Here is a 144,179-nt window from a genome sequence, read left to right as displayed (position 1 = left end):
TGTTTGGCACAACTTTGTGGGCTGAAGGGCCTGTATTGTGCTGCAGGTTTTCTATGTTTCTAGGAATAGGAACAGACAAGTTAGGAAAGCATTTAATTGGAGTAAAGGGAAATATGAGGCAATTGGGCAGGAACGGAAGCATAAATTGGGAACAGATGTTCTCAAGGAAATATATGGACAAAATGTGCCAAATGTTCAGGGGATATTTGTGTGGAGTTTTGCATAGGTGTGTTCCAATGAGACAGGGAAAGGATGGTAGGGTACAAAGGCTGTTGTAAATCTAGTCATGAAGTAAAGAAGAGTTTATGAAAGGTTCAAAAAACTAGGTAATGATAGAGATCTAGAAGATTATAAGGCTAGCAGGAAGGAACTTAAGAATGAAATTAGGAGAGCCAGAAGAGGTCATAAGAAGGCCTTGGCAGACAGGATTAAGGAAAACACCAAGGCATTCTACGTTAAGAGCAAAGTGGATAAGACATGAGAGAATAGGACCTATCAAGTGTGACAGTGGAAAAGTGTGTATGGAACTGGAGGAAATAGCAGAGGTACTTAATGTATTCACTACAGAAAAGGAACTTGGCAATTATAAGGATGACTTGCAGCAGACTGAAAAGCTTGAGCATGTAGATATTAAGAAGGAGGATGTGCTGAAGCTTTTGGAAAGCATCAAGCTAGATAAGTCACCGGGACTAGACGAGATGTACCCTAGACTACTGTGAGAGGCGAGGGAGGAGATTGCTGAGCCTCTGGCAATGAACTTTGCATCATCAATGGGGACGGGAGAGGTTCCGGAGGATTGGAGGGATGTGGATGTTGTTCCATTATTCAAGAAAGGGAGGACAGATAGCACAGGAAATTATAAACCAGTGGATCTTACTTCAGTGGTTGATGTTAATGGAGAAGATCCTGAGGGGCAGGATTTATGAACATTTGGAGAAGCATAATATGATTAGGAATAGTCAGCATGGTTTTGTCAAAGGCAGGTCATGACTTATGAGCCTGATTGAATTTTTTGAGGATGTGACTATTCACATTGATGGAGGTAGAGCAGTAGATGTAGTGTGTATGGATTTCAGCAAGGCATTTGATAAGGTACACCATGCAAGACTTATTGAGAAAGTAAGGAGGCATAGAATCCAAGGGGACCTTGCTTTGTGGATCCAGAACTGGCTTGCCCACAGAAGGCAAAGAGTGGTTGTATATGGGTCATATTCTGCATGGAGGTCGGTCACCAGTCTGTTCTGGGACTCCTACTCTTCATGATTTTTATAAATGACCTGGATGAAGAAGTAGAGGGTTGAGTTGGTAAATTTGCTGATGACACAAAGGTTGGAGGTGTTGTGGATAGTGTGGAGGCTTGTCAGATGTTACAGCGGGCCTTTGATAGGATGCAGAACTGGGCTGAGAAGTGGCAGATGGAGTTCAACCCAGATATGTATGAGGTGGTTCATTTTAGTAGGTAAAATATACATACAGAATATATTATAAATGGTAAAACTCTTGGCAGTGTGGAGGATCAGAAGAATCTTGGAGTCCGAGTCCATTAGACACTCAAAGATGCTGTGCAGGTTGACTCTGTTGTTAAGAAAGCATATGGTGCATTGGCCTTCATCAATTGTGGGATTGAGTTTAGGAGCTGAGAGGTAATGTTGCAGCTATATAGGACCCTGGTCAGACCCCACTTGGAGTACTGTGCTTAGTTCTGGTCGCCTCACTATAGGAAGGATGTGGAAACCATAGAAAGGGTGCAGAGGAGATTTACAAGGATCTTGCCTGGATTGGGGAGCATGCCTTATGAGAATGGGTTGAATGAACTCAGCCTTTTTTCCTCGGTACAATGGAGTTTGAGAGATGACCTGATAGAGGTGTAGTATATATGATGACGAGAGGCATTGATTGTGTGCATAGTCACAGGTTTTTTCCTTGGGCTGAAATAGCTAAGACAAGATGGCTGCCAGCAACGGTGGTGGAGGCAGATACAAAAGGGTCTTTTAAGAGACTACTGGACAGATATATGGAGCTTGGAAAAATAGAGGGCTATTTGTAACCCTAGGTAATTTCTAAGGTAAGGACATGTTCGGCACAGCTTTGTGGGTAGAAGGGCCTGTATTGTGCTGTAGGTTTTCTATGTTTCTATAACATGTCTTTTCATAGCCCCCTCTACTGTAATGATGAGGCCAAATTCTGGTTGGTGGAGCAACACCTCATATTCCATTTGGTTAGCCTCCAACCTGATGGCATGAACTTTGGTTTCTCCAACTCCAGCAATCTCTCCCTCCTCCTTTTTTCTTGTTTACCATTCCCCATGCTGGTTACTCTCTTCTCCTCACTTGCCCATCACTTCCTTATGGATCCCCTTCTCCTTCTCTTTCTTTCATGGCCTACTATCTTCTCATATCAAATTCCTTCTTCTTGACCCCTTTATCTCTTCCACCTTGCTCGTTCCACCCACCCGCCTACTCCCTATCTGATCTCATCTATCATTTGCCAGCTTGCACTCCTTCCCCTCTTTTTATTCCGGCGTCTGCCCACTGTCTTTCCAGCCCTGACGAGCATCACAGCCCAAAAATCTGACTGTTTATTCCCATCCAGAGATTCTACCTGACTTGCTGAGTTCCTCCAACATTATTGTGTTTGTGGAAGATTTCCAACATCTGCAGAATCTCTTTTGTTTCTATTTTTGTTTCCAATTTCAGATTCTGCTCTTAATCATTTAACCTTGAAACCTCATTTTTGTCAATCAACTCCAACACCTTCCCTTCCACTGAAGTCAGGCTAAATGGCCTCTAATTACCTTTCTTCTGCCTCCCTCTTTAACGAATGGAATTACATTTGCAATTTTACAGTCCTCCAGAATCATTCCAGAATTTAGTGACTCTTGAAATATCATTACTAATGCCTCCTCAATCTCTTCAGATACATCTTTCAGAACACTGGGTTGTAGTCTATCTGGTGCTTATCTACCTTCCAGCTTCCCCAGCACCTTCTTCTCAGATCTAGCGACTACTTTCACTTCTGCCCTCCGAGAGGCTCGCATTTCTGGTATACTGTTACTGTCTTCCACAGTGAAGACTGATGCGAAGTACTTATCAAGCTCATCCGCCATATCTTTGAATTATGTCATTTCTCCACTAAAGTCTGACTCACTGTCATTTGTTTCCAATTAGCTTACCCCCAAGTAGTCCAAGTATCACTCCCTCATTAATTAAACTTTACAAAGTAGATGCATCCTTCCTGGCACTGAAAGGACAAAAGGGCGAACAAGTGGTGCTGATACAGGTTTTGTGGAGCTGAGGTACCCTGCTGTTGATGAGACTGGTCCTCTTGCTGGTGAACAATGCCAACAAAGGGGAAGCAAACCATTTCTGCAGATAAAACTCAGCAATGACAGGAGACCATACAGTTGAATAGAATGTCTGTAATAACTCACTCTGCTACAGCTGATCTTTGTCATTACCATTGTGTCCATGGCAGCTCGCCAAAGTGCAGGAATACTCAATACCTAGCCGAGGAGTCTGTTTCAATTTTTTTACATGAATAGAAGGACAAAAGAGGTGAACAGCCATTTCAAAATGACTATGTCTTACACAATGAGATCTTACATTTCACAGTGTCAGCTCTTTCTTTCTCATTACTTCATCCAGAACTATGCTCTAGGGAAGGCTCATTAGATAGGGAGTAATGAAAGGCAATGATGAAGGTATGAAATGTTGATTATAATAAGGGAACAGGAGTCTACCTGCCAAATAATTTAAGTCCCGTGGGATTTCAAATGTATCTACGTTGCACAAATATTTTGAAAAGTGCTGCAAACTCACCTGTAATAAATTTTACCAAAGCTTGTAATTCAATTATATTGTATCAAGGTCTTTTTCAAGCTTTTTATGAAGTATAAATATTATTTAATATGTATGGCCAATTGAACTGTTTAATGTTCATGTCCTGCAGACTCAGAGGCCAGATTGAGTCTGGGGCAGTTAGTGAATGAATTAACCTAACTGATCTTGTCGTCACCGATCTACCTGTGGCAGATACATCTCACCATGACAGCAGTGGAAGAAATGACCACCAGATGGTGCTTGTGGAGATCAATACCATCTTCTTTCCAGGAACACTATCAAATGGTGCAGCAATATAACTGTTCTAAGTGAGGTTTTTGGATTCTAATGGAATGGCACTCTGGGTAAGGGAAGGTGGATGGGCCCTGAGGGTGAGGTGGATGTTGAAAGGTCTAGATAATGAGGGCACGGAGAGGATGTTCCAAAGGTGGGAGAGCCTAGGACTGGAGGATACAGCCCCAGAACATAAGAATGTCCCTTCAGGAGCAAGATGAGGAGTGTCTTTAGCCACTGGGTGGTAATCTGCGGAAGTTATTGCCACAGATGGTTGTGGAGGTCAAGTCATTGGCTATATTTAAAGCAGAGGTTGATAGTTTCTTGATCAGTAAGGGCATCAAAGGTTATGGGGAGAAGGCAGGGAAATTGGATTGAGAAAGAAAGTAAATCAGCCAGGACCAATGGCAGAGCAGGGCCAACAGCTGAATAGCCCTATTCTACTCCAATGTCTTATGGTCATATGGGGAACAGAATAGAGGGGAGTGGATGGGAAGGAGGGACAGGACAATGGCTCTTTTTCTTGTTTTAGACTCAGCACAGACTTAGATGCACGAAGCTGAGCATTCATATGCTGATGTGGGCCATTAGCTATGGCACGAATATAGCCCAACTCTATCTGTAACCTCAAAGCATGACAAATCACTCACCCTATCATTATAATCTAACCAAAGGAACAATATAATAGAGCACTAAGTGCAGAGCATATGTTGGAGCAGGAGAAAATGTATCTGAACATGAGTTGCCAATCTGGTGGAGCTTCAGCACAGGGTTACAAAATACAAATCAGCAATGACAACAGACAGTACAATAACATAGCTAAACAAGTCCATAATCAATAGGTCTGCTCTGTAAGCCAAATATACCTAGTCATGAACAGTGCTGGTCAATTCAACAACCAGAGCAGGAAGGCTTAGTGAATATCCCCTTCAGCAATGATGAGATCCAGCAGATGATCACTAAAGACAAGTCTAAAGCATTCACTACCATTTTCAGCTTTAAGTGTTAAGGAAGGATCTATCTTGGCTACTCCTGAGACTTCCCACCATCACAGTAGATAGCCTTGATACAACTTAACTCAATCTGAGAAATGGCTGAGGACATTTGATTCAGCAAGGGCCATTGGCTAACCTCAAGCTGTAAACCTGCAATCTAGAGATAACTGTACTTCAAACCAAGCTGTTCTAGAACAGCTACACCACCAGCATCTATCCAACTATCCAACAGACCACAATTTGCATTGGGTCTCATTGATATAGAGGAGGTTGCCCTGTGGTGCCATCCGTTAGTTTCACGAGAGAGAGTCTTCTCCAGGGCACAGGCCTGGGCAGGGTTGTATGGAAGACCGACAGTTGCCCAAGCAGCAAGTCTCCCCTCTTCATGTCACTGATGTTGTCCAAGGGAAGGGCAAGGGCCGATACAATTTAGCACCGGTGTTGTCACAGTAGCTGCCAGAATGAGGTTGAAGGCAACGTCGGACTCCCTTAGGGACTCCAGCTCCGGATTTGTCCTCAGGGTTTACTCCCGAAGCCTTTCCCATGAGTGGGTATGGCCGCAAGGCAACAGAGGTTTGAAATCAGAGTTTTCCCTCTCTTAGCTGGACTGCCTTCCTAGGCTGACAAGCTCCATCTACTCGAAGCACTGGTTTTAAGGCACCAGGACTCGCCTTCACCCTTTCCCCTGTCAGTAGAAACAATTCCGCCGGGCTTAGAGGGTAAGCCACATGAGAAGGCTAAGAGTTGGACTTGGTTGTCAGAGGCTATTTGAGTCGCATGCCGTGAGGAACACTTTTAGGTAGTGGGAACTTGTCTCCACTACCACTCCTTAGCTTGACAACCTTAGGAACAGACTGCCCTGTGAGGACTGGATAATTGTTGGAAATGTACATAATTCACAACCACTGACATTGAGTTGGGCTTTCACTTTAAGAGGTTGGTCTATCGTGATGATGTAATTATGTAAAGGTGAGCTTTTAGTGAGCTTTGCGTTCAGTTTTTTGGTGTTCCATAAATGAGTTGCTACAGCTTTTCTGAAACACAAAACTCTTTTTTTGTGAAAACCTACGTTGGTGACCCCGATGCTCTAGGACAATTCCAGATTTATTGAACACATCGGACAATGCAGTTGCTTTGAAGCTGTTGTAGTTTTGGGAGGAAAATGCCCTCACTTGGTTCATACAAGCTGGGCTAAATCTCTGCTTTGAGAAATCTCTGCTGTCAACACCAAATCTCTGCTGTCAACACCAAATATGTCAATCAACAACTCCACAGCTGTGAGATCAGTGAGTCTACAAGAACATCCACCTGAAATACTGATTGCTGAGAGCTTACCTATAATGGAATATAGGGAGCTAGCTAAAATGGCTGTTAGTCTACACTCAGCCAGGCAATGACATCCCACTCCTCCTCCTTTCTCAACCTGAATAAGCCTGGTCATCAAGGCTTCAAAGGTCATCAAACTAAAGGACACCCGTAGCTGCAAAATAGATGATGCTGGGCCTGTGCTTATATGACACTCACATTGGTAGGAATGCTAGGAAGTGCTGACTGCCTTGCAGGTTCAACTGAGCCAGCACATTGGGACATCAGAGGTTGTGACACCGTGGGTTCCAGCTGCCAGGTATGTCTGCTATTTACTACGGACTTCCTTTTAGGGTGATGCTTCCTGTGTGACATGGGTGCTGCAGTAAGTGTGCTACAAACATTGCCTGTCGATGAGAAGGAGGGCCTTCAGTAACAAGATCCAGACTTAAAGGGACATGATGGGTGCCACTTTTCTTCAGTGGGTGATGTTATACATGGGACTTTGTCCTGGCTGAAGTGGCCAGACCTCAGCTTGGTGCAGATTTCCTGTGTTTCCAAGGACTATTAGTTAATCTTAAGAACTAGCGGCTTGAGGATGTCAAGGACTTTGGGTTGTTACGCTGCTCCCACAACAACTCTGTCAAGCACTTGCACCATCACATATGATTTTACTCGACTGCTGGGTGGATTCCCAAATCTTATCAAGCCCACATTCTCCACTACAGTCACAAAACATGGGGTTGTGGACCATGTTTTTACAACTGGCTCACCAGTCCATGCCTGCATGTGTGGACTGGACCCAGAAAAGCAACCTATCCCGAAGGCTGTGTTTTCCAACAAGGGAAGGCTGGTCCAACATTGTACGCTGGTTGAATAGTCTCTGGGCTTCGATCTTCCATTTGGTCCCTAAGTCCGATGGTGGTTGCCGTCCATGTGGCGATTACTGATATCATAACAAACTCACCACTCCCGATTGTTACCTGGTCCCACATACACAAGACTTTTCAGCATGTCTAGCCGGAAAGTTAATACTTTTCAAAGTCAATTTAGTTAGGGACTACCGGTGTGATTGGAGGTGATTCCCAAAGCAGCTGTGACAACCTGTTTGGCCTCTTTGAGTTTTTGCTCATGCCATTTGGGCTGAAAAATGCAGCACAGACTTTCCAATGGCTGATGACTCTGTATTAAAAGACGTAGATTTTCATTTTGTTTACCTGGATGACGTACTTGTCATCATCGCATCCAAATCCGAACACGTATCTCAACTCCACACATTTTTCAAGGACTTAAGCCAACAAGCATTGATTATTAACCCTGCTAAATGCCTGCTTGGGTTATCAACCACTGACTTTCTCAGCCATTGCATCTCCACAGAAGTTGCAAAAACTTCGCTAAAAGTAGTCGCTATTATGAATTTCCCATCACCTGGCACTACTAAAAAACTACAGGAGTTTTTAGGCTTGGTGAATTTCTATCACTTCATTCCACGAGCTCCTGAACTGATGCTTCCCCTGTGTAATGTGCTTAAAGGCAATGCCCTAATCAGATGCTTGACTGGTCCGCGGACATGACCAGGGCACTTAATGATACCAAATGAGCTTTTTCCAATGTGATCCTACTGGCATAACTGCTTCCCAATGCACCCATAGCCATTACGACTGACGCTTCAGCCTATGCTGTGGGTGCTGTGTCCAAACGGTTGGTCGGAGGTGTGTGGTAGTCACTCGCCCCTCTTCAGCCGCCAGCTCCGTCCCCCAGAGAGGAAGTACAGCACATTTGACTGTGAGCTTCTCAGTCTCTCTCTGACTATCCGCCATTTTCATTTTCCTCCAGAAGGTTGCCATTTCACAGCTTTCATTGACTACAAACTCCTCATGCATGCAATGGCCAAAATATCAGACCCTTGGTCTGCGTGGCAGCATCGCCACCTGGCCTACATATCCAAGTTCACAACTGATTACTTGCCTCTCACAGGCCATAAGTGTAGGGGTTGACTATGCCGGCATGGAGCCAATCAAGCTACTGGCCCAGAGGTCCTGGCTTACAGAAGAGCTATCATGGGCCTGTGGTTGACTGTCATTAAGTTTGGGGAAGCTGGGGTTCTTCTCGTGTGCAATGTCTCAACTGGTCGCCCTCGCCCCATCGTGCCCACAAACTGAAGGCGGAGTGTTTTTGAATCCATACATGGCTTTTCGCATCCGGGCTGGAAGGCCTCATAGAAACTGGTTGCACTAAAGTTTGTGAGGCATGCCCTTAGAAAGAACATGTGTGATTGGACTGCAGGCTGTGTAGAATGCCAGCAGGCAACAATTAACTGTCATGTCCTGGCATCATTGGAACTTTTTGAGGTCCGTGAGTGACAGTTTGAGCATGTCAATGTGGACCTTGTTGGTCTTCTTCCCCCATTCCATGGTCTCATGCACCTCCTTACCATGGTGGATCATACCACCAGGTGGCCAGAGTTTGTCCCCTAACATCAACAATGTCCACAAACATGCCTCAGGCATTCATCAGCCCCTGGGTTGCTTGGTTTGGCCCCCCCCCCCCCCCATCTAGCTGAGGTCCACAATGCATTCAGACCTCTAGGCTGTGATGGCCCTGAACCTCAGTGTTAGGACACGTCACACCACAGCGTATCTCCCACAGTCCAATGGCCCGTACGAGCAGTTTCACCGATGTCCTCCCTGATGGATGAGTGTTGGCATGATCATCTCCCATGAGTCCTGCTGGGGCTCAGAACAGCTCCAAAAGAGGAGTTGCAGTCATCCGTGGCTGACGTGATATACAGACAGCCATTATGAGTGCCTGGTGATTTCATTCCTGATGCCATGACTGCCTGGGCGGCCGCTCAACAGTATCTCAACCTTCTCAGTAAATTCATTTTCACCTATTCCTAACTCCCATCATGGCGTACAGCACACTTGGGCTCCTTTTGGCCTACATTCCACCTTGTTTGCTTTCATCCATGATGATACACACCAACATCCCCTTATGATAGCTCATTCTGTGTTTTGGAATGGGGAGAAAAGACTTTTATTATAGTTAAGAAGCGTAAAGCTGAATGTGTTTTGGTAGATTGCCAAGGTTTACAGGATTCTGCTATCATGCCCCTGGCATTACGACATGACCATGATTGTGTAAACACACCTCTGGTGAGCCAGAGGTACCTGCTGTTCCTCCACCCATGGAACATGGGATCTGAGCCGGTTGGTGTGACTGAGCTCTGGGCAGGCTCACAATGATGGTTTTAGTGAATTTTAGTGGGGGTCATTATAGGATAATGTAATTTGTGGAAACTCACATAATTCACAACCACTGACATTGAGGGGGTTTCACTTTAAGAGGCTGGTCTGATGTGATGACGTAATTATGTAAAGGATTTTTAGCGCGCTTACGAGTTCAGTCTTTTGGTGTTCAATAAATGAGCTGCTCCCGCTTTTCTGAAACATAAAACACCTCTGCATTGTTATTTGTGAAAACCTACAACTCTTTGGTAAAACAGAAAGTGGAAAAAAGGCTGCTTACTGCATGTTCATTTTGCTCTCAGTTCAAATTCAGTGACTCTAATTACCTGCTCATTTATGGCCATTTTGGGTTTAACTAGGACCAGTCCTCATCATGGCTTTGGTCCAAAATAGACCAAAGAGCTGAATTCCAGAGGGGAGCTGAGGGTGACCGCCCTTGACACCAGATAGCATTTGACCAAATCTGTTATTGAGAAGTCATGATAAAGCCAATGATCAATATGCATTTTGGGGGAAATGTTGCAATGTTGGGAGTCATATCTCACACAAGGGAATATGGCTAACAATGTTCCAGGCTGCTGTTGTTGGATTTCCTCAAAGTAATCTTTTCTATAATGGGATCTTATAGAGATGTGTAAGATCATGAAATGGATAGATAAGATGGAGGCAGTGAAGTTATTTCCACCAGGGGACAGAACTTCAAGATCCTGGTGAATTGCTTTAAGATGGAGATGAAGAGAAACAGTGTGGATCTGTGGACTTCTCTGCCCAGGGAAGCAGTAGAGGCTACCTCATTTAAAACATATAAGGTGAAGTTAGATAGATTTTGTAAAGCAGAGAAATTAAGGGTAATGTGGAAAAAGCAGGTAGGTGGATCTGAGTCCATAGTCAGATCAGCTATGATCCTATTGAATGGCAGAGCAGGCTCGATGGGCCAGATGGCCAACTCCTCCTCTTATTTCTTAGCCACATTCAAAACTTCTGATTATTTCTGATCTTCTCTTAATCATCAGGGCAAAAGCCGGAGAGTTTGCTGAAGATTCCAGAATGTTTGCTTTCATATTTCCTTGGTAATCAACCAATCCATATTCACATGCAGGAAGACCAAAGCAAGGCAAGCATGAGCTGATAAATGACAAGTAACATTCAAGCTACAAAAATGCTGGCCATTAATCATCTCCAACAAAAGCTTTTCAATGGCGCGATCATTAATGAGTCCCACACCATCTAGTATATCTGGGGAGGACATCATGGACCAGACAAGTCAAATAGATATAAGAACATGTCAGAGAATAGCTTTTCTGAAGTGGATTGCTTTCTTACTGACTCCTCAAACATTTTACACCTTCCATAAAAGATGAGAACAGTGATTATGCAGAAAGTTTGTAGTTAATAACTCATCAGGGGTGATTGATAAGTTTGTAGACTAAGGGAGAAGGAGATGACTTATTAACCAAACTTTCTGCATAATCACTCAAAGAGTTGAACTGCATGTGCCTGTAATGAGAGCTGTATAACTCATCTCCTTCTACTTTAGGCCACGAACTTATCAATCACCCCTTGTATTGCCTAAAGGCATCACTAATGAAATCACAATTTCATCCATTAAATACCAGAAATACTCAGCAGGTCAAGTAGAATCTGTGGAGAAACACCTTATATAAACACTTTATATTGATGATTCTTAAGTTAAAGAGTGAACAGTCTAGGTCTTGAGAGTACTTTTATAAGGACTTATAAACAGCACTGAGACAAGCTTACGGACCTATCATTATAGTTAAAACTTTAAACTTCAGGCTGAAGAAATGGCCGGGAGTCAGTTAAAGCACAGAGTAGGCATATGCATTGGAACTGAGGGAATGTCAGGGATCCAGATTGGAAGCTGGGGCTGGAGTAATCAGCAGTTGTGAGAATACATTGGGAGACAAGTTCAAAATGCTAAGAGACGCAGACGAACATGAATTAAGGCAGATCTGTGCAAATTTGGTCCTACATTCAAAGGTAAGTAGAGGGACCTACCCTAAATGTTGGAGTGATCTCCAACACAGTGTTATTACGCATGTTTGTTACAGGAGTGACGTCTGACTATCTCTTCCTAGTTACTCTTGGAATAGCAATAATTCAAGTTCCTGGACATCATTCTAAAAGGAATTGCACATGTGAAATAAACTAATTAATATACACCAATCACGTTCATAATTACCTTGTCAAATTTCTGGCACAGCATTAAACATGTCATTTTGTCACTTGTCAATCAATTTATTGCACTTTAAGACAAACAGTAAAAATGCCATCTATTTTTTAAGCCAACAAGCATTAAAATGTGGATGGGAGGGTGTGGGTTGGGGGACAGTGTTGAAGTTGCGGGCAGTGGAAAGATAGTTAAAAGTGACAAGGGCATGGGCAGAGTGGGGTTGAAAGAGGTAGAAGTACAGGGATACTAAAAGGACATGAAGTGTATGCTGGAAATCTGAAATAAAAATGCAGGAATCTGTGATTACTTAAAATTGTTGGATCAGTGTTCAGGATGCTGCAGTGTCCAGTGATAAGAAGCTTTTTGCAAGCATCTAAATTACAACGTGTGATAAAGTGAGTATATATCTTTTCCCCAGGATATGGAATCTAATACTAGAGGGTGTGGGTCTCGAGTGAGAGGGGAAGGACTTGAAAAGGCATCCACGGGGTAACACAGAGGAGCAATCTCTTCATACAGAGGTTGGTGACTATATAGAACAAGCAATCAGTGGAAGTGGAAAGGTGAACATTACTACAACAATTAAAAGTCATTTGAGCAGGTACATGGATGAGAAAGATTTGGAGGGATATGGGACAAATGTGGGCAAGTGGGACCTGCTCAGTTAGACAACTTGTCAGCAGGGACAAGTCGCACTGAAGTATCTGTTTTCATATTGTTTGACATAATGTCTACAAGCTCAATTACTCAATAGCTCAATTACTCTATTAAAGATGAAGAAGGGTATCTTTGACAGTGCAATTTAGAAAAAAAAATCTGCACTAAATAATTAAGCAGAATGCAAATACACAAAATGTTTGCAAAGGCATAAATTCAGTCACTAACAGAACTGAATTTGCCTCTAGTGCCTTCAGCCCAGCACTGGTTTGCCTTTGTTTTTATCATTTCCCAATATTTTGCTATTGTTTTTTGCTGATGAAGTTTCTCTGATATTTCCTTCCCAAATGCTGCTTACTCCTGGATTCTTGTCTTGTCAAGTTGTTTCTTGCCTGGAGTGTTAAATTTATTTTTTGATTTCTCACCAAAGATTCTTAAAACTTTTTTGTTACTTTGTGTTCAAGATAAAGCCCAAAACAAGTAATTAATGGTAATTAAACAGCAGGATTAAATCTATAAATGCAAGCAACAGAACCTCAATCAGAGATTGAGCTTCAGATAGAAAATTAGGTAAAACAAATTGATGAATCATTGTTATTGAATAAATCCAGGACTGATTAATTCTGAACTGAGAATGATCAACCTTAGATGTCATAAGAAACAGCAGAGCAAAAATGTTGAGTGAGGAACTAACTGAGAGAATTAGGACTGTGATCAATTAATGAAACAATTTGGTTGAAATGACCATGATAAAATTAAGCTCTGAGTGAGATCCCATAAAAGAGGTAAGAATCGGAATCAGGGTTATTATCAATGGTATGTGTTGTGAAAATTTGTTAACGTAGCAGCAGCAGTTCAATGCAATACATGGCAATATATAAAGGGAAAAAAGTAAATCAATTACTGTACGTATATATATGTATATTAGGTAGATTAAAAATAGTACAAAAACAAATAATATATACTTTAAACAAGTAAGGTAGTGTTCTTGGGTTTAATGTCCATTTAGGAATCAATGGCAGAGGGGAAGAAGCTGTTCCTGAATCGCTGAGTGTGTGCCTTCAGGCTTCCTTATCTCCTATCTGATGGTAATAATGAGAAGAGGGCATGCACTGGGTGGTGGGGGTTCTTAATAATGAACATCACCTTTCTGAGGCGCCTCTCCTTGAAAATGTACTGAGTACATTGGAGGCTAGTATCCAAGATGCAACTGACTAATTTTACAACTTTCTGTAGCTTCTTTTGGTCCTGTGCAGTAGACACCCCCCCCCCACCCCAGCACACCATGTCAGACTGTGATGCAGCCTGTCTGTGTCACAAGGTGGGGACAAGGGTGCTGGGAGAGGACCCACACGCAGGACACAAACATGTCTTTCTTAGGTACAATAAAATAGCGTTTATTGCTCGCTACACAGAAGATCGGGAAATCGAGGACAACGAGGATCACCAACCTCGGAGTAGGGGACTAGGGACTTGGATTGCCACGGAACTTGGACTTGGACAGGGGGATCATGGACAGCCGCGGACCTTGGACTTGGACCCTGGGGACTGGAAGTACCACGGCCCTTGACCTTGGACCCTGGGACCTTGATTTACCGCTGCCAGACACTTGGATACCATGGATCACTGCAGCCAGAAATGTGGACACCAAAACACAGGACAAGGAATCTTGAACCAGGACTCCTCCTTCAGATCAGGCACCGAGCCGGGACTCTTCGAGGGATAGACACAGACAATGGGCAGGAACGTCGAGTCAGGACTCTGCCTTCCACTCAGGCACCGAGCTGGGACTTCTTCAAAGGGTAGACATGGACAAGGGGCATGAACGTTGAGTCAGGACTCCGCCTTCAGCTCAGGCACCGAGCCGGGACTCTTTGAGGGGTAGACACGGACAAGGGGCATGACTGTCCAGTCAGGACTCCGCCTTCCACTCACCCCTGGTAGATTGACCTTGCCCGGACCCAATCTGGCGACGGAAGGCGAATTGCTGGCACTCCGATGCGGGCTGGATAACTCTGGCTTGTCGTAGCAGCGGCAACTTGTAAAGGCTTCTTAACACTCTCGCCCTGAACTGCTAAAGCCGGGGGCTTATAAGCTGCCGGTTCGGGTCAAGGGTAGATTACCTTGATTGCCAAGCTCAAGGGACGCGTGAAACAAAATTAAAAGGGAACAAGGCGTCAATGGTCCGGATCGCAACCTAGCTAAATTTAAAGGGGAACCGATCTGGACCATGACAGTCAGAATGCTCTTCATTGTACATCTATAGAAGTTTTCAAGTGTTTTAGGTAACAAATAAAATCTCTTTGAATTGCTAATGAAATATAGCACTGTCTTGTCTTCTTTATAGCTGGATCAATATGTTGGGACCAGGTTTGGTTCTCAGAAATCTTGACACTCAGGAACTTGAAATTGTTAGTGTGGGACCATTAGCAAAAAAAATGCAAACAGACTGTAATCAGCGTGGGGCCAGTAGTGACGTACAACAGATTGAGATAAACATGAGGAAATCCCCATATATCATACATTACTTCTGACCTTCTGACAGGTAAAAGTAAAGTAGGCTTTGGTAGCACAGGAAGCATTCAGGGTCTGTCCTGTTGACCTCATGGCCAGTCATCTTTGATACATTTTCTGACCATCAGTTTGTTAGATAGTAGCAATAGTTTATTAGGTTTTTAAACTCTTAATTGATTAATTGGTTGTATTTTCACATTCCAATATTAAAACATGGTAAAGTGGAACACTCATGTTGTTTCTTTATGGTAAAGACAACAAAAGATAACTGAAAAACCTTAAAATTAACATTTAAAGCTTCCTTAAAAATCATAAAAGTAGGCTAATTTCATTTTCAAAAAAAAATTCAGTAAGTATCCCGCCATAACTATTTTTTGCCATTATACAGATTAACTTGAGCTTTAGATCCAGTAACATGTTCTAAAAATTCAAAAATTAAGAGTATTCAGAAGATTAGTAAGCTAAAGTGTGCTTTGAGATGCGACTTCCTGAAATTGCAAAGTATAACATTTATCCTCGGATATTAATCACTACTTTGATAAACATATTGTCTTATCATCAAGGCAGCATAGTGTTCAGCAGGCAAAAGGACATTGTTTGTCCACACATAGTTCTTAAGCACTTTTTGCACTTAACTGCTCAGTCTGTGTTTCAGGAGATAAACACGGTCACTGTGCACAAAAGAAGGACAAATAGGTAAAATCACAGACAGAAACATGATGTGAAGTGATGAATAAACCCTCTAAACAGATGTCAGCTACTATCCACAATAGAAACATATGTGTCAGACGCTATGCTGTAACCCCAGGTTATCATAGCAAGCCAGTAGATACAGAGGGAGTGTTTAACACCATCACCTCTGGAAGTAGTTCCGAAAGGCTAAACACACTATAGGAAAGGTTAAAGATGCAGTTCAGATTTGCTAACCCTCTCAGCAGGAATTTCTTTGAGAGATAACTGGAAGCTTAAGGCTGATGGATACTTTGCTGCGTCTACATCTGCCTATTAGTTGGGTTTAGCGCCTTAGCATCTGTGGCAGTATTTGAAGACTGTGCCTGAAATCTGATAAGGTTGGTGTTTACTCTTCCTGTTAAATAAAGTTAACCTTTTGGGATCCAAATTGAAAAATGTCAACTCTGTACATAGTTCTAGAATTTGTTGTTGAGATTGGGCGAGGTAGGTGTATTCCCTGTATGTTTTATTTACATCCAATTACTTAATTAAAATTCAAGTTTTAAAAAATTTTCATAGGGTGCAAATTAGGAAAATTGCATGATGAGAAAGAAAAATTGAGTGCAATTTCCAAAAGATTTAATTAAAAATGTTCCATGGCATATCTTCTTACAAAAATGTTGTTTTCCTACTCCTTGTTAAAGCTATCATTCTCAATCCCTTGTCATAAAAATGTTTCTCATGTTGAAATACTTACCATTTTTTCTGTCTTTGACAATAATTCCTCTTGCAAATTTAACTGCAAATAAGCAATCATTTAGATGACAATGCTACTTATGTTATTTATGTAATGTTATAATGACACTTAAATTTAAGTATTATGATCATGGCAGTTGTCAAAACATAGGAGGAGAGCCAATTAACCTTAAGTTTAGTTATTTTATCACTTCATGTGGTTATGAACTAGTTATTTTTTTACCCTTTTTGAGTTTGTTGGTTAAAGAGCTCAATCTAGCCACTCACAGCTTTCACTCCAAGAATCTTCCCAAACATAATTAAATTCTTGTTTTTCCTTTAACTGATGGGATGTTTTTTCCCATGAGACTTGTCATCCCTGAAGAGGAGAAACCACCCATATATTTTGGTTTGTTGCAAGCTATTTATTTAAAGTATGATGCATAGGTTTATCCAGAACGGAGTTTATTCGGTTTAAAAACAAAGTTTGGTCTACTCTAAATATAGACGCAAATGTATTCAACTGCCAGGTTGTATAATCCAGTACCACTTTATGTAACTTGAAAGACATATAATGCATATTACTTGTGTAGTTATGTGCATTTATTTCAGTCGTAATGGGTCAAATCAAAATGGAGTAAGCTCAACTCTCACCGTCCTTGCTCGTTTGAACTTACCTGGCCTCTTCATTGAGGGCTAAGTAAGCTGATTCTTGGCAGTAGAGAATCATCCAAGCAGTTAGTCTATTTATAGATTTACTTAGTTTGTTGAAATGTGAATTATTGCAGAAAGAATCAATGGAGATGAATGGAAAGCATCCAAAGTACTAGGGATATATTGCTAAATGGTTGATCTCATAATTTTTGCATTTGAATTTTGGAACTCGGTTATTTTTGTCAACACAACCATGTACTATGTCATATTTATTACTGTATATCCTTAATAACTTATTTTCCTTTGTGGCTTTGTCCAGATCGCTTTCTGAGGATAACCACCAAAAATATTGCAGATGACTGAACTCTGTAATTAAATAAATAGTGGAAATAATCAGTCAAACAGAATTTCTTTTTCATTTTCTTCTCTCTTCCTGACTTTGAGCCTGTTTTAGCACTAACTTTTGAAGAAAGGTCCTTCATTTAACATATTAATTTGGTTCCTTTCTCCACGGATGACACTGAAGTGAAATTTTAAACATTTTGGTGTTTTTTTCTGGTGATAAAGAAGTCTGATTTAGTCATTATTTCCTTTTTTATAGAATTAGAATCTGTAAAATAAATGAAATTTATGTTCATATTAATTTCTCAAATTCATGAGGAATTTCCTTTGCTGTCACAACAATTGACTTTGATCTTTCAAGTTGTTATTTTATGACTATAGTGGAACAAAATAAACATAAAAATTGTAAAATATAGAGCAACACACACAAAATGCTGAAGGAACTCAGCAGGTCCTCCTTCTCTCTTCTTTTATTACACACTCTGGCCTTTTACCTCTTCTCCTCACCTACCTATCACCTCTTACTGGTGCCCCTCCTTCTTCCTTTTCTCCCATGGTCCACTCTTACCTCTTATCAGATTACTTCCTCTCTAACCCTTTACCTTTTCCAGCCACGTGGTTTCGCCAATCATCTTCTAGCTGGTCCTCCTTCTCCTCCTACCACCGTTTTATTCTGGTGTCTTACCCCTTCCTTACCAGTCCTGAAGAAGGGCCTTAGCCTGAAAAAATGATGGCTTATTCCTTTCCATAACGTTGCTTGACCTGCTGAGCTCCTCCACCACGTTTGTGTGTGGTGTTCTGGATTTCCAGTATCTGCTGAATCTCTTGTGTTTATAATGTAAAATGTAGTACATAAAGTAATTTTTAGAGCCTTGCTGCCATAAATTGTGGTGTTTCATGCAGTGTTACATGAGAACAATGATTTCATTGCTGAGATGCTTATTTTTATGAAGAAGTTAATCTTGTTTTCATGACAATAATTTCCCAAAGCAGTTAACATTTTTTATTCTAAGCACAAATTCTGTCTATGTTTTTATGGACCAGACTGTTGCAGCTTGTTTTTCTTAAAGAAAAACTTGCTGTTGCTATTGGAAACACCTGAATTGTCCCACTGATTGGTGAAATATTTAAAGCTATTTTCAAGGAGATATTTGTATAATGAAATTTGACTTCTTCACCTTTTGTAGATTTATTGCAACAATTTCAATTACCTTGTCCATCTAGTGATCCATGTTGGATGATTTTCATTTGTATTTGTATCCATTAATAACAATATGTATTTTAACTAGAAGTTAATGATGTTTCTTCTTTTCACAGTGCCAAGTAGGGATCAAAATTCCGCAAAGAACTAATGTTCCGGTGAAACAATTTTGATGGAATGTGTGATCCCATACTTGGAAGTCATACAACCTTGTGTATGAAGTAATGAACACCAGAATTCTGAAAACTACATACTGACTGAAATTTAAAGTGTATGTTCCCAGTCAGGACTATTAAGTATCTAGTTTAAGAGTGAACTCAACCCAAATATGAGCTCATCTGAATTTTAGATGTTTGATTGAATCTTGGCAGCAAAGTTTAGATTTAGCATATAGACTTTAGATCTTTTGATATTTATCTCAAGATGCTCTTGTTAATGGCAAATTTTGCACATGGATTTCAAAGTGCTACACTGCAAGCAAGACAGACATCCCACCCTGCAAAAACTCATTTCAGGGAGGTAGCACCACAATCCCACCCCCTGCAACCCCATATCCCCCCCCCCCAGTCGACCTTCAAGAGTGTATGTATACAGGACATTTGATTATGAAAGAACACAACAATTTATTTGATTACATATTGAAACTGTTTACACACACACACACACACACACACACACACACACACACACACACACACACACACACACACACACACACACACACATATATATATATATACACACACAATTTATTCCTTGTTGAGTATTCCATTGGCAGTCTCAATGCTAATAGCTAAATGCTAATGCAAATAGCTTTACTATTTCTTTTTCAAACTTTCCTTGTACTGTGATGTGGCTTGCTTGGTAGATTTGAGCGTTTTGCCGGAAGCCTCAACCTCATAACAGTTTGTGTCAACTAATTTGTTAATTTTCCAGGACACTAAACTGAACTGATGGACAATGAAAGAGGGAGAGAGAGAGGTTGACTGTAAATCCCACCCACAGAGAAATCTGATAGGTCTACTTGGCTCAGGATGCTCTCTCTGTCACTCTTTCGCTACATCTGTCACTCTCTCTCTCTCTCTCTCTCTTGCTCTCAAAAAAATCGATTTCCAGGATATTGTATATAATTAGCGGGCGTCAAGGAGCTGCTATCAATATGTTGGAGACTCCCAGAACTTCTGGGAGAGATGGGATGTCTGACAAGAATAAGGATTGGATTTTTGGCAGCCTTTGTCTGTTTTCATCTACGAGGGTTGAATTAACCATACCATGCTAATTCCTTGTAGTGATTCATTCAGTATGAGAGTAGTCAGCTTCAGCTACTGATATAGGAGATGCCGCATGGAACAGGCCCTGCGGGCCCAATGAGTCGTGCCACCCAGCAACCCACCTATTTAGCACTAGCCAGATCACAGGACAGTTTACAATGACCAATCGATCTGCTAACTTTGGACTGTGGAAGGGAACAGGAGCACTTGGAGGAAACCTACACGGCTACAGGGAAAATGTACAAACTCCTTACAGGTGGCGCCGGAATTGAACTCGGTTGAAACACAATAGCATTGCTACCATCGCACCCTAATTAAATAACCGTGGTGAATTAGTTGACTCCTTGCATTTTAAGGATCAAATGCCTAGTGCAAAGCTCAGCAATTAAACAAGACACACTATCGGCCGACAGAATTTGCAACTGCTCTTTATCATATAGATGGATTATATTTTTTCTAAGCTTTAAGTTTCCTGCACTTCCAAATTTAGATATAGTAAAGAGAGAGGCACCAGGAGTTTTTATCATGATATGAAATTTCCGCTGCTCACTTGCCTGTCACAAATCCACATAAAAAACATTCCGGATGGAAGTTTTTCAATCTCTTACTGAAAATGCAGAGACCCGAGCTGAGTAACCGCAGGCTTGCTAATGATCTGATGATGTCTAGTTAAAAATTTGAAAGGAATACTCAGTATCCCTATAAGAGACTGAATGACTAAAATAATGTTTCAAAAGCACACTGTGTACTCTCTTGTTTTTTGGCTTTAGTTTATTAGTGAAACATTGGTAGAAGCAGGACACAAATTTTAACCTAATGGTTATGTCCAAATTATTCTAAAGAACCCAACACAATTTGAGGGTTTCCCATCCATATATTTTCATGTGAATGTTTGATAGGGTCATTGACTGCAATGTCCTCTTCACTTAATGGTTTCCAGCATTGAGATCCTTCAGAAATAGCAGCAGAAATAATCAGATACAGTTTATGACAAGTTTACATATTTCCGTGTTTGAGAACTCAGTGCAAAAATAGTAAAAGGATTCTTTAAAGAACAAACACAAGGAAATCCACAGATGATGGAAATTCTCGGCCCGAAACGTCGACAGCGTTTCTCCCTATAGATGCTGCCTGGCCTGCTGTGTTCCACCAGCATTTTGTGTGTGTTAAGAGGATTCTTTCTCTGACCTGGAACTTTAGCGCCGTTTTTTACAGCGAAGGTGGGAGACTGGTTCATCTGTTGGTCTGTGCATCCCAGTATGTCGAGGGACTCTGAGTTTCTGCTGAATTTATTAGTAGTAACTTGTGCACTTGTCAACTGGTAAACCAGCATTGGGAGGCCTCGGTCCGAGACCGACGGTAATAGCTCCCGACATTGGCATGTAAGTTAGCAACAGCTGATGGAGGCTTAAAGTGAGGGAATTGATATGTTCACAAGGGGTGGTGGCAGGTGAGTCATGAGGCAGTGGCCAAAAATAAATGGCACAAATTCGTTACTGGATGAGAAAACAGAGTCTAGATGGAGAGGAGCAGAAGAGAGGATTAAACCTTTTGTTTCTCTAAAAGATACCTTGTCACGCTAGCAACTACCCATCCATTTGTCTTTTTATTTCCTGAGCCCTGAACATTTGTGCCCCATTGCATAGTGGCTTCAGTATTAGGAAGAAGCTCTGGCTTCTGAGAAGAAAATTGACATTGAGCTAGTCAAGGCTGTAGCAATATGGACAATGAAACCAAGCAGTGGTGAGTGATGCCAGGAAGGGGGAGTTTTCTGTTCCGAGTAGCAGGATTGCATGCAATACATTTACAAAATTTCAAGGCATAGTTCCATATATTATAGTTGCATTAGCTGAAGCACACAGATAATTCTGAGCGGTGTGCTTTTCCAGTAAAATTGCTGGAAACAATTTATATTACAATTAACTTTATGGAAGCTTTTATTGATTTATCTTCCAGAACACAAAACCAGTATCAGCACCTTAACTCATTAGCCAGCACGTTCCATAGCATGGATGGTTATACATTTGTGCAATGTAACAGACTGGAGTAAATTGGAACTATTAAAATTTTTCAGCCATTCAGATAATGATGTGCTCCGTTTTCTTGCAGTGCTAGTTTTTTCATTTATATGAGTAATAAGAAATATTCTGTATTTAACTTCTCCCAGAAATAGTGCACGTGGCACTTTCTACAAAGTATGCTTACCAGTTGTGGCAGGGCTTGAATACTATTACCTCTTAGATCAAGCGACGACAGGGCTTCACTTCCAGATGAGCTCAATGCTTTTTATGCTCACTTTGACCATCAAAACATGGAGGAACCATCACAAGCTCCCACAGTCCCTGATGATCCTGTGACTTCAGTCTCTGCGGTCGTTGCATGAGCTGCCTAAAGAAGGGTGACCCATGAAAAGCATCCGGCCCAGACTGGGTATCTGGCCAATACTACAAACCTGTGCTGGAATGTTTAGTGAGACCGTTAACCTCTTCCTTCAGTAGTCTGAGCTACCTACCTGCTTCAAGCAGACTTCAATTATACAGGTGCCTAAGAAGAACATGCGACCTGCCTCAGTAACTACTGTCCAGTAGCAATTAAATCTACAGTGATGAAGTGCTTTGAGAGGTTGGTGATGAAACATATCAACTCCTGCCTGAGAAGCAACTTGGATCCATTCCGATTTGCCAACCGGAGCAACAGGTCCACAGCAGATGCCATCCCATTGGCATTGCACTCAAATCTAGAACATACACCATGATGCTCTTTATTGATTACAGCTCAGCATTCAATACCATTATCCCCTCAAAACTAATCAATAAGCTTCAATGTCATTGGTCTCCATACCTCCTTGTGCAATTGGATCCTTGATTTCCTCACTTGCAGACCCCAGTCAGTTGGGATTGGCAACAACATCTCCTCCACAATCTCCATCAGCACAGGAGCATGACAAGGATGTGAGCTTCGCCCCCTGCTCTACTCACTTCACATTACTGACTGTGTGGCTAAGCGTAGCTCCAACGCCACCTTCAAGTTTGCATACGACACCACTGTCATAGGCTGATTCAAAGGTGGTGACGAATCAGCATATAAGAAGGAGATTGAAAATCTGGCTGAATGTTGTCACAACAACAACCTCTTAGTCAATATTAGCAAGAGAAGGGGCTGATTATTGATTTCAGGAGGAGGAAACCAAAGATCCATGCACCAGCCTCATCAGAGGTGTAGAGCATCTGCAACTTTAAATACCTTTAAGTTATTATTTCGGATGACCTGCCCTGGTCCCAGTATGTAAGTGCAATTACAAAGAAAGCACAGCAATACATCTACTTCCTTAGGAATTTGCAAAGACTGTATAGCATCTAAAACTTTGACAAACTTCTATAGATGTGTAATGGAGAGTATATTGACTGGCTGCATCACAGCCTGGTTTGGAAACACCTAAACCCTTGAACAGAAAATCCTACAAAAATTAATGGATATGGCCTAGTCCATTACAGGTAAGGCCCTCCCCATCATTGACCACATCTACACAAAGTGCTATCGCAGGAAATCAGCATCCAACATCAGGGACCATCACCACTCAGGATGTGCTCTCTTCTCACTGCTGCTATCAGGAAGAAGGTACAGGAGCCTCATGACTCACACCTTCAGGTTCAGGAACAGTTATTACTCCTCAACCATCAGGCTTTTGAACCAAAGGAGATAACTTCACTCAACTGTACTAGTCTCCATCATTGAAATGTTTCCACACCTATGGATTCACCTTCAGGGACTCTTCATCTCATGCTCTTGGTATTTATTGTTTATTTATTTATTATTATTAGTTCTTTCTTTTTGTATTTCCAGTTTGTTGTCTTTTGCACACTGGTTAACCACCCAAGTTGGTGTGGTCTTTCATCGATTCTATTATGGTTATTATTCTATTATGGATTTACTGAGGATGCCTGGAAGAAAATGAATCTCAGGGTTGTATACGGTGACATGTGTGTAACTTGATAATAAATTTACTTTGAATTTTGAACTACTAAAGAAAAACCTCTGGCTTTCTCTAGGATAATTTCACTATTAAAATGTTCATTTTTCTCTCAGTGAGATTATTTCTCTCAGTGTGGATGGTGACTGAATTATTCTTGTATTGTGTACACGGAACAGCCCTTGCCTACTGTACTTGCGCTATCAGTAAGAATATGCCTTCAATGGTTCACAATGGTCTTTGGAAAACACCAATGAAAAATAATATCTAAATTAAAGGCTTACGTGACTTTCAAGGTTAAAAGTTAATTACTCGAGAATGTCTTAGCCAATTGAGCTGAGTTGCGAATGGTAGTGAGTAAGGAGGTGTAGGGGCAAGTGTAGCACTTGTTGCACTTTTTTTTAGTGCCAAGAGGGAGATTAGTGGGGAGGAACGAGTGGACAAGGGAATCACATGAGGAATGATCCCTGTAGAAAGCAGAACGCGGGGTGAAGGGAAAGATGTGCTAATTGGTGGGATCCCGTTGGAGATGTCGGAACTTACAGAGGATTATGTGCTGGATGTGGAGGCTTGTGGGACGGTTAGCGAGGACAAGAGAAGCCCTACCCCTGGTGTGGCGATTGGGAAACAGGAACTCCTGGTGGCTACCCATTTCAATTTTACTTCCTATTCATATTCTGATATGCTGGTCCATGGTTTCCTCTACTGTCACAACGTGGCCACACTCAGATAGGAGGAGCAAAACCTTATATTCCGTCTGGGTAGTGTCCAACCTGATGACATGAACATTGATTTCTCAAACTTCCGGCAATTGTCCCCCATTCATCATTCACCCATTCTTGTTTCACTCTCAAACATTCTCTTCATAGCTGCCCATTACATCCCTCTGGTGCTCCTCTCCCTTCCCTTTCTTTCATGGTCTTCTGTCCTGTCCTATCCCATTCCTCCTTCTCCAGCCCTTTATCTCTTCCACCAATCAAATTCCCAGCTCTTTACTTTACCCCTCCCCCCCAGTTTCACCGATTAACTTAGACTTCTTCCTCCCCTCCTCCCACTATCTTCTTTTTCTGATTTCTTCCCCCTTCCTCTCCACTCCTGATGAAGGGTTTCAGCTTGAAACGTCGACTGTTTATTCCCATCCATAGATAATGCCTGACCTGTTGAGCTCCTCCTGCACAGTGTGTGCATTTCCAACATCTGCAGTACCTCTTCTATCAATATACCTATATCCTGCTATATTTTATCACAGGAGAATACTTAAAATGTCACCTCACTTATTTGTTAAAATTGTGTATTGATCAAAGCAGTAAATAAATTCGACAGTTAAAGGATTATGTCTCTCAGTGTGGATGGTAACTGAATTAAGCTTGTATTGCTTACATTGAACAATCCTCACCTACTGTACTCACACTATCAGTAAGATTATGGTTTCAATGGTTCACAATGGTCTTTGGAAAACACCAATGAAAAATAATATCTAAATTGATACATGACTTTCAAGGTTAAAAGCTAATTACCCTAGAATGTCTTAGCCAATTGAGCTGAGTCTCAAATATAGGAAAAATCCACATTCAACGAAAGAAGAAAAATTCTAGCACACACAGTATGGAAGTAATATCTTAAGCAGAATCAAACCCTCTAGCTAACAACATTGTGGAGTCCTGGTGTTACCCCTCAGAGTTCACCTGCAAGAAACACAGCAACCTAGCTCACAGGATTGTACGTCAATGATTTATGTGTCATGTGCCTGAGGAATCAACTCTCCATTTTTCTGCTATTAAGAGTAGGAGGGCCATGACAAACTGCTCTCCAGCAGTGCTCCTGCTTCAGCAGTATCGGATAAATGTCTTTAAACATTTTCAACACTTTAAAACCACAAGTTCAGCTTTATAAATCAGCTTAGACCTTCATGCCAGGAGATGATTAATTGGTCAGTGCATAACTGAACTGTCTTTCCATCATTTTCCAATGTCATATTTTATCTGCAAGCTGATAACACTAGAGAATTTTATTGTGATAAAAAGAAAGCAGAGACATCAATAATTAATCACAGCCCACACAATTTGTCTCTGGTTACTGAGTGACTTTCAAGTAAGGCAGTGTCAAACATTAGTGTAACCCCTGTGATACTAAAATAATTCCAGTGGAAGTTTCTACTTAGTTATATTGGTAAGGGAGACTATCATAGTACTTTGTAATTATGTTTACACCTCTTCAGTGCTTACTGTGGCAAGATATTATTTATAATCTATCATTTCACATGATATTGAGTATTTTGAAATCAGCGAAGGATAAAGTCAGACACAAAGGTGACTAACTTGAAGATTTTCCTTGACATTGCAGAAAACCTCAATCTGAAAAGAGTGCCCTCTGGTGCGCTATTTAGATCTCTCAAGCAGCATGTTTCAGAGGTGTGGGTGTTAAATAAAGATGAGCTGAGTTCTGCCGAACACTGAGACCACGTGGTATCCTCTCAATAAATTCTAGCAGCAGATGTTGTCTTCACCAGGATCCTTTGCAAGTGAATCCCCATTGGCGCATAATTTCACACACAAACCTCTCCATAATCAATAAATAATAACAAATCAGCAGCTTCAATGGCAACTAATTATGGGACATTGAAAATCAACAAGTGACCATTCAACAATGAAAATGGCTAAATTGAAAAAAAAGTACACAAATTTTCGAAATCTGGAGTGAAAACATAAATGCCAGCATTGACAGTGGGTCTGAGTTTCTTTATTGAAAGGTCACAGTGCAGATGTGCATCTTTCGCCTCAATTCAGTTAATTCATTTTAGCAGAGTTGAGCATTTGAACTATAATATGCAGAGTGAAAAAATATATACAGATATTACATAGTTTGGGAAGAATAATTCTCCACCTTGCGTATACATTGCTAAATTGTGTTTTTGATGCTAAAGTTCATGGGAAAAAATGATAAATAGTGAGGAATATTGGAAATATTCTGAGTGGTGAATGAGCCATAAATTGCTCCTTAAATGGGACTATTACATCTACTCAGTAGAATTTAATTTTGATGCAGAAAATTATTTAGTGCCCTATTTTCCTGACTTTACTTTCCAATTTTTTTTTGTTTTACTCAGTTAATACCGCTCAGGTTTTACCTGGGGTGCTTGGTTGGAATTACGTGCTGCTATTAAGTGTAATGCTAACATTGTAGATCAGGAACTGAAATAGACAATGTGATTTTCAAGTTGTATGAATTTGCCATGACAAATGAGACGCCAACTGAGTCAAATAACCATTAAGATGGATGCAAAAGATATTACGGCACTATTTTGAAGAAGACCATAATTATTACTATTGGTACCTGTTATATTTTGTAACTCCAAAACATAAAACTAATTGCAAGAAAAAGACGGGAGCCCAGGAGAAAGTGTCTTAATTTAATTTTTAATTTAAGCAAGACATGCACGTATGATGTGGTGGCATAATGATGTGTACCATACAAATTCTTTTACATATAAACTGTAATGAATTATATAAGCAAAGAATGCTTAATCAAACAACATATCTATAATGTTACACAGATGTTACTGAAATACTAAATACACGAAATCCTCCCTACCTAGCTATAAACTCCAACTCAATATAGAATGCATCTCAATTCAAATATGTAACATATTGCTCTCTCTCTCTCTCTCTCTCTCTCTCTCTCTCTCTCTCTCTCTGTATATGTATATATATGAAACACTCTGATTTCCTTGGCTGCGGTAGTCTAGGGAAGACAAACTCGTGAGATTGAGACACCTCTCCCACCCCAAACCCTGGTTTGTGTGCATGCTGTGTCATTTGCTACCCTGTTACAAATTAGTGCCATGAAATAACAGACAGTACACTGCATACAATTAAAGGAATTATATTTATGAATCTTAACAAAAGGGTTGGTAAAGAATAACAAAAAGAAAAGGGCACATTCTAATGAAACAGTCAAGTGTGCATAAGTTGGAGCTCACCTTGAACTTCTCTGTCCCTCACACGCTGGTCCCTCGGTCGATATGAAAACACACTCTACCTTCCGAATGTCACTCACAATCCACCTCGAACAAACGGGTCTCCCACTAGATCGTTTGCTACGACCAGTTCTCCCCAGTGTCCTCCCTCTTCATCTCCTCATGAACAAAAGCCCCAAGCCCAGCCTTGGTGTCCCTCACTGGACAAACCTCTCCTCAATTCCTAATTGGACGGCACACATCTCTGCCTAATCTCAGGCTCTGGGGACTCCTCTATGCTGGTTTTTGGAGTTAACTTGAGGACTGCAAGAAGTAGCTCTGACAGTTCTGGACAGGTTTCTTCTGCACATGTTGGCATCCTGAACAGTGCATGTCGAGTTTCACTGGACGATATGGTTCATAGCGTGTGAATAGTGTCTGACACCCCATTTTATTTGACCTTTGGAAAGCAACCTCACACTACTTTGCCTATTGTTACTTCTTCCTGATTTGTCGTAATGAGTTCAAGGTGTGGTGCACAGTAGCCAGGTTTGGCAGGAACCTGTTGTAGTAATTGACAAGTCCTAAAAAGGACCCCAGCTATGACATATTCTTTGGCCTTGGGGCATCCACCACTGCTTGAAATTTCTCAGCACTCCTGTGTAATATTTGTGTGTCAATGTGATTACAGTAAATGATGCTTGGTTTAAAGTATTCACACATGTATCATTGTGCTCAGAGCCTGTAATCTTCAAATCTTTTTAACACTGTCTTGAGATTTTGCAGATGTTACTTGTCATCATTACTAGTAACAATGATGCCATCTTGGTAACACTGAGTGCCTGGGAACACTTGCTCTACTCTCTATATGCACATGTCTGTGTGGCTAGACAAAGCTCAAATACCATCTATAAATTTGCTGATGATGCAACCATTGTTGATAGAATCTCAGATGGTGACAAGAGGACTTACAGGAGTGAGATATGCCAACTAGTGGTGTGGTGCCGCAGCAACGACCTGGCACTCAATGTCAGTAAGACGAAAGAGCTGATTATGGTCTTCAGGAAGGGTAAGATGAAGGAACACACACCAATCCTCATAGAGGGATCAGAAGTGGAGAGAGTGAGCAGCTTCAAGTTCCTGGGTGTTAAGATCTCTGAGGATCTAACCTGGTCCCAACATATCAATGTAGTTATAAAGATGGCAAGACAGCCGTTAAACTTTATTACGACTTTGAAGAGATTTGGCATGTCAACAAATACACTCAAAAACTTCTGTAGTTGTACCGTGGAGGGCATTCTGACAGGCTTCATTACTGTCTGGTATGGGTGGGAGGGGGGCTACTGCACAGGACCGAAAGAAGCTGCAGAAAGTTGTAAATCTAGTCAACCCCATCTTGGGTACCAGCCTACAAAGTACCCAAGACATCTTTAGGGAACGGTGTCTCGGAAAGGCAGTGTCCATTATTAAGGACCTCCAGCACCCAGGGCATGCACTTTTCTCCTACCTCAGGTAGGAGGTACAGAATCCTGAAGGCACACACTCAGCGATTCAGGAACAGCTTCTTCCCCTTTGACATCTGATTCCTAAATAGACAATGAATATTTGGACACTACCTCACTTTTTAAAAATATACAGCATTTTTGTTTTTGCAGGTATTCTTAATCTATTCAATATATGTAATTGATTTATATGTTTATTATTATTATTATTATTATTATTATTATTATTTTATTAATTATTTTTTCTCTGCTGGACTATGCGTTACATTGAACTGCTGCTGCTAAGTTAACAAGTTTCACGTCACATGCTGGTGATAAGAAACCTGATTCTGATTCTGACAGCAGGTACAAATGCTACTTCAAAAATAAGCCTACTATAGCAAAAAAGCACTTTGTGAGTGTTTATAATGAGAAACATTTTGGACTCTTCTTCCATCTCCATTTGTAGATAGGCCTCAGCTATGTAAACTTTGTAGAAGTGTTTTCTTCCAGAAATGTTTGCAAAGATATCCTCAATAATGAGCAGAGAGTATTGAACTGCTTTCAGTATTGGTTTGATGGTGACCTTGAAATTGCCACAGATCCTGATGGACTCATTCTCTTGGCTACTGAGTGTCACTATCTCAGAGGAGCTGTCCTGGGCCTATCAAATAAATATTTTTGCAAAGAGAGCACAACAGTGTCTCTACTTCCTCAGGAGTCCGTGAAGGTTTGGCATGTCATCGAAAAGCCATAGCAAACTTCTGTAGACGTGTGATAGAAAGTGTGTTGACTGGCTGCATTATGGCCTGGTATGAGAACATCATGTCTTTGAATGGAAAGTACTCAAAACATAGCGGATTTGGCTCAGTACATTATGGGTAAAACCCTCCCGACCATTAAGCACATCTACATGAAACATTGCCATAGAAAAGCAGCACCCAGCATCAAAGATTCTCTACCACCATGCTTGCTGCTGCCATCAGATAGAAGGCACAGGTGTTTCAGGACTTGCATCACCATTAATACCCATCAACATTATGGATGCTGAACAAAATGAGATAATTAGACTCATTTAAGGACTCTGTTATGTTGTTATTTCATGCTCATTATTCATCGTTACTTAGTCATATCTCCATTTGCACAGTTTATGTACAGTTTACAGTTCCTGATGTTTACAGTTTACTGTTATTGTTCTGAGATTTGCCAAGTATGCACACAGAAAAAGAATCTCAGTATTGTATATGGTGTCATGTATTTACGTTGATAATAAATTTTACTTTGAACTTTGTACTGGGACCACTGGCATTGTCCATGGCCTTCAATCAACCTCAGAAAGAATTCTTACAGCCTCCATGTGATCTAGTTCACTTTTGCTTTTTTTTTAATCTTGGAAAGTATAAGGAACTGGGTGGGCTTTGTAAAACTTGAATGCAGAATTTTCAATGAACACTATTTTATCCTTGTTATGTTTGAGTTTTCCAATACCATCCTTGAACACTGTTGTGGCATAATCTATTATCTCTCTTAATTCACTTTCAGTTGACTCTATTGAAAGTTGTGACTGTGTCTCCAATCCAATTGTAGCTATCTCAGTCAATCACAGGACCACAATGTTGGCATTCTTGTTTTTACTATATACAAACCCAATGTGGCTCGTTGGATATTGTACCATTGTTACAAATGTCATTTCCAGAGAAATGATCTTTTCCCCAGTGTAAGTTCTTAGTTGGATACCTTAACACTTCAGTTCAGTATCTTTGAAATGCCGTTCAAACTCGTTTTGTGCAATGAGGTAAACAGTCAAGCCAGTGTCCAATTCAATTTTAATTAATTTGCCAATCTATTCTGTTGTAAGCCATGTTGCCTGCCTATTGTTAATTTTCACATTGTAAATCTCAAGGCTACTCAGTCCTGTATCACTCTCATCATTATCAGATTTTTCACCACCAGCATGAACATTAGTGCTCTTTTGAAACCGCAACTTGACTTTTTGCCTTTTTCTCTGTACTGTTGAGACCAATTATTTTTGACAGCCCAACATCCTACTTTGTTACATTTTCTGCAAGTTTTGCTTTTAAATCTGCATTGCTGTGGAGTATGTGAGCCCTTGCTACAAGAGTAACACAATTTGTTTGGATAGGGTGGTTTCTGTTCAGGTGTTGCAACTTTATTCACTTTCATTTTCATTTCTGACTAACTCAGTTCAATAGGTTTCAATAGGTACATTTAATGTTAGAGAAAGTTACACAATATACATCCTGAATTTTTTCTTCAGAAACATCCATGAAAACAGAGGAGATCCCCATAGAACAAATGACAGTGAAATGCTAGAATCCAAAGCTCTCCCCAACTCCCCCCTCACACGCATAAGCAGCAGCAAGGCAATGAATCCCACCTCCCTCAGCAACAAAAGAAAAACATTGACGCCCCCCACTGAGCACTCAAACTGAGCACTGAGCACTGTGCAGCAAAGCATCAATAAAGACACAAATTTGCAGCACCCAAAGACTACTTGTTCACCCGGTAGTTCAACATACCACAGGCTCTCTCTCTCCCTAATAAGAGAAAAAGAGGTTTCCCCATTTCACAAGACAGCTCGCTGACTTATGGTGCTAAAAGTCTGTTGCGTTGTTTATTCCGAGCTCTGTGCCCGAAGAACTTGGTTACCTGGGCACACAGCCAGCAGCCAGCTCGCTGCTTTTGATCTTCCGTATTCTCCCACAACACATCAGGTGGCAGCACCGGCCTCAAATCAGCCCAGCTCCAGAGCCATGAAAATCCAGCACCTTGAAGGTGCACTATTCATCTAGACCGTGTCCTTGGCATATTGAAAAACAGCCAGTCATGAGGCCCTGAGAGCAGATCCCATTTCCGCAAAGAACCAAAGTCAGTGTGTAACTTCAGGTCAGGAACTTCAAAAAAACCTTGAAAGGGGAGAAAAAAAAGAGATATCAAAGATAGAAATAGAGCTGTTTCCAAACCTGCAAGCAAAAGAGTTGTCTTTAGGTGCCACCATCCTCCTAAGCTTCAATTGCACATCTGTCTGCTGTTTCCATTAAGACAGCCATTTCAACCGCTTTTTTAAAGGTGAATTGTGCTTCATTTAAGAGCTGTTTTTGAATGCTTTCTTGTAAGATTCCACAAAATCAATGATCTCTCAGTGCATCATTAAGCCTATCACTGAACTCACAACAGTCAGACAATTTCTTCAATTCAGTCACATATGCTGAAACAGACTCCCCTTCCTTTTGATTCTGCTTATGAAACCTAAAGCGTCAGCAATCAGCGATGGTCTTGGTTCTAAGTGTCCCTGCATTACTCACGATATCAGCAAAGCTCATTTCAGCTGGTTTTGTTGGAGCAGTTGAACTTCTAAGCAAACTATATTTTTTTAAAATTCAATGCACTCAGCAAAAGTGGCACTTGCTTCTTATTGGTGATTTCATTTCTGCATGCATATTCCAGTTATCCTTTGTACAAACAAGCGTGCCTATCTTTCTGAATCTGCCAGCCATTTTGTATTTGTGCTCTTTTTTGTATTTATGATTATTATCAACAGTTACTCACTGTTTATGAACCCATGGATTCTTCTGCTTTCTGTCTTTTTTCTGTTTTTTAAAACTCGAATGTCTTTCTCCTCTTGTGAAGAAAAAAAACATGCTGCCATTTTCATATACTCGACCAATTCTTGCTAAAAACTTTTAAAAAATTACTCAAATCTCTCTCTGTGCTTCAACAGGTAGGTAGTCATCTCAGGTTCGTTTAACACTGAGCAATGTTTGCTGCTCAGTCATTATTAGTAAGGACAGATTATCTTCTCATTTTCAACCCATCATTTGCAAGAGTTTGCTTTATGCACATCAATTGCCATGTTATCCCATCATAACTGTATATTTCAAATACATAACTAACTTTAAAAGGCATTGGATCATATTATATGATCTTAAAAGCAGAAAGAAATACACACCGTTTTCTCCTTTTCAAAATGGAAGACCATCACTTGAGTAATGCGTAGGTTTATGTCAAAACAAAATCTGGTATTACCCTTCACTTCAGTGAAAGTAACAAGTTGTGGCTAAAGAACAAGGTTCACTGATATTCCAGGCAGTCCTTCATCCAAGATATTACTATCTAGCAATATCCCCATGGATATTACTAGACAGGGAGGTAGCAAGACTGAGGAAAACATGGGAAGTTCAGCCCAAACAAATTAGTTTTAAAAGGGTTTGTTGCTGTGGTTGACTGGCCCCAAACAATCTATCCAAAGGATCATAATTAATACCTCTTGTATCTAGTAGATGCAGCTTGCACTGGACAGGTTCTTGTCCATTATGTTACATTGTCTAACTAGTGTAGGCCCCAAATGTGAATGGTAAAGCATCTTGATATCTGTTTGAGACTGTTGACCATTTAAAGTGGAAATGGAATATAATTTTGCAGATCCTGTTCGTAGTTTTGCCATATTGCCCCTCCTCTTTCAGATTTGATGCACACAAGTGGCAGCTAGTGGTGGAACCAGTAAAGCTCAGAACCCCTTCCTCAATCATTTTCTCATCCCCCTGACTGTCTCCATTTTGCTCCCAGTGATGTGAGTTACCCAGTGTTGGCATGGCCCATAGATTCAGGTGAGCCACTGCTGTTTCCATGTCAGCACTGACTAATTCACTCTTCAGTCCCATTCTAGCAAGCATCCAAATTTTGGACTCGTCTTCTCCAGTTGGCCATCCTCTAATGCTCTAATGTTTTGCTGTTGAGGAATAAAACTGTATTTATTCCACTGGTGTGACGGTGAATATAAAATCATAAAAGCCATGAGCAAGGGGCAACAATGGGCTCCTCAGTCCTCCTCCACATTCTGATAGCCAGGCAACATCTATGGAAAAAATACAGTCCACATTTTGGGCCGAGACTCTTTGACAGGACTGGTGAAAAAAAAAAGTGCTGCTGGGATTTCCAGCATCTGCAGATTTTCTCTTGTCCACAATTCTGATAATGGCTGAAACAAGCTTGACCTCAATATTCTCCCATTCTTTCTCCATTCCTCTTGATTCTCTTTTAAATATCCATCAGATTCCTCTCTGAATATATGAAATGACTTCATCTGTACATCTCTCTATGTAGAAAATTTCAAAAGATTCATGCCTGCCTCTGAGGAAATATTCTCCTTATCTCCATTTAAACTGTGTGATCCCTTATTCTGAAATTATGTATTGTGTCCCCTGGCTCTAGGTACATCTTCACCATATCAACTTCTCATTCTCTGCATCTGATATGTTTCAGTAAAATCTTTGAAATGTTATGAATGAAGGCCCAACCTACTCATTGTTTCCTCATATTGCTTGTCCTTCATTCCAGCAATCAACCCAGTGAAGTGTCTCCGCACTAACTCTTATGTAAGCAGATTATTTCCTAAATATTGAGATTAAAACTGCTCCCTGGTGTTCTTGTTTGGGAAACCATATACATGTTAGAAGGAAGCTTTGATTCCTGTGAGCATAAGCTCTCTTCCACAATTACTTTCAAAGCTATTAGAAACATATGAAAGGACAATCAACAATATCATGGCACATAATTCCAACTGCAGCTTATGTTACCTCCAAATAATGCTTCAACATTTTTATTATTGAGACAGAAATACCTCCTTAGAGAGTAGTTTGTCATTCATTGATGTAAGGATCTGCAATTATGTGACATCCATCAAGAGCTTAAGACAATTTGTGTTATAGAGAGTACTTGAATGATTACCTCAGTCACTCTAAGGGCCAGCTATTTGAAGCATGCTTCATTTAAAGTGCATGTAACCAAGCTCAGACATTTTGTCACGCATTCGAAGAGCCAGCTACTGTATCTCTGTTCATACTTTTCAAATCAAGCCAATACATGGATGAGATTTCAATTCTTGATACCTTTCCTGACTTAGAGAAACTGCAATTACTCTGGCATTATCTTAGTAACTTTGCCACACTTTCCACCAGCCTCCGTGCTAACTACCTCGAGTTAAACTAAACACCTCACCATTGTAGCATATCATTCAACTCTGAGCTGAGCTTTACGCATTTCATAACAAACATTGTTTATTTGTATCTCAAAGATTGCCACTTCTTCAGTCTTATTCCATAGATCAGTTACTTCTCATCTTTCAGCTCCATCTGTCCAAATGTCTGTTGACCTTTCTTGACCAAAACATTGTCCTTGTGGCCCATCTCAGCTGATCTGTTGCTAAAGACTTCACCTTGCTTTTGCCATCCCTTCCTTTGGCTCTGCCTCATACTCACTGGCAGCCTCACACTCAGAAACAGCCCTGACTAAAGACCCATGACCATGCTGCCTCTTAATGAAGATAGAATTAAAATTTATTATCAGTATTTCATCACCATTTTACATAATTTGGGGATTAATTTTCTTGAGAAGCAAAACTTAAAACCACGTTTGGAAAAAAAAGGCAAAAACTGTGTATGGACAGTACAGTGGGACAAGTCACAAGAGCTTCTGCAGATGCTGGAAATCTTGAGCACCACACATCAAAAACTGGAGGAACTCAGCAGGCCAGGCAGCATCTATAAAGGGAAATAAATATGGGATAAGTGCCAGCTCGAACTTAAATTCATGAGATAAGTAATTTAAAGATTATACTCATTCACTTTGAAAACTTCAATGTTCTTTGTACATTGTATGAAATTCAATACAGTGAAGTATAAAGGGATTTATTTTGATCGAGATATTATTTGAGCTTCTTGGCTTTTTAACTGGAGGCAGTGGTGCCAAACCTTGAAATAATGTTGATTGTATAACAGGATGCCATTCTTCAAGAAGAATCTGAAGGTCTTAAAGTAGATGAAAAGCAGATTTAATGGAATTGTACCAATAATGAAATACCTTATATACATGGACTGTTGAGGGAAATGAATATATTCTCCTTAACACAGAAAGGGAGAATACATTTACAGGTATTCAAAAGTTTGTATAGAGCAAATAATGTGATTTCCTGGAAGTATTAGAAAGATTAGTAACCAAAGGATAAGGATTTAATCTCATTAATGCAAGGTCTCAAAGTCTCCTGACGGGCATCTTTGTGCAGCAAGCTGTACTGATTTGGAATCTGCTACCTGAAGGGTTCAAGAATAACATTCAAAAGAGAATAGTTTACATATTTGAAAATGTCAATGTCATCTTCTGTTTTACTTTGCATTCAGAAATCTATCTACCCCAACCTTGAGCATTCTTAATAACTCAAACCTCCATGACTCCTAAGGTAGCAGTTTCCAAAGACTGACACCTCTGCATAAAGGAATTTCTCATTGCTGTCTTCTGTAGCCAAAGCTTAATTTTGGGAGAAGCAGACTCTCAGGTAAACCCTCTCAGTATTGCATACAGTTCTGGTCACCTCATTATAAGAAGGATATTGAGGCTTTGGAGAGGGTGCAGAAGAGGTTTACCAGGATGCTGTCTGGATTAAAGGGCATGTGCTATAGCCAGAGGTAGGACAAACTTGGGTTGTTTTTTTTTAGGAGAGTCAGAGCTGAGGGGAGATCTAATAGAGGTTTATAAGATTTTAAGAGGCACAGATAGAGTAGATAGACAGTATCATTTTCCCAGGGTTGAAATGCCTAATACTAGAGAGCATGCATTTATGGTGAGAAGTTTAGTATTCAAAGGAGATGTGAGAGCCAAGTTTATTGCACAGAGAGTGTTGGGTAGCTGGATTGCTCTGCCAGATCTATTCAGAATTTTCAATGTTCTATTTTAATATCAGAGAATGTATACAACTTGAAATTCTTACTCTTTGCAGGCATCCATGAAAAAAAACCCAAGGAATAGAAACATAGAAACTTACAGCGCAATACAGGCCCTATGGCCCACAAAGCTGTGCTGAACATGTCCCTACCTTAGAACTACCTAGGCTTACCCATAGCCTCTATTTTACTAAGCTCCATGTAGCCATCCAGGAGTCTCTTAAAAGACCCTATCGTTTCCACCTCCACCACCGTCGCCGACAGCTCTTTCCACACACTCACCACTCTCTGTGTAAAAAATCTTACCCCTGACATCTCCTCTGTACCTACTCCCAAGCACCTTAAACCTGTGCTCTCTTGTGGCAGCCATTTCAGCCCTGGGAAAAAGCCTCTGACTGTCCACATGATCAATGTCTTCATTATCTACAACACCTCTATCAGGCCACCTCTCATACTCCTTCGCTCCAAGGAGAAAAGGCCGAGTTCACTCAACCTATTCTCATAAGGCATGCTCCCCAATCCAGGCAACATCCTTGTAACTCTCCTCTTCACTCTTTCTATGGTTTGCGCTTGCACTGGTCGCCTCACTTCCTGTAGTGAGGCGACCAGAATTGAGCACAGTACTCCAAGTGGGGTCTGACCAGGGTCCTAAATAGCTGCAACATTACCTCTCGACTCTTAAATTCAATCCCACGATTGATGAAGGCCAATGCACCGTATGCCTTCTTTACCATAGAGTCAAACTGCGTAGCAGCTTTGAGCGTACTATGGACTCGGACCCCAAGATGCCTCTGATTCTCCACTCTGCCAAGAGCCTTACCATTAATGCTATATTCTGCATCATATGAACCACCTCACACTTATCTGGTTTGAATTCCATCTGCCACTTCTCAGCCCAGTTTTCAATCCTATCAATGTCCTGCTGTAACATCTGACAGCCCTCCACACTATTCACAACATCCCCAACCTTTGTGTCATCAGCAAATTTACTAACCCATCCCTCCACTTCCTCATCCAGGTCATTTATAAAAATCACGAAGAGTAAGGGTCCCAGAACAGATCCCTGAGGCATACTACTGGTCACCGGTCTCCATACAGAATATGACCAGTCTACAACCACTCTTTGTCTTCTGTGGGCAAGCCAATTCTGGATCCACAAAGCAATGTCCCCTTGGATCCCATGCCTCCTTACTTTCTCAATAAACCTTGCATGGGGTACCTTATCAAATGCCTTGCTAAAATCCATATACACTACATCTATGGCTCTACCTTCATCAATGTGATTAGTCACATCCTCAACAAATTCATTCAGGCTCATAAGTCACAATCTGCCTTTGACAAAGCCATGCTCACTATTTCTAATCATATTATGCCTCTCCAAATGTTCATAAGTCCTGCCTCTCAAGATCTTTTCCATCAACCTACCAACCACTGATGTAAGACTCACTGGTCAATAATTTCCTGGGCTATCTCTCCTCCCTTTCTTGAATAAGGGAACAACATCCACAACCCTCCAATCCTCCTGAGCTTCTGTCCTCATTGATGATGCAAAGATCATTGCCAGAGGCTCAGCAATCTCCTCCCTCGCTTCCCACAGTAGCCTGGGGTACATCCTGTCTGGTCCTGGTGACTTATCCAACTTGATGCTTTCCAAAAGCTCCAGCACATCCTCTTCCTTAATATCTACATGTTCAAACTTTTCAGTCCACTGCAACTCATCCCTACAATCGCCATTATCCTTTTCCGTAGTGAATACAGAAGCAAAGTATTCATTAAGTACCTCCACTATTTCCTCTGGTTCCATACATACTTTTCGACTGTCACACCTGATTGGACTTAATCTTTCACATCTTATCCTTTTGCTCTTCACATACTTGTAGAATGCCTTGGGGTTTTCCTTAATCCTGTCTGCCAAGGCCTTTTCATGGCTCCTTCTGGCTCTCCTAATTTCATTCATAAGCTCCTTCCCTCTAGTCTTATAATCTTCTAGATTCCTATCATTACCTAACTTTTTGAACCTTTCGTAAGCTCTTCTTTTCTTCTTGACTGGATTTACAACAGCCTTTGTGCACCACGGATCTTGTACCCTACCATCCTTTCCACGTCTCATTGGAATGTACCTACTCAGAACCCCATGCAAATATTCCTTAAACATTTGCCACATTTCTTCTGCACGTTTCCCTGAGAACATTTGTTTCCAATTTATGCTTCCAAGTTCCTGCCTGATAGTCTCATATTTCCCCTTACTCGAATTAAACATTTCCCTAACTTACCTGTTCCTATCCCTCTCCAATGCTGTAGTAAAGAAGATAGAATTGTCATCACTGTCTCCAAAATGCTCTCCCACTGAGAGATCTGACACCTGACCAGGTTCATTTTCCAATACCAGATCAAGTCCAGCCTCTCCTGTAGGCTTATCTACATGTTGTGTCAAGAAACCTTCCTGATCACATCTAACAAACTCTATCCCATCTAAAACCCTTGCCCTAGGGAGATGCCAGTCAATACTTGGGAAATTAAAATCTCCCACCACAACAACCCTGTTTACTCCTTTCCAGAATCCTATCTGCTCCTTGATGTCCCTGTTACTATTGGGTGGTCTATAGTTACTGACCCCTTCCTACTCCTAACTTCCACCCACAGAGACTCTATAGACAACCCCTCCATGTCTTCCTCCTTTTCTGCAGCCGTGACACTATCTCTGATCAACAGTGCCATACCCCCACCTCTTTTTCCTCCCTCCCTGTCCTTTCTGAAACATCTAAAGCCTGGCACCTGAAGTAGCCATTCCTGTCCCTGAGCCATCCAAGTCTCTGTAATGGCCACAACATCATAGCTCCAAGTACTGATCCACACACTGAGCTCATCGGCTTTGTTCATAATACTCCTCGCAATAAAATAGACACATCTCAAACCATCGGTCTGAGCATGTCCCTTCTCTATCATATGCCTATCCTGCCTTCCGCACTGTCTCCAAACTTACTCTATTTTTGAGCCAACCTCCCTTTCCTTGTTCACTTCAGTTCAATTCCCACTCCCAGCAATTCTAGTTTAAACTCTCCCCAATATCCTTAGCAAACATTCCCGCCAGGATATTTGTCCCCTTTGGATTCAAGTGCAACCCGTCCTTTTTGTACAGGTCGCACCTGCCCCAGAAGAGGTCCCAGTGATCCAGAAATCTGAATCCCTGTCCCTTGCTCCAATCCCTCAGCCATGCATTTATCCTCCACCTCATTCTATTCCTATACTCACTGTAATGTGGCACAGGCAGTAATCCCGAGATTACTACCTTTGCGGTCCGGCTTCTCACCCTCTTTCCTAATTCCCTGTAGTCTGTTGTCAAGACCTCCTCCCTTTTACTACCTATGTCATTGGTACCAATATGTACCACAACCTCTGGATATTCTCCTTCTCACATCAAGATATCACAGACGTGATCAGAAACATCCTGGACCCTGGCACCTGGGAGGCAAATTACCATCTGTGTTTCTTTCTTGAGTCCACAGAATCACCTGTCTGTGGACCCCCTAACTATAGAGTCCTCTATCACTGCTGCCATTCTCTTCTTTTCCCTACCCTTCTGAGCCACAGGGCCAGACTTTGTGTCAGAGGCACGACCACTGGTAGGCCGCCACCCTCCCTCCCAACAGTACTCAAACAGGAGTACTTATTGTTAAGGGGGACAGCCACTGGGGTACTCTCTAGCATCTGCTTCTTGCCCTTCCCTCTACTGACTGTTACCCACTTTTCTGTCTCCTGTGGTCGCAGGATGACTACCTGCCTATAGCTCCTCTCTATCATCTCCTCACTTTCCCTGACCAGACGAAGGTCATCGAGCTGCATCTCCAGTTCCCTAACACGGTCCCTAAGGAGCTGCAGCTCAACACACCTGGTGCAGATGTGGCCATCCGGGAGGCTGGGAGTCTCCAGGACCTCCCACATCTGACACTGAGCACAGAAAACCAGCCTCACACACGTACTTTCTGTCTTAATTTTAAACAGATAACCTACCTGGCCTCGACCCTTTATCGCCGAAGCCCCGTTGAGCCAAAGATTTCCTACTCTGTCTCCCACTACTCCGTCACCTGCTCTGTAAATCTGTCTTCTTTTTAAACTCTTCCCGTTGTTCTCACTGGCTGACCTCCACCGCTTGCGCAGTCATGCCCCGTTCAAACCGCTGAAGAATGAATGACAGAAAATGTTAGAACCCCAAAGCCCCCCTTCCGCATACAAAAGCATCAACCTTACCCCAACTCCTTCCACTTGCTCCAGCGAATGCATCAACCCCCCTCACCCACCAAGCAAACAATAGAAAAGACCCCAAAGAGACTCTGATCTAAAGTCCATCAGAAACTACTGTCCATCCCAACACTTCGACATCTCAAACAGGCTCTCTCTCTCTCTCTCTCTCTCTCTCTCTCTCTCTCATGGGGGAGAGAGGTATTGCTCCCCCAACAACAAGCAGGGAAACCAGCAACTTTCTGTTTTGATTTTACAAACTGCATGGCTTGTCTGAGTTCCCTTACTTGAGGACCAACAGACTCTCATTCACCATCGAGAGAAAGAGAAAGAGGAGGAGAGTTCACTTAAGTGCAGGGGCCTTTTCTCAACAGCAGTGTACGCTCCCCGCTGTCTCGATGTTTCAATCTCCTGTGATGTTTCAATCAGTAACACTGCCAAGGAACCGGGTCATCCACAGGTCTGCACCCCAAAGATGCTCATCTTCCAAGCCACACCTGAAGATATCGAAACGGCGGGCCACAAGGCAAGTCTGAGAGTGAGAACCCTTCGCTTACAGAGAACCATAATTTCAGCTGCAGCTGTAGATGACGGACTCCAGCAGGACCCCAGCCACCTTGAAAAAGAATAAAACAGACATGAAAAGAGAAGAATACGCTGTTTCATGAATGACTGGAAGAAGGTCTGTAAAAACCTCTGGTGTCATGATTGGGTCCTCCCACGCCAAGAGACATTTAGACAGTGTGAAGGAAATAGAAGGATATGGACAATGTGTAGCCAGATGGCATATTAGTTTAATTGGCCATTTGTTTACTAATTTAATTATTATGGCACCATATTGTGGGCCGAAGGGCCTATTCTTGTGCTGTACTCCTGTACTCTTTTATGTTCTACGTTAGAATTATGCGTATTTCAAAAAGAATACACTCAGCTTCCGCAACTAAAGACAAATCTTATTCAGTCTTAGGATATTGAAGGATAATACCCTCATTTCACAAATTGATCTATAAATCTTTGCGGATATTTCTCCAAAGCAAATATATCTTTTAGTTATGGTGACCAAAACTGTACTCAAGGCTCCAATTAAGATACTCACAGAGCTCTATAACACAGGAGCAGCCAATCCAGCCTACGTAGTCTGTGTCAAACTTTTATTATGGCTGGTCCCATTGGCCCACACCTGGACCGTAGCCTTCTATACCCCTCACATCTGTGTATTTATTCAAACTTCTCTTAAAAGTTGAAATCGAATCCACATCAGCCATTTCTCTGATAGCTTGTTCCATAGTCGCACCTCCTGAATATCCAATTAAGATCTTCCCTGTCTTTGTTGACTCCACATATTGAGGCTCCACGATGATTCCCAAGTGGACCAATATTGTCCCTTGTTATCATTTTGCTCTTAATATATTTAAAGAAGCCCTTAGGATTCTCCTTCACCTGGTCTGTCAGGGAAACCTCATGCCTTCTTGATTATTCCTCGTTAATATTCTCTTGCACTGTGTTATGCTTTGCAACTCCAAAAACTAATAGAATGAAAGATCCAGGAGCCGGAATGTATGTGCATGGTTTCTTTTTCTTAATTTCTTTACTCGGGTCCATCTTACAATTAACCTCTAATGAATTATGTAAACAAAAATTGCTGAATCAAGCAATATATTTACAATAATAATCAAATGTTACTGATATATTAAATACACTACAGTTCTCTAAACTCCAACTCAATGTAGAATGCATCTCAACTGAAATATGCAACGTATTGTTCTCTAGTCAACACATGCACACAGTATACTATATAATCTAACTACTATATAGATATCCGTAGTACAGTAAATTTTAAATTATCCCATTCAGGCCTGAAGATTTAATCACTGTGGCAGATTTCTTACTCTTGTAGGATAACATCTTTCTTGAGAAGGGTGGGGTGGTCACTCTGCTTGGCAGGAGACACTTATGGCGGCGAAATAACTTCAGACTATGGTACTCTATGGTGGTGGTAGGGGTTGACTCTGGGACTGCACAAAGTCATTCTCACAGCTCTGGTCACCTTTCTTCTGGATTTGTTGGCATCCTGAACAGTGACTGACAAGCTTCACTGAACGATATGGTGCATAATGTGTGAGTACTGCTCCAAATGTCACTATTTCTGCTGCCTTTTGGAAAGCCAGCTCACGCTGCTTTGTCCATTGCCATTTCTCCCAGATCTGTAGTAATAAGCCAGGTTTGGCAAGAACCTGTGATTGTAATTGACAAATCCTAAAAACCGCAACTGTCTTATGTTCTTTTTGGGGCATCCACCACTGTTTGAATTTTCTTAGCACACTTGTGTTGTGCATCAACAATTTGACTACTACAGGTGATGCTTGGTTTAAAGAATTCATTCTTGTTGTTTCGTGCTATGGGCCCATAATCTTCTAATCTTTTTGCACTGTCTTGAGATTTTAGAGATGCCCCTGATCATCCTCACCGGTAGCAATGACGTCATCCAGGTAGAACTGAGTGCCTGGGCAGCCTTGCAGCACCTGGTCCATAGCTCTCTGCCAGAGTGCAGGGGCAGATGCTGCTCCAAAAATAAGCCTATTATAACGATAAAGTCGTTTGTGAGTGCTTATGGTGAGAAACATGTTGGATTGTTTTTCTATCTCCATCGAAAGGTAGACCTCAACTAAGTCCATTTTCCTCCAGAATGCTTTGCAAAGCTATTCTCTATCCTGGGCAGAGGGTATTGATCTACTTTCAGTACTGGTTTTATGGTGATCTTAAAATCACCACAGATCCTGACAGACTACTGAATTCTTTCCAAGGTTGACTATGGGCTCCACTCAGCCTTAGAAAGAATTCTACAAACTCCATGTAATTTAGCTGACTAGCTACTTTATCACTGATGGTATAAGGAACTAAAAAGGCTTTGTAAACCTTCGGTGTGGCATTTTCATGTAACATTATTTGACCATTGATATAGTTGAGTTTTCCAATGCCATCCTTGAACACTGCTGTGGCACTATCCAGTATATTTCTTATTTTTCTTTCAGTTGGCTTGTTTGCTTTCAGTGTGACATGCAAATGTTGGTTGGTTTTACAGTCAAATTGTAGTTGTCTCAGCCAATTTTGGCCCCAGAAGATTAGTGAAATATTAAATCCACTGCACACTGGCCTGTACATATCAGGAAGACTTACTTAGTTTAGTACTTGGATCCCTTTGCAATAATGGGTAGAAAAAATCTTGATCTTTGTTTGCCCCACCTGCATATTTCTTTTCTGCACTACATAAACCTACATGAAAAGCTCTGTCCTATTTATTTAGCTATTGAAACACTTGTACCATATTAGAACTGTACTCCTTTTAAAACTAAAACATCCTTTCTGAGTCACTGTATCCCAAACTATGGATAGTTCATTGTGGGAGAATTGATTTCCTTCATTGCTGCTTCATTTTGAGTCAATCATAACTATTTCCTTTGCAATCCACAATGGCAGGCCTTTTGAACTAATTCTGCATTCAAACATTGGGAACATAAAATAACAGGGGCAAAAGTGGAGCTAACAGCATCTTAAGCCTGCCCCACCATTCAGTAAGAGTTAGTTGATACAATCTTGACCTCAAAACATTTCTCCTGTTTTCCACCTGTGCCCCTTGACTCCCTTCTAGCTCAGATATCTGTTGACCTCTGCCTTGAATAGAATCATTAACTCTTACTCCACTAATTCTTTATGTCAGCAAGTTCCAAGCCCTATGAGGGAAGAAATTCTGCCTTCGCTCCATCTTAAGTGAGTAATTCCTTAATCAGACATCATGCAACCACCCCACCCCCCCAGATTTCCATTTGGGAAAACATCTTCTTGGCGTCACCCTGTTAGTCTCCATCAGCTTCTTGCATGTTTCAAATATATTACCTTTCATTTTTCCAGATTGCAATGACAGGGTGATCTAATTTGCTCAATCTCTCTCCATATTCAACATTATCATTCCAGGAGCCTTGTGAACTTTCTATCACTATCTCCAGTGTAAGTATATGCTCCTAAAACAAGGAGTCCATTGTAACTGTGGCCTTAAGTTACATCAATTCTTCCTGCTGTTACATTCAAACTCTTACAAAAAAAGCCCACCCTTCTTTTAGCTTTCCAAATTGCTTGTTGTACCTACATGCCCGAATTTTTTCTATGCACCAAGAACGCTGGATCCCTCTGTATCACATTTTTCAGGTTGACTTTACTTAAATGCTCATTTGCTTCTTTCTTCTTTCTTCCAAAAAGCATTATTGCACAATTTTATTCCATCTGCCAATTTCTGGTAGTAAAGCTGAGTTATCAACAAAGGATGCCAGGTCATTTTGTCACCTTGAAAGAGCAGTAAAATTCATAGTTTTATCGAGTCATAAGTACAGAATCGGACCCTTCAGCTTCACTTGACCACCCCGACCGGGGTGTTAATCAAAGCAAATCCCATCTGCCTGCATTCGGTCCACTTTCATAGCTGAATTCAAGTGAGAACAAGCTTATTTGCCAAAATATATGAAGTTATGACACTTCTGAGTGTTAAAATAATTCCACCAACCCCACCCCCATCTCAATCATAACTCTATCATGTAATATAATATTATATTATTATATTATTAAGTTAAGAATGTGAATTTTGGGCAAATGGGGTTCTTCACCCATGGTTGGCAGCTCATATAGAAGAAGGAAGACTCTAATCTCATACCTTCACTGTCTTGCAGCTCTATCCATTCATGGGAGTAAACCCTGAGGGAAAAATCTGGAGCTAGAGTCCTTAAGGCAGTCCTATGTTGAGTTCATCGCTGACTGACACCACCTGTGATGCTGTTGGTACAAAAGTGTATCAGTCTCTGCCGTTCTTTGGGTTCATCAGATGGGTGCAGAGGGGAGCTCGCTACATGGGCAACAATTTGCTTTCCATATCGTACTGCTCAAGCTTACGTATCTAGACAACTAGGACGCAACATCCGCGGTCGACCTTGACTGACGGGGGGCCTCAATCACTCTCAAAAATGTGAATAAAATATGGAAAACTGTAAGAGGTATTTTTGAACATAAACTCTAGTCTTTACAAGTTTTATGTAGCTGCGATTCAGCTCATTGGCAGTTTGCATGCCCATTTCACTGCATTGGATTTCTCTGCCAATTGACCAAATGTTTCTCCAGACAGGTTTGCTGGGTCTTCAAAGCCAAATCCTATCAAGGTTTATTGGAAACATCATAATCTGTTTCTTATTTAACATGGTCCAGTTTTTAGTGTTGATTTACCGGTTCTTTTGATAAATGCTTCACCCATGGCACTGAATCTTCTCTGGAAGGTGGAGACGGCTGAGTAATGAAATGAGTAGTCAGAATCTACCCTTTGTCACATTCAATTTCCTTAGTCGTCATTTGTGCTCAATTTTCATAGCAATTTAAGAGAATTATTTCTACCAACTTGCTAAGTATTTTGAGCCATCATGCAATTGCTTGTGACATAATTTGACATCCCAAGTGTGCAATTATTTCCCTGCAAAGACCTATTTTTTTCTTCTCAAAGTATTCTATTAGTTATAATTTAGTTTAATTTCAGAAGGCTGATCTTAAACTCTAGGAAGGAACAGGCTTGTTTTGCAGATACTGCTGTGGGATCTGGGGGAATATTTTTGCTCCTCATGTCAAACAAAGGGAAGTCTTTTGCTTAGTTTACAAGGATTCTCCTTCTTTCTCACTTTGCTTGCTCTTAAAGAGTGGCAAAATGGTGCGGTCGGCAGAGCTGAGGCCTCACTGCTCTTGCAGCCTTGAACTCTCTCACTGGCACCATGGAGTTTATATCTTCATCCTGTGATCATGATGCATGAGATTTTTCCAGCCTCATCCTGAGGATGTGTGGATTCATTCATGAAAAGCTAAGGGGGCGGAAAATTGCTGAACTTTGCATCTTAATTGGAATAGTTTAAGTATCTGCCATCGGTAGCACACAAACTATCCTCCATGAGGCAAATATTTTGCAAAAAATTGCAGAACGTTTGGAAAAAGGGGTTGTTTCATGTGAGCAAGTAAAGACCATGATATTGAGAAATGAAAATAAATAATTCCAAATATTTTATTGAAGATATATTTTTCTGTAGAAACTGATGAGAGATTTTTTTTCTTCCATTACTGGCATTAAACTGGCACCACAGAAGTGAAAGAAAACACAAAGGGCAGCTGATATATGAGCTTCTATTTAACAGTGCTGACCAAAAGCATATTTCCACCTTTTCTTTATACACTTAATTTCTAACCCTCAAGGAGACATTCATATCTATGTGCCATAATTACCACTGTGGAGAGACTAAACTCTGCCTGCTCTGTTACATTAATTAATTTGTCATCTGATTAAAGAGGTCGTAGTGTCTTTAATATAATTTCATTTGGGTTGCAGAATTAATGAAAGTTATGATCGTGAGTTTGCTATGCAGTCTGTGAAAATACATCGTGACTATACAGGGTGACTATTTCACAAGGTGTTTTGTTCATTACAGATGGTGAGTGTCCAATGCAGTCCTCTAAAATGTATTCCATATAAAAAGAACAAACTGAGGTACCCTGGATGAATCAAGGCATTAGGAAAAAACAGATATAAAGGGGAGAGTTTTATACTAATTACATAAACAGGAGGAGAGAGCATGGCAAAGAGGAGATTTGGACAGAAAATTAGGATGACAAGATGGAACAATAAAACTAAATTAAGTAGTGATATTCCTGGACAGTCACTTAAATCCAGTTGCTTCTGGCAGATGGGGGCCATGGTTGGCAGCTTACCTAGGAGAAGGAAAACTCCGGCCTCAAACCTCTGCTGCTCTGCAGCTATCCCCACTCATGGGGAAGGCTTTGGGAGTAAACCCCGAGGAAAAATCCGGAGCTGGAATCCCTAAGGCAGTCCTACGTTGAGTTCATCGCTGACTGGCAACTCCTGCAATGCCACTGGTGCCAAACTGTACCAGTCTCTGCCGTTCCTTTGGATTCACCAGTTGCATGGAGAGGCGGGCAACAGCTTGCTCCCATATCGTATTGCCCTGGCTTGAGTAAAACGTAGACAACTGGGGCGCAACATCGATGGTCGACCCCAACCAATGGAGGGCCTCACGATTCCTAGACAGGCAGCGGAAGCTAAAATTGATAATTAGACTGGCGCTGAGGGACGGATAGAATAAGACCACAAATAAGGGAATTGTTGAATAACTACTTCCTTCATTACTTACCAGGAAGCAGATTGCTACAGTAAAAAAAAGAGATATGATATGACTGCATTGAAATATTATATAAACTGCTCAGACTCAATGAGGATAAGACTCCTAGCTTAGGAGGACTTTAAAAGAACCCAGTGAAGATATAACACTGGAACTCGGAGATGGCTGTGCATGCCAGGGAACCAATGGGTAAATAATGTATCGGCTGAAGATAAGGGTCCAGAAAGTATGGAGCAGCTAGCTTAACAGTGAATGTAGGGAAAGCAATGGAATCCTCACCAAAAGAAATAAAATCTGGATGCTAAAAATGTAATAATGGATATGCTGTATGAATTTCTTGGAGAAGTCTTGCAAAATGAAACTTATTGTTAGAGTCAATCACTGGGTCCTCCACATTCCCCTGGGCAGTGGGCACGCTTCTGTTTTAATCCCATCTTCCAATACTTGGCTTTTAAGCCTTCTATGCCTAAGTGATTCAAATGGTTATCTAGATCTCTTCAATGCTGTCAAGAACTCTGTTTACACTGCTTCCTTCAGAAATGCATTCCAGATACTCACTACTCTCTGGTTGAAAAAAAACACATTCCTCTCAGATTCCATCTGAAACTATTCACCCTCACCATCAACATCAGATAACCATCATCACCTTGCTATTCACTGGACTCAGAATGGCTACCTACAATGGTGCTAGAAAGTTTCTGAACACTGTAGATTTTTCTCTATTTCTGCATAAATATGATCTAAAATGTGATCAGATAGTCACATAAATCCTAAAACTAGATAAAGAGAATCCAATTAAATATAGAGAGAACTGTTCACCAAGTACAAAGACCTTCGACAGCTGCTCCGTTGTTCCCAGTATTCCGTTTTCTCCCATGACGCTTCAGGCAGTGACTCTGGCAGAGAATTGGCTCATCCACAGGGTGAAGGCACACTCATCTTCTAGGCCACGCTCTTGAAAAATTGAAAATGGCCAGTCAATGAGTCCTGGGGGTGGGAAACATCGCCATGAAGAACTGCAACTTGAGTGCCGCAGCAGGTCAAGGGTACTGACAGAACCCATCCACCTTGAAAAGGGAAATAGAAAGAGATATTAAAGGTAGAAATCAAGCTGTTTCCACAGATGAGCTGGAAGAAGCAGATCTTTGGAGTTTTTTGAGGGTGTAACAAGGATGTTAGACGAGGGTAAGCCAGTAGATGTTGTGTACCTAGATTTTCAGAAGGCATTCGATAAGGTGCCACTTAGGAGATTGGTGAGTAAAATCAGAGCTCATGGCATTGGGGGCAGGGTTTCAACGTGGATAGAAAACTGGTTGGCAGATAGAAAGCAAAGGGTAGCAGTGAATGGGTGTTTCTCAGACTGGCTGGAGGTGACTAGTGGGGTACCACAGGGCTCTGTATTGGGACCACAGCTCTTTACGATTTATGTCAATGATTTAGATGAGGGCATTGAAAACTATATCAGCAAGTTTGCTGACGATACTAAACTGGGTGGCAGTGTGACATGCGAAGAGGACGTTAGGAGAATACAGGGAGACTTGGATAGGCTGAGTGAGTGGGCAGATACTTGGCAGATGTCATTCAATGTGAATAAATGTGAAGTTATCCACTTTGGAAGCTGGAACAAGAGGGCAGAGTATTGTCTGAACGGTGTCGAGTTAGGTAAGGGAGAAATGCAAAGAGACCTAGGAGTCCTAGTTCACCAGTCAATGAAGGTGAATGAGCAAGTACAACAGGCAGTGAAGAGGGCAAATGGAATGTTGGCCTTTGTTACAAGGGGAATTGAATACAAGAGCAAGGATGTTCTTTTGCATTTGTACAGGGCCCTGGTGAGACCACACCTGGAATACTGTGTACAGTTTTGGTCTCCAGGTTTAAGGAAGGACATTCTGGCAATTGAGGAAGTGCAGCGTAGATTCACTAGGTTGATTCCTGGGATGGCAGGGCTGTCTTACGCAGAGAGATTGGAGAGATTGGGCTTGTACACGCTGGAATTGAGGAGATTGAGAGGGGATCTGATTGAAACGTTTAAGATAATTAAAGGATTTGATAGGATTGAGGCAGGAAATATGTTCCAGATGTTGGGAGAGTCCAGTACCAGAGGGCATGGATTGAGAATAAGAGGTCAGTTATTTAAAACAGAGTTGAGGAAGAGCTTCTTCTCCCAGAGAGTTGTGGAGGTGTGGAATGCACTGCCTCGGAAGACGGTGGAGGCCAATTCTCTGGATGCTTTCAAGAAGGAGCTGGATAGATACCTGATGGATAGGGGAATCAAGGGATATGGGGACAAGGCAGGGACTGGGTATTGATAGTGAATGATTAGCCATGATCTCAGAATGGCGGTGCAGACTCGAGGGGCCGAATGGTCTACTTCTGCACCTATTGTCTATTGTCTTTAGTAGCATCATAGCTCCTCCAGAAAATGTCATAAGGTAAGATTCTCTTATAATGTACAAGAAATAAAGTAAATTCTATTTGAGGAGTGGTGACGATATGGAACTTGATACACAGGGGGTGTTTGCGGCGATTTAAGGGGATCCGCATAAATCTACAGTGAATATGGGAAGAGAGAATTATGCTGATAGAATTAGATGTAGAAAGACAGAAGCAGTATGGTGGAATATTACGTATGGCATGGACAGGGAGTTTCCGTTTATATGTGTTATATTCCATACAACTCAATATATGGAGCTCTAATCCAGAATTCCAATGTGGATGTAATTGTTGTTGTGCTATTTGAGATTTTGATAGATAATGTGATTCAACTCAACCAGATGTGGAAATGCTTTTCAGTAAATACTGCAGACTGTAATTTATGGCTGTGGTCACATTGACTGAATAACATTTGACAGGATGTAAATGAAGGCTAGAATTCTGACTCCACTCAAATCTCGGAGACCAACTTACAGTTTTTATATGTTTCCGACATACAGAGACATTTAGCAACACTTAAAATAACTATAAACAATTAAAGATAGCAAACTATCCAGAAATATAATTAAAGCAGGAGTTAGAACTAAAGATAACTTAAAATATTGCAATAAACAAAATCAGTAAGTATAAATGTTGATTATTTTTCTCTTGTTAATCAAGTCAAGAGAAACCATGAGGTGGGTGGAGTCTTGGATCCTACATCAATTCTGAAGAAAACTAGCTTGAGAGTCTCATCTGCTGGACTCCTCCTCAAATCTTAGAATGGAGCAGAGTGCTGGCATTAAGTTTCAGATTTACAAGAGGTTACACAGCACCATAAGTCCATAAGACATAGGAACAGAGTTAGGCCATTCAGACTACTGTGTTTGCTCCGTCAGGTCAACATGGCTGAATCATTTCTCTCTCAACCCTATTTTCCTGCCTTTTCCCCATAACCTTTTAAGCCCTGGCTTTTCACGATCCTATCAACATCTGCCTTAAATAAATCTAATAATCTGGCCTCCACAGTAACCTGCGGCAATGAATTTCACAGCTGGCTGAAGAAATTCCTCCTCATCTTCATTCAAAATGGATGTCCCTCTATTCTGAGGGTTGTGCCCTCTGGTATTATTCTTCCCACCTTAAGAAACATCCTCTCCACATCCCCGCTCTGACAAGGCCTTTTCGCATTCGATAGGTTTCAATGAGATCCCCCATCATTCTTCTAAATTCCAGTGAATTTAGAAATAGCCCTTCATTCCCAAAATCATTCTCATGAACTTCTTCTGAACACTCTCCAATGTCAGCACATCCTTTATTCAATGATGGGCCCAAAACTGCTCTCAATACTCCAAGTGAGACCTCACCAGTGTTTTATAAAACCTTAGCATTAAATCCTTGCTTTTCTATTCTAGTCTTCTTGAAATAAATGGTAACATGGCATTTGCCTTCCTCACCACTGATTCAACCTACAAATTAATCTCTAGGGAATTCTGTACAAGGGTTCCAAAGTCCCTTTTCACCTCAGATCTTTGGATTTTCTCCCTGTTTAGAAAACAATCTATGCTTTAATTCCATGTCCATACACTTCTCGACGCTGTGTTCCATTTGCCACTTCTTTGTCCAGGTTGTCTGCAGCCTCTCTGCTTCCTCTACACTACATGGTGCCACCCCTTACCTTTGTATTTTCTGCAGACGTGGCCATGAAGCCATCAATTTCTTCATGCAAATCATTGACATACAATGTAAAAAGAAGCGGTCCTGACACCGACCCGTGCTGAGCACCACTAGTCACTGTCAGCCAATCAGAAAAGGCTTCCTTATTCCCACTCTATGCCTCCTGACAATCAGCCAATGCTCTGTCCCCGTTGACATCTTCCTTGTAATATCATGAGCTCTTATCTTGTTAAGCAGACTCATGTACAATACACTCATTTACCCTTGTGGTTTTTTAGCTCTACTCACAAGGATTCTAAATCTTCCGATCCACTTTCTGAGGGTTTGATTTCAGAGCCACACCACTCCCTCTACCTACCTACCTGTCCTTACAGTACAATATATATTGTGAATGTTAAGCTCCCAACTATAATCTTCTCTCAGCCACGAACCAGTGATGCCAACAATGTCATAACTGCCGATCTCTAATTATACTACACGATTATCTACTTTATTCTCTGTACTGTATGCATTCAAATATAATGCCTTCAGTCTTACATCCATCACCTGTTTTGACTTTGTTTCCCTTTTGCACTGCAGCTCATCCCACTGACTGTAATTTTGCCCTATCATTTGCCTGCCCTTCCTGACAATTTCACTACTCACTGCCTCTGCTTGTGAGCCAACAGCTCTCTTTTCAGCCCTATCACTCCACTTTTCACCCTCCGTTAAATTAGTTTAAGCCCTCCCGAAGAAGTCCAGTAAACCTGCCCACAAGAATATTGGTCACCTCAGGTTCAGGTGTAGCTGATTCCTTTTATATATATCATACCTTCCCCAGAAGACATTCCAATGATCCAGATATCTGAAGCCCCGCCCCCACACCAATTTCTCAGCCACACATTTGTTTGCCAAATCATCCTATTCTTACTCTCATTGACATGTGGCACAGGGAGCAATCCAGTGATAACTACCCTGGAGGTGCTCTTTTCAGCTTTCTACCCAACTCCTTAATTTTTCTCTTCAGGACCTCCTTGCTTTTCCTGCCTATGTCATTGGTGCCAATATGTACCTGCACTTCTGGTTGCTCCCCCTCCCACTTTGGAATATCATGGACCTGGTCCCCCTTTAGAATATTGTGGGCCCGATCCGGGACCACCCTGACCCTGGCACCTGGGAGGCAACACACCCCATCCATGTGCTCTATCATGTCCACACAATCTTGAGTATAATCCTGTATCTACATGTAACCCTCAGGTTCCGCTAGCGGGCGTTAGTCTAGGGACGACAGTCTCTGGCCCCACCAAATTTGTGAAATCTAAGGTGAAAAACCTCTTGGATGCAATGTGATCTGTTCCCGCATTACAAGTAAGTACCCCAAAATAACAGACAGTACACCACATGCAATTAAACAATTTAGCTTTATAATTCTTAATTTGACTGAAGAGTTAGTAAAGAAAAACTGAAAGACAAGGGTCCATTTTACTGAAACAGTCCAATGTACACACTGGAGCTCATGGTTCCCCTTCCATTAGTCCTCCATCGATTTCCCCCAGGCTTCGTTGACTCCCGGCCTCACTCCAAATCCACTCCTTCTGGGTGCCTACGACCTCTTCTCTCAGGCATCCTCTCTCTTTATCTTCTGATGAACAAAAGACTCAGATCATCTCACTCTCAGGCACACAACAAGAAAAAAAACACTCCCTTCATTGGATGGCACACATTCCAAAGCCCCCGTTATCGCTCATCATAACCCAAACACTGTTGCTACAGAAAAAGCATTACATCAGCAGTGAAACCTTTTCCAGGGTGTTACATACAGAATCCCCTATCATATTAAGAGGAATAGATAGAGTAGACGGGCAGCGCCTCTTCTCCAGGCACCACTGCTCAATACAAGAGGACATGGCTTTAAGATAAGGGGTGGAAAGTTCAAGGGGGATATTAGAGGAAGGTTTTTTACTCAGAGAGTGGTTGGTGTGTGGAATGCACTGCCTAAGTCAGTGGTGAAGGCAGATACACTAGTGAAATTTAAGAGACCACTAGACAGGTATATGGAGGAACTTAAGGTGGGGGGGGGGGGTGATGCATCATCAATAACTCTCGGAGACGTGAGGCGAGATATAGGCTTTTATTGGCTGGAAGAAAGAACAAGCAGCAAGTTACCACCACACTACATCCTGGAGACTGAGGAAGGGGCTGTCTTTCGAATCGCCTTTATACCGGGGTCTGTGGGAGGAGCCACAGGAGCAGTCAGCGGGGGGGGGGGCATGTCCAGACAGGTATATGTAGTTCACCACATTGGGCTATTTGGGGTGCAGGGTTTAAGGGCCAGCACAACATTGTGGGCCAAAGGGCCTGTATTGCACTGTGTTGTTCTATGTTCTATATTCTATCTTTTCCCACTTAATGATTCTTTTAGTTGCTCTCTATACATTTTTAAAAGCTTCTCAGACCTCTGTCTTCCCACTAATTTTTACTTTGTTGTATGCCCTCTCTTTTGCTTTTACTTCCCTTGTCAGCCACAGTTGTACTATTTTGCCATTTGAGTATTTCTTTCTACATCTATCTTGTTAGTCCAAGCCATGGACATGGGAAATAACTCAAAAATTACGGGTCGAGTTGTGTAATATATTCAAATGGACAAAACAGCGAAGGAGAAAACCTGATGTTGACAAGTGTAAATGACGAAATAGAAATGGTACCACAATCAGTAATAATAGGTCATAATCTCTTAGAGTCTTGGAGGATTCAACGTTAAGAATTTGCAACCAATACAGAAGTCAGAAAATCCAAGGTATCTGCACTACATGGGATAAATGTACATCTGACATAATCAAAACATAAATGGTTCTTTGGAGAGAATGCGTTGAATTCTCATTACCAGTAAATAACCACATTGACAGCAAGGAATCCTTGAACTACTGAAATGAATGATACAGATAATCATTCTGCTTAAGAGAGAGTCCACAGTTCATACTTGTGTAACCCCCTGGGTCACCTCAGGCTCGCTCAGCTCGTTCTCGTCTAGGGGGAGCAGCCTTCGGCCCCACCAAACTGGGTAATCAGCTGGTGTGGATGCTGTGTGATGTCCCCGCTCGCCCAAAAACAGACAGTACACCATAAGAGATTAAATGAGTACAATTTATAAAGGTTACTACAACTAAGTGATTAATAACGATACAGTATATATGAAGAGAAAAAAATAAAGAAAAGGCGCCAAACTTATCAACGTCCAAACCACTTTGTGCACAACCGTTGGAGCTCAATTTCTGAAGTCTTCTGGCCACCATTCGATCCCCTCCGAACTCCTCGACTCGCAGCTCAGGACCCTCTGAGTGGTCAACTAAGTACATCTAGCTTCATCCCCCCTCCTCAGAGTACCTCCCAGCCTCGGACCCCTCTTTGGGGTCCGATCCTCGCCCAGCTTAGAGCATTGCGTCTTCTCTCTCGACCCCCTCGCGCCAATCTGCCCAGAAGCCCGGCAACAAAAGCTTACTGACTCAGAAGAAAGAACATTAGTCCCCATTTGGTTTACAAAGGAATACCATTCTCGTTATCAGTAAATTAGCATTCCTGCTAGTTAACAAAAAGAAGAAGCCCTTTCCCAACAGTAACAAAGAAAAAAGAAGAAAGCCCCTTTACACTTGCTTAGGGCATAGCAAATGAAGTGTTCCTGGAGAAAAAAAAGCTACCTAACTAATTAATCGCTAACATTAGAATGTATAAAAATGTGCAAAAACATCAAGATCTCACATTATCATACCTTCATTTTTCTGTAAAATGTTTTAAAAGATTCATCAAAATTTTGTCTATATTGCCCACACCCCGCACTTCCTGTTTCTACCTCCTACCCAGTATCCACAATCCTGCCTGTCCAGGTAGACCTATTGTCTCAGCTTGTTCCTGCCCCACTGAACTCATTTCTGCATACCTTGACACTGTCTTATCCCCCCCTTGTTCAATCTCTTCCCACCTACATTCGTGACACTTCTCATGCTTTGAATTTTTTCAATGATTTTAAGTTCCCTGGCCCCCACCGCCTTATTTTCACCATGGATGTCCAGTCCCTATACACCTCCATCCCCCACCCAGATGGTCTCGAAGCTCTTCACTTTTTTTTGGATTCCAGACCTAACCAGTTCCCCTCTACCACCACTCTCCTCTGTCTAGTGGAATTAGTTTTTACTCTCAATAATTTCTCCTTTGGCTCCTCCCACTTCCTCCAAACCAAGGGTGTAGCCATGGGCACCCGGTTGGGACCCAGTTATGCCTGCCTTTTTGTTGGCTTTGTGGAACAGTCCACGTTCCAAGGCTATACCGGTATCCATCCCCCTCTTTTCCTTCGCTACATCGACGACCGCATTGGCGCTGCCTCCTGCATGCATGCTGAGCTCGTCGACTTCATTAACTTTGCCTCCAACTTCCACCCTGCCATCTAATTTACCTGGTCCATTTCCGACACCTCCCTCCCCTTTCTTGATCTTTCTGTCTCCATCTCTGGAGACGGCCTATCTACTGATATCTACTATAAGCTTACAGACTCTCACAGCTACCTGGACTATTCCTCTTCCCACCCTGTCTCTTGCAAAAATACTATCCGCTTCTCACAATTCCTCTGTCTCCTCCGCATCTGCTCTCAGGATGAGGCTTTTCATTCCAGGACGAAGGAGATGTCTTCCTTTTTTAAACAAAGGGGCTTCCCTTCTTCCACCATCAACTCTGCTCTCAAACGCATCTCTCCCATTTCCCGCACATCTGCCCTCACCCCATCTGCCTGCCACCCCACTCAGGATAGGGTTCCCCTTGTCCTCATCTACCACCCCACCAGCCTCCAGGTCCAACGTATAATTCTCCGTAGCTTCTGCCACCTCCAACGGGATCCCACTACGAAGCACATCTTTCCCTCCCCCCTCTTTCTGCTTTCCGCAGGGATCGCTCCCTACGTGACTCCCTTGTCCACTCGTCCCCCCATCCCTTCCCACCGATCTCTCTCCTGGCACTTATCCTTGTAAGCGGAACAAGTGCTACACCAGCCCTTACACTTCCTCCCTCACCACCATTCAGGGCCCCAGATAGTCCTTTCAGGTGAGGCGACACTTCACCTGTGAGTCGGCTGGTGTGGTATACTGTGTCCGGTGCTCCTGGTGTGGCCTTTTACATATCAGTGAGACCCGACGCAGACTGGGAGACCGTTTCGCTGAACACCTACGCTTGGTCCGCCAGAGAAAGCAGGATCTCCCAGTGGCCACACATTTTAATTCCACGTCCCATTCCCATTCTGATATGTCTATCCATGGCCTCTTCTGCTGTCAAAATGAATCCAAACTCAGGTTGGAGGAACAACACCTTATATACCAGCTGGGTAGCCTCCAACCTGATGGCATGAACATTGACTTCTCTAACTTCCGTTAATGCCCCTCCTCCCCTTCTTACCCCATCCCTGACATATTTAGTTGTTTGCCTGTTCTCCAACTCCCTCTGGTGCTTCCCCCCCTTTCTTTCTCCCAAGGTCTCCCGTCCCATGATCCTTTCCCTTCTCCAGCTCTATATCACCTTCACCAATCACCTTTCCAGCTTTTAGCTTCATCCCACCCCCTCTGGTCTTCTCCTATCATTTCTCATTTCCCCCTCCCCCCCACTACTTTCAAATCTCTTACTATCTTTCCTTTCAGTTAGTCCTGACGAAGGGTCTCGGCCCGAAACGTTGACAGTGCTTCTCCCTATAGATGCTGCCTGGCCTGCTGTGTTCCACCAGCATTTTGTGTGTGTTGTTGTTTGTCTATATTCCTAAGTTCTTTAATTAAAAGGAGCCCTTACAATAAGTAGGAGTCTACTGAAAAGCCTAAGCCCAAGCATTGTGAACAGGATTACTAAATTATCCCAATTCACAAAGAAACCAAGATTCTAGAAGGATTAATACGTTACCACCACCTCCAAGTATTACATCTCAACTCTGACATACGTAGGATTTTCTTTAAGTCATTGCTATGGTCCCAATACCACTGGAGGACCATCACTACAACTAGGGCAGGAGTGAGTCCAGAAGCCAGCACAACACTGTGATTGCAATATAATCACATAGGAGTAAACCAAGAACTTTCCCATCATATTAAACAATATGTAGAGACCCAAATGTTGGAAAAGAAAAGCTACATATGATAAAAGCCAATGAGTATGTGGTGGCACATTGTCAAGGTTTGCAGATTTAAGCTACGGAAGCTTGATAATGGCCCCTAATATAAAGGATAACTACAAAAAAAAACATAAAGTTCAGCTTTATTTGTCACATTGAAACGTACAGTGAAATACGATGCTGCCTCAAATTAAATTAATAAGGATTGTGCTGGGTATCCCTCAAGTGTGCCATGCTTTTGGTGCCAACGTAACATGCCCACGTCTCACTAACCCTAACCATATGTCTTAGGAATAAGGGAGGAATCCGGAGTACCTGAAGGAAACCAACGTAGTCACAGAAAGAACGTATAAACTGCTTACAGGCAGTGGTGAGAGTAGAACGCTGATCAGAAATTGCTAGGGCTAAAATAGTGTTATACTAACTGTTATGCACTATACTGCCCTGCTTACTAACTTTCACTGTAAATGTGAGCTGTTATAGTAAAACTATTAATATATATCGCATGGTAACCGATTTGAAGCTCTCTTCTCATTTGAGCATTGAAAGACAGAGAATGACCTGTTGAAACCTTCGCTGATTTAAGCTTTGAAATGTTCTGAGCTGACACCATGAATTTTTGCTCTCTGCACTTGGAACCATGATTACAGTCTGAGTGCATAATAACTGGAAGTTTCTACCTGCAGTTCTTCTGCAGCTACTTTCGTTGAGAAAGTTTCACTGTCACTTGAGTACCCACCTGCTTCATGCTGACTTCACTTATACCAGTGCCTATGAAGAACGTGGTAACCTGCCTCAATGACTGACATCCTGAAGCATTTAAATCCACAACGATGAAGTGTTTTAAGACGTTGCTGATGAAACTCCTCCCTGAAAAGTGACTTAGATCTGCTCCAATTTGCCTACAGGCAGAATATGTCCATAGCAGAGGCCATCTCATTGGCTCTTCATTCAAGCCTGGAACATCTGGACAGCAAAGAGCATCAGGATGCTGGTTATCAATAACAGCTTGGCATTCAATACCATCATCCTCTGAAAACTAAACAAGCTCCAAGACCTTGGCCTCAATATCTCCTTGTGCAATTGGATCCTGGATTCCCTCATTTGCAGATTCCAGTCAGATTGGCAAAAATATCTTTTCCACAATCTCCATCAACACAGGCTCATCACAAGGCTGTGTGCTTTGCTTTACACTTATGACTATGTGGCTAAGCACTGCACCAATGCTATTTTTAATTATGCTGACAACACCACTGTGGTAGGCTGAATCAATGGTGGTAATAAATCAGCAGTTAGGAGGGAGATTGAAGATCTGGTTGAGTGGTGCCACAATAACAACCTCTTACTCAATGTCAGCAAGACCAAGGGTCTGATTATTGACCAGGTGGAGGAATCTAGAAGTCCATGAACCAGTTCTTATCAGTAGATCAGAGTTGGAGAGGGTCAGCAACTTCAAGTTCCTTGGTGTTATCATTTTGGAGGACATGTCCTGAGCCCAGCAATTATGAAGAAAGCACAGTTGTTTAGTAAAGATGCATTACTCAAAACAACTTCTGTGTCTTTGTGCTGCAAGGATGTCTTGCAATCTTTAATTTACATATCAATACAGTTGATTATCATCAGTCATGGTTCTGGGTAAGGAAGAGATAACGAGCTATTGGACATGAACTTACATCAACATGTCCACGGCTATGTCGACACTATCTGGATAAATCCGTAACCGAAACTTTTTCTCTTCGTTTTTACCCTCCGTCCACACTAAAACAGCGTTTTCCTCCCACGAAACTGGAGCTTTTCAGAAATGCTCTCCAAAGTGTGTAATTTTGAAAACGCCGCTCAGGCAGATCAGTTTGGATGGAGTAACCGGAGAAATCTGAAAATGATGTCAGACGGCAGCTCACAGTTTTATTGCTTTCTTAAACGCAACCTAACAATTTCAGAACAGACGACAACGAGACTGAAGCCAGAAGAGTTAGAAATGTACTCACCAAATACTTTGACCCATAACTTACTGAATAAATAAGTATACTCACTTTGCCCTGTTTTCTGTCCTTGCTTGTATGAAAGTGGTTTACCTATTTATGCAAGTACTTCTCTGACAATAGATGTGTAACAGCCTAATGTAACGTTGTATGGAAATACAGGATAATATTGATGTAGACATGTTTTATACACTTAACAGGGGCTTTATTAATGCAACAGAGTTAATCAGTTTTTCAATATTCGTCGTCAGCCGGGCCACACTGTGAACTCCCTGTCGGTTGCCTCCATACGCTCCAGTATTTGTTTTTTTTTTTATTTTTAAGTCCTCCTGCGCGAGAGCCAACAGCTGTCCATTGTTTAAGTTTTTCTAGACTGTAAGTGCACAAACGCACAATTTCACGGCAAGATTCGACATCAAACATGTTGCTTGTTTTCGGGAGATGTGTCCTGCGCATACACAGTAGGAGGAAATTTGCCGAAATCTCTGTTTCAATGTGGACCGGTGTTTTCAAAATTATCCGGTCTAGTGTGGATGTAGTCTTAATGGAAGGTACAGTCAAATTGGAATTGTCAGAAATCACCTGCAGAGGCTATTACTCATCAGTTCACTACCAGCTGTTTTGGGGTTCATTAAGACAACAATGGCAATACAATGCAGAGACTCCATCACCATTCTTCTGCAGTGTGAACATTGATTAGAAACTGAACTAGGTCTGTCACATAAACTAAGTGGATACTAGAGTAAGTATGGATATACTCACTCTCTGACACTCCAAAATCTTTACCTCATCTTTGAGTCTGGAAAGTATCCTCCACTTGCCTGCTGAGTGAGGCTTCATCAACACTAATGAAGCCTGCTGCCATCCAAGACAAAGTCGTTCACGTAATTGGGCAACCTACCACTGCCCTAAATATGGAAGTTCCCCAAATTCTTCATACGGTGGTGGTAGTCATAACATCTACAAAATACCAGTGATTGCTCATTGAAGCTAACCTGAGAGCATGGATTCTACTGTCAAAAAATAATAACCGGTGCAGGCATTTGAGAAGACATCTATCTAAATGTCCCCCCACTAATCCCTCATCATCGTAGGTTATAAATCATCATTGTGAGTACCTTCACTGGAAGGACTGCAGAGATCCAAGAATTTACTACCATCTTTGTGAAGGCAACTAGGTTGAGCGGTCAATGGTGATCTTGTCAGTGACGCATGCAAATAAAATAAAGATAAAAGGAAAAGTTGCCTATGCAGACCCATACTAACATGTACTAACAACATGGTTTTAAGTACGTGGAACTCATGCACCACAAATCAGAAAAAAAACAGTTCTATAGACTTATTAAAGGTTTAGTTTAATGATTTTATCAGTACCAAATAGTCTGAAAGCTCTAATGAGTTAAAATTTTCATCTTGCCGCACTAGTGTGGGGCCAGATGCAGCTTTATGGTTCTAGGTACAAGTAGGATTCTGAAAAAGACTACAATTCACAGAGCAGACACATACAGTAAAAAGGCTATATAATGTGCATTTTCTTGCTAGATTTCGCATCGAGCATAATTTGGCCTAAAACATACGTTGCTTGTAAGTTTAGGGCAACCCAATGTCCCAAGCTGATCAAGGACGATAGGAAGTTAGCAGTCATGTTTAAAAGAGTGGGAGAAATCAAGTGAGCCAAACTTTTCCTGTTTGCATTATCTTTATTATCTACTCATATCAATGACATTTCTGGATCACAATAACTTGACAAAAGGATAGATTCTTCTTTTTCCAAATACCGAAGTGTGAAGAGAATTTCGATTTTCAGTTACCCAGACTGTTAAATAGAGTAGAAAATGGGCATAGGGAAGCTGATTCAATTACAACCAATGTTTACTTCTGGAAATAGCCCAAAGGGTAGGAAATACCAACAAATACCAACATCTGTTTCTCAAAGAGGATGCACAACAGTGGATGATAGCAGGCATTTTATAAATGAAGCCCACTTGGGAGTCTATAAGACAGAATTAGGCCACTTGGCCATTGAGCCTGCTCTGCCAATCCATCATGGCTGATTTCTTAGCTCACTCAACCCCATTCTTCTGTCTTCTCTCCATAATCTTTGATGTACTTACTAATCAAGAGACATCTCTGCTGATGGCCTTGGTTGTCCTGCTGTTTCAAGAAAGTCCCTAAACTCTCACGCCTCCCAAGTGAGGGAGAATGATCATGGAGGTCACTGGTAATGGTCAAGATTGAAGGACTTTGTGTTCTGCGGCAACACAAAAAGTTCACTGACCTGAGAAACATGATCAAAATCACTGAATGCATTCTCAAATATTACTATTTACTATGCACAACTTGCCAACTTGCCTTGGGCATTGGTAAATATACCTCCTACTAACAAAATAAATTGTCAGACAACAAGAAGTGTAGTGGGAGGACAGGCTTTGGAGTACATGTCTACAGATCACTAAAGGTAGACAAGATAGTGAAGAAATGGGAATTTTAACTTCACTAGCTGAAGGATGGCATATAAAAGCTACAATATCATGGTAGAACTCTGCAAAGTATTGTTTAGACCACAGCTAGACAATTGTGTAACCTTCTGCCCCCTCCACTGCAGTTTCTGATGGCACTAGAGAGGGAACTGAGGAAGAATTCTTTTGCATTTCTTTTCCATTCATAAGCTTTTGCTTGTCGCTGCTTCCTATGGTTGAACATTCATTCATTGTGCAGGATTAAGATGCACTATAGACACTGGATTACAATTGAAATTAACTTGATTTCAAATCCCACGATGGCAGCTATGGCATTTTATGCTCAATAATTTGTACATTTGTATCAGCACAAATGAAGAAGGTTAGGCTGCTGAGATTCATGGCCCCAGGAGAGTAATCCAGCTCGTCCCAGTTTCCACTCTCCTTACTGCACCCCTGTAGATTATTCTCTCTCACAACCCCCCTTTGACTCTTTTTGTTCTTTAGCTGTATTAAGGGAGCCTGTTAACCATCTATCTTATCTTTGGGATGTAGAATGTAAACGAAGCACCTGGATGAAATCTGCACAGACAGCACCCAAGGCTGGGAACAAACCCAGGCCCTGGATCTGCGAGACACCAGCACTAACTGCTGCAATAATATGACAGTTTTAATAATCTGGATTTAAACAAAAAGTCATTAGTAATGATAACCAAATAAAAAAAAACAGACTATTGAAAAATAAACAATCTAGTTAACTAATGTTATCGAGGAAAGGAAACTTGGGATCTTTAACCAGTCTGGCTTGTGTATGCATCCAGCCCAACGCAATTGAATCTTAAAACGTTTTCTGAACTGACATAGCAAAGCACTCTATAAAAGGATAATTAGGGATAGTTAATAATTGCTGGCATAGTTTACCTCTCTTGAGGACAAACTGATCATAATTTTGTGACAGAGTGATAAAGTTGTCACTGAACTTTCAAAAATAGGCACGCATATTAGCATCTTTATTGTTCAAAGAAAGTACCAAAACAGTTAGAACCTCTTTAGAGTTCTGCAAATGAACAAAATTAGCTTTCCAGCTGTAATTCATTTGATCTGGGGTGTGGTTGTGTTTTGCAAGATCAGCCTGTGCTTTATTTAAAATAGCTCGAAAGGTTGTGGAAATTCAAATTGCGCTGGATGTAATATGAACTCCAGATTATTTAGCTTTGTTGTGCCAGTTTGGCCAATTATAAATTAAGTGCACTGGAAATATCAAAGTCATTGAGCAGAAACTACAGACTTACTGTATGTGTTTTCCTAAACAGGACGAGTTTCAGATTTATTCATCCCTATTTCATTGACTAATTCATCCTCTTATATCAACCATTACATCAAAAATTGGACCACTAGCAAAGTCTTCTGGAGGAAAAAAAACAGAATTGCAAAAATTATCATATCTATTTCCTCCCGTCCAGGAATAATGTAATTATTCTCCAACTGATATAAAATATGAATCAACTTTAACATTTTGTGTGTTAAAGCATGTATGAGTGCTTAGTCCACTGCTCTACTCTTTCTACATCCATAAATGTGTGGCTAAGCACAGCACAAATGGCGTCTATAAATTTGCCTTTGACACAATCTCAGATGGTGATAAGGAGGTGAGAAAAATTGCTGATTGAGTGCTATTGCATCAAGAACCTTGCACTCAACATCGGTGAGACCAAAGAATTTATTGTGTAGATCTATTATTCAGGAATAAGATGGAATATATTTAAATCATGAAAAAATGGAATTACAAGATCATGAAGAAGACCATCAAATATAGCCCATGAAGATAAAATTATCAAACAGGCAGAGTGTTGGTAGATGGAGCCAAACATCACAATACAAGGTAGAATGATATTGATATAAGATGGCAGATGGCAGCATAATCTGAATGGGGATATAGATATGCAAAAGGATTTAGGAGTCTAATTATTAAAAATAATTGAAAGTTAGCTAACTGGCACAAAGCATACTCAGAAAAAGCTAATACTGTGCTGAGCTTCCTCACAAGAGATTTAGATTATAAAAGCAAATAAATACTACTAGACACTCAGGAAACCTGGGCAGACCTCATTTGCAATATTGTGCACAGATTTAGATAGCCTCTCTCAGGACAATCTTTTGATTGTTTCAACAGGATCTAAGGCAAAGGACTGAGTAAATATAGGACTGAGTAAATATGGGTTATATTTCTTAGAAGTGAGAAGGATAAAGTTTAATCTAATTTAATTTAACTAATAGAAGCAAGGAATGATCCTTCCCTCTAATCGAAGGGTTCAGAAGGAAGCACCACAAGCTGGAAATATGAAAAAAGCAGGTTAACATGAACATCACCTGGTGTTGTAATGTAAAACATGTGGGGTAAAAATGCAATTTTTGTAAATTCATTTGGATAATAAAAAGGATGTAGTTGCGTAATTTGTGATATGTATACTTGGTAATGTGGAAAGAAGAAATGGAAATAATGTTGAATTTAATTTATCCATTTTGTTGGAGATATGGGCAATGCTGGCACAACTAACACTTATAGCCTATTTCTTACTGCCCTAGAGAAGGTGATGATGAGCCACCTTCTTGAACTGCTGCAGGCTTTCTGGTGAAGATACTCCAGTGGTAATGTGAGGTAGGAGGGAATTCCAACATTTACCCTCTTTGACAACAAAAGAACAACAATATGTTCCCAAGTCAGAATAGTGTGCTGTCTGGAATGAAGGTAGCAGGCTGTGGTGTTTCCATGTACTTAATGCCTTGTGGCAAATCAATCGCTCAGCCTGTACTGGGTCTTGCTGATGTAGAGAAGGCCTCATCACAACTACTGAATGCAATACACAGTGCCCAAGCGAGTACCCACACCTATAAATGATTAGTAGAAAGTGAGGTGCTCCCTACATGCCCTCCATCACCACCATTCAGAGACCTACACAGCCCTTCCAGGTGAGGCAGAGATTCACATGTACCTTTTCCAACATTATTTGCAATGGCCATCTTGAACTTTTGGATGCATGCCATTTCAAATCCCCTTCTCATTGTGATGTCTGTGTTTAGCTTTCTCCACAGTCAGGTGAGGCCATGCATAAAGTAGAAGAACAAGACTTCATATTTTGACTGGGTAGTTCACAACCTAATGATATGAACATGGAATTTTCCACTTTCAAGTAACCTACACCTCCAATGTGTTTATTTTTCTTTCTTGATCCACCGAGATTCTGTCACCCTCACTTTGTTCAGACAGTACCACCACCCCATCAACTCAGCCTATTGTTGCCCTATTTCTTTCCCCTATACCACTTGGTTCCATCCGTCCTTCATCCCACCCTTATTGGCTTCACTGCCCACCTCCATACTTGGCAGATTCCAGAATCTCTAGCTATCCATTGTCCCCATATATCACCTTCCAGCCCCTATCCCTAACTCTGGCCTCCCTTCTCCTTATCTGGTTCCATCAGCCCATCATTCCTTCCACATCTGGTTCTACTCATCACTTGCCAACTGCTGCCTCAACTCCACCCCCTCGTCTCCCCTCTGCACTCTCAGTCCTGATGCAAGGTTTCAAACCAAAGTGTTCACACCCCTTTGCTTCCATGTCTGTTGCCCAACCCACTGAGTTCCTCCTGTAGTTTGTTTTTTTGTTCCAGATTCTGGTCCTTGCAGTATTCTGTGTGTCCATCCAACTGCAGTACATTTGGTAGGTGAGAACATTGCATCTCCAGTTCATGGGTAGTGGAGGAAATTAATACTGAGGGTGCTGGATGAAGTGCTAGTCAAGCAGACTGCTCTGTTCTGTTTGGTTTGGATCTCTTTAGTGTGGTTACAGCTCTACTTATCGAGGCAAAGGATCAATGTTCCATCACACTTTATTCCTTACAGGTAGTGAAGAGGCTCTAGGTAGCAAGAATCTATTTCTTGAGGATATCTTAGTTAAATATATTTAAGACAAGGTTGGATAGATTTATGCATAGCAGGGGAATTAAGGGTTATGGGGAAAAGGCAGGTAGGTGGAGATGAGTCCATGGCCAGATCAGCCATGATTTTATTGAATGGTGGAGCAGGCTTAATGGGCCAGATGACCTACCCCTGCTCCTGTTTCCTATTTCTTCTTCTAAACCAAATGACCTTTCCTGGTACCTGCACCTGTCCTACACCCTCGCCATTCCTACCATTCTTTGTTCTTGCTGGATTTACAAACTTACGCTCTGCTTCATGTTGACAAATACAATATTGTACCAAAGTGTAGGGCACATATATATAACGTATATACGTGATATGTGTGTGTGTGTGTGTGTGTGTGTGTGTGTGTGTACCATATAGACTGTCATATACAGTACTGTGCAAAAATCTTAGCTATATATATGTGCCTAAGGCTTTTGCACAGTACCGTATATAATTACCTCTTGACATCAGTAGGACTGTTGTAGTCCAATTTGATAGACCTGCTATCAAATCAGCATTTCATGAGAACTGATGTCACCACCTCCCTGCTTTGTACAAATCTGGAGTTCTTCATATTATACCCTGCAGTTTGCAAGATGCGCTGAAAATATGTGCTCACAGTTGAATTTGGAAGCAAATCAAGAGCTCTAGCTTTGACAAAATTAGTACTACCTGACTCAGTTTAGCCCCCTACAAATCTGTTAGCCTATATAAATGATCTGATTTGTTTCATTCTTGCTAAGGAATATTAATCCCCAGAATAAAATCTGGAAACAGTAATGTGGGTGGATGGTAGCAGCGGGAAGTTTTAATGCCTGAAGCAACACAATTGTTATGTTGCTGAGGAAGTCTTTGTATAAACATTCCAATAGTGCAGACAGTCATCAAAGCTGCTCACCAGCTGTCTAACGCTCATTCAATAAAGGTTGTAAATTCAGCCACAGCACCACTTATTTCTGATTGATCTCTGTCCTATATTTTTAAATTTGTCATTTCTTTTTAAATTAATTACTGCCTCTTTATGCTGTCATCTGAAAGTACTCTGCAATATCTCAGCCAATTAAGACACTACTCTTGATTCTACTTTTGTCTACTTTTTAGATTGAAAAGCAAGCCTATTTACCACTTCTCGTGTAACACTTCAGTACCATTTTCAGAAGTTTAAATGATTAAAGATGTTTGATAACGATGATTTGCAAAAAATGAAGTGAAAATGTTCATAATTGACTGGCTTCACAGTATTAATTGGGTTTGCAAAAATGTGTACAGATTGACATTTTTATCAGTTATCTCTCCAGCAGTTCCTTAAACTGCTTTGCTCCTGGAAAGACACAGTTTACTATATAAATATATAATGCAGAGGGAAACACAAGAAAAGTTTAACATTGAAGGATTGTTCCCTGTATGGTCTTCTCTATTATTGATTTGACGGAGTTTTGTGGGATTTCTCCGATGCTCACACATGGATGAGTTAAAAAAAAGTGCATAGTGAATTTTAATATTGAAAGCACCAAGATCATTTTAGAAATAAGGATACTGTGGCAAAATTTGCAAGCTTTATTGGATAAACATTAGGCATATAGCAAAAGGCTTTGGTGACTGTATTGACTTTTGAAATATGGCATTTATGTAAAAATTTTGTAACAATTTAGATGCTTGTTTGCTTCAAGCATTACAATTTCCTGCTATAGTTATTTACCCTATTGTCCACTTTAGGTGTTTGAGTAATAGATGATCATGGTTTTCAACAAGTTGTTGGATCTCCTCTCTATTTTTTCATTTAGGACCACTTTTTTTAGGTCATACTTTACTTGCTGGACCTAGGTTTGCAAATGTATGTATGGCCTTTTCACTTCCTTGAGGCATAAAGGTGTTTCTGATCTATAATCACAGCTATGTTCAAGAATAGAGGCAAATTTGTTGCAGTAACTGCAGAAAAGTATAGCTGGTCAAATCCCTCCTGTGGCAGAATCTGCAGGTTCCATATGGACTTTATCAGCTATCTCAGAACCACACAGAGAGGACGAGGCAATATATACCATTTGCGTAGCCTCCAACCTAAAGTCATGAACATTGATTTCTCGAACTTCCAGTAAAGACCCCCTCTCCTTCACCATCCCCCATCCCCTCTTCCCTCTCTCGCTTTATCTCTTTGCCTGCCTATCGCCTCCCTCTGATGCTCCTCCCTAATTTTCTTTTCTCCATGGCCTTCTGTCTTCTCCTATTAGATTCTCCTTTCTCCAATCAACTTCCCAGCTCTTTACTTCACTCCTCCCCCTCCTGGTTTCACTTTTCACCTTGTGTATCCCCTGCCTTTTAAGTCTACTCCTCATCATTTTTCGTCCAGTCCAGCTGTAGTGTCTCAGCCTGAAACATAGACTGTACTCTGTTCCATTGATGCTGCCTGGCCTGCTGAGTTCCTCCAGCATTTTGTGTGTTGCTTGGAGAAGAAGCTAGTCTTCCTTAACCCTGAGGGAAACTGTCTAAGATTATGCAAAATGAATAGGTCTGTTGCATGCTTACATTTTTATAACTTTCTGCAAAATCACTAAGTTCTGAAAGCATGAAATTACAGAGTCAAATACAAGTGCAGAGGAGCCAAGCTCATTCGTTTGAAATTTCTCACTGCTAGTTATTAGTGGTCTCAACCTTCCATTTTTAACAGGTAGCTCTTCCACTTATCTCTGCAGGGATTTTCTGATGAACCCACCAAACATTCAAACAGTAAAATCCCATGCAGACTTTGATTTTTATTGGATTATAATAATTTTCACCAGTTTAAAACAAAGTTTGATCATAACAATTCAAATACTCATATTCAAAAAGTTTTGTCTCATGAATAATTGGTGATTCAACCAGACATTACCTATTGCTTCACTTAAGTCATTGTTATTCAAAATGCCAAACTCACCGCCCACTATTGGTAGAGATTTGTTTTGGCTTCCTACTACCATTGAATGATAAACATTCACAACACTGACAGAGACCATTTGAACTTTCATGTCTGTTTTATTATAGTAACCAGAAATTTAACACCGCTCTCCTACACTGCGTTAATTATTCATACTGTCTTCTTTCAGTGAAAAGATTTCTTTCTTTCTCTGTAGCTATCTCTCTCTTTCTCTGTCTGTTATAATTTTAAATTGACAATCCTCTCTCATTGATTTTCTAATCAACAGAAATATCTTGTCCCAATTTGTTCTTTCAATATTCTTCATAACTTTGCAATCTTCAATGGAATCTGCTGTTCACCAGTGTAGTGCCCCACATGTCCCTATTTTGGCCAATTCCAGTTCCCAGATGGATTATAAACATGATGCCTCAGGGTAATGTTATTAGCGAACAAACACCATGCTTCTATATAATATTTGAACACATGAACTACTATAAAACCCAGTAGACTACTAATCAAGGACAAAGCAAATACCCAGGAGATTCTAATAACATTATGTGAGCAACCTGTTCATGTGAGTGATTCCTCTAAAGGAGGTTCAGAAAAAGCCCTGACCCTGGGTTCATCATCTGGGTATCAGAGCATGCATACACAACACACTCACTAAATTTGTCATGCTTGTAGTGCCCACATTATTCTCACAATTTCCCCAGTGCCAGCCTCAAATCCCTTCTCAGAACTGTCTCCTCATCCCCAATACCACCATGGTGAATCAGTGTTTTCCCTTTCTGGCTTTCAATTCCTCTCTGGAACAGTAGGAAAAACTGCATGCTGGCTGATGATTTTTCTGCAGGATCAGTGTACAGTATGTTTAATCGTGCATTCTGTGGTCCAATTTGTGAAACATTAATTTCTATTTCTTTTGACAGTACATTCAGTGAGGCTTTCTGAGAAATAAAATGATCTGAACAAAGATAGTGGAAAATTCCTGAGGCTTTGACAGTCTAGATTTGCAGGCAATGTTTTTGCTGATGCTCGAATTTAGAACAGAAAGTAATTTGCTTAAAACAAGAAGTCGCCAATTTAAGACAAACAGCAGGTCGATATTTTTTTTTCTTTCAAGTGTTTGGAAATCTCCTCATCATAGGGAATGGAGTCTTTGAATATTTTTAAGGAAGATTTAGTGAGTTTTGAAAGAGGCTGTAGGTTTACAGGGTGAGATGAGAATGCAAAGACAAGTTTACAATCATATTAGCTGTTAACTTATTGAATACAGAACATAGTTGATGCACGGAGAGGCCTCTGCCTGCTCTTTATTCACATGTATGTATGACAAGCAACCCCTAATAAAATCTAATATCAATTAAGACTCAACATGTCAATGAAGAGTAAGAATTTAGAAAAAAACAATAACTGGGAGCTAAACATTAATGTGAGGCTATGGTCACGTTATGTGATACTTCGATCTTGCTGAGCAAGATGGTAGCCATTCATTTGCTGTAATAGAGAGCAGCAGCAATGGGCCAAAATTAGCAGTCAGCAAGGAGCAGCCCACTCCTGCCTCGGAATACTGACTACACTTTGAATTTACCTGGACAAGTAACAGTTGGAATGGAAAGCCTGTTTGATCCCCTTCAGCAGAGCCTTGCAAGTCATCATGGGGCAACTGTGCAATGATTCTATCATAACCACAAGAAGGCAAAAACACTTTCAAATTCATGATGTTTTGCTTTGGCTATTGAGTCATAGAGTTATACAACATAGAAGCAAGCTCTGTGCTACAACTCACCTATGCCAACCCAGATGCCTATTGGAGATGGTCACATTTGCCTGCATTTGGCCCATTATTCTGCTGAAGACTTTTATCCATGTACCTCCTTTAATTTGTTTTAAACTTTATAACTATATCTGCCTCTACCATTTCATCTGGTAGTTCATTCCATACACCCACCATCCTCTGCGTGAAGATGTTTCCCCTCTCACCTTAAGCCTATATCCCCTAGTTTTAGTCAAATAATTGAAGCAGTGAAACACTTTAGTTGCTGCTGATATCCAAGGTGACTCCACTATTGGAATCCATTCAGACAAACAGTGAACTGCTCACTCCAACTACAGTCTCTCTGTGTTTCCATTGAAATCCTAAAGTTGGTCACAATTTCACTTTTCCTCCAGATCTCTGATAATAATGTCAATCACTGCTGTTGATGTAGTATTTTCTTCACTAATATGACAGTAATATCACTGGTAAAGACAGTATTTATTACCCAAGCCAATTGTCCTTGAGAGTACAACAATTAGTGTCCTGTACTGCATGTGAAATGTGCACCCGAATGCCTCTGGCTAGGGAACTCCAGGATTGGAAGCTTGTGACAATGATGGAAGAACGATACATTCAGCACACAATTTGGATGAGAACGTGAAAGTGTTTACATTCCCACAAACCTTGTCCTATAATGAATAGTTGGGGGTGGGGCAGGGTTGGGGCAAAGTGTGGGCCTATTGATGGCAAGTTCCACACTATGAAAGTTTGCTGAATTACATGATCAAATGACAATTAAGATGTTTCTCTCATTTAGCCAGGAATTTTGTTAATGCAAGGTTGGCCCCTTAAATTCTGGATTAATGACCCAAGAAGCTTCTGATGTATGCATCTACTCAGATATTATGGGAAAATACACATCTCCAAAAGTTATTATTTTATTAAAGTGTCTACAGAGTGAATGGAATATATCTTCTGTATTGTTGCATTAGTCTCTTCTGTTATCCTGTACCATATTCAAAGTCTTTAAGGTGCAGTATTCCATATCACAATCCATATGCCAAATTCCAGGACCAGGGTCACTGATGTTTTTATGGGGATCTAAGACTTTGTGGAGAAGTGGCAGCTGAACATGGTTCTATGAGCCACAGCTGGACACCAAGAATGCAGCTCCTTGGTTTGGCTTACAATACATACAATCATAAAGCAAATAAATCAATTCATCCTTGCACTGTACTTCCATTATTGGTTTTGTAGCATTATATTTGTATTATTGAACTGGCAGAGTGTTTCACTCATACGATGTTGTAACATATTAACATGTATAAGCATATGGTATATTAAGTTACAGATGCATGCCAATGATTTTAGTTATTGGGCAGGCCCAGATTCTGAGCTCACCACCATCAATAAGACAAACAGTATTATAATACCATTTCTTCAGTTATCCCTACATGGGTTATGACATACTACTGAAGAGAAGTTTGAATTAATATCTTTAATAGATTCTGCATTTTTTCATTATTTTATCTAATGTCACTATTAGATGAATTATTTTTGGAAACAAGTTCAGTCATTGTATTCTGGAACAAATTGATTGCGGAAATACTAGAATTCTTAAAATGGAAGAGGAGAAAGAAGATAATGCTTTAATATCATGTCTTCCAAAAGCTCAGGTTGTTCCAGACTGCTTAATGCCAATGAGGTGTTGCTGAATCGATATCAAAAGAACTACAGACTCAGGCCTCACTGTAGAATCCTTGACTCTGCTCAAAAGGGGAAACAGTAGAGAAGTGCAAGAGAAGCATCACCCCTCTGAGCAATGATGAACAACCACATTTAATCAAGTTGTGATGACACAAAGCACAAAATCTTCAGTTGATTCAATCTCATGTTCATATTGCTGCAAGATAAGGACAGAAATCATAAAATATCAGATAACTGAGCAGAAGAAATGTGGGAATTAATCCTTAACATCAACCTCTCAGAGGTTTTATAATGAGTCCCAGACCATTCTTATTCAACAATGCACAATTTGTTCGATAAACTTTTACAGGCTCCAAGGATTTAGAAAAATTATCCTTAAATACTCAGCTAAGCTGCAAAAATCAATGAATCTGTTGAATAACTTGAATAGGTGGCTTATCTATTCAAACAATTTAAGAAACTTTCCTTCTTGTATATCCCCAGTGATTCTTACATATATCCAGCCTTGGAACATTATTGACCTGTGATCTATACTAAAATGATCATTTAAAATCAGGGGGAAGTCACTAAAGGAAACGTTCATCAATAAAGCAGTAAGGCATAAGCAAATAATTGTCTATTGTAGATTTAATAATCTCACTAACAGAAATTTGTTATAATTTTGTATCATAAATTAACATATTGATACTTTACATCCTGGTCTAAATCTTTATACTATTCAATGATGTCTGTGCTTTTTAAAAAAATAAACAAGTTAAAAAAAGGAAAAATTAAATGTAAAAACAATTCACTACATAACAGTGTATTCTTTGCTAATCTAGTCACTGTTCTCAGATGTCTTATTATCAGGGGAAACACAACTCAGAAGATGGAGCCCATTCAGCTGCTAAACTTTCAATAACTTTAATACCATTTCTGCACCAACTTCTTCCTTTTACAAAGGCAATGCAATTCCTGTTCACATCTGCCAGTGTGGTCACATGATTAAACTTTCTTCTATTTTGTACCTTAGAAAAAGGTTTTATAACATCCTCTTTCTTCTATTATCATCATCTTTTCATCACTCAGCAGAAATAAACTTTGTCCTCTCAAAACTGGTGTTGATATTGAAAATGCCCGTGGGATTGCTTTAATCAGGGATAACTGAGCCTCATTGCATAGGAGACCATTTTTGGGCTGAAACAGAAGAATATGCAGCATCCTGCCTGCACTCCTGTGCACATCACCTGCTGATGGATGCCTACGATAACATTAAACAACTGCTTTAAAAACACTTGCAAAATTCTACCATACACACAAGGCCAGTTTAACAAAGAATCAGCTTTTAACAAGCTTTGAAGCCAGGTTTGGCATTAGTTAAATGATTAATTTTAGCTTGCCACTTTGACCAGTTTCCATTTTTTTTTTGCAGAGGTCTGGAATGAGCATTAAAGCCAGACACAGTGATGGCCTGGATCACTAGATAAGGGTAGAAACCAATTTCCAGTCATCGAACTCTCCTATAGGAGAATTCAATGAATGGAAATTGGTTTCTACTCTTAATTGGTGATCCAGGCCATCGCTGCGTCCAGCTTTAAAGCTCATTCCAGCCCTCTGCAAGAAATCATGGAAGTTTGTCAGAGTGACAACTTTTGATAGGGAGTCACAGTTCCTTGAGTTGCTGCCTCAAAGCTCCACTGACCCCAGTTCAATCCTGACCTGTTAGAGTGAAGCTTGCACATTCTCCTTGTGGGCATGTGGATTTCCTCTGGAAGATAGCCTCCTTCTACATCACAATGATGTGAGAATGGGTAGATCAATAGGCACACTGTAAATAGCCCCTGGTGCATTGGTGAGTGGTATTACAACCTGGGGAGCTGATGGTGAATGAACTGGAATTAGTGTAACTGGGTTCTTCATGGTGAGCACAGACCTGGTTTCTGTGCTTTACAACTCTATAACTCCAAGACATTTAAAATGGATTGAAAGCAGCTAATAAGTGGAAACAGGACTGCACCGACCATAATTGGACCAGCCATTTTGGTGTGCCTGTCAATACTTGGCTTTGCACCAACGGCAACAGTGTATCAGCCCTTAAAGGCACACTCCCTACAGTAGCAACATCTACAATGACGTGCCACAGAGGAGAGAAGAAACTGCGGTGAGGTGGAGGGAACCACTGACGTTCATGCAAAAGACTCAGTAAATTTCGTCAGTGAGCTAAATGCCAGGAGTAAGGTCCTGTGTGCCAGAAAACCAACTGGGGCCAATAAATATTGAACCTGGCAAGGAAGTGGCTACTGTTGCCTCCTGTAGACTTGAAGAACCCCATTCAAACATGCAATGGGTAAATAAATCTCACAGCTGGATAGAATCTCTGGGGGGGGGGGGGATGAGCTCCATTCTTCAGGAAACAGTATTACAAAGCCATCCAGCAACTGAATCGGACATTCATTATAGTCAACATCTCTCATAGTTGGTGCAGGTGGACTGGCAACGTAGGATGTAGGGAATCACTATGTAGAATCAAGGCTCTCTGATTATCACTGAACTATCTTATTGGTAGGCACTGGAGTGTGAAGAGAATCATTAATTTGTTTTGGAGTCTGACTCTGTCTTTCTCCTTTTTATGTCGATAATACCTCCTTCCACTGCTGAACGCTGGATGGTTATTAGGGACATTAAGAACATCAGGAGTAGAAGCAGGAGATGACTATTTGATACCTCCTGCCTCTTCTACACCACAATAGGATTATATTTGATTGTTTACCACTCAGTACTACCTTCCTGCACTAATTCCGTAGCTCTTAAATCTCTTAATAACTAAGAAGTTCCCTTTGTATCTTAAAGATTTCTTCCGGTTCCCCCTGCTGTTGCTACGGTACGTTACAGATTATCCCAGGTGCCTTGTTTGTCTTCGTCTGAATTTGGTTGTCAGGGTGATGCAGCACCCCACACCCATCGATAATGTCTCCACACTTGGCTAGTTCACACAGCAAGGTGATCCTGGACATAGGCAGCACAATCTCCTTTTCAGAAGACCATTGATATTTTCTACAGTGTTTCTGGTCCTTGTGTGATAGCCTGCACGTGGGACAATTGCCTACAGTTCTGTATGCCACACTGCAGTAAGGATCTGCTAACAACAGAAGGGTGACTGGGATGTTGCCTGGAATAGATACAGGAGGAGATCACCGATCCAGAGGATGGTGGTTATCCAGACAAGGAGGTATGGACAGATACAGCTGCAAAGTTTAAAAGACATTTGGTCCAATACTTAGACAGAAAAGGTGTGGAGGGATTTGAGCCCAATGCAGTCAAATAAGATCAGTGTAAATATGTGGTTCTGTTGCTCTGCTGTACAATTTTATGATTTTATCATTGCAGTGGTCGTGAGGTACAGTGGGTTTAGAAGTGTCTCTGGGTCTTCCTGCAGAATGTTACATGTCTCAGTGATGGCAGCCTGGGAAATGGAAGCCTGTGAATAGATTGTTCACCAGTAGGATGTGTTGACCTGGAGAATTTATGAGCCAAAGTGTTTTGCTGATGGGCATGTCTGTGCCTCATGCCCAGAAGAGTCCAAACCATTTTGAACAGAGCAGATTTGTGGCCAGTCTGACAGCCCTGTTAGCTGAGTGTTGCCAGGAGTGTCGCTGTTTAGGTGCCCATGGCAACGGAATGGTGGCAGAAAAGCACCCTGTTAATAGAAGTGCACTCAGTGGACTCAGCAAGGTGTTTTAGAGATCACAGTAAATTCTAGAGCTGCCGAGTCACTTTAAGCAATAAGAAAAACAACAAAGTAGCACAATCATAAAGGCATAGGAAAGTGTGACACAGAAGAGTCCTTTCAGCCCACATAGTGCATACTGAACCATCAGAACTGCCTACTCCCATTGACCCACACTGGGACCATAGCCCTCCATACCCCAATCCTCTACATACCTATCCAGACTTCTGTTGAACGTTGACGTCAAGCTCACATGCACTATTTGCACTGGCAGCTCATTCCAGACTCTCACCACACTGTTGGGGGGGGGGGGGATGACTTACCTGGGGCAAGCTGCAGCAGCTGGATCTCTGGCACTCGGTCTGGTTCTGCAGTGCAGAAGGGAGGGGGGAAGAAGAGGAGAGTGGTAGTGATAGGGGACTCAATAGTTAGAGGTACAGACAGGAGGTTCTGTGCTTGCGACAGGAACTCCTGGATGGCTTGTTGCCTCCCAGGTGCCAGGGTCAGGGATGTCTCTGATCGCGTGCACAGCATTCTGAAATGGGAGGGCGAGCAGCCAGATGTCATGATACACCTTGGTACCAATGACATAGGAAGAAGGAGTCAGGAGGTCCTGAAGAATGTGTACTGTATAGAGAGCTTGGTAGGAAGTTAAAAAGCAGGAACTCGAGGGTGGTAATCTCAGGATTGCTACCTGTGACACATGCCAGTGAGGGTAAGAATAGGATGCTCTAGCGGATGAACACGTGGCTGAGGAACTGGTGTAGGGGGCAGGGTTTCAGATTTCAGGATCATTGGGACCTCTTCTGGGGCAGATGGGACCTGTATAAGAGAGAAGGGTTACAGCTGAACTACAGGGGGACCAATATCCTTGCAGGGAGGTTTGCTAGTGCTATTGGGGAGGGTTTAAACCAGATTTGCAGAGAGATGGGAACCAGAGTGCCAAAGCAGATAGTGGAGTGGGGGTGAAAATAAATGATGTTAAAAGTTCATGCAAAGTCACAAATAGGAGGGTTGTGTGTGGTGGTAATAATCTTCTGAGGTGTGTCTATTTCAATGCGAGGAGTATTGTGGGGAAGGCAGATGAGCTAAGGGCATGGATTGACACATGGAATTATGACATTATAGCTATTAGTGAAACTTGACTGCAGGAGGGGCAGGACTGGCAGCTCAATGTTCCAGGCTTCCAATGTTTCAGACATGATAGAGGCAGAGGGGTGAAGGGTGGGGGGGGGGGGGTGGCATTGCTAGTCAGGGAAAATGTTACGGCAGTGCTCAGGCAGGACAGGTTAGAAGGCTTGTCTACCGAGGCCATATAGGTGGAGCTGAGAAACAGGAAAGGTATGACCACATTAATGGGGTTGTATTATAGACCACCCAATAGTCAGTGAGAATTGGAGGAGCAAATCTGCAGAGAGATAGCAGACAACTGGGAATTTTCGTTTTCCACATATTGATTGGGACTCCCATACTATTAAAGGTCTATACGGGTTAGAATTTGTAAAATGTGTTCAGGAAAGTTTTCTAAATCAATATATTGAGGTACCGACTAGAGAGGATGCAATATTAGGTCTCCTATTAGGAAACGAGTTAGGTCAAGTGACGGAAGTGTGTGTAGAGGAACACTTTGGGTCTAGTGATCATACTGCCATTAGTTTCAACTTGGTCATGGATAAAGATGGATTTGGTCTTCGGGTTGAGGTACTAAACTGGAAAAAGTCCAAATTTGAAGAAATGAGAAAGGATCTAAAAAGCGTGGATTGGGACAGTTCGTTCTTTCGCAAGGATGTGATTGGTAACTGGAAGGCCTTCAAAGGAGAAATTTTGAGGGTGCAGAGTTTGTATGTTCCTGTCAGGATTAAAGGCAAAGTGAATAAGGATAAGGAACCTTGGTTCTCTAGGAATATTGGAACTCTGATAAAGAAGAGGAGAGAGATGTATGACAGGTATAGGCAACAAGGAGCAAATAAGGTGCTTGAGGAGTATAAAAAGTGCAAGAAAATACTTAAGAAAGATATTGGGAGGGCTAAAAGAAGACATGAAGTTGCATTGGCAGTCAAGGTGAAGGATAATCCTAAGAGCTTCTACAGGTATATTAAGAGCAAAAGGATAGTAAGGGATAAAATTGGTTCGCTTGAAGATCAGAGTGGTCGGCTATGTATGGAACCAAAAGTAATGGGGCAGAAGTTAAATGGGTTTTTTGCATCTGTATTTACTAAGGAAACTGGCAAGGAGTCTATGGAATAAATCAAACAAATAGTGAGGTCATGGAACCAGAGTAGGTAAATCCCCAGGATCTGACAGGGTATTCCCTCAGTCCTTGCAGGAGACAAGCATTGAAACTGCAGAGGCCCTGGCAAATATATTTAAAATGTTGGTATCTACGGGTGAGGTGCCAGCGGATTGGAGGATAGCTCATGTTGTTCTGTTGTTTAAAACAGGCTATAAAAGTAATCCAGAAAATTATAGGCCATTAAGTTTGTCGTCAGTAGTCGATAAATTATTGGAAGGAGTACTAAGAGATAGGATCTACAAGTATTTAGATAGACAGGGACTTATTAGGGAGAGTCAACATGGCTTTGTGTGTGGTAGGTCATATTTAACTGATCTATTAGATTTTTTTGAGGAGGTTACCAGGAAAGTGGATGAAACGAAGGCAGTGGATGTTGTCTACATGGACTCCAGTAAAGCCTTTGACAAGGTCCTGCAATGGAGGTTAGTTAGGAAGATTCAGTTGCTAGGTATACATGGAGAGGTAGTAAATTGGATTAGACATTGGCTTAATGGGAGGAGTCAGAGAGCTGTAGTGGAGGATTGTTTCTCTGGGTGGAGGCCTCTGACTGGTGGTGTGCCACAGGGATCAGTGCTGGGTCCATTGTTATTTGTCATCTATATCAATGATCTGGATGATAATGTGGTAAACTGGATCAGCAAAGTTTTTGATGATGCAAAGATTGGAGGTGTAGTGGACAGTGAGGAAGGTTTTCAAAGCTTTCAGAGGGATTTGGACCAGCTGGAAAAATGGGCTGACAAATGGCAGATGGATTTTAATGCAGACAAGTATTGCACTTTGGAAGGACAAACCAAGGTAGAACATACAAGGTAAATGGTAGGACACTGAGGAGTACAGTAGAACAGAGGGATCTGGGAGTACAGATACATAATTCCCTAAAAGTGGCGTCACACGTAGATAAGGTCTTAAAGAGAGCTTTTGGCACATTAGCCTTTATAAATCAAAGTATTGAGTGTAAGAGTTGGAATGTTATGGTGAGGTAGTATAAGATATTGGTGAGGCCAAATTTGGAGTATTGTGTGTAATTTTGGTCACCTAATTACAGGAAGGATATTAATAAAGTTGAAAGAGTGCAGAGAAGGTTTACAAGGATGTTGCCAGGACTTTCTCTGAGTTACAGAGAAAGACTGAATAGGTTAGGACTTTATTTCCTGAGCGTAGAAGAATGAGGGGAGATTTGATAAAGGTGTATAAAATTATGATGGGTATAGATAGAGTGAATGCAAGCAGGCTTTTTCCACTGAGGCCAGGGGAGGAAAAAAAACAGAGAACATGGGTTAAGGGTGAAAAGGCAAAAGTTTAAAGGAAACATTACAGGGAGCGTCTTCACACAGAGAGTAGTGGGCGTGTGGAATGAGCTGCCAGTTGAAGTAGTAAAAGGAGGCTTACTTTTAACATTTAAGAAAAACTTGGATAGGTACATGGATGAGAGGGGTATGGAGAGGTATGGTCTAGGTGCAGGTCAGTGGGACTAGGCAGAAAAATGGTTCGGCACAGCCAAGAAGGGCCAAAAGGCCTGGTTCTGTGCTGTAATGTTCTATGGTTCTATAGTTCTATGGTTCAAGGCCCTCTGAGTGAAGAGATTTCACCTCATGTTCCCCTTAAAGTTTTCATGTTTCACACTTAACCCATGACCACTTGTTGTAGTCCCACCCAACCTCAGTGGAAAATGCCTGCTTGCATTTACCCGAAATATAGTTCTCATAATTTTGCACTTGTCTATCAAATCTCCCCTTAATCTTCTACATTCCAAGGTATAAAGACCTAATTTATTCAATCTTTCCTCCAGACCCGGCAAAATTCTAATAAATTTTCTCTGCACTCTTTCAACCTTATTTACTATCTTCCCTGTCAGTAGGTAATCAAAACTGCACACAATACACAAAATTAGGCCCTACCAACATCTTATACAACTTCAACATAATATCCCATCTCCTGTTAGTTAATACCTTGATTTATGAAGGCCAATGTGCCAAAAGCTTTCTTTATGACCCCATCTGGTTGTGACACCACTTTCAATGAAATATGAACCTGTATTTTCAGATCTCTTTCTCCTACAGCACTCACAAGTGGCCTACCGTTCACTCTGTAGGACTTACCCAGATTGGTCCTATGAAAGTTCAACACCTCACATTTGCCTGCATTAAATTACATTTGTCATTTTTCGGTTCATTTTCCCAGCTTTGATTGACTTCCTCACTGTCCACTTTACCCCCAATTTTGGTGTCATCCATAAATTTGCTGATCCAGTTAACCACTCTATCATCTAGATCATTGATATTGATGACAAACAGCAACAGACCCAGCACCAATCCCTGCAACACTCCACTAGTCACAGGCCTCCACTCAGGCAGGACTACCTACTACCTACTAAGACTCTCTGGTTTCTCCCACAAAGCTAACGCCTAATCCAATTTACTGCCTCCGCATGAATGCTAAGCGACTGAACCTTCTTGACCAACTTCCCATGTGGAATCTTGTCTAATGCCTTGGTAAAGTCCCTGTAGACAACATTCCCTGCCTTGCCTTCATCAACTTTCCTGATAACTTCTTCAAAACATTCTAGAAAGTTTGTTAGATATGACCTACCACGCCTGAAACCATGCTGACTATCCTTAATCAGTCTGAGTCTATCCCAATGCTCATATAGAAGGTCCCTTAGAATACCTGCCAATCACATTTTCACCGGCCTATAATTTCCTGGTTTATTTATAGAACAACATTAGCTATCCTTCAATTCCCCAGTAACTCACCCGTCAGTAGGAATGATTTAAATATCTCTGCTAGAGCCTCAGCAATTTCTACACTTGCCTTCCACAGGGTCCTAGGGATTACCTTCTCAAGCCCTGGGGACTTATTCACCCTAATTTGAATCAAGACAGCAAGCATCTCCTCTGTAATCTGTACAGAACCCATGAAGTCGATGCCACTTTGCCTCACTTCTATAGACTCTGTGTCTGTCTTCTGAGCAAATACAGATGCAAAAAATTCATTTAGGATCTCCCCCATCGCCTTTGGCTCCATCTATCGATTACCATACTAATCTTCCAGGGGACCAATTTTGTCCCTTGCAATCCTGAGTCTAAAACAACAGAACCCCAGAATACTGAGATGCCATTCCTGACTCTCCTGCAACCAAGTCTCACTAATGTCTACGATATCATAATTTCATGGGTTGATCCATGCCCTGAGCTCATCAGCCTTTCCTATGATACTTCATGCATTGAAATACTTGCAGTTCAGGGCATTTGTTGCATCATGCTCAACTTTCTGACTCCTAACTTTGTCTGAGGTCTTAACAGCTTCTGTGTCCACAACCTCTCCACTATCTGTTCTGGCACTCTGGTTCCCATCCCCCTGCAACTCTAATTTAAACCTCCTCTCCCACCCCACTCCATGCAGCACTAGCAAACCTTCCCACCAGGATGTTCATTCCCTTCCAGTTCAGCTGCAAAGCCTCTCTTCTGTACTGGTCCCACCTTCACTGGAATAGAACTCAGTAATTCAAAAAATCAGATACCTACCCTCCTGCACCAACTCCTTAGTCACGTGTTCAACTGTATGATCTTCCTAGTTCTTTCGTCGCTAGCACGTGGCAAGAGTAGCAATCCTGAGAGCACAAACCTGAAGGTTCTGTCTTTTAACTTTGCACCTGGCTCCATGAATTCACTTTGCAGAACCTTGTCACTCTTCCTACCCTTGTCATTGGTACCTATATGTATCATAACCGCTGCCTGTTTACACACCCACCTAAGAATGCAGAGGATTCAATCCAAGATGTTCTGGGCCCTAGTACCTGGGAGGCAACATACCATCCAGGAATCTCACAGTCGTCCACAGAACCTCCCTTCTGCTTCTGTAACCAATGAATCCCATATCACTACCGCTTGCCTCTTCTCCCCACTCCTTTTCTGAGTCACAGAGCCAGACTCAGTTCCAGGGACCTAACCACTGACTTTCCTCTGCTAGGTCATCCTCCTAACAGTATCCAAAGTGTTGTTGAGGTGGAGGGCACAGCGGTACTCTGCACTGGCTGTTTAACCTGTTTCCCCATCCTGTCCGTCACCCAGTTCTCTCTGTCCTGAACCTTGTCAATAAATACCTCTCTATGTTTTTTATCTATCACCCCCTAAGCCTCCTGAATGATCCAGAGTTCATCTAGTTCCAGCTCTATCTCCTTAACGTTGAGTGTTAGAAACTGTAACTGGATGCACTTCCTGTCAAAGATACTGGAGATCCCTCTGCCTTCTCACATCCCGCAAGAGGAGTATTCAACTGTCTTGCCTGGCATCTGTACTGTTGCAAAAGTAAAGAAACAAAAACAATAAATAAACTTTGGTGAAAAATCTAACTTTTTCGCCTTCTCTCACTCAAACCTCTCCAAATCGAAGAGCTGAAGTATCAAATTCCCCACTTTAACACTGCCCGCTCCAATGATGGCTGCATCACTTACCCTGTCTTATTTTAGTTTTTTCTTTCTAATCAATTAGAATTGCTGATTGGCTGCTGGTCACTCTGTGATGCCTTATGTAGTCAATCAGCAAACTTAAGTGTGTTAAGTCTTCTCGTGCTTCAGATCTCTGACTGCCCGCTGCTGAAAAAAAAACTGATAATTTGAAATGGGTGTTGCATAAATTAGATGACATTAAGTGCAAGTCTGACAAAAAAAAACATCAGGTGGTTAAACATAGGTGATTAACATGCAGAAATGCCCAGTCCAATTTCATGATAGGTACAATTCCTCCCAGAAATGCCTGTTAGCTACTTAATAGTACCTCCCCTTTCTCCAAACCTCCCTCCAACAATCCTAGTCATCAGTTCTTCATATACTCTCTGTCTTTCTGTTCCTCCCAAACCACAGGAGGATTTGTTCTTTTCCAAGATACATCATAAATCTCAGATCAGTCTCTCTTGCTTGCTCTCTCTTTCTTTCTCACCTCTCTCTCTTCTTTCTCTCTCTTCTCTCTCTCTCTTCCTCGCTCTCTCTTCTCTCTCTCTCTCTCTCATTCTCACTCTCTCTGTCTCTGTATCTCTTTGACCATCATTTCCCTCATCAATTTTTTGATCCTTTACTTCCCAAGCCCCAAGCTGCACTGCAGTAACCCCCCTCCAATCCCCCAATACATTTCAGAGTGAAAACTATACTACGTGACGCAGTTGTTCTCAGGCACAGCAGACTAGCCTGTGAGTTCTTCTGTGGGCCTCCCTTTTATTTTCCAGCCCTCTGTAAATACTGCTACTTCATTTGCCAGGATAATTGGTGCAGAACTTGTACACAAGTGGTGATAATACCATAATTAACTATTTGCAGTGAGGAAGACGCAAATTTGAAATCCACTGTTGTTGATAGCAAAACCAGTAGTCTTTCAACCCTTGGAAAAATTATGAATATGTCATTAAGACAAGATCTACTTTTCAAAACAATTGTTCATTCTTTCTCATCAGATCAGGGCTTTCTAAATACTTAGCTTCTGTCCTTAAATAGATTTCATTGCCTTCCTTGTCATAAATGCTGCACTAACTTGTCTATAGTTTTCTAATTTTCCACTCCTAGTAACCTCAAAATTAATTGTTCTGGGAACCTAATAGGACAGGCATTGAATCTAGAGTATTTTGGAAGATTAGGGCAAAACATTGAACCTGGCACTTTGAATAAATGTTGTTTTCTTGTTGATACACACTTCAGTGAACTTGTATCCTTGATTCATTATTTAATTTCCCTATGCGTCAGATCTTGCTTAGAACATCATGGTCAGACCACTCAGAAACAGGCCCTCTGGCCCATTATGTAGATTCTGACCATCAAGTATTCATCCAAAATAATCCCTTTTACCAGCATTTGGACCATAGCCTTATGTGCCTTAGCAAATCATCTAGATATGTAAATGTGAGAATGCAGGTTCAGCAAGATTGAAACACATTATCCAGGGGTTCTGCCACTTCTTTATAGTCACTTAAAAGCTCCATACTGTTGCAGTAAGCATGAGTCTTACCTGTTCATTGAAAGCTGCTCCCCATGCTCGGTAGGGATTGGCCCATTTCAGGAGTATTGCAGCCCTTCTACTGGCTGCCATTTGACACTGATGTACTGGTTGATGATGTCATGGTACAGGTAGCGTATAAATCTAGTACACTGAAAGCACCCAGTCTTTTTACTCTCTGGGTCACCACGGACTGGGTCATGACCAGTGTCATGGGAACAGTGGAAATTTGCTGCAGAGAGAGAGGAACCAAACACACACCTTAGATAAGTATGTATATCTGGGTGTAACTTGAAGGGTTTACTGAATGGTTAGTATGTCTGTCTTGTCCTTTAAATTGGACCTGGCCAATGTCTTTTCCATCCTCCTGAGTCCAGTTCATAGGACCAGTTCATGGTTACCAGTAGGGTAGAGAGTGCACCTTTTGCCACTTCCCACAGGGGCAAGTCTAGAGTCCCACCTTGTGCTATGGCATGATTGCGAGAGACCTGCAGATAGACCATTCTGTCTCTGTATCCCACTACGTAGATGATATGCTGCTACATAGACCATTGAAGTAGGTAGTGAGGCATACCCTCTCTTTGCATATGGTGTTTGGTCATCAACCCTGATAAGGTACAGGGCTCCAGCCAGAATGTCATATCCTGGGTATACAATGGCATTAGGGAGCTTAAGGTAAGAGAACCTTTAGGAGGCAGTGATCATAACATGATACGATACACTCTGTAGTTTGAGAGGAAAGATAAAGTCAGATAAATCTGTATTACAGAGGAGTAAAGGGAATTATACAGTCATGAAAGAGGAGCTGGCCAAAGTTGATTGGAAGGGGACACCAGCAGAGCTGATTGCAGAAATTCTGGGGAAATTCAGAAGGTGAAGGTTTAGATACATCCCAAACATAAAGAAGTATTCTAAAGGGAGGATGAGGCAACCATAGCTGACAAGAGAACTCATAAACAGCATAAGAGCAAAAGGGAGGGGATATAATACACAATAATTAGTGGGAAGTTAGAGGACTGGGTTTTAAAAACCAACAGAAGGCAACTAATAATGTCATAAAACAACAAAATATGAAATATGATAAGCTAGATGTTTGCACCTGAACTGGAAGGGGACAAATATCCTAGAGGGAAGGTTTGCTAGCTCCACACGGGGGCTTAAACTAGAGTCGGAGGGGGATGGAAACCAGAGTGCCAGAACAAATAGTGGAGAGGTTGTGGAGACAGATGTTGTTAAGACCTGAGGTAAAGTCAGGAATGAAAAGGTTGAACATTGTGTGTCTAACGTCCTGATCTGTGTATAATTCAATGCAAGAAGTATCGTAGGAAAGGCAGATGAGCTCAGGCCATGGATCAACACCTGGAATTATGTTATTGCAGCCATTAATGGGAGGACTGGCAGATTAATATTCTGGGGCTCTGTTGTTTTAGATGCAGGAGAGAAAGAGGGATTAAAGGAGGAGGAATGACATTACTCGTCAGGGGAAATCTCACAGCAGTCCTCAGTCATGACATGCTGGAGGACTTGAATAGTAAGGCATTATGGGTGGAACTGAGAAATAAGAAAGGTACGACCATGTTAATTGGACTATATTACAGACCACCAGAGGGTTTTAGAGACATAAATTTGTAGAGAGATCGCAGACTGTTGCAAGAAACGTAAGATTATTAGAGTCGGTAATTTTAACTTTCCATATATTGACTGGGACTCAAACCACAGTAAAAGGACTAGATGGGATAGAGTTTGTCAAATGTGTTCAGAAAAGTTTCCTTAAACAATACGTAAAAGTCCCAATGACAGTATGTGATACTCGATCTGCTTTTAGGGAATGAGACAGGGCAGGTGACAGAAGTTTGTGTAGGGGAACACTTTGCATCTAGTGATCACGTTGACATTAGTTTCAAAGTAAATATGCACAAAGATGGGTCAGGTCCGCATGTTGATATTCTAAATTGGAGAGAGGTCAATTTTGGTAGTATCAGAAAGGATATGGCAAATGAGGATTGGGACAGGCTGTTTTCTGGCAAAGCTGTAGTTGGTAAGTGGCAGACCTTCAAAAGTGAAATTTTGAGAGTACAAAGCTGGTATGTGCCTGTCAGAATAAAAGGTCAAGATTAGAAGTGCAGGGAATCTTGGCTTTCAAGCAATATTGAGACCCTGGTTAAGAAAAGAAAGGAGGTGCATTGCAGGAATGGGCAGTTAGGAATAAATCAGGTGTTTATGGAGCATAAGAAATAGGACCAAATCAGGAGTGCTAAAAGAAGGCATGAAATTGCAGACACCAGAAGGAGAATTCAAAGGGCTTCCACAGATAAGTTAAGAGCAAAAGGATTGCAAGAGACAAAATTGGTCCTCTGGAAGATCAGAATGGTAATCCGTGAGTGGAGCCAAAACAGATGGAAGAGATCTTAAATGAGGTTTTTGCATCTATGTTTACTCAGGAGATGAACACAGAGTCTATAGAAGTGAGGCAAAGTGGCATTGACTTTATGGGCCCTATGCAGATTGTTTTCTATTGTTGGCAGAATTTCAGATGGTGACAAGAAGGTGCACAGCAGCGAGATACTTCAGCTGGCTGAGTGGTGTTGCAGTAACATCAACTCTTCGGTCAACATCAGTAAGACCAAAGAATTGATGTGGACTTCAGAAAGGATAAGACAAGAGAACACATGCCAGTCCTCCTGGAGGAATCAGAAGTGGAAAGAGCGAGCAATTCAAATTTCTGGATGTCCACATCTCTGAGGATCTATCCTAGGTCCATCAATTTGATGCAGCTACAAAGAAGGAACGACAGCGGCTATATTTCATCCGGAGTTTGAAGAGATTTGGTACGTCACCAAAGACACTCACAAATTTCTACAGATGTTCTGTGGAGAGCATTCTAACTGGTTAAATCATTGTCCGGTATAGGAGGGAGCTGCACAGGATCAAAATAAGCTGCACAAGTTGTAAACTTGTATACTTACTGTAACTCACAGTTTTTCTCTATTATTATGTGTTGCATTGTACTGCTGCTGCTAAGACAACAAATTTCATGGCATATGCCGGTGATATTAAACTTGATTCTGATTTTGGTTATTACTAAGGAGAAGGTCTTTGGGAAGCTGAAAGGTCGGAAGGTAGATAAGTCACCAGAACTACAGCCCAGGGTTCAGAAAGAGGTGGCTGAAAATATTGTGGAGGCATTAGTAATGATCTTTCAAGAATCACTAGATCCTAGAAAGGTTCAGGAGGACTGGAAAATTGCATATGTCATTCCACTCTTTAATAAGGGAGGTAGGCAGAAAAAAGGGAAGTATAAGCCAATTGGCCTGACTTCAGTGGTTGGGAAGATTATTAAGGATGAGGTTTCAAGGTACTTGGAGACAAGTGATAAGATAGGCCAAAATCAGTATGGTTTCCTTAAGGGAAATCCTACCTGACAAATCTGTTGGAATTCTTTGAGGAAATAATAGGCAGGATAGAGAAAGGAGAGTCAGTGGATATCGTTTACTTGGATTTTCAGAAGGTCACACATATGAGAAGGCTTAACAAGATAGGAGCCCGTAGTATTATACAGGAAAGATACAAACATGGATAGGAGGTTGGCAGACTGTCACAAACCCTCTTATCTATAGTAGTTAAGCTCTTGTGCTTTCTGTTTAATCTTGTCCAATTTATTTTGACTGGCATGGTGTTTCAGCCCATTGTGATTATTTAATGTGGACTCCCAATTAGCTCTTATCGCGGGGTCCTTGTGTGTTTCGAGAATGAGCTGGCTTGTGGTGTCACTAATTTAAACTATCGATGTTCATTTGGAATTCCCATGAATAAACTCTTGTTTTTGTCTCAACATAGGAGTGCCTCCACATTGATCTAGTTTGGGTTATGACCCGGGAGGGCGAGGAGAGATCTCCAGTTTTCTGAGCTGGTAGCTGCAGCCCTGCCTCTCCAGGAGGTGACAGGGCCTATGAAAATCTACAGTAACTCCTGGGCAGTGGCTAATGGCATGGCAGTCTGAAAGTCTCATTCGCATGGGCAGAACTGGAGATACATGGGAGACCCCTCCTATTGGGAACATACCTGTGAGGATATGCATCAACACCCAATCACAATCTACTAAGTGGATAGTATACAGCTTAGGACACTGAGAAAGCCATTCAGAATGCTGCCTTAGATTATGATGGCTACAGGGAGGGGGACCATGGGTGCCTTGCAGTATGGGCACATCAGAAGATCAGGCATCTTGGATCTTGGTGGTGGGGGGGGGGGCAAGGGAATAGGCAGAAGCTCAAAGGGAGGCATTGATCTTTGAGGTCAAGCGAACTGCCCTACCTGCCTGCAGGGGTTGGCCTGTGGGTCCCTTGGGGTGCATCTGAAGGGGTGGGAGGTAAGGCAAATAGATTATGTGGGGCCACTACCACCACAGAACAAGAAATGTCATGTGCTTACATTTTCCAGGGTCCTGGATGTTGTGCCCTGCAGCCCTGCAGATCAGGAAAGCACAATAAAAGGTTTTTGCCTCTTGTCATTCATGTATGGGATCACCTAGGAAATCCAACTGGACAATAGGTAACATTTTGAGGAACCAAGGACCAGGAGTCCAGACAGCAGGGCTGAGGGTATGTATGGGCTGCTGAAACATCAAATTATGATATTGATCCCACCTGCACCTTCGAGTGGTGGTTAAATGTGCAGCAGCCGGCGGTGCACAACTTGAACTCCCACCCAGTTGGCTCAGGAGGGTCCCCATGTCCCAGCACTTGGCAGTGTCGGATCTTCCAAAGGTGGAGTTGGAGGAGGAATCGGGGCAGGCTTGGGTGCAACACCCACTGGGGCAAGCAGAGCGTTGGGAGATGGGGGCACGCAGAAAACATGATGGGTGGTGTGACCAGTGAAACAGAGGATAGTCTATCTTAATACCCAACGTCTAACCAGGGAGTGAGTGTGTGTCTCCCTACTTTACAGAATGGCAAAGTGGCGGATGCTGACTGCAGTGGTGATGATGGTGGCCACTCTGAGATACTACAGCACATTCCTACAGATGGCATATGAGGATTCAAACTATGCCAACGCTTCAGGCTGGTGCATCTGCATGAGACCCGCCACTCCACACTGCAGGAGTGCTACTCATAACAATCCCTTTTAGTGAAGAAGAACGGACATGCTGGAGGAACTTGCCCAGCTTCTCCGGCCTTGGCATTCTGCTTAGGGAGAAGCCAGGAGGGAGTCGTCTATTCCAGCCAAACTCACCTATATGGGAATGGTCTTGCATTTCCGTGACCTCAGGTAGAGTCACTGATTTGAGGGATGGTACTTCACGACTTATTATTTGTCTAATCCCAAGGTCCAAGCTCATAGAGTAATCCCTCTGCCAACAGGGAGGGGGAAGGAGTGTTGGTGCAGGCAGTGTGATGAGCACAGGTCCAATCAGTCAGAGAGGAGGAGCAGTACCTTAGAATGACTATGTTGACACCGAGGGTGAAAGTGGACTTTCACTCAACACCAAATAGTATGCTCTTGGGCCTGCCCATGGCTCTCCATTGGATGGTACAGCTGCTGCTCTCCAGGATTAATGGTACTGTATATACACCAACTTAACAGCCCGGACGAGGACTGTCCCATGAGGGTCAGTGCGGTAAGAGGTGTACCCCTGAGCCAGAAAGGCCTTTCCCCTGTATGGTACAGCCAGGCTGTCCCAGGAACTGGTGCACGCGGCCTCTGAGGTGCTGACCAACAAGACGGCCACAGCGCTCAGGGATAAAGAGAACATACTGACCAGATGACAGCTTGTAGATAGTTGCCTTGCCTAACTGAATAGCTGCGGACTACCTGCTTGCAGAACAAAGTGGCACCTGTGCTGTGATTGGTCAGGAGTGTTTCACCCCGACGTCCTGGGAATATTACTCACCTGGGGGATCATAACCAACAGTCCGTACATAAGGAAAACGAGTGTCAGCTCCATAACTGCTATAATCTCGACTGGGGGGAAAGCTGATAGTTGGTGGAGTACTGTAGTACACCGGGTAGCAACTGACGGGCTGTTAATTCTGAGTATCACCGTGTTACATTTTGTGTGTAGTATAGAGGGGCAACCACGGGGTCTCAACTAGCCTGCAGGCTGAGTGCCTGGGTGGTGTCTTTCAAGGGGTAAAATGTTGCAGCAAGTGTCAATCTTACCTGTTCATCAAAAGCCCTGTTAGCTAAGGAGTGGCCCTTTTAATGGGCATTGCAGCCATTTAACTGGCTGTTGATCGGCATCACAGCGCTGGAAGAGTATAAACCTACAGCACTGATAGCACCCTGTCTCTTTTGCTCACTGGGTCACGACCCATGCCACAGTAACAGTGGAAGTGCGCTGCAGTAAGAGAGGGCCCGTGCGTACATATTAGATAAGTATTTGTAACTGAATGTTTAGTATCTGTCTTGTCCTGTAAATAAATAGTTAACATAATTGTGTAAATAGTTAACTTAGAGTGTCTTCTGTCCCCACTTACAAAACCTGCAAACATGATTTCACACAACATATTTCTTTTCTAATCATAAAATATACTTGTTCTTGACATTCTTTTTACAACATATAAGTATCTCCCCCATTTATTTTGATTGCCTAGAATTAGGAAGAATAAGGATATAGTTGTTTTTTGTTCTTAATAGATTAAACTAAAAGTAACTTTCAACTTGGCTGATAAGCAATTGGATGCAGAAGTATCAAAATTATTTTCTATGATATGTTGTGACTCCACAGTTTATGGTGTGACAGCATTTGCAAATATGCAAAGCAGATTCATGTTGAATAGGTGGAATTTTACACTAATTGCCCACTATAATCACACTAAGACTGATGTAGATATTGTATAAACATTGTTTAGTGAGGAGTAACTGGGTTTTTGCCCATGTGAAACATCATAACTATTCTTGATTAACTTCTCTAGTTCAGAAAATTTTATTTATTTCAGAATGCAGTTGAAAATAAAATTAGTGCTTCTGTTCATTTTAAATAAATATTTCATCTAAACATAATCCCGTTTTTGCATTTGTATGCTTTCTCTTTAATCCCACATGTATGACCAATCTATATTTAGCTTCCTTTATAATTATTTAAATGTAATTTTATTTGCCCTTTCCACTACCTCTTTATCATCAGAGAGAATTTATCAGACTAATTAGTTAAATTGCTCCCTAGCTGTACCTCTGCTCTGAGATGTCCTGTGGTCTCTAAATTGAAGAAGACACTGCAGAGTGGGAATCACTGCTGACAACACATTAGATGCAAGACAAATGAAAAGTGCTCCTCCTTTACAAAAATTTGAGAGAATTTTTTTTTCCTTTCCCCTGAATATGTTCCCTGCATCTTCCTTCAACTATTATTACATCTTAATGGATACAGGGAGAAGGCAGGAGATTGGAGTTGAGACAAAAATTGGATCAGCTGTGATGAAATGGCAGAGCAGACTTGATGGGCCAAATGGCCTTATGCTGCTGCTATATCTTATGGTCTTATGGTCTTAACTCATTTGTTGACCAAAACCCATTTTATTTGGTATTGAGAGCATCATATTAAACTGCTTTATCTTTTTAAAATTCCTCACATCTCATCTGCAGATTTCTCTGACAACCAGCTGGCTGATCAGTTGGTTTTATACTACGTTTAGAACTGTGCTAAAATTCTTATTTTTAAACATGTAGTTGAATTTCATCATTTTATAATCATCTTTTAAGTAAATACTCCCTTAATGTTAACAGATTAACTAACTTTGATTCATTATTCATTTCTAAATCTGGTATGTTGTAATCTCTTGTTGGTTGGAGAATGTATTATTCAGGAAAACTATTTTGAATGCACTGAAGTAATTCATTCCATCTCTTTGAGCTAATCTGCTCTCTTAATGAAACACTTGTTTTATTCCAAAGCTCTCTAATAGCTGAATTAATATGTTCTCCTACTCTATTGCTACCATCAGGAGGTTTCTGATAATACACACCATTGTTTAATGTTGTCTCACATTCTTCAGTTCCAATCATAATATTTCAGCTGACTGCTTCTTCCATCAATGCTCTCATATACTCCTGCTTTGAAAGTACTCTTAATCGATGAGGAAACTCCTATTCCTCCTGCAGTTTTCTTATCTGAAGATATTGTGCTGGATTGTCCGGGCCTATTCCTAAGAGGGGCCTCGTCCTGTTCCACATTACTGTCTCGATGAATGGAAGTATCATTTGTGATGGCAGCATCACAGCCTTTGCAACTCCTAGTGAGGCTCCCGAAGTGCTTTTTGTAAATCTCATGTTTGCATTCTGTAAAACATTTACATTCCTAACCTCTGTAGATGATGTCCTGCAGCATGAAAATGACCATTATTTAGCACAGACTGATGGGAAGTTGGCCGTAGCACAATAGTTAACCAATCTCACACAGAGACTGATGGAATTATAACTCACCTGAATGTCATATTATTGGAGGAGGACGAAGAATCAGAAAATGTTAATAAATCGATATTTATATATTCAAACTATGACAATCACAGATGGGTTGTTTAATTTAGCCCAAATGACGAACCACCAGACCTAGGACCTGATTCTTTAGCTATTGTGATAAGAAAGATATCCAGCGCTACAGAATACAGAAAGCATAATGTCAGCACGGTTTGTGTCTCAGGCTATAATCAGAACTTACTAAATTCTTCCCTGTTAGGTGAAATGAATCAAGATGAGTCTGGTACCACACCACCCTCTGATGGTGATTTATTCTGATCACTTCAGGGTAATAAGAGAGATTTTGAGTGACAGACTTCAGGATCATTGAATTTTAATACACTGGTATTAGATGTGATGACACTTTCCTTTCCCTAGGACAAGTTCTCTTTTCCAGTTAGCTTAGCTCTCAAGGTTAATTCATTTGCTCAGCTCCCAAAGCCTCTGCCACATGAGTCTTCTCCTTCTGGTCACATAAATAAATCTGGTTATTATAATAAGCATGCAAAGGAAGACTTTGGTATCAATAATCTAAATGAGCTGGAAAAGAAAGAGTATCAACCTTCACTTAAAAATATGAACACCCAAGGGCAATCTACAATGGATGTATGCACAATGTTTTTCTGGTGAAAACTACTGAAATACACATTCAGAATAATATTCTTCTTATTTGTTGCCAATGGTTGGCAAAACATCTCTCCTCAGTATTATTGTACTTTATTATGGAATTCCAAATAACTAGCATGGCTCCAAGGTAAAAAAAAAGCAGTATATGTAAATAATTCAGACTTTATTATTTAGCATTATAAATCACGTGCTAATAGCAGAGATTTTATTAAAAATATATAATATTACAGCACAGGAACAGGCCTTCAGCCCACCACATCTGTGCCAACCATGTGTCCAGTCTAACTAAACCCTTCTGTTTGTGCATGGTCTAGATACTTCAATTCCTTGCCTGTCCATGTGTTTACCTAAACACTATTAAACATTGTTGTCATTTGCTTCCACCTTCCCCCATGGGATGCCTTGCTAATTTCATTTAAACTTCACCCTCTCACTTTAAAATATGTTCTCTGATATTTCACAAGTCCACCTTGGAAAAATAAAAGGCTCCATTCTATCTACCCTATCTCTGCATCTCCACATTTTATACCTTTCACTTAGGTGACCCCTTAGCTGCTAGTGCTTCAGATTTTTCCAACCCTGCCTTTTTAGCAAATACATTCCAATCCAGGTAAAATCCTGTGAACTTCTTATGCACCTTCTTCAAAGCCTTCACACCTTTCCCATGGTATGGCAATTCGAACCATGCACAATGCTCTAAACATGGCCACGCCATATTTTCTGCGATTGCAACACTGGTTCCCAACTTTTACATCCAATGTCCTGACCAATGAAGGAAAGCATTGTGTATGCCTCTTTACCGCTCCATCTACTTGCGTTGCCACCTTCAAGGAACCATGGACTTGGATCCCCAAATCCCTCTGTACAACAATCCTCCTAACATTTCTGCAATTTATTGTATACTTCCTTCCTGCATTTGACCTTTCAAGATGCAGCACATCACACTTCTCCAGATTAAACTCCATCTGCCATTTTCCATCCAAATTTCTATTTTTTGCTGTATCCCTGTACTTGCTCCAGTACATCAACATCCCCATTCCTGATCTCAGTATCATCTATGTTTTGCTCCTTAGTAAGTACTGACACAAAGTACTCATTAAGGATCTCTATTGGTTTCATGCATAAATTGCCCTCTTTGTCCTTGAGTGAGCCTACCTTTTTCAAGCTACTATCTACATGCATATGTAAAGCAAAGCCTTGGGATTCACCTTAGTCTTTATTGCCAAGGTCATTTTCTGGCTGATCTAGTTCTCCTAAATGTTTGTTTAAGTTCTTCCCTGATTCTTTTAGTTTCCCCAAGAATATTGTCCAATTTCAGCTTCCAAAATCTTGCATATGCTTCCTTTTCCTTTTTAACTTAACTCACATTATCACTTGCCACCCAAAATTCCTGAAGGTTGCCATTCTGATTATATCACAGGAACATTATGGTCCTAGGTATTGTTTTTAATGATGTTTTGGATTTGACTTTGGATAATGATGTTTTAGCCTCAAGATTTGGGGAAGTAGATTTAGGACGGAGATGAGGAGGAACTGCTTTTCCCAGGGAGTGTTGAATCTGTGGACTTCTCTGCCCAATGAAGCAGTGGAGGCTACCTGAGTAAATATACTTAAGAGAAGGTTGGATAGATTTTTGCATAGTAGGGGAATTAAAGGCAGGTAGGTGAAGATGAGTCCATGGCAGATCAGCCATGATCTTATTGAATGGTGGAGCAGGTTCAGTGGGCCAGATTACCTACCCCTGCTCCTATTTCTTATGTTCTTATGGACTATGGCTTTAAGTACTATTCTTTCAAATAAATTTATATACAATTTACTTAAACCACACAGAAATAGAGCCACTCAACAAGGTTACATTAATTTAGAGGTAAATGGGGAGGGGGAATATAATTTTCCTCTCTCCTGAGAGATCTAAGTAAACAAAGAGGCTTGTTTTAATAATAAGCTTGGTTGTTAAATCTCTCCGCAGTTCTGGTTTAGCTTTAAAACTAAAAGGATAAGAGGAATGGTACTGGTTGGAGGCGTTCTTGGTTTTCAGCTGATGTACCCTCACAATTTTGGAGCTGCCTTCCTTTCCCTACCATGTTAATGAATGTTGAGTCCTGTGTTTTCCTGTTCTCTCATTCAGTGGTCCATTCATTTGTGTCGGATTTTTGGTTATGAGCCACGGGAGGAACATTGTTGATTTTAATCCTGACCTCTTTTGCCCTTTCTGAAGTAGGGTAATTATTGATGTGAACAACCTTGCTTTAAAAACTCTTAACAAGCGAAGCTAATTCTGTTCAGATTATTTGTAACACGGTGCCTAACTTTACTGATTGATGAGCTACTTTCATATGCATAGGCTGCTTGCTATGCAACTGTGTCCAACACACCATTCAAATTTGGTATCAATCAGGCCTGACCTATGCATTGTCAGATTTAGGGCCCGAGGAAACTGCATTTTATGTATAATGTGATACAACATTTCCAAGAGCTTTGACTTTCATGTAACTTGTAAGCCAAAAGTCTTGTAAATGCATACATTACTTGGCAGGTATGCATGGATTCACAAATTGATGTTGATATAGTATGTGAAGTAGTAATCAGGGCTGGCTGTTTCATTGTTGAAAGGATGTAAAGGAAGACCAATCTCAGTATTACATTTCACAAAGTAATAGATATCCTGCTGTGAATTTGTACATTAATGATTCTGTAAATCATTGCCTTTTTAACTTCAAGCTCTTTAGGGTTTAATTCATTTTTCATCTCCCTTGGGTCCATCATATCACTTCAGTGCGAGCATAATAAACAGTTTCATCTAAAGCTTATTTACACTGGCCCTTCCATTCATTCTAAGATAATTATTTGGAGTGCTTGATTTGGTAAAACTGCTTTTTAATTTGATTGGATATATTACTCTATATTTGAGTAGGGATAGGCATACATAAACATTCCATTGACTTTAAAAGCATCGGGTAAATTTATCATGTCTGATATGATTGTTTATCCTTTGTGTGGTTGATTCAAACTTTTGGTTAACTTTTAACATTCTTACATTTTATTCTGAGTCTAGTTGCAGCCACTTCGAGTTCAATGTTGTTTCTACTTTTAATGTTATCCCAATATTAAACCTGATTTTGATTGCCAAATAATCTGACGCTCCTGAATTGTTGGCTTCTAGTTTTACTAATTAATTTTCCTTTTAGAAAAAGAAAGTTCCTGCAAAATTATTTGAGATTTTGATTGCACAGCATTTGTTTTCAGGGAGTTGCTGATGCCCAACTACTGTGATATTCTATTGTACCCAATGAATGCACCAGAATTCGAGGCATATATTTTCTACGTACTGGAAAAGTGACTTCACCATTACACATTTGATGGAAACTGGGCAGGTAAACAGTTATAATTAGCTGAGTAGTTTCCCTGCCAGTATAAGAACATTAGAAATAGAAACAGGGTTGCCCATTCAATCCTTCAGGTCTACTCTGCCAATCAACAAAGTACAAATGATATGTACCTCATGTATCATTTTCCTGAACTGTGCCAGTATACTTTCAAATAATTGAAACAAACGGCGCAGAAACAGGTCCTTCGGCTCAACTGGTCAATGCCAACCAAGATTCCCATTTTCTAAGCTAGTTCCATTTGCATGTATATGGTCCATTTCCCTCTAGGCCTTCCTTATCCATTAACCTGTCCAAGTTCCTTTTAAATTTTTTTTAATGTACGTACCTGCCTCACCTACTTCCTTTAAATCCAGGGAACTATTGATTCCTGTTTTGAATGCAGATAGAAACTATGCCTGCATAGTCTTCAGGGATAGAGGATTCTAAAAGATCACTGCCCTTTGGTGAGTAACTTTGTCTTCAGTTCACTGCTTATTTTGATTAAGAGACCCCTAATTCTTCAGGTTGGGAGAACATTTGCCTTGTAGCCACCCTTCTGATCTGTCTAAACTTCTGAACTTTTTCATGATTTTTTTCACCTCTCATTTGTCTAAGCCCTAGATAATAGACATCCAGCCGAGTCAGTCACTTCTCACAACACAGATTTATTATCCTAGACATCAGCCTGGTGAATCTCTGCTGCACTCCTACAGCAAATATATCTTTGTTTTAGGTAAGGAGAACAAAACTGTACACAATATTGACATTGTGGATATGGATATTGTGTAGCTGGTAGAGATTGCTTAGTAAGCCACTTGATTTCTAAAACAATTGTTTCAACTCAGCTTTATGGGTTGTAGGGCCTATTCTTGTGCTGTACTGTTCTATGTTATGTGTTAATACCTAAGGTGCAGTCTGAACAAAACTCTATTTAAATGTAGGGAGTGATCTTTGATTTTGTCATCGTATCCTCTAGCAATGTAGACCAATGTTTCATTTGCCTTCTAACTGACTGCTTATCTCACACATTAAATTTCCAGTGACTTGTGCACAAGGACAATCAGACTCCTTTGAACATTGATATTTCTCAATCTCACCATTTAAAAAATTCTGTACATTTTCTTAGCAAAGTAATTAACTTATTATTTTCTGCATTGTGTTCAATCTCTCACATTGTTACTCATTTATTTAGAAACATAGAAAAACCTACAACACAATACAGGCCCTTCAGCCCACAAAGCTGTGCCAAACATATCCTTACCTTAGAACTACCTAGGCTTATCCATAGCCTTTATTTTTCTAAGCTCCATGTACCTATCCAGGAGTCTCTTAAAAGACCCTATCGTATCTGCCTCCACCACCGTCGCCGGCAGCCCATTCCACGCACTCACCACTCTCTGCATAAAACACTTATGCAGGTAAAGGCATCTCCTCTGTATCTACTTCCAAGCACCTTAAAACTATCATGCTGGACATTTCAGCTCTGGGAAAAAGCCTCTGACTATCCACACGATCAATGCCTCTCATCATCTTGTACACCTTTATCAGGTCACTTCTCATCCTCCATTGCTCCAAGGAGAAAAGGCCAACTTCACCCAACCTATTCTCATAAGGCATGCTCCCCAATCCAGGCAGCATCCTTGTAAATCTCCTCTGCACCCTTTCTATGGTTTCCATGTCCTTCCTATAGTGAGACGACCAGAATTGAGCACAGTACTCCAAGTGAGGTCTGACCAGGGTCCTATGTAGCTGCAACATTACCTCTCTGCTCTTAAACTCAATCCCACAGTTGATGAAGGCCAATGCAAATATGCCTTCTTAATCACAAAGTCAACCTGCATTGCAGCTTTGAGTGTCCTATGGACTCGGACTCCAAGATCCATCTGATCCTCCACACTGCCAAGAGACTTGACATTAATGCTATATTCTGGCATCATATTTGACCTACTGAAATGAATCACCTCACACTTATCTGGGTTGAACTCCATCTGCCACTTCTCAGCCCAGTTTTGCATCCTATTAATGTCCCGCTGTAACCTCCAACAACCCTCTACACTATCCACGACACCCCCAACCTTTGTGTCATCAGTAAATTTACTAACCCCTCCCTCCACTTCCTCATCTAGGTCATTTATAAAAATCACAAAGAGTAGAGGGTCCCAGAACAGATTCCTGAGGCACACCACTGGTCACCAGCCAACATGCAGAATATGACCCATCGACAACAACTCTTTGCCTTCTGTGGGCAAGCCAGTTCTGGATCCACAAAGCAATGTCCCCTTGGATCTCATGCCTCCTTACTTTCTCAATAAGCCTTGCATGGGGTACCTTATCAAATGCCTTGCTAAAATCGATATACACTACATCAATGGCTCTACCATATAACCATATAACAATTATTGCACGGAAACAGGCCATCTGAAGCCTTCTAGTCTGTGCTGAATGCTTACTCTCACCTAGTCCCACCGACCTAATGACGCTTCATCAATGTGCAGTCACATCCTCAAAAAATTCAATCAGGCCCGTAAGGCACAACCTGCCTTTGACAAAGCCATGCTGACTATTCCTAATCATATTTTCCCTCTCCAAATGTTCATAAATCCTGCCTCTCTTCTCCACCAACTTACCAACCACTGAAGTAAGACTCACCGGTCTATAATTTCTTGGGATATCCCTACTCCCTTTCTTGAATAAGTGAACAACACCTGCAACTCTCCAATCCTCCGGAAACTCTCCAGTACTCATTGATGATGTAAAGATCATTGCCAGAGGCTCAACAATCTTGCCCTCGTTTCCCACTGTAGCCTGGGGTACATCCCATCCGGTCCCAGTGACTTATCCTACTTGATGCTTTCCAAAAGCTCCAGCACATCCTCTTCCTTGACACCTGCATGCTCAAGCTTTTCAGTCCACTGCAAGTCATCCTTACAATCGCCAAGATCCTTCTCCATAGTGAACTTGTCTTCTTTTAAATCTCGTTGAAGGCTCTTTGCATTCTTTGTATCCTCATTACTACTCACATTCCATTTAATTTGGTGTGATCAGTAAACTTTCAAATGTTACATTTGGCTCCACCCAACTTGATCATCAGTATACTTGGTGAGTTGTTGGAGCCCATGCTTTGGTCTCATTGGTACCCCACCAGTAAGAAATTGCAACCTGAAAACAACTTATTCATTCCTGTTCTGTTTTATTTCAGTTAACCACACTGGACAACAAACTTTTTTGAAAGAGTTGCTTTATCAGAATTTTTTTTTGTTTATGATAGACCTCTTGAAGCTGAACAAAAATATAATTTTAGACTACATGTATCATGTAGGAATTTGGAGAATCAAGAAATTAACTTGCATTGACTCTAATACATTTAATTGCATAACTCTACTGATATTTTGGAATAGTTCAACTGAGCTAAAAATATTTTGCTGATGATTTTCAATTGTACTCAATGGCTGAGGCTTCTCACTTAAGTGTCCAACAATAAACTGCCAGCATTGATAGATTCCAATTGCCCTGATACCATTTCTCCATGTCCAGGTGAAACCTGCCAGCATGCTGGTCACCTCAGTACCAAGACTTGCAGGGAAGAAGTTTACATGGGAATGCAGAAAGTGAATTTTTAGTGACATGTTGCACTTCATGATTTTGTATCTTGAAGCATATTTTCAACCAGCTGTAGATAATTTGATGTTCTGTAGGTGCCAAAAAATTTGCAACAATGTCCTTGAATGCCTACCTTGTGATTTTCTGCAGTTCCACTAGAAGTTCTTTGAGTTATCTGTCTTTATGACCTGTTTGATTTGTGGACCAACAAAAGTGACTTCCTTAAGCTTGGCTTCAGTTATTTTGACTTGAATCATGAATTGAAGTAACAAATAAGACGATTTAAAAAAAATTGATGTGTGATAGGGAAAGATCAAGATGATTTTCAAGGGATCAGCAGCCCAAAATCCATAAGATACACCCAAAAGTATTCATGAAGCAAAATCATTGTTGGCCAGTGCCATCTTTCATTCAATGGTTCTACATTGCTGACAATTGCATGTTTGTGTCCTGCTGAAGGGTTTCGGTCTGAAATGTCGTCTGTACATTTTCCACAAATGCTGCCTGGTCAACTGAGTTCTTCCAGCATTTTCTGTGTGTTTCTAGGACTTCCAGCATCTGCAGATTTTCTGTTGTCTGTCACATGTTCTCTAACCTTGTTCTCCAACCTCCTGTGTAGGACCTATGAAAATCCATATGCGCCACAACCACTGGTTCCCCTCATCCACTAAGGAATTAGTTAAACATGATTTCTCATTCATAAATCAATATCAACTCTGCTCAACTGTATTATTATTTTATAGGTGTCTTGACATCCCATCCTTTACTATAGATTACAGCATTTTACATACAACTGATGTCAGGTCAACATTCTCCCTCCCTGAGAGATAGAGCATCATCTCCTTAGAATTTATTGGTTTTCAGGACCATTAACTTCCCTTGTAGTACATCTTTATTAATAGTTATTTCTCTTATTTTCTCATTTGCTCTGAGCCCCTAGTTCTCCATTACATCTGGAAGGGTTTTATGGCTTCTTCCATGAGGACAGCCAAAGCATTCGCTTAACTCCTCTGTTATTTCTTTTAGTTATATTAGAGCTCCTTCTACCTCATTCTGTAAAGGACTCACAGTTCCTTTCAGTAAGAATTCCTTTTTACAGTCTTGTTTAAATTCTCACTGTCTCTTTTTATTTTTCTCATATTCGCTTTTCCAATTCTTTATTAATTTCCTGGTCGTCTTGTGCAGATTCTAAAACTCACCAAATCCTTACTGATTATTTTCTGTGAAATTTATAAATCTATTTTTCCTTTGAGTTAATACTATCTTTAATTTCTCTTGTAATCCATAGAGAAATATCCTTTTGGTTTTGTACCTTAAAGAAAATCATGCATTATTTTTTAAATGCTAATCATTACTTTCACTGTCATACCCTATAGGCTCCAAGGGTAGTCATAGCTGAAGAGTGGTAGTGAGGATGAGCTCCCACTGCTAAACAAATGCTCTTCATGCCTTGCGTCTCAAACAGCCTCTAACAACCAAGTCCAACTCCTGGCCTTCACGTGGGCATAGTTCTAATGCCCGGTGGAGCTGTTCTCACTGACAGGAGAAGGGGCAAAGGCGGGCCACTGGTGCCTTAAAGCCAGTTGCTCCGGGCAGATGGGGCTCATTAACCACGGATGGTCGCTCATCTAGGAGAGGGAAAACTCCGATTTCAAACCTCCGCTGCCTTGCGGCTGTACCCGCTCACGGGAGAGGCTTTGGGAGTAAACCCCGAGGAATAATCCGGAGTCGGAGTCCCGAAGGCGGCTGACCGCTGTACCCAGCACCGGCACGGCAACTCCTGCGATGCTGCTGGCGCCAAACCGTATCTATCGACTCTCGTCGTTCCTTTGGACCTGTCACCAGCATGGGGGGGGGGGGGGTCCCACTGCATGGGCAACAGACGGATCTCCATAGCAACTCTGCCCTGGAGAGGCCACTCCCCAGTGACCACCAGAGGTGCAGTACCCATGGTCGACCACAACCGACAGCGGCCATGCACATACCCTTTAATGCAGTTTATCAACTTACTGCAACCCACCAGCCATCCTGCGAGTGATTGGAAGTCCAAGTTTCACATGAAAACCATCACTTTTATACTTTATGTAAAACCCTGTCATATTTTTGTTGCTCTTTCCTAAGAGCCCGTAACAGAATATTATTAACCAACCCTTTCTTGTGACAACCCTTTCCAGTTCCTTAATGAGTTCTTTAACATATCCAAAAATCCACTTCTGCAGTTCAGGCTCTGTGTCACTCGTATTTGTTTGATCTGACCAATCAATATCTGGATTAAAGTCACCTAGTTACAGCTATTGCAAGCATTTACCACCCCCCCCCCGACACTCACACATCACAACAACCAGAGGCCTCTAAACAATTCCCATTAATCGTTTCTGTTCACTGCTGCTTCACCCAAACTAATTCCAATTTCACACCATGACCTGCAAGCAAGAATCTTTAATTCTACAGTACAGATGCCATTTCGTATTAATATTGTTATCCCCACCTCCTTTTCCTTTTTGCCTGCCATCCTGAAGCACTGACTACTGGGAACATTTCCTGCCCAGCTTTGGTCAACGTGGAGCTGTGCTTCAGCAAAGGAAAATAGACTGTACCCTCTTACTGCTATTGTCCTGTTAATTCATACTTGTCATAAATTTATTGCAATCATTCATTAAATTATGACATGAATTAAGAAATATGCCTTCAAATTTTGCCTTTTAACTTTCCCCATACTGATCCTTTTTACGGCTTGTTTTTACTGCCTGCTCATTTCCTTACAACATTCCTAACTTTCCCTTCTATTGTTCTTTCTTCCTTTCGGACACTTTTCCTGGGTTCTCAGCACCCTGCTAAGCTAGCTTAAATCCTTCACAAAATCATTCACATATCCAAATTCAAGAATTTTGGTCCCATCCACTTGAGGAACCAGTCTGCTCTTGAGCTGGTTCCAAAGACTTAAACTCTTGCACGACCTCCAGTATAATGTTAATTTGCCCTGTCTTCCTATTATTGTACTTGTGGTGCTCATTGTAATTCAGACTTCTAACCTCATCCTTCGTTCCCAAAAGCTGTGCTTCGGACTTCATCCCTGCTACCTATGTAATTTGTACCAACATAGACTCATGGCCTCTGGCTCCTCACTCTCCCCATTCAAGAAGGTCTGCAGCTAATACAGTGACATCCTTTGGCATGTACCATGGAGGCATTGTACCATCCTGGAGACATGTCTACAGCCAGGGTGCCTGCCTATCTATTAAATATCCCGTCACTCTTCCTCCTCCTCAACTGTGCCGTTATGCACTTCATGCTGCCGTGTTCTCAAATCTGGCAACCCTCCTCTGAGGAAGCATCCACCGTCCAGAAGGGAGAATTTGTTAGTGAGTGAGATGGACTCAGAGGGCTCCTTCTTTACCTGCCTGGTCCTCTTAGCTTGCCTGGTGATCACACATTGCCTCACTGTCTGCACGCTCATAACCCTTCTCCCATGAATTCTGCTTATTTCAATCAAAACAACTTTTCCGATCAGGTTGCAAGAGGTCCCACCTGAAAATTATTTGACCCTTCTTTAAATATGGGGATGATATATTTGGGTCAAAATTTAACTCTGGGTTGAGTGTGTAAGACATTGTGGCTTTCTGTTAAGCAAAGGACACATTTAAGGTAAGTTAATCTTCCTCTGATTTACCATGCTTAAGCCCTCCTGAATCTCCACCCTCCTGATAAGTCCTGTTTCTGCAAACACTCCCTCCAGGAGGCCTCTTATTCCTTGAACCTCCAGTCCAGTAGACCCACTACTTATTGATTTTACCTATTTCATCTGGACAGTAATGCACAGATGAAGCATTGGAGATAAAATAGCTTTGTCTTTTGGCTGATGGAAGGGAATGATTGGTGAGGAGGTGGGGAAATATGGACATGTGCTTGAGACATGCAATGCTTTCGTTCACAAGAACAACTATAAATTTGGGTGAGAAAATATTATTTTTCCATTCATTAACAATTATTGATTTTGTCTCAACCATTACTAATTTATTTAATTTAATATTTGCAGTATAAAGCATTATTTCTTGGAAGAATATTGAACAGTTTGATGGACCTGGATTTTGTGATGAGAATGATAGCAAAATTAAAGTAGTCATCATAAGAAAAAGGTAGATCAGACAATTAGTGCCAGATTCAACACTCTAGTGTACATCATCAAGTCATCGAGCCTTAGATTTATACAGCACTGAAATAAGCCCTTCAGCCCAACTCATCCATGTTGACCCATAAGCTATCCAGCTAGATCCATTTGTCTGTACTTTACCCATATCCCTCTAAAACTGTGTTTATCCATGTATATACAAACTAAACATCCTTGAACCTACCTCCATGTTCCTCTGGTAGCTTATTCCTATCCTCCATGTGAAAAAGGTGCTCCTCGTGACCCTTTTGAAGACCAGCCTCTCTTTGTAATTCAAACTTCCAGTCCTAGTAACCTTATGAAACTTTACTGCACCTTTTCCAGCTTAATAACGTTATTTGTCTAGCTGGACAACCAGAAATAAATAAAATAATTATTTCACTCAGTATTGTGTCAGTCAACTGAACACATTCTGGATTGCAACAAAGTCTGTAGAAAATTCCAAAGAGAGTCTGTGAAGAGTTTTTCTAAGCCATACACACCTTCTTTAGCTCTTTATGCCTCATGCATAGCAGTCTGTACATTTTGCAGTTGCTTCATTAGATATGAAGAACCCACTGAGCCCTTATATTTTCCTCATATATGCCCACCTTCAAAATTAAATCTTAAATAGTTGTCATAGAAACCAATTCATGAACATGATGTGCTGTAGCATTCCGAGATCATAGACAGTATTGAAATTAATGTACAATTGAAATCACGTCCACTGGTTCCCCATCAATGATGGGAGGCAAAATTAAGGCAGGTGAAATTTAAGATAGTGAATAGCAATATAATTCATGATTGCTGCTGTCGCAGCTTACAGGTTCATACTTTAAGACTTCTATTGAAGTCTTAGCAAAAATACCTTATTTTTTTTTCTCTCTGTCTTCTTTATTTCTCTCAAATCCATTTGCCTTTTCCAGTTTCTACTTTGTTTTTCGTGCATTGATTTAATCAGCTTTTCTAAAGAAAATTACACTTCCTCTCCACTTCTGAGTAAGAATCCTTTAATCCAATTTGTTGGAGAAGCTTGCTTTGCCCTGTTCACAGATGCCACAAATATCCTGGAGAGGGAACCATGAGTGATTTGAGAATATCATCTCTAAAAGGCCAATTAGTTTAATTTTAAACAAATTCAAACTCCCATTAGACTAGCAAGCAAAAACATCTCACATCAAAGCAGTAAGATACACTATTATCATAAAGAGCAGGTATGTATTATGGCAATAAATGATTGTTGTACTAAACAAAGTAAAAACACCTCAGGATAGATCTGTTGTTGTAAAGACATTAAAATCAAACAACATAACATGTTAAATTATAATGTCGCCTTCTAAACCTGGAATAATTAACATTACAGGTTAGATTATTCTTATTTTACTGAGGATTCAAGGCATAGAGTCACATCTAAATGCACAGCTCTGATGTAATCCAAATACTAGCATAAAATTCTAGAAATATTGAGCATTGTGCTCCTGTAGGTAGTGCCCGCCAGAAGTATTAACCTGATGAGTTTGGTGGTTACTTATTTCCAGTATGTTTACTCTTCATTTTGAGAACACTGTTGCTCCATTGCACTTCTATGCATTTGATGTTTGAAATGTTCCAGAGTCATAGACTTTCAGAGCACTCAGCAGAGAAACAGGCCCTTCTGCCTATATTAGACTGCATTGAAATGTTATTCTGCTACTTCCCATCAACCCACGTCTGGATCATAGCTCACCATACCCCTCCCATCCATGTACTTATCCACCTTCTCTTAATTGCTGCAGTCTGCTGGCAGCTCTTTCCAAACTCGCACCACCTTCTGAATGAAGAGGTTCCCCCTTCATTCACATTTCATCCTTAACCCATGTCCTCTAATTCTAGTCTCACCCAACCTCAATGGAAATTATATATCTCATAATTTTGCACCCCTCAAGTCTCCCCTTACTCTCCAATTTGGAAGAAAGTTCCAAATTATTCAACCTTTCCCTATAACTCAGGTACTCAAGTTCTAACAATATACGTGTAAATTTTCTCTGTATTCTTACAATTTTATTGATATCTTTCCTGTAGGTAGGTGACCAGAACTGCTCACAATACAACTTTGGCCTTACCAACATCACTATTACAGCCCAACTCCCATACTCAGTATTTATGAAGGCCACTGTGCCAAACAAAGTTCAAGTCCAAATCAAGTGTATTGTCATTCAACCATACACATTTATACCACTAAATAAAACAATGTTCCTCTGGGTCCAAAGTGCAAAACACAGTACATATATCATATTCAACACATACAATAATATTAACACAACAATATTAACAGATAATACAAAATATTCTGTAGCTCTCTTTACAATCCTATCTACACGTGAAACCACTTTCAAGGTATTATGGACCTGTATTTCTAGATCCCTTTGTTCTATCACACCCCTCAGGGCCTTATTGTTCACTGTGTACATCCTACCCAGGTTTGCCCTCCCAAAGACCCACACCATACACTTGTCTACGATAAAGTAGAAACATAGAAACGTAGAAAATAGGTGCAGGAGTAGGCCACTCGGCCCTTCGAGCCTGCACCGCCATTCAGTATGATCATGGCTGATCATCCAACTCAGAACCCTGTACCTGTTTTCTCTCCATACCCCCGATCCCTTTAGCCACAAGGGCCATATCTAACTTCCTCTTAAATATAGCCATTGAACCGGCCTCAACTGTTTCCTGTGGCAGAGAATTCCACAGATTCACTACTCTCTGTGTGAAGAAATTGTTCCTCATCTCGGTCATAAAAGGCTTCCCCTTTATCCTTAAACTGTGATCCCTCGTTCTGGACTTCCCCAACATCGGAAACAATCTTCCTGCATCTAGCCTGTCCAACCCCTTTAGAATTTTATATGTTTCAATAAGATCCCCCCATCAATCTTCTAAATTCCAGTGAGTATAAGCCTAGACGATCCAGTCTTTCTTCATATGAAAGTCCTGCCATCCCAGGAATCAACCTGGTGAACCTTCTCTGTACTCCCTCTATGGCAAGAATGTCTTTCCTCAGATTAGGGGACCAAAACTGCACACAATACTCTAGGTGCGGTCTCACCAAGGCCTTGAATAACTGCAATGGAACCTCCCTGCTACTCTACTCAAATCCTTTTGCTATGAATGCCAACATACCATTTGCCTTTTTCACTGCCTGCTGTACCTGCATGCCCACCTTCAATGACTGGTGTACAATGACACCCAGGTCTCGTTGCACCTCCACTTTTCCTAATCGGCCAGCATTCAGATAATAATCTGTTTCCCTGCTCTTGCAACCAAAGTGGATAACCTCACATTTATCCACATTAAATTGCATCTGCCATGAATTTGCCCACTCACCTAACCTATCCAAGTCACCCTGCATCCTCTTAGCATCCTCCTCACAGCTAACACCGGCGCCCAGCTTCGTGTCATCTGCAAACTTGGAGATGCTGCATTTAATTCCCTCGTCTAAATCATTAATATATATTGTAAACAACTGGGGTCCCAGCACTGAGCCTTGCGGTACCCCAATAGTCACTGCCTGCCATTCTGAAAAGGTCCCGTTTACTCCCACTCTTTGCTTCCTGTCTGCCAACCAATTCTCTATCCACATTAATACCATACTCCCTAATACTTAAAGCATACTCCGTGTGCTTTAAGTTTGCACACTAATCTCCTGTGTGGGACCTTGTCAAAAGCCTTTTGAAAATCTAAATATACCACATCCACTGGCTCTCCCCTATCCACTCTACTAGTTACATCTTCAAAAAATTCTATAAGATCCGTCAGATATGATTTTCCCTTCACAAATCCATGCTGACTTTGTCCGATGATTTCACCTCTTTCTAAATGTGCTGTTATCACATCTTTGATAGCCGACTCTAGCATTTTCCCCACCAGTGATGTCAGACTAACTGGTCTATTATTGCCCTGTTTCTCTCTCCTTCCTTTTTTAAAAAGTGGGGTTACATTAGCCACCCTCCAATCCTCAGGAACTAATCCAGAATCTAAGGAGTTTTGAAAAATTATCACTAATGCATCCACTATTTCTTGGGCTACTTCCTTAAGCACTCTGGGATGCAGACCATCTGGCCCTGGGGATTTATCTGCCTTTAATCCCTTCAATTTACCTAACACCACTTCCCTACTAACATGTATTTCCCTCAGTCCCTCCATCTCACTAGACCCTCAGTCCCTTACTATTTCCGGAAGATTATTTATGTCCTCCTTAGTGAAGACAGAACCAAAGTAGTTATTCAATTGGTCTGCCATGTCTTTGTTCCCTATGATCAATTCACCTGTTTCTGACTGTAAGGGACCTACATTTGTCTTGACCAATCTTTTTTCTCACGTATCTATAAAAGCTTTTACAGTCAGTTTTTATGTTCCCTGCTAGCTTTCTCTCATAATCTTTTTTCCCTTTCCTAATTAAGCCCTTTGTCCTCCCCTGCTGGTCTCTGTATTTCTCCCAGTCCTCAGGTGTGCCGCTTTTTTTTGCAAACTTATATGTTTCTTCTTTGGACTTGATACTATCCCTAATTTCCCTTGTCAGCCACGGGTGCACTACCTTCCCTGGTTTATTCTTTTGCCAAACTGGGATGAACAATTGTTGTAGTTCATCCATGCGTTCTTTAAATGCTTGCCATTGCATATCCACCGTCAATCCTTTAAGTATCATTTGCCAGTCTATCTTAGCTAATTCACATCTCATACCTTCAAAGTTACCCTTCTTTAAGTTCAGAACCTTTGTTTCTGAATTAACTATGTCACTCTCCATCTTAATGAAGAATTCCACCATATTATGGTCACTCTCACCCAAGGGGCCTCGCACGACAAGATTGCTAACTAGCCCTTCCTCATTGCTCAATACCCAATCTAGAATGGCCTGCTCTCTAGTTGGTTCCTCAACATGTAGGTTCAGAAAACCATCCCGCATACATTCCAAGAAATTCTCTTCCTCAGCACCCTTACCAATTTGGTTCACCCAATCTATATGTAGATTGAAGTCACCCATTATAACTAGTGTTCCTTTATTGCATGCATTTCTAATTTCCTGTTTAATGCCATCCCCAACCTCACTACTACTTTCAGGTGGCCTGTACACAACTCCCACCAGTGTTTTCTGCTCCTTTGCAGTTATAAAGAAGGCAAGACAGCAGCTATACTTTATTAGTAGTTTGAAGAGATATGGTATGTCAACAAATACACTCAAAAACTTCTGTTGATGTACTGTGGAGAGCATTCTGGCATCCTGACAGGCTGCATCATAGTCTGGTATGGGATGGGGGGAGGGGGATGTCTACTGCACAGGACGTAAGAAGCTGCAGAAGGTTGTAAATCTAGTCAGCTCCATCTTGGGTACCAGCCTACAAAGTACCCAGGACATCTTTAGGGAGCGGTGTCCCAGAAAGGCAGCATCCATTATTAAGGACCTCCAGCACCCAGGGCACACCCTTTTCTCACTGTTACCATCAGGTAGGAGGTACAGAAGCCTGAAAGCACAAATTCAGTGATTCAGGAACAGCTCCTTCCCCTCTGCCATCCAATTCCTAAACGGACATTGAACCCTTGGACACTACCTCACTTTTTTAATATATAGCATTTCTGTTTTTAGTCTATTCAATATACTATTGTACGTGTGCTGTAATTGATTTAGTTATTTTTTATTACTATTTTATTTTCTGCCTTTTTTTCTTCTAGATTATGTATTGCATTGTTCTGCTGCTGCTAAGTTAACAAATTACATGTCACATGCTGGTGATATTAAACCTGATTCTGATTAATTCCATCTGGCACTTTTAGCTCATTCTTCCAGATGGTCCAAATCCTGCTGCAAGCTTTAATAGCCTCTTCAGTGTGTACTACACCCACATTCGTAGTGTAGATCCAGTTCACCATGTTACCAAGGCCATGAACAAGGTCAACACCACCACTATCATGGAGCTTCAGTATGCGGGAGAAACACAAATGCAGAATACTCTGAAGAAGACCTCCAATGCACCATGAATGCCATTGCTAATGCATATAGGGCCCGGAGTCTTGTTTTGAATATTAAAAAGATACTGGTCCTATATTAACCATTGCCCAACCAGCCACTTATCCAGCCCTTCATAAAAGTTGATGATATCTCCCTTGAAAACGTAGATCATTTTCCCTACCTTGGTAATACTCCCTCCTCAAAAGGAGACAGTGACTCAGAGATCAACAACCACCTGAGTAGTGTTAGTGGAGCCTATGCAAAGTTAAGGAAAAGAGACTTTGAAGACAGTGACCTAGGTCAGATGTATCAGTATTACAGTAGAGTAGAGGGAATTACAGAGGCATGAGAGAGGAGTTAGCCAGAATTCCTGAAGAGGAAGAAGTATTCTAAAAGCAAGATGACACAACCATGGCTAACAAGAGATGTCAAAGCCAACATAAAAGCCAAAGAGATGGCCTATAATACAGCAAAAATTAGTGGGAGGTTAGAGAATTGGAAAGCCTTTAAAAACCAGCAGAAGGCAACTAAAAAAATCATTAAGAACGTAAAGATGGAATATAACCATATATATCCATATAACAATTATAGCATGGATACAGGCCATCTCGGCCCTTCTAGTCTGTGCCGAACGCTTACTCTCACCTAGTCCCACTGGCCTGCACTCAGCCCATAACCCTCCATTCCTTTCCTGTCCATATAACTTTAAATGACCATACTGAACCTGCCTCTACCACTTCTACTGGAAGCTCGTTCCACACAGCTACCACTCTCTGAGTAAAGAAATTCTCCCTCATGTTACCCTTAAACTTTTGTCCCCTAACTCTCAACTCATGTCCTCTTTTTTGAATCTTCCCTACTCTCAATGGAAAAAGCCTATCCATGTCAACTCTATCTATCCCCTCATAATTTTAAATACCTCTATCAAGTCCCCCCTCAACCTTCTACGCTCCAAAGAATAAAGACCTAACTTGTTCAACCTTTCCCTGTAACTTAGGTGCTGAAACCCAGGTAACATTCTGGTAAATTGTCTCTGTACTCTCTCTATTTTGTTGATATCTTTCCTATAATTCAGTGACCAAAACTGTACACAATACTCCAAATTCAGCCTTACCAATGCCTTGAACAATTTTAAAATTGTATCCCAACTCCTATACTCAATGCTCTGATTTATAAAGGCCAGCATACCAAATGCTTTCTTCACCACCCTATCCGCATGAGATTCCACCTTCAGGGAACTATGCACCATTATTCCTAGATCACTCTGTTCTTCAATGCCCTACCATTTACCATGTATGTCCTATTTGGATTATTCCTACCAAAATGCAGCACCTCACACTTACCAGCATTAAACTCCATCCGCCATCGTTCAGCCCACTCTTTTAACTGGCCTAAAGCTCTCTGCAAGCTTCGAAAACCTACTTCATTATCCACAACGCCACCTACCTTAGTATCATCTGCATACTTACTAATCCAGTTAATCTAGTATCATCTGCATACTTAACAATCCAGTTAATCTAGTATCATCTGCATACTTACTAATCATCATCCAAATCATTAATGTATATGACAAACAACATTGGACCCAGAACAAATCCCCGAGGCACACCACTAGTCACCGGCCTCCAACCTGACAAACAGTTATCCACCACTACTCTCTGGCATCTCCCATTCAGCCACTGTTGAATCCATTTTACTACCTCAATATTAGTACCTAATGATTGAAGCTTCCTAACTAACCTTCCATGTGGAACCTTGTCAAAGGCCTTACTGAAGTCCATATAGACAACATCCCCTGCTTTACCCTCCTCAACTTTCCTTGTAACCTCTTCAAAAAATTCAATAAGATTTGTCAAACCTGACCTTCCATGCACAAATCCATGTTGACTGTTCCTAATCAGACCCTGTCTATCCAGACAATTATATATACCATCTCGAAGAATGCTTTCCATTAATTTACCCACCACTGATGTCAAACTGACAGGCCTATAATTGCTAGGTTTACTCTTAGAGCACTTTTTAAACAATGGAACAACATGAGCAATACGCCAATCCCCGTTTCTAATGACATTTGAAGTATTTCTGTCAGAGCCCCTGCTATTTCTACACTATGAAAGTTAGCTAGCCAGTAATATTGAAAAGGATTCCAAAAGTTTCTGTAATACATAAAATGTAAAAGAGAGGGGAGAGTGGAGAAGTACTAATGGGGGACAAGGAATGCCAGATGAACTGAATAAGTATTTTCAATCAGTCTTCACTCTGGAAAACACAAGCAGTATGATGGAATTTCTAGATGTCAGGGGTCATGAAGTGTGTGATGCTATTAAAGAAAAGGTTCTTAGGAAAGTGAAAGGTCTGAATGTAGATATCACCTGGCCCAGATGGTGTACACACCACTGTTCTGAAAGAGGTGGCTGAAGAGATAGTGGATGCATTAATAATGATCTTTCAAGAATCACTAGATTTTAAAATGGTTCTGGAAGACTGGAAAATTACAAATGTCACACTGTTCTTCAAAAAAGGAGAGAGGCAGAAGAAAGGAAACTAAACCAGTTAGTCTGACCTCAGTGGTTGGGAAGGTGTTAGAGTTGATTACTAAGGATGAGGTTTCAGGGTACTTGGAGACTCATGATCAAGTAGGCTGTAGTCAGTGTGGTTTCCTCAAGGGAAAATATTGCCTGACAAATTTGTTGGAATTCTTTGAAGAAGTAACAAGCAGGATGGACAAAGGAGAATCAGTTGATATTGTGTACTTGGATTTTCAGAAGGCCTTTGACAAAGTGCCACATATGAGCTACTTAACAAGCTACGAGCCAATGGTATTTCAGGGAAGATGCTAGTATGGATAAAGCAGTGGCTGCTTGGCAGGAGGCAAAGTGTGGGAATAAAGGGGGCCTTTACTTGTTGGCTGCCAGTGTCTGTGTTGGGACCAATTCTTCTTGCATTATATGTTAATGATTTGGATGAGGGGATTGGCAGCTTTTTTGCAAAGCTTGCAGATGATATGAAAGTGGGTGAAGTAGAAAGGCAACAGAAGAACTTAGTTTAGGAAAATAGGCAAATAAATGGCAGATGGAATACATGGCAAATAAATGGCAAATGGCTGGGAACTGGATGGTCATGCACTTTGGTAGAAGAAATGAAAAGGTTGACTATTTTCTAAATAGAAAGAAAATACAAAAGAAACTGGGGCACAGAGGGACTTGGAAGTCCTTCAGTAGGATTCCCTAAAGGTTAATTTGCAGGTTGAGTCTGCAGTGAGTTAAGGTAAATGTAATGATACCATTCATTTCAAGAGGGCTAGAATATAAACACACTTTTACTAGAGGGCATAGGTACAAAATTAAGGGAGGGAAATTTAGGGGAGACATCAGGGGTAAGTTTTTTACACAGAGGGTTGTGAGTGCCTGGAATGACTAGCTAGGGATGGTGGTGGAGGCTAAAACATTAGAGGTACTTAAGAGCCTCTTGTACAGGCACATGGATGAAAAAAAATGGAGGGTTATGGGGTAGTGTGGGTTTAGTACTTTTTTTTAAGGATTATATGGGTCGGCACAACATGGAGGGCTGAAGGGCCTGTACTGTGCCGTAGTGTTCTATGGTTCTATGGTTCTATAAAAGCAAGGATATGATGTTGAGGCTTTATGAAGCACTGGTGAGGCCTCACTTGGAGTGTTGTGAGCAGCTTTTGGCCTCTTACTTTGAAAGGATGTGCTGAAATGGGAGAGGTTTCAGAGGAGGTTCATGAAAATGATTCCAGTATTGAATGGCTTGTCATAAGAAGAGTGTTTGTTGGCTCTGAGACTTGAATTCATTTGAATTCAGAACGAGGGATAACTTCATTGAAACCTATCAAATGGTGAAAGGCCTTTATCAGAGTGGATGTGGAGAGGATATTTCATATGATGGGAGAGTCTAAGACCAGAGGGGACAGCCTCAGGATAGAGGGGTGTCCTGTTTGAATGGAGATGAGGAGGAATTTCTTTAACCAGAGAGCGGTAAATCTGTGGGATTCTTTGCCACAGGCAGCTGTGGAGGCCAAGTTTCTATGTATATTTAAGACAGAGGTTGATGGATTCTTGATTGGTCAGGGCATGAAGGGATAGGAGGAGAAGGCAGGAGATTGGGGCTGAGAGGAAAATTGGATCAACCATGATGAAATAACAGAGCAAACTCAATGGGCCAAATGGCCTATTTCTGCTCCCTTATCTTACATGCTTATGACCTGCAGGTTCAATGAAACTTTTGGTCTATAGAGCAGTCAGCTTTCCTACATTACTGTATGGAGCTGAATTATGGACCTCCTAGAGCAGACACCTGAAAACCTTGGAAACCGCCAAAGATTCTTATGAAACAGCAGATCAGCTGTTAGGACTGACGTACTAACACCAGTGTACTGGAGAAGACCAACATGAGCAGAATTTCCACCACAATAAAGCAACACCATCTCCGATGGATAGGTCATGACATACGGATGCCAAACTCATGTCTATCCAAACAGGTCCTTTACTCCCAGGTGAAGGAAAGCCAGCAGGCCTCTGGTGATGGTGTTAAATTTAACACTCTGAAGGAAATCTGTTCAAGAGAGCAGATGATGGTGACCTCTGCTGTGCTGCACACAGCTGCAAAACAAGAGGATGAACAATCAAAAGTCCTAGTCACTAACCACAGCTACCATCTACTCATGCCCACACAACACCTGAATATGTGGATCCTAGATCAGCACCTACAGCCAGCAGAGGACCTTTCAATAGACATCCGCTTAGGAGAACATCACACTGGACTCGATTAATCATGCTACTACTAGTTTCATATTATCATCCAAATCATTAATATAGATGACAAATAGTAATGGAACCAACAACAGTTCTTGAGATACACCAACAGCCACAGCCCTCCAGTAAGAGAAACAACCACCTACTTCCACTTTCTAGCTTCTTCTGTTGAAACCAACATTGATTTCAATTTAATCCTCCATCCTGAAGGCTATGTGATTGAACCTTCTGGACCAGGCTCCCATGTGGAACTTTGTCAAATGCCTAGCTAAAGTCCAGCAAACAACGTCCACTACCTTTACTTCATCAACTTTCTTGGTAACCTCCTTGAATAACTCTAAAAGATTGGTTAGACATGATCTACCATGCCCAAAGCCATGTTAACTAGTCTTAATCAGCCCAGTCTATCCAAATAATTATAGATTCTCTCCTTTAGAATACTTTCCAATAATGTAGCCACTACTAACATCAGGCTCAAACAGCCTATAATTTCTTGGTTTATTCTTAGAGCCTTTCTTGAACAATGGAACACTACCCATCCTCCAGTGCTCATTATAAAGGATACCTTAAAAAACTCTGCCCAGACCATTGCAATTTTTGCACTAGCCTTCCAGGAGATCTGAGGGAACAATTTGTCAGGCCCTGGGGGCTTACCTACCCTAATTTTCCTCAAGACAACAATTGCCTCCCCTTCTGTAATCTGGATGTGGTTCATGACCTCACTACTGTTTTATTTCAGTTCTATACACTCTGTCTATCTCCTGAGTAAATAGTGATGCACAAAATTAATTTAAAATCTCCCCCGTCTCTTTTCGCTCCATGAATAGATAACCACATTGATCTTCAAGTGGACCAACTTAGTACCTTGCTAACTGGAGAAAATCTGCAGATGCTAGAAATCCAAGCAACACACACAAAATACTGGAGGAACTCAGCAGGCCAGGCAGAATCTATGGAAAAGAGTACAGTCGACGGTTTGGGCTGAGACCCCTCAGCAGGGTACTTCTTTCCATAGATGCTGCCTGGTGTGCTGAGTTTCTCCAGCATTTTGTGTTTTGCTTGTACCTTGCTGCCTTTTTGTTCTTAATATATTTGCAGATTCTCCTTCAGTTTACCTGCCTGTCCTAAGTTTTGGGGGTCCTTAGTAATGGATACTGCTTTTCTGAGGCATCCATCCTTGAAGATGTCTTAGATATTACGCAAGCTAGTACCCAGAATAGAGATGACTAACTTTACAACTCCCTGTAGCAAACCCATACTGCAACTAATCTGTATTCCACCATATCCTTAGGCTATCCTTCTGCACTATCCCCAACACCACCCACTTTCACATCACCTACAAATTTAGTAACCCATCTATCCACATTTCATCCAGGTCACTCAATTTCATAAGCAGCAGGGTTTCCAGTATGGATCCCTGCAGAACACCCACAAGTCACAGACCTCCAACTGGAATAGGTCCATAAAACCATAATCTTCTTCTGTGCAATTTCCTCCTCCAGCTTTTGTTTTGTTTTGAATGCTTTCTCTCTGGAGATTTCAAATTATTTGCTGGAGTAAAATATAGAAACATAGAAAACCTACAGCACAAAGCTGTGCAGAACATGCACTTACCTTAGAAATTACCTAGGGTTACCCATAGCCCTCTATTTTTCTGAGCTCCATGTACCCGTCCAGGAGTCTCTTAAAAGACCCTATCATATTCGCCTCCACCATCATCGCCAGCAGCCCATTCCACGCACTCACCACTCTCTGCATAAAAACTTAACCCTGACATTTCCTTTGTTCCTACTCTAAGCACCTTAAAACTGTACCCTCTCGTGCTAGTCATTTCAGCCCTGGGAAAAAGCCTCTGACTATCTACAGAATCAATGCATCTCATCATCTTATACACCTCTATCAGGTCACCTCTCATCCTCCGTCACTCCAAGGAGAAAAGGCCGAGTTCACTCAACCTATTATCATAAGGCATGCTCCCCAATCCAGGCAGCATCCTTGTAACAGCTCTGTGTTATCAGGAAGAACTTAGTTAACTATATTCTATCTCACACCAGTGTTAAAACTGAAAAGCAAACAGAATTTTAATTATGATTTATCTAGTTTCTTTGAACTGCTGACTCAAACATGCATCCATTCCTCATATGCAACTTTAGATTGTGTCATTTCAGAAGAAATTACAGAACGGGGATTTCTTGTCTATAACACCATAAGACATGGGAGCAGCCCATTGAGTCCACTCCACCATTTCAACATGGCTGATCCTGGATTCCGTTCAATCACATACACCTGCCCTCTCACCATAGTCCTTGATACCCTGACCAATCAGGAATCTATCAACTTCTGTTTTGAATATACAGATGAACTTGGCCACCACCACAGTCTATGGCACAGCATTCCACACATTCACCACTCTGTGGCTAAAAACATTCCTCCTTGTTTCTGTTCAAAAATTGTCACCCCCAATTTTCAGGCTGTGCCCTCTAGTTCTAGATAGCCCCACAAAAGAAACCATCCTTTTCACTTCCACCTTATCTTGGCCTTTAAATATTTGGTAGGTTTCAATGACATGCCCAAGTATTCTTATAAATTCCAGTGAGTGCAGGCCCAAAACTGCAAAATACTCCTCATATGTTAACCCCTTCATTCCGGAATCATCCTCGTGAACCTCTTCAGGACTCTCTCCAATGACAGTACATTCTTTATGCGATAAGGAGTCCAGAAATGTCAATATTCGAAGTGTGGCCTGACTAGTATCTTATACCATCTTCTTGTTTTTTATATTCTATTACCCTTGAAATAAATGCTAACTTTGCATTTGTCTTCTTTACCGCAGACTCAACCTGTAAGTTAACTTTCTGGGAGTCTTGCATGAGAACTCCTAAATCACTTTTCACCTCTGATGTTTGTATTTTCTTCCTATTTAGATAATAGTCTGCACTATTGTTCCTTTTTCCAAAATGCATTATCATACTTTTTCCAACGCTGTGTTCCATCTGCCACTTTTTTGCCCATTCTTCCAATTTGCCCAAGTCCTGGGCCAATCACATTACTTCCTCAGCACTACCTACACCTCCACTTATCTTGTATCATCCACAGACTTTACCACAAAACCATCAATTTCACCGTTTAAATCATTGACGAACAATGTGAAAAGTATCAGTGCCAATATTGACCCCTGTTGAACACTACGAGTCACTGGTAGCCAACCAAAAAAATCCATTCTTCCCACTGAGTCCCCATGAGCACAGACCTCTGTTTCTTTTTTATGACCAAACAAATTCTGAATCCAAATGGTCAAGTCATCATGGATCCCATGATATTAATCTTCTGGCTGTGCCTACTATGAGAAACTTTGTCATATTTCTTAATGAAATCCACTTAGACAACACCCACAGCTTTACCTTCACAAAATATAAATATTACTTTTTCCACACACTCTTTCCTGTCATCATGAATACAGCCTTGCCTCTGGGGCAGAAAACTCATAATTCCAAGTCAACAATTAATGGATTTGAGTGTCAACCCCAAGACCTGTGCGCAAAATCTTGGCAAACAAAGTAATTTAGAACTAAAGAACCTACTGTTGCCTTTAAATGAAGTGTTAAACCAAGATTCATAGTTGGATGCTTAAGTGGGCATTAACAAAACTGTACAACAGTTATCTTCCCCCACCATCATTACAAATCATTATCGAGTTGACTTAAAATGATGGTGGTGAGACTGGTTTTGGCGCATATTACATTAAAAAGTGATAATTCATGGGAAATATTTAAATAGATCTAAAGTGGTTTGGAACATCCTGTTGTGATTCATTTACAGATGTGCAGTTAAGGAGCTGTGATTTTGAGCTTGTCACAAAATTATTTAAACACAAAGTTGTTTTTGTCTTCTTTTACTTAACAATGGGCCAGTTGGACTGAAGGGCCTAGCTCTGTTCTGAATGACTCCAACTGTGATATATAACAATTATATCATTTCATCTGACAGGACATTGCAGCTTTTGGATAGAAAGTGAGAGCAGGACAGACTGTTATATTTCAGAATCAGAGTCAGGTTCAATATTACTGGCATATGTCGTGAAATTTGTTAAATTTAAAGCAGCACTAGAATGTGATATATGATAAATACAGAAAAAAACTGAATGACAGTAAGTATATATGTACATTAAATGGTTAAATTAAAATAAGTAGTGCAGAAAAAGAAATTAAAAGAAGTAGTGAGGTTGTGTTCATGGGTGTAATATCCATTTAGAACTCAGATGACAGAGGTGAAGAAGCTGCTCCTGAATTACGGAGTGTGTGGCTTCAGGCTTCTGTACCTCCTTCCTGACGGTAACAATAAGAAGAGGGCATGCCCTTGGTAATGAGGGTCCTTAATGATGGACATCACCTTCCTGAGGTACTGCTCCTTGAAGATGTCTTGGATACAGTGGAGCTGCAAATTTTATGACTTTCTGCGGCTTACCTCGATCTTGTGCAGTAGCCCTCCCCTCCATACCAGATAATGAAGCGGACAACCAGAGTGCTCCCCACAGTAGGTCTATAGAAGTTTTCGAGTGTTTTAGGTGACAACCCAAATCTCCTCAGTATAGCTGCTGCCTTGCCTTCTTTCTAGCTGCATCAATATGTCGCATCAAGGTTAGGTTCTCAGAGATATGGCCACCCAGGAAGTAGTAAGGTGCTAGTTGATTTGTAACTGAGGAAAGAACTTTAAAAAAATTGATTTGCAGTTAAGTATTTTCAGTAATCTACTTTCGGTGTGTTTTTTGTTACAGATAAACCTTCCATGTATTTCTGCTATCTGTTTGAGCTATTTGTTACAGCCACAAATCTTGAGCATTCAATCTTGTACAACAAATTTAGTTTACTTCCTTAATACATCGTTTTACCCAATCAATATTAGATGTAACAAAAATTGGTAGCTTCAGGAAAAAGGGCTTTTAAATAAGATTTGTGCAGTAAAACTAAGACAATCCATCTATTTCGTCTGATGACCAATAGATTATTGCTTAAGATCCTAAAATTGGTTAATATAATTTGTTTTTAGATGTAAGTTTTGCTCCAAGAACAAAAATGGTTTTATAACACTGTTGCAGCAATCTGCATACTGCCTGAACTCAATAGCAAATTCATCGACATGTCAACGCTTGTTAGTAAAAGTTCCCATTTATTTCTAATTTAGCATGCAGTCGCCTAATTTTGAAACCATGTCCTCCAGACATATAGTCAAGATTCACTTCAAAATATTTAACTTTCCACTTGACATTTAATTCCTCATTATGAAACATTAATAAACTAAAATCAGGTGCCTTTTCACTAATTATTTTTCTCAAGAAATCAACCTTAATTGTGTCTGCAGTTTCAGAATACTGAGGTCTGAAGTTGTAAATTAATTCTTTGTAAACCTTTCTATTTGATTATCTCTCTTCTAAATGGCAGCAAAATTCCAATTGCACCCTTTTCTAATATATTCCAGAGATATTGTAACTTGTTTGGCCTGTGCTTCCGGCAATGCACTATAAACGTCTACCTTATTAATTGCTGCTTTACACTACAGAAAATATTTCAGGGACTTAATATCTGCTTTCAAGTTCTTAGTTCACTTCAAGAGATGCCTTCACTGCATAAACAAATTAAGTGTGTGGCCTTCCTGCATCTACAATTTTTAATTTGATCCACTTAAATGAAATTTGTCAAGGATCAGCTTTGCAATATTCGGCTTCTTCCAGAATTATTTGCCTGTACAATTAATGCCATCCACCTAAGCTGCAAACGTTTTCAGTTCTCTCATCCAAACTTTTTGAGATCTAACTAGGAACAAATCTAACATTACCCCTGTACACTTTCTATCAAGCTCTAGCTTAAAACTGAAAGTTCAGAGCAGCTACAACCAGAATAATGAACATGAATGAAGCCTCTTTTATAATTTTTATCATCATATCTTTTACCATCCTAAGGACTATTTTTTATTTCTTTAATATTTAAATATCTATGAATCTCTGCTGTGAATATATTTAGCAAATGAACCTTCAACTCCTATTGGATAGACATTCTGATCAGAGGGAACATCATTCTAGTCTGTTAAGCCCCAGAACTTCACAGTTATTAATGAGATCACCTCTCTTTTTCTAAATCCAAGATCGTAAAGCTCCTCTATGCAGACGCAACCATTTTCCATCCTACTAATGGATTTGCTAAACCTTTGTTGCACTTCGTCAATCACAGCTATATTTTTCTTTAGGAAAGAATGATCAAACTAGACACAATGTTCTGGGTGTGATTTCCCCAGTGTCATAATACCAGTAAGATAAAATTTTGTTCTCAGATATTGTTGTAGTTATGGCCAAAATATTTTCCTTCCTATTTGTTTGATGTAGCTTCAAAGGAACTCCTAATGATTCAATCTCCCCAGTTCCCAATGACTACCATTAGCATTCAATGTCTTCATTCTGGACAAAAATGTGCATTAGGCTAATCCAACTTGACAGTTTTTGGTCTATTGCTCTGTAAGCCAAGCAGTTTTCAAACATGGAGTATGTGTCTGCCACCACCTCACCTTAGGCAATGAGTTTTGCACCCTCACTGATTGTCGACTGAAATATTTTTCTCAATTCCCCTTATTAATTCTACCAATTAAATAAAATCTATACCTTCTGTTTATCCTCTCTACACTGTTCATAATATCATACATCCCAGTTAAATCTCACCTCAATCTCCTTTTTTCCTGAGTGAATGACCCTGTCTAAGTTGGTTAGGTTAGTTACCCAGTGATAAATGCTGTGCATATTTAACCCCTGTGACAGGAGAGTATGGGGGCATGCAGGCATTAAATCCACAAAAAAACCCCACAATGTACTGTAAACCTCTGTGACTTCCTTAGTCCACCGGAATGTTCCTGAGAAACACACGTAGGAGAAGTACATGACAATTGAAATGAGATAACTGATTACTAATTGCTATCTACAGTTTCTGAATTAACTTTCAATTTGTCCATTTGCTGAACTTGCTGAAACTCACCCGTGAATCCAAGGCAAGAGCCCAAAGGTATCAGTAGTGAAAGAAGTTCCTGCAATAAATGTTTAAACATTATGTCGTTTATCTGGATGATTCTCAGGAAAACATTTTTGACAGGAATTGGGATGTTCTTTTGTTCTGGAAATTTTGAAGAAACTTTACTTAATGTTATATGTGGAATGCTGTGCCTTGCGGTGGAAGCCAGGTCAATGGGTTTAATTAAGATGGAGGTTGATCATCAAAGGATATGGCGAGAAGGCAGATGTATGGGGTTGAAAGGGATCTGGGATCAGTCATATGGAATGGTGGAGCAGACTCAATTGACTGAATAGCCCAATTCTGCTCCTTTGTCTTAAGGTATGTATTCATTTGGAGTTTGGAGCTTGGAGCTTGGAACAGTTTGGAGCTGTTCCAGATTATTTGGACTTTGAATTTAGTAGCTCTCTATGGTCACATTCTGAAAAGTATTACTGCATTGAAGATCCCCTGGGACCCTAGCCCTTTTCACCTCTTATGATCTTCTTGGATTCTCCTATTGGCAATGAAGTGGGGATCACTCAGTGATTATTGTCAATGAGAGTTAGGGAGAAATAAGCAGTAAGACTTTTCAAAACTGTTCAGCTCATTGTGGTTTCAAGCATGCAGTATTGGAGTCATAGAAACAACGTGAAGCGAAAATGAAATAATTTCACTACTTCAACAAATTAGAACCTATGAAGAAATTGAAGGTGACCAACAAGAGAAAATCCGCAGATTCTGGTAATCAAAGCAATACACACAAAATGCATGAAGAACTCAGAAGGTCAGGCAGCATTTATAGAAAACAGTAAACAGCCAACACTTTGGGCCAAGACCCTTCATCAGGAACTATTTCTATGAAACTTGGCTTACTGAAGCAGCTGCTTCAGATTCAGTTAATTGTCATTTAGAAACCACAAATGCAATGCAGTTAAAAAATGAGACAATGTTCCTCCAGAATGATATCACAAAAGCATATGACAAAACAGACTACACTAGAAATGTTTGGCAATCCCCAATCCAGAGTCTGGAGAGGCTGTTTATTAATATTGCGCTACCGTCTTAGCGTGTTCCCCGGAAAGGAGCTCCAAATCCACCAGACAAACAAGACCAAAAACTAAAGCTACAAGACCTGCACAAAACCACGTAGTTACAACATATAGTTACAACAGTGCAAACAATAGCATAATTGATAAAAAACAGACTATGGGCACAGTAAAAATAGTCCAAAGATGTTAAAGGACTATAAGTTCAAAAGAAATCACCACACAGTTTCCACAAGTCCCCAGGTTCCCGACAGACTCGCCATCCCACGCTGGCGGCAGAAGGGAATACCCCCGCTATGGACTTCCACAGCGCCGCCGACTCAGCCTCGCAGACGCAGCACACGCCGAAAGCGACCTGACTGCAGTGGACTCTGAGTCCGTCAAACCTCCGAGTCTCTGACCATCCCCTCCGGCACAGCTTCTCTGAGCTCCATCCTCTGCCGAGCATATTAAGACGTCCCCGCCAACTGCCACTGGCAACGCGACCCCGGGGACTGGGGGCCTGTTCTTCTCAGCAGAGACCCAGACCTCACAGCTGCAGCAGCAACGAAGAAGGTCTTCCTGGAGATTTCCTGATGTTCCTCCATGCTCCCACATCCGTTTTCAATCAATTATGATTGTGCACGGCACCCCACTTCACAAATAACAGATAATCAGTTCCAGAGTGGCCGCTACAAGCTGCATCGCACTGCCATCTTGGAAATTCATTGAGACAACATGTATTGGTTCGGATGTGTTACTGTTCTTTGGGTAAATCCTTCTAATCCCCTATTGATTTCTTGGTGACTATTTTATATCGATGGCATTTTGTTGCACTCTTCTCCACAACTGGAAATATTCTCCATTCATCCACTCTATCAAACCTTTCATAAGTTTGAAGAACTAAACTGAACAACCCTTTGCCAATTCTTCTCAAGTTTAACTAAGCCCAATGCATTTTTTCTTTTGCAAAGTGAGAAATCATCTACCTTTCCTGCTACTTTTGGATGAAGGAGTAACAGAGCTGGAGTTTGGTAGGCTGGAGAATGTTGAGATTACAGTGTTGGATGGAAAAGAGATTAATCTCCTCAGAGAAGCAGTTGTTTGAACCTCTGACTCATAGATAGATGTCTCCTATGAAGCTTTCATCTTTCTGCTTCTGAAACTTCTGGATGTGGTCATGTTAGTCATCTCCAGAGACACTCTCTTCACAGAAGGATTGATCTACTGAGCTTTCAAATAACACTAGAGATTATCAATCACCTCTTCTGTTTAGGTTCAGCCAGAGTTACTCAGCTTAAGAACCCTTGCATGTATTGATATAAAATAGATACAAGAGATGAATGGCAGTAGCAAGGTTAGAAAACTGCTATTGATACCATGACAACATTGACCAAATGTGGTAACATTCACCCTCAGTGAAGCTGGTTGCTGAGATCAAATGATCAATGGAATCATAGTAATGGTTATGGTCACCACTGTCCATTTGATGCAGTCCCAATGATGTTACTGCTAACCTCCTTTAAATTATCAATTATAAATTGCCAAAATTATCATTACTTGATCACCACTAAGTCAGAGTGAAAAGTCACATTTTCACACTGAGAATAAACACTATTATAATAAGTTCATTGTAATCTTCACTTGCTGTTGCTGAGAGTGCTTACCAATGAGTCTCATTAAATCAGGTTGTCCTCACTGTTTGGATGGTAGTGTCATCTTCAGGACAATAAATTCTTCTTGGAGTGTATTTCTTAACACAGCAACACTTCAGTTCCTCATTCATAATGGACGGTGAGGACCCAGACAATGTTCAGACTTACGATCCTACTGTCTGAGGCTTAGAGAATCACATTGAAACTGAATGTACTGGTTATTTTTACTTCCACTTGTCTAATCAAATCAGAGCTGGATCAGATATGCTACAATACGTATACCTTAGTCATAGTCATAAAGTCATATAGCACAGAAACAGGCCCTTCGCCCGAACTGGGCCATGCGGACTAAGATTTCCATCTAAGCTAGTGCCATTTGCCTACATTTGGCCCATAATCTCCGTACATCTTCACTTATGTACCTTTAAAATATTGCTAATGTACCTCCCTCAACTATTTCCTCTGGCAGCTCATTCCATATACTGACCAAGCTCTGGATACAAAAGTTGCCCTTCAGGTTCCTATCAAATGTCTCCCACTTAACCTCTACCTTTTGATTCGTCAACCCCTGGAAAAAGACTGTGCTCCTGTCTATGCTGATTGTGACCTTATATACCTCTATAATAACTCTTCATTCTCCTATACGCCAATCAATAAAGTCTCAACCTGCTCATCCTCCCTCCAAAACTCACTATCTCGAGTCCGAGCAGCATCCTCGTAAATCTCCTCTGCACTCTTCCCTGCTTAACAATATCTCTCCACCAGCAGGGTGAACAAAATTGTGAGCATTATTCCGGATGCAGACTCACCAACTCTCCAACATATTGTACGACTCTAACATAATACCATAACCTCTATACTCATTCCTCTGACTCACGAAGGCTAACATGCCAAAAGCCTTCTTCACCAGCCTATCTACCTGCAATGCCAATTTCAGAGACTTCTGTTCTCCAACTTACCCCAGGGTACTCTCATGTACTGTAAACATCTTATCCTCATTTATCTGCTCTGAATGCAATATCTCACACTTAATACCTGTGTACTCACCTTTTGGGCTTTCAAGGGATTCCATGAAACTTAATGAGCATAGCATATTAATCTCCTTTAATCTCAGGTTTACTTTTTTTTTGCCTTTTCCTTATATGTGAAATGCCTTGGGATATTTTCAGTATTACAGACACTTTGCAAATACAATTTGCTGAAATGAAGTGTACCTCACCTTGCCTAAGCAAAAGCTTGGATATACTTTTTAGTGATGTTTTTCTTGATTTTAATAATTATTGCTGTTGTTTACTTTTGACACCACTTAATATAAACTGCATGGTACTTGGCTTCACTGTCAGATCATTTCTTTTTACTATAAAAATTAAGTTATTTTCAAGGTAATAAGCTATTTAATGTACAGCCAACACTTAATGAAACTGGGTGCTTAAAGGCATTTATTCATAAAGGAAAAATAAAGGGGAAAATATTGTTACCTTTGAACTTTTGGGAAAATTTAATTTAATCGTGACATGATTTTTTTCAATATGGGCGAATTGAAGAATACATGACATGATGATTTGCTATTAAGTCTGCGGCTGTTTCACTGACACATCTATGTAGGAAAGTAAGATGTAATTTCAGAGTTCCATCTCAGAGAAGGCACAGCAAGCCATTGTACAGCGATCAAAGATGAACGAATTACATTTTAAATTTCATGTGAATGCTCTGTTGCACAAGGTATTAAAAAAATGGCAGATATGTCACAATCACAAAGAAACAAGCTTCACAAACATAATTGCAATACATTTTGTAAGATTAGTCCAACTTTTCTTCAAATCTTACATTCTTACAGTTTTGTTAAAGGTTTTGAATGGCTAACTGGCAAATTACATTAAGAACAATATCTCTGATGAAAGCATCAATTGAAATTCTTGTTCACTTACTTGTATTTGTAATACGTAGCTGACTTGTTTTTTTTTTAATTTACTGCAGATTTATTGCTGTATTAAGATCTGAACAAACGGTGATTTACTGACAAGTTCTGTGCATGGAACAACTGAAGGATATTTAACCAGATGTATGGCTCATAGCTGAGTTAAGAAATGCTTTCCCACCATCTGTTTATAACATTGGTGCTCTTGTTGTTGAGTGATAACATGCTGACTTTGCCATAGGCCAGAAGAATACAGTTGTTTCAGCTTTGAAAACTATGCACAATGAATTTCAGGGATATTTAACCACATTTTGATACACCATTCTTCTATATTCAAGAATTCATTGAAGCATAGGTGTCATTTCTCAAATGAATATAAGAGTTGGTATTTTTTTTTTTGCACAAGGAGTTACATCTTGATATCTGGGATACAAAAAAATATTGCTGCATTGAACAACATGTCCTGCGATCAAGAAACGAGGTCTAACATTGCCTATGGGCAGAGTGCATACATAAAACTCATAAAACTGAAGGCTTGTAGCCTATGATAAGGACAAATAATTCAGCTATCCATCAACTGTTGGTAAGATATGGAAGTACTGGAGTTGGAGCCTGTGTCTCCTGCCTGTGTAGCCAGGTTGGAGAGGAAATCGAGAGAATGGAACACTGGGGACCGATACTGTATATCCTAATAGCAACAAGAGGCTGCAAAAGATGGAATCTGGAGTAAAAATGAACTGCTGGAGGAACTCGGATGATCAGACAGTTTCTGTGGAGGGAAATGGACAGTTGACGCTTCAGATCAAGACCCTTCATCTGAAAAGCCTGGCAGAGATATTCAAATTTTGAAGGCATTACCAGAAAACTAAGAATAAAATTGAGGTTAAGACTCATTTGCCTTCTTTAGCATAAATAAAATAATCCCATTGTTCCTCATTCCTCAACCACTTCCATCATACTGTCATTACAAGTATATTGCTATTCAAAAGAATAAACAGTTTATTCCTCTCCATAGATGCTGCCTGACCTGCTGAATAACTCCAGCATTTTGTATGTGTTATTCTGGACTTCCAACATTTTGGCATGTGTTTATATATCGTTATTCAATTCACTATGTTTATGGCTTCTGTTACATCCTGAAATACAAGCCAGTAATTTAGGATATTGCTATGCAAGAACAAAAGGTATTTTACTTTGGATGGTGGTAAATATTGATAGCTTGGATTGAGGCATTTAATGTTGTTATTTTGCTTGATTTCATGTACAAGTGTTATTGCCCAGTAGCAATCACATCTATGGTGATGGAATATTTCGAGAGGTTGGTCATGACTAGAATGAACTCCTGCCTCAGCAAGGACCTGGACCCTCTACAATTTGCTTATTGCCACAATAGATCTATAACAGACATAATCTCAATGGCTCTTCACAGGGCCTTCACAAATCATCTGGACAATACAAATAACTATGCCAGGATGCAGTTCACTGACTATTGCTCACTGTTTAACACTATCATTCTGACAGTCCTGATCGATAAGTTACAGAACCTGGACCTCTGGTCCTACCTCTGCAATTGGACTTCGAATTCCTAACTGGAAGATCACAATCTGTGCAGATTGGTAATAATATCTCCTCCTCGCTGACGATCAATACTGGCGCACCCCAGGGGTGCGTACTTAGCCCATTGCTGTACTCTGTCTATACTCATGACTGTGTAGCTAAGTATAGCTCAAACACCATCTATAAATTCGCTGATGATACAACATTGCTGGTAGAATCTCAGCTGGGGATGAGAGAGAGTAAAGGAGCAAGATACACCAGCTAGTTGAGTGGTGTCGCAGCAACAACTTAGCACTCATTGTCAGTAAGATGAAAGAGCTGATTGTGGAGTTCAGGAAGGGTAAGATGAAGGAACACATCCCAGTCCTCACAGAGGGATCAAAAGTGGAGTGAGCAATTTCAAGTTCCTGGCAGTCAAGATCTCTGAGGATCTAACCTGGTCCTAACATATCGACACAGCTAAAAAGGAGGCAAGACAGTGGCTATATTTCATTAGGAGCTTAAAGAGATTTGGTATGTCAACAAATGCACTCAAAAACTTCTACAGATGTACAATGGAGAGCGTTCTGACAGGCTGCATCACTGTCTGGAATGGGAGGGGGGAGCTACTGCATGGGACCAAAAGAAGTTACAAGAAGTTGTAAAATTAGTCAGCTGCATCTTGGGTACTAGCCTCTGTAGTACCCAAGACATCTTCAAGGAGTGGTGACTCAGAAAGGCGATGTCCATTATTAAGGACACCCAGCACCCAGGACAAGCCCTCTTCTCATTGTTACCATCAGGTAGGAGGTACAGAATCCTGAAGACATACACTCAGCGATTCAGAAATAGCTTCTTCCCCCTCTGTCATCCAATTCCTCAATGGACATTCAATCCTTGGATACTACCTCACTTTTTTTTAATATACAGTATGTCTGTTTTATTCAACATATGTATTCTGTACAAAGTATACTGAATAAGATTTTCGTATTTATTTATTATTTTTCTCTCTGCTAGACTATGCACTGCATTGAACTGCTTCTACTAAGTTAACAAATTTCATGTCACATGCTGGTGATGATAAACCTGATTCTGATTCTGAACATGGTAAGCTGAAGGGGCCTGTTTCTGTGTTGTACAATTCTCCAATAAGTTGTTTACATCCAAAGCTGACAATAGATTAATGTTCTTTGGTATACAAAATGGATGTCAGTCAACAAGACATGCCAGATACGAAACACTTCTAAGACAAGGAATCAAAATCAGAATCAGGATTATTATCACTGGCATGTGTGGTGAGATTTGTTAACTTAGCAGCAGCAGTTCAATGCAATACATGATAATGTAGAAATCAATCAATTACTGTAAGTATATATATAATCAATATGTTTGCACCAGGTTAGATCCTCAGAGATCTTGACCCACAGGAACTTAAAGCTGCTCACTCTCTCACTTCTGATCTCTCTATGAGGATTGGTATGTGTTCCTTCGTCTTACACTTCCTGAAGTCTACAATCAGCTCTTTTGTCTTACTAACATTGAGTGCCAGGCTGTTGCTGTGTCATCACTCCACTAGTTGGCATATTTCATTCTTGTACGCCCTCTTGTCACCAGCTGAGATTCTACCAACAATGGTTGTATCATCGGCAAATTTATAGATGTTATTTGAGCTATGCCTAGCCACACAGTCAAGTGTATATAGAGAGTAGAGCAGTGGGCTAAGCACACATCGCTGAGGTGTGCCAGTCTTGATTGTCAGAGAGGAGGATATGTTATCACCAATCCACACAGATTGTGGTCTTCCAGTTAGGAAGTCGAGGATCCAATTGCAGAGGGAGGTACAGAGGCCCAGGTTCTGCAACTTTTCAATCAGGGATTGTGAGAATGATGGTATTTGCCAAAGGTTCATGCCAAAGGTGATGCTTGTCCATGCTAATCTCATTTTCCCGCATGAGGACTATATCCCTCTACATCTTTTCCATCCAGGACCTGTCCAACTGCCTTTTAAATGTTGCAATATCTGCCTCTACTATCTCCTCTGACAGCTCATGCCAGACATTCATCACCCTCTGTGTAAAAAACTTCTTACCCATAGATCGTCTTTTTATATTTTTCCTCTCTCGCCTTATGCCTGCAGCATGCATTTCAGACACTTGTGCCCTAGCTAAAAGTTTCTGAAAATTTATTCCACCTATGGTCCTCATAAGTTTAAATTTATGGAAGGTCACATCACAGCATTCCATGCTCCTGTGAGAGTAAACCCAGCTTGTCCAATTTCTCCGTATAACAACAGTCTTACATTCCAGGCAACAGCCTCATCCACACCCCCTCTGTTGCTACCACATCCTTCCAGTAGTGTGGTAATGAGAATTGTTTGCAATACTGTGGGGTTAAAAGGTTCATTTAATATCAGAGTATGTATGTGTTACGCCTGTGTCCTAACTCTGAGGGGCCGAAGGGTACAAAGTAGCCTCCTCCTTTCTGAGAATCACAAGATTGCTATTAATTCGGGTCTGGGACCCAGGAAATGAGAGAGAGAGACACACAGATTCCTCAAGGTTTGGAATGTGTCCTGGGCCTCCGAGAGACAAAGCCACGGTCAACGGCCATTATCTCTTGGAGACGGAATTGTGTATTGAGTACTGTACTATTCATTGAAGCCCGCAGGCAATGAACAGAGGGGTTGGTGGAGGGATTGCATCATCCCAACCTGATTGACATCCGAGACCCTGTGAGTCAGCATAAAAGAGATTCTGGGGAACAGCCCCTTTAGACGCACCAGGAGAAATGCTGGAAATCCCGTGACAGCGTTTAATAGCGACAGCTGATGGAAGGCCCACGTGTGTCCTTTCCCGTTGCCCGGGATTGAGGACTTACCATGGAAGACGGCTTAGCAAAAAAAGACATCACCACCAACGACATTTCGAAGGATCGACATCATTAAAAGGAAAACGGGCAAGTTCTAAAAACATCGTGTCTCTCTCCAACCAAAGGCTGCAGCCTGAATGAATTAAAGTGACTTTTATATTTCCATTGGACAATACATTATCCCCTAGACAACAATAGAGCTATCTCTTATTGATTATTATTATACCCGCGCTTTTAGATTTAGTATTGATGACGTATATTATCTGTATGTTTGCATTGATATTATTTTTGTGTATTTTTATCAATAAATACTGTTAAAAATAGTACCATCAGACTTCAACAAAGCTCTCTATCTTTGCTGGTAAGTGACCCAGTTATGGGGTACGTAACAACTTGGGGGCTCATCCGGGATTTGACACCAAATTGGGGGTCCAGTGAATCAGGCTTGTAAGTCCAAACTTGGATCTGGTACGCGGGTAGCCAGTTGGGAAACCAACATGATGGATGTGGATGAATTTATAGAAAACCCGACTCTGGAGGCGCTAGAGGCGGCCACCAAATCGGACTTGATAAATATGGCGAAGGGACTAAACCTCACAGAGATGAGGTTGTCAATGAAAAAGAGGGAGGTGCGAAGGGCCATAACTCAGTATTATATTGGGAAGAATGTGTTTGCAGCTGAGGTATTGGAAAATATCCCTGAAAAGGTACCAGCTAGAGGGACAGCTCAGTTAGAGTTGGAGAAATTAAGGTTGGAACATGCAATTAAGTTAAAGCAGCTGGAAGCAGCTGAGAAGGAGAAAGAAAGAGCCGAGAGAGAGAAAGAAAGGGCCGACAAACAAAGGGAGCATGCGCTCCAGCTAAAGGAGTTAGAGGTGAAAAAAGAGCAGGACAGAGCTGAGAAACAAAGAGAGCATGAAATTCAGCTAAAACAGCTGGAAGCAGCTGAGAAAGAGAGGGAGAGAGCTGAGAAAGAAAAGGAGAGAGCCAAGAAGGTGAGAGAGTATGAGGAGGCAGAGAAACAGAGGCAACATGACTTGGATATGGAGAAGTTAAAGCAAGAGCAAAGAGATCAAGGGTCAGACCGAGAGGAGCGGTTTAATGTTAGTCGGGAGTTGAGGTTAGTACCTCCATTCGAAGAGACAGATGTTGATAGTTATTTCTTGCTTTTTGAGAAGGTGGCAGTGAATCAGAAGTGGCCCAAAGAGCAGTGGGTGGCATTGTTACAAAGTGTGTTAAAAGGGAAGGCACAACGAGCATATCTGGCATTGCCCATGGAGGAGGAAGAGGCAGAGAATTATGCCAAAGTAAAGGAGGCCATTCTCTGGACTTACGAATTGGTACCTGAAACGTATAGATAAAAGTTCAGAAATTTAAAGAAAGGGTGGAATCAGACATATACTGAGTTTGCCTATGAGAAGGGTGTGCTCTTGGATTGTTGGTGTACGGCAGAAATAGTGGAAGAGGACTTTTGCCGTCTCAGGGAGTTAATTCTGATTGAGGAATTTAAAAGTGGTGTTTCGGAGGATATCCGGATGTATTTGAATGAGAAGCCGAATAAGTCCATCTCCGAATTTGCTAGGTTCGCAGATGAATATGCCCTAACCCACAAGACAAAGTTTTCCTCGAATAAAGGTTCCCAGAGAGACCGTGGGAACAATACAGAAAGCCCACCGGCTGAGGCAGAGGTCCTGCCGGGAGCTAGTGGTAAGATTGAGGGGAAGAGGCAAGAAGACCAGAGATTTCCGGGCTTGACCTGTTTTAATTGTGGAAAGGGGGGACATATTGCATCTAGGTGCTTTGCTCCGAGGAAGGAGACAGGAAAAGGGAAAGCAGCAGTCCCTATAGGATGTGCTGTGGTAATCAGTAAATCAACAAGAGATCCCCGGGTAGACAGAGTACGAGAAGGGTCTGAGACTTGTATGTCAAACGGAACCGTGTCTGTGAGGGAGGGAGACCCACCAGTTCCCGTGCGGATCTGGAGAGACACGGGTGCTGAACTGTCATTGATTAGCAGTAAGCTACTGGATTTTGGTCGCAAGATGGGAATGGTAGCTGTGAAAGGAATAGGAAAAGAGACAGAAATGGTGCCCTTGTATAGGATCATTATGAATTGTGAGCTGGAATCTGGACCAGTTAAAATGGGGGTGCGATCAGAATTCCCGAGAACTGACTCGGACGTCCTTCTGGGTAATGATTTAGCCGGTGGTAAGGTTTGGTCAGCAATGACGCTGACGAGACAGCCGGTGGAGGTCCGGCCCCTAGACTCCAAGATCTATCCCGCATGCACAGTCACTCACAGCATGTCGAGAAAGGCAGCTGAGAATGAGAGCAGTTTAAATCCGGCCAGTATTGATTTGGCTGAGATGCTTTTACCGACCCTGTACCACAAGGGTTTAGAGGGGGGTAAAACGAAGAGTAGTAAAGTGAAAGAGAGTAAGGGAGAGGAGGTAGACCTGCCCTTAGCAGGGAGAAAAGTTCTAGAGGCACGAAATAAAGATGAGAAACAGAAAGAGCTGTTAAAAGGTCCAGAGTTGGACATGGATGATCTGTCTGGTTTGGCAGAACTGTTTGAAGAAGTTGAAAATTCTAAAGGTGTTCCTGATAATGTAATGAGGGCAGTCCTAGATGAAAAGGGTGCCCTGACCTTTAAGAAGTCTGCTGGGTTGGCAGATGAGGTTGTTTCAGCCCATGGGGTTGAGTTTGCTCCGGAAGGGAGTTGCCCAGAGAGTAGCTGGGAGGATCAGGGGAATTTAGAATTTGAACATAGTATGGGTATTGAAAGCCTGGAAGAGGCAAATGTCCCATTTGAGTGTGTCCAAGATGTGGATGCACGTGGTACTGAGCCTAGTAATGGAGCTCAGAAAAAGTCTGAGGTATTTGATTCAGTTGAAAAGGAATGCAGTCCTTGTGGGTCAGATGGACTTGATTCAGTGAAGAAAGAGTTAACCTTGGTAATAGTGGGAAGTGAGAGTTCCCAGGTGTTTGTGCTCAAATGTGTGTTAAAAGTTAGTGAGGAGATCAAAGGTGGTGAGGTGAATATTATTATTGAAGGAAAAGGAAAACGTGTAGTTCCCAAATTGAATGAAGAAAATTTAAAGGCTGGATTGATATCAGAAGCAGCAACCAGGCCACAGAGACAATGGCTTGGTACCACCAAGCATGTGAATCAATTACAGGTTGAGTTGGAAGGTAAAGGGGCCCCACACGCTATTGTTATTCCAGAGGGTGGTGTGAAACCGCAGCATTCGAAATGCTATTTGAACAAAGAGGGATCGCTGGCATTGAGACCTAATAGCCTGAAGGATCCTGAAGAGAAAACTAGCACCTTGCATAAAATTAAAGAATTGTGTGGAAATTCGGAAAATGGTCTAAGTTTGCAACACATTGTTGATAAAATAACTCCTATGAAAGGAGCGGGCGAAAGCCTATTTTGCCAGGGTGCACAAGCTCACCACAAGAGAATTAACCGGAAAAGAGGCGAGGGTTAATGGGACGCCATTTTTAAATAGCAGAAGCTGGTTTTAAGGGATTTCGACAAAGCATGTGAATAATAAAGACAACTCTAGTTTTTGTTTGCTAAAGAAAATAAAAAATAAAAAATAGGTGGTTATTAAATTGGAGTCTGATGCTACAAGACTTTAGTAAGGTACAAGATGTTAAGGTATTAAAGGAAGTGACAATGTAATCATTAACTGCTTAGATGCTGAATTGAATGTATAACTGTATTACTCTGTAGAGAAAAAAAAACTTTTGTATTGTGTTAGATTCTAAAATCCTGTAAGACTCTTTATTACTTCGTTTTTACCGATGGTAAAAACATGTTGAAGAAAGGGGGTATTACGCCTGTGCCCCAACTCTGAGGGGCTGAAGGGTACAAATTAGCCCCCTCCTTTTTGGGAATCACAAGATCACTATTAATTCTTGTCTGGGACCCAGGAAATGAGAGAGAGACACACACAGATTCCTCAAGGTTTGGAATGTGTCCTGGGCCTCCAAGAGACAAAGCCACGGTTAACGGCCATTATCTCTTGGAGATGGAATTGTGTATTGAGTACTGTACGATTCATTGAAGCCCGCAGGCAATGAACAGAGGGGGCTGGTGGAGGGATTGCATCATCCCAACCTGATTGACATCTGAGACCCTGTGAGTCAGCATAAAAGAGAGTCTGGGGAACAGCCCCTTTAGACGCACCAGGAGAAACGCTGGAAATCCTGTGACAGTGTTTAATAGCGACAGCCAGTGGAAGGCCCACGTGTGTCCTTTCCCGTTGCTCTGGGATTGAGGCCTTACCACGGAAGACGGCTTAGCTAAAGAAGAGATCGCCACCGACGACATTTCGAAGGATCGACATCATAAAAAGGAAAATGGGCAAGTTCTAAAAATATCGTCTCTCTCTCCAACCAAAGGCTGCAGCCTGAATGAACTAAAGTGACTTTTATATTTCCATCGGACAATACATTATCCCCTAGACAACGATAGAGCTATTTCTTATTGATTATTATTATACCCGCGCTTTTAGATTTAATATTGATGACGTATATTATCTGTATGTTTGCATTGATATTATTTTTGTGTATTTTTATCAATAAGTACTGTTAAAAATAGTACCATCAGACTTCAACGGACCTCTCTATCTTTGTTGGTAAGTGACCCTGTTACGGGGTACGTAACACATGCAATACACAACCTGAAATTCGGGCTCTTCACAGACATACTCGAAACAAGAAACCCCATAGAATGAATGATAAAAACATTGAAGACCCTCTCCCTATCCCTTTGCACAAGCTGCAGCAAAAGTAACGACCCTCCCACACATGCCAGTAGAAGCACTGACCCCACCATGCAAACAGAAGCAGAGGCCCCAAAGAGTCCTTGATCCAGAGTCTATCAAAACTAGAGTCCACAAACCAACACTTCAGTATCTCAAACAGGCTCTCTTTCCCAGCGACAAATCAATATTTTCTACAATGTAACAGCTCTTCATTTAAACTAATTAACAAATAAAAAAGTGTATTGCAGGAAGAATATTTATTACTCTTCTTAATATTTTAGAGAATTTAACTTGGGAAAATCTACAGTGATGTAACCTTTTCAGTTAGAATGAGATTGCATCTATTAGGAAGCATAGCCACCGATACGTCATTGGAACCTGAACTGACTTCTATTGCCATGTATAGGGAGCACAGAGCAATGTGATTAAACATAAACTCCTCACCCGTGCCTTCAGTTCTTTGAACTGAACATTGTGGTTGAGTAGAAATGAGTATTCTCATTATTAATCATTAAAATCAATGGGGAGGGCTTAGAAAGTCAATGAATAATCATACCAGTTTTAAAAAGACGCAAATTTTAGAAAAGCCCAAGGATGGAACTTCAGACTACACAAGTGACAATAGACTATTTACCCCTTAGGTTCACCATGGTAGTATTAGACCTTCTGTTATTTGTAATATCAAAGGAATGCAGGTTATAATGTATATAATAAATAATCTAGCTTGCTATTTTTGTCTTCTGGCCCATTTTACCTGTTAATTTTAATAAACTTGCTCTGTTATTCATAGCTTGCAATGAGGGCTGATATTTTTTCACTTTCTAAAGCCTGTAAGATTTTGAGCAGGTTTATGTCCCATGGGAAGAGGCCTTTGAAAGGAAGCTCTCCAAGTACACAGGACTGGTCAGCAACTGCCAGCAGGCTGGATGGAGAGCAAGGTGTCTCCCAGTGGAAGTTGGTTGTAGGGGATTCACAGCCCGTTCCTTAGCCAGAGCCTTCAGCAATTTGGGCAACGAGGGAGAGAGGAAGAGGAGAACCATCCGCAATACCACCGATGCGGCAGAGAGGGCCTCAAGGTGGCTGTGGCTCAAGAGAGGGGAGCCATGGAGTCATGTGTAGCGAGCCATCTGGACACAAGCAGGGGTCTGATCAGCCCCGGCTGGGTCACCTGGAGGTGGGTGTATGATGTTGAAAGACCCGAAACACCCGATGATTTCAGGAACATCACTGAAGATGTGTCCAGAGGCATCAGTAGATGTATGCACACAGAAGAATACATCCAGGAACTAGGTGTTCTGTTTGACCTCATGGCAATGTTATACTTGTGCCTGGTTAAAATCACATTTCAGATGGGGAGAGTAAGGACTCCCCTACAGAAGTGGCCTTTGGTGTAAAGCCTGAAAGAAGTATTTAGATAAATCGCAAAGCTCAACAATGCTGAGCACAAGACAATATCTAGCATAAAGCTGCAAAGCAAATAGTATTTAAACAATGCGTTGCTTTGTACTCCATCTTTTTTTTTGCCACAGGAAGACCATAGGCTTTAATCTGTGGGCAAAAGAGGAGACCTCGAGGTCTGAAAGCAGAGATCAGTATAAAGCTCTAAAAGAAGAAATCAGTGCAAGCTGCAGAATTTAATGATGCAACTCATAAAAATGATGGTGATCTGGGCATGGTAAAGCCCATAAAGAGTTGTAGCTTTAATATATTGATATTTACAAGGAACTGAAGGTGAAACGGTTTGCTTTACAATAAACACAGTATAGGTTCACACCTGTCAGGCGTGTAATTTATGGTGTTCTCTGCAACAGCTGTTTCCAAATGTAACAATGCATATTAATACCTATGAGCTGGTTGGAAACACAGATTAATGGTAGATTGGCCATGCAAGGCTTGGGGGTGGGGAGGGGAGTGTCTTCTCATCTTCTGTGTAATTACAGTATAAAAGGCCACGCTCCTTCTGAACCAGAAGTAAAATCTCATTTAATTTTACTTGACATTAAAACACACACACAAGGGGAAATGGGAAAGCTTTCTTTCAGACTATTTTGTCCTGTTTTGGTTCGATCAGGATACTGGAACATCAAGGGAAATAATGTTAACTCTGGGATAAAATTTGAATGAAATATTTGGTCTCATTCATGATCCCCATGGGAGATGCTTATGATGTACCCACTCTGACTGAGATGCGAGGAGGGGTGTCAGAGGAAGCACCGATCATAGGAAACCAAAATTAACCTTTAGACAGCTGCTACTAACAAAAACCTTCTGGTAGGCCATAGGGAATGTTTACAAGGAACTGCATGGGTCAGGGATTATAACAGTATAAAGAAAACAAGTTAAAGAAACATAAACGGAGTATAGAGTTTTACTCCCGGTAAGAGCTTTTAAAAACTCTTGGGATTTCAACAATGAGGAAAGGAAATGTCAAGATGTAGCTCCAGAGATTAAACAAGTTGATAGTTCTTGCACATCTGAAGTAAATGTTATGTTTCTCTTGCACATGCTGTCTGATACTGAGTTCAAGATTTTAAAAATGTTAACATAACTCCAAATTAGAAACATTGTCTTACAGCTATTTTAAATATATGGCCCTTTTTTTTTTGCAAAATATTCTTAGAAACACTTTATGGTTCAATTCTTTTATGATACCTCACTTTTTAGTTTAAATACTAAAAAAAATACTTGTGCATATTTTACACCTTGGGTAATAGTTATGCAGTAAATACAGTAATCCAAGCATGCAAAAATTAATGGCATGAAGTTTGGATAAAAGTAAACTTTGTTTGGAAACTGAGGCTCTGGGAGTCACGATTAACACCCTAGCTCAGATTTACCTGAAAAATGTAATCAGATCTACATGGAACTTCCCCTGTGTGTCTCAGGAAGTTGTGTGCTGATTTAGAAACTGAGTTCTCTGGTGCTCACAAGTGATATGCCCTCTGACGTTGGACCCTTCAAGCAATCCAGTGACTGAGTGTGAACTTCCTACAGTTCCCAGCACTCCTGCCAGGGATCTGTCTGCTGAACCTGTGCCAGGTTAGAACTGGCTCAGGATTAGTAGTTCCATTCATTTGAATGGAAAACAATGGGAGAAATTCAAGTTTCGTTGAATTTATTTTTTTATCAATCAATTGAAATTATTTAAATATTTAGTCACTTTTAATGCATTTCGGGATCTTAATTTTATTTTTAAAATCTTTTAATAATTTAACTAATTTTATTAGTTTAATTAATTATTTTGAATATGAATGTTTCAGTGATATTTTACAGATAATAAGGCATTGTTTTGTTATTTTGCTGTCTTTGATTCTGCTGGTTTGCCTTCCTAGCATCATTTGTAGACTGCCAGTAAAGTATATAAGACTAGGTACTTCCAATATCTTTAAGGTGACCTTAATATTGTGCGTGCTACCAAGCATGTATTTCACTGTAATTGAGCAGATATTTTGTTATAAGTACACTAAAGTAATCTTAATTCCCAAATCAGCACTGTACTATATAACAGAAATAGAATTCTGTGAAAATGTTGCTAAGACTTGACAAATCAGAGATGCTCTTCTCCACGCCACAGTTGCAATGCGTGGTTGTTCGAGTTACAGTCGCCTTCCTGTCAGCGAGAACCAGTTGGGCCAATCTCCTCTGACCTCTCTCATTAACAAGACTTTTTCATTCCCTGTAAACTTTCAAGATGGCTGTGTGTGAAAATCTCAGATCGGCAGTTTCTGAGATAGTCAAGCCATTTTGTCTGGCACTAGCAATCACTTCATGGTCAAAGTCACTTTGATTACATTTCTTCGCCATTCTGGTATTTGGGCTGAACAACAACCGAAGCTCTTGACCATGTCTGCATGTCGATATGCATTGAGGTGCTACCATGACTGAGTGATTAAGTAAGCGGGTGATCAGGTGTACCTAATAAAGTGGCTAATGAATGTATAGTATATACCTTGTTTTCCTTCTGAGTAGTTCTGAAGCAAAGCATCTGAAAGGAATGAAAGTTAACATTTAAGGAGGAGTCTTTGCTAACAACATATCAGACATCAATAAATAATTGCATCAGACTAAGAAAAATCTAGTATTCTGATCAGTGGACACAATATGTTCCAATCAGCTACTTGTCAGTTTCATAGTGACTAATTATGTGTACTCAGGGTAATTTAACCCAGATTTGAACCAGATTTCAAAAATTATTCAGATAGGCAAAAAATAAATAAATAAAATTAATTAGTCTGAAATTTGCTGAAAATCCTCTGCTGAGATGTCCATTAATCATGCAATTACCTGATTCCTATTTGGAGGGCTGAGTGAAAGAATACTCGCAACCTGGATGATGTCCCTTCTCTCCCCTTCTATTGGGCAGAAGATACAAAGGGCTGAACGCATGTACTGCAAGGCCAAAGGATGGCTTCTATCCCACTGTTATAAGACTATTTAATGGATCTTTTGTCTGATAAGATGGACTCGTGGCCTCATGACCAGCCTGATCATGACTTTGTTGCCTACCTGCACTGAACTTGCCCTGTATCTGTAATACTGTATACTGCACTCTCTTATTGCTTTTCCCTGGAACTATCTTGATGTACTGATGTGAAATGAATGGTGTGGATGGCATGCAAAACTATGTTTTTTTTACTGTACCTCGTTACGTTCAGTTTCAGATATATTTATTTATCACATGTACATCAAAACATAGAGTGAAATGCTTTGTTTGTGCTTACAACTATCACAACCTAAGGTTGTGCTGACAGCAGTCCGCAAGTCCCGCCGTGTATTCCGTTGCCAACATATCATGCCCACAATGCGTAACGATAACAAACCAATTATCAGCTTGCTATAAAGCAGTTCTGGATCCCAAATGGCATCACATTCTTGAATATGTGGACAGGCCAGAAGAAGCTCCAATCACAAAGTGGCTGAGAAAAACTTTGGCAGCCATTAAATCCATTGCAAACGAGAAAGTCTGCAGATGCTGGAAATCCAAATAGCACACACAAAGTGCCAGAGGAAGGCCAGGCAGCATCTATGAAAAAAAGTACAGTCGACGTTTTGGGCCAAGAGAAAAGGAGTAGATTTAAAATGTGGGGTTGGGGGAGGGGAGGGAAGCCCAAGGTGATAGGAGAAACTGGGAGGGGGAGGGATAAAGTAAAGAGCTGGGAAGTTGATTCGTGAAAGAAATACAGGAATGGAGAAGGGGGAATCTGATAGGAGAAGACAGAAGGCCATGGAAGAAAGAAAAGGTGGGAAGAACACCAAAGGGAGGTGACAGGCAGATAAGATGACAGAAGGGAAAAGGGGATGGGGAATGGTGAAGTGGGGAGGGGGGTGTTCCTATTACCGGACGTTCAAGAAATCGATGTTCATGCCATCAGGTTGGAGGCTCCCCAGACGGAAGGTAGGGTGTTGTTCCTCCAATCTGAGTGTGGTCTCATCATGATAGTAGAGGAGGCCATGGATAGACATATTGGAATGGGAATGGGAAGTGAAATTAAAATGGCTGGCTACAGGGAGATCCCACTTCTTCTGACAAATGGGGCATAGGTGCTGAGTGAAGCAGTCTCCCAATCTAAGTCAGGAGGCGACACCAGGAGCACCGGACACAGTATATGACCCCAACAGAATCACAGGTGAAGTGTCGCCTCACCAGGATGGACTGTTTGTGGCCCTGAATGGTAGTGAGGGAGGAGGTGTACGGGCAGGTGTAGCACTTGTTCTGCTTGCAAGGACAAGTGCCAGGAAGGAGGTCAGTGGGGAGGGACAAATGGACAAGGGAGTTGCATGGGGAGTGATCCCTGTGGAAAGCAGAAAGCGGGCACAGAGGGAAGATGTGCTTGGTGGTGGGATCCCATTGGAGATGGCGGAAGTTCAAGAGAACTATGTGCTGGATGCGAAGGCTGGAGGGGTGGTGGGTGAATCCATGTGCACAGCTTTGTTATCTCTCAAATAGCTCAAACACAGTCAAAGTGCCTGAATCCCATGCTGAAAAATACCAGTAAGTTTGTGCTCCAGTGCTGCATTCCATACGGGATCCACCAGCACGTCTCTGTCCTCTAGGTTACACTAACCAGCTGGCATGTACGTACCTGAGTAACTGCTGGTAGTATTTTGCGAAAGTGAAGGCTTTTCAAGACTATTTGTGTGGAGTTTACATGTTCTTCATCAGGCTGCATAGAATTCGCCCCAGGTGCTCTGGTTACCTCCCACATCCCCAAAACGTGCTAGAAGATTAATTCCCTGCAGTTGACTAATCTTCAGTAAGAAGCAAACGAATGAAAGGGGAATTGCTTGGCATGTAAATTCCTGGGGTACAGGGTAAGAGAGGCAGTTTTGTTCTTGGTGGGTATGCTCTTCAATGAGCCAAATGGCCTCCTTCCCTATTTGGTAGAGGTAAGTACCTAAATCTGGACAGGTTCCTTTGTGTGACAGCTGCAGGATTTCTAAGAGGGAGAAATTATGGCTTTTGATCTAACCGAGAGTGGAACACTACCGCATAGATTTGCCCACAACATTAAGGACAGTCTGAGAATTTTCCCCAGCGATAACATTAAGCAGGCTTTTAAACAATTCTCTCTTGTGCTCGTCAAGGACTGTGGGTGGTTTGCTTCCCATCTGGCTGAGAGTAGGTCTGAACTTTGAAAATGTATCGCACCATGCCCATCACTGGAACGGTTCCTGATCTACTGAAAGGAAAGGGGGAGGAAAACTTGATTTTAAATCTGGATGGCAAATGGCAAGTTTTCAAAGTTTAAATAGCTTTGCAAAGGAAGAATGGCGTGCAGGTCAGAGAGTCAGTGGACATTATGATATGAATTGCTCAGGAAGGGTGTTGTTAGTGCCCTAAAATGGAAACTGTATAATATATTCTATACACATTCCTATGGGCTTTTTAGGGTTAAGATGATAAAAACATGGAATTGTATAATATATTTAATGGAATAAATGTTCAAAGCTAACTGATAGAGGAGAAACAGATGGCAT

This window comes from Hypanus sabinus, chromosome 17 (assembly GCF_030144855.1).
Source record: "Hypanus sabinus isolate sHypSab1 chromosome 17, sHypSab1.hap1, whole genome shotgun sequence".
NCBI classification, from domain to species: domain Eukaryota; kingdom Metazoa; phylum Chordata; class Chondrichthyes; order Myliobatiformes; family Dasyatidae; genus Hypanus; species Hypanus sabinus.
The sequence above is the reverse complement of the archived record's forward strand: the minus strand, read 5'-3'. Positions refer to the sequence as shown.